This window comes from Leucopleurus acutus, assembly GCF_964270905.1.
Source record: "Leucopleurus acutus genome assembly, chromosome: 15".
In the NCBI taxonomy this organism is placed as follows: Eukaryota; Metazoa; Chordata; class Mammalia; order Artiodactyla; family Delphinidae; genus Leucopleurus; species Leucopleurus acutus.
In genome coordinates, this window is record NC_139157.1 from 2,480,325 (window position 1) to 2,606,274 (window position 125,950).

The following is a 125,950-nucleotide window of genomic DNA, read 5'->3' on the forward strand; positions in this document are numbered from 1 at the left end:
CGGGGGGGGGGACTCAGACGCATTGTTTTTGTTTCTAAATGTGAATTTCTACGTCGAGTGGGAGACGTTCCGGAAGTCTTTAATGACTCACTTTTCTCATTTTTACTAGAACTCTGAGGCAATCATACTTCTCTGATTCTGAGACTCCAGTCCAGCTGCGTAATAACAAGCCTGTTATTCTTGTTAACAAGCCTGGGACTCTCCTGTGATTATATCATTTTACCCACAACACATTAAAAGCATTACAGCTTTAATCTACGGCTAAAACATTTAGTTTGATTCCCAACACCAGCATCCTAAAATGTTAAGAGCTGGCTGCCTAGAAAAATGCATTAGCTCTTACTTTTGCCAATACAAAGGTAAACACCGTTAAGATAAAGGAAGAAAACAATAAAAACACAGTAGCAAAATTACCTGGAAAGTTACCATAGTTACCTAGAGACCATGGTAACTTAGCAGTCGCAATACTTGAAAATTAAATTCCCAACCTGACATTTAAGGGGTGTGGGGGTGTGTGTGTGATGGGAGGAGACTGAGAAAAGTGAACAGGTTCACCAGCAGAGAGGCAGACAAGGGGACTCTGTGTTCTCAGTGGGCAAGTGATGGAAGGGGCGTCCAGTGCATCTGACCAGAGGACTCACAGGCTCTTTGCCCTTTCACACTGGACAGCAGCTTGAGTGTCTGCAGATGGGAAGGGGTTTCCTGGGCGCTGGTGACAGGCGGATGCTCCCCTCCTGGTCCTGCCCAGCTGCCTGGTAGCCATGGTGGCCGTCACCAGCCTGGAGAGACCTCTGGGCCGAAGTTCCTGGCGAGTGTCCGGCCGGTGTCTCTTCCTCAGGTGTGAGACATCGACAGATTCCTTCAGCCCCGAGGGTGGGCGCACAGGGTATGAAAGTCAGCAGGTGAGGGTGCAGGAAGCCCCGCTGTGACTTAACAGGAGGGTCGTCATAATTCCCACACAGAGGGCTCTGCGTCTGCTCCTCTGGGTCTGCTGTCCCACCTCCACACTCAGCTTGGGTCTCACGGGGCCCGCGACTTGCACCCTCTTGCCCAGACAAATCGGAACAGCAATGCTGGCATTTCAAGTGGGACCAAAGTGCTTATGGAGAGCAAAGCTAGGAACCAAGTGCCGACGACAGGCCAGGCTTTCTAGGCACAGGGTACGGACTTGAAAAATGGCCCCCTGACCACAGGGCCGCCCCTGGGGACCTTCTGCCGTTTGAACAGAAGAATGTGTGCTTTTCACACAGTGCGGTGGAATCAGAGCTGCAGCCCAGCCCCAGAGGTCAGGGAGAGTCGGGCAGAAAAGGTACTTGAGTATGAAAGTGTTAAGATCTGTGTCTTCCTCTGTGTGTTAACTAGACAAACACGCTTTGGGTGTGGAACCATGCGCTAGACACTGGCCGTCACTGGTGAGACAGACACGATCCTGCCCTAACGCCGGCTCGTCTAGAGTTGGGCACAGACCCTAAGAAGTGAAATACATAGGACAAACGGAGGAGGGAATGTGTGAGAGGCTAGGAGGCCACCAAGAGGATGCATGGGGACCCACCCGGGTCAGGGAGAGACGTCAGGAAGGCCTCACCAAGAAGGGCACCTTTCAAGGAGACCTGGCGGGATGGGCAAGTGTGATCCGTGCCCAAAGAGGACCATCCAGGTGGAGAGGACCGTGCCAAGGAGGGAAGGCATGGCCTTGGGAGGAAGGGGGCCAAGCTCTGGCTGGGACCCTGGGCGTGAGAGGGGCCTGAGGTGGGTAGGGGCAATGGGGTCCAGGATGTCAGGCCCAGCGGGGGGAAGTCAGGATTGTCTTCTAACTGCAAGGTCAGTGACTGAAAGGGGTTAAGCAGGGAACGGAGAGGATGCACTTTGGGTTTACAAATCCACTCGGGCTGCAGTGTGAAGGCAGAAGGGAGGGTGAGAAGACAGGCCATGGTGCTACTGCAGTGGTCTGTGTGAAAGAAGATGTGGTGGGTTGAGGGGCAGTGGGCCCCGCTATGCAGAGATGTGCTGGGAGACAGAGCCAGCGGGCCTGGAGATAGCCTGGAACGGGGGCTCTCCAGGGAATGGGCTTGGTAAACACAGTGGGCAGAGGCAACAGTCATCAAGAAGAGAAAGGCCAGGGCAAATCAGCTCTCTGGGAAAGACGGAGCACTTGTCAAGTGCAGTGTGGAATTCGAGGCCCGGTGGAGGTATCTGGCGGGCACATCCAAGAGACAGGTCTGTCTGCGAGCCCAGAACCTTGGGGAAAGTTCCAGACTTGTCATCAGCAAGTGGCGGGCGAGGGGGGGGGGGCGGAAATCCAGGGATGGGAGGCGGCCTGGGTGGGGGGCACGTGGGGAGGGAGAGAGTCCAGTCGGAGCAGCTCCGCGTCGCGGGGCGGGTAGAGCAGGAGGGGCCCCCACTGCAGCACAGAGGATGAGCCCCGGGAGAGAACGCCCCCGGCCAGGACACGTTTGGAGATGCTGCTGAGAGGCAGGTGGCCCCTGGGTCTGAGGAGATGGCCACCAAGGTCATGAACGTCTCCAGAACTGCCACCCCGCAGCCCCTGCTCCCCAGATGCGGTGGGTCAGTGGAGGGTCTCTGCGTGGTGGCAGAGACCTGACCTTGGAAGTCAGGTCTGCGGGTGACCGAGGACAGCTCGTTGGGAAAGCTTTCCCCAAAGGCGAGGCTGTCAGCAGCCTTTGATGGGGGTCTCCAGTGCGGCCACCCCTCCTCGCCCATCACTCACACCAGCAGACCAGATGCAGGGGCATCTCACCTGGAGCCCCTATGACTGCAGCCTGCGTCCAGCAGGTGGCGGCAGCGCCCCGTCCAGGAGGCCAGTGGGCAGCACATCTCCGGTGAAGTAAGGACCCTTGTAAGGACCCCTTTACAGCGTCTCATAGATGCACTTGTTCACTACTAGCGTGGAGAGATGTGCTGGGTCACCGCCTACATGCTCGGTTCAGAAAAAGGACCCCCAGATGTCCTTTGTAAATTCAAATTCTTAAATTCAAGGAGCCAGTTAATCTTTCAAAATGAGGCAGAGAAATAAAACTTTCTCATTAAAATATTAACCCTGGTTCCAAACACGGTACTTGGGCAATTCAGACTGACCAGGTTATCACGAAGGTGGGGAGGGAGGCCACTCCTGGGCAGAGGGGGCTGGACCGATCCCTCTTCTCAGAGACCCTGGCCAAGACCATCCCCGCTTCTTGTGCTCTGTTCTTTCTACTGCAACTTGAACGTTTCTTTAAAATTTGCAACCTTTGCTCTTTTTTTTGAAGTGAGTGGTACAGCTGCCCTTCCTTCCCACCGTCTCCCCTCCCCTCCCACAGAGTAACAGTCCATGGTGACAGAACTGTGGTGTATTCACTGTTATTACACGTGTGTGGACACGTGGCCGCCCAGCGGGAGACATTTCTCCAACTTTCTTTCACCTTGTTGTAACCACACGACTAAGCTGAGGCCAATAGGTTGGGAGAAGTGATTCCCACAACTTTCAGATTGTGCCCTTGAAGGAAAGGCCACCTGCCTCCCCCTTTTCCTCTTTCTGTAGCCTGGGGTGAAAATGTGAAAGAGGGAGTTACCGCAGCCCCCTGGCACCATGAAGACAGACTGAAGTTGAGGACAACGGCATCCCGCTAGTGTCCTGGATTGTCTACCTGGATTCTAATACGAGAGAGAAATAAACCAAGGGATTAGAAAAGATACAGCCCCTACTGCTAGCTCTCCTGTAGCTTTTCCTAAATAAAACGTCAGGAAAATCAGTATATTAGCAAATGCAACTCGAGCAAGAACGTAAGACAGCATCTGGCAATTCGCAGTGAGTGTGGCGGGTGCTCATACACTGAACCATAAAACGTGAAAGTAAGTCACAGCTGCTCGTTCTGAGCTCTGCTTCCGCAGCCTCCCCGCGCGTGAAGTCCCTGAGCACAAAGACAGCGTATGTCCCTCTGGCTCCCACGGGGCAGTGAGCGCCACGTCCGAGGACCTGAACTCCGTGAGGACCGCAGCGATTCGAACGGTCTTCCCGCAGTTGTGAGGGAGGACACGGGCTGCTCTAGGAATCGGATGAGATAACAGAGGCCTCGGAAGTCTCGAGCCAGGAGTGCCCTGTTCATACAAATGGGTGGGCGAAGGGGTGGGCGAATGGGTGGGCGAATGGGTGGGTCCCACCCCCCCGGCACCGTCACAGCTGCCTTCTGCGGCCACAGCTGCTGCCCGCCACCCTGAGGCCCCCGAGAGAAGAGGGTGCTCTCGACATCAAGTACAGAAGTGGCCCAAGTTTGGGGAAATTCCCACTGCACTGAAGAGCTGGAGGGTGAAGCAGGGAGGCGGGAGAACCCCCGCCCCCAAGGGGGCATGGAGGGCGGCAGACCGGCCAGTAGAGATCCTCCGAGGAGGGCCATCCGCGGTGGGAGCGTCAGCGCTCCGTTCCTGTGCGGGCTGACCAGGCAGGTGTGGCTGACCAGCACCACAGTGTCCGTTGTCATCCTCATTTTATGGGGCTATGCACCTGAAAACTGAAAGCCTGATCTGGGAATGACTACCTGGAACCCACCTTACCGGAAAGGGGGACACCACCCGGAAATGAATTATCACGTGTTTGAAATTAACTCGAACATGAAAAGCTGCTCTGCCTTTAGAAACCTAGTTGTTATGGGCTAGTTGGACTTGTGTCCCCCCAAATTAACACGTTGGTGTCCTGACCCCTGTTCCTCAGAACGGGACTGTATTTGGAGAGAGGGCCTTAAACAGTTGATAAGTTAAAACGATACCATCAGGGTGAGCCCTAATCCCATGTGACTGGTGTCCCTGTAAGAAGGGGAGGTCACACACTTACCCCACAGAGGGACGACTGTGTGAGGACACAGGGAGAAGACGGCCGTCTGCAAGCCAAGGGGAGAGGGCTGGGGCGAAACCAGCCCTGCCCACACCAGGATCTCAGACGGGGAGATAGAAACGTCAGTTGTTTGAGCAGCCTGGTCTGTGATATTTTGTTACGGCAGCCCTCCCAAAGTGATACCCCAGTAGGCTCTAAGAATACACACTGTATTCATCTAGACCAGATTCTGTGTTCTCATACCTCCCGAACGCCTGGAATTTGCACACACTATCAGAAATCTTAAAAGGATTTAAAAATATTGTACTTTCCTGGCTTCACTTAAAAGCTAGGCTATCTGTCCTCAGAAGCAAATCAACATACAATTTGCAAGGTAATACCTCCGTGCCTGAATTTTCATCTTTGCTGAGATATACACATAGTAGAATCTCAGTTATCCAGAAATAATTGATGGAGACCGTGTCTCAACTACTTTGTAACAGGAACCAAGAAAAATTATCCTCTGGTCAGCACATAGATGTGATTATACATAAACACACACACATGCATATGCAATAAATTACACATGTGCATATGATTAATGTATTAATAACAGCCTGGCAGGCACGAACCCATTTTCCCTATTAATACACAGTCATGACAAGTGTAGACAGATGATCCCCAAACACAGTGGAACAATGTTTGCAAAGAGTCAGAGGAGGGGCGAAAGGCACACACTTAAGGTCCAGCCAGAGCCTGACAGTCAGAGAAGATACGAGAAATAGATGAAAAGGAGACCCGGGAACCGTTAAAGAACAGTCCGGAGCCCTTTAGTGTAGGAGCAGAGACCCCGGCAGCCCCGGGTCCCCGGGGGCGTCGGCCTCTGCAGCACCAAACGGTTGTCGATGCACCTGTTCTGATGCCCAAGGCAGCACGAAGAAAGGATGCCATTAAGGAAATGAAATATGTAGCCCATTTAAGAAACACCTTTATTCACTATGGCTGAAATCTGAAAAGGGTTATTGCATAAAGAAGCAAGTTTCACTCCTCTGGAGACGGAGATGCAGAAGACCCTGACCCCAGCTTCGCCGAGTCAGCGTGATGTTTCTGTGCCGGTTTTGAAACACGCTTTCACACATCTCATCAGTGCTCTGGTCAAACCGAAAGAAGCATCTGAGTAACGCCTCCTCTGCTTTGATTTCTGAAGTCACACGCTAACAGATTTGAAGGACGTGGGACCCCTGAACACCAGGGTCTCCCAGTCCGAGCCCTGAGACTGGAAGACAGCTCCTACTTCACCCACAGAACAGTTTTATTTTGCAAAGCCAAAACCATGTGTTAAAAATACAGGCTTCGGATCTTAAGAGATCATGTTGAATTTCGTGTAGAGCTGTAGCAGAAGCATGTAAGAACAAGAGCAAGTTTCAGATAACACATTAAATACACATCAGTATCTTTGCAGCTCATGTCAGGACTTTTCTAATAAGCATTGCTGGGGTTTTTTGTTTGCTTGTTTTGTTTGGTTTTGTTCTGTTTGGTCACACCTCAAGGCTTGTGGGATCTTAGTTTCCCGACCAGGGATCGAATCTGGGCCCTCAGCAGTGAAAGCACAGAGTGCTAACCACTGGACAGCCAGGGAATTCCCGTGTTTGTGTTTTTGTAAGATGGGTTGATGCTTTTCCACTTAGGTTCATATATTTACAAAGCACTTTCCAAACTTGAGTTCTATGAACTTTTAACGCAAAGAGATTTGTTAAAAACTGATTTCATAGTTAAGCTCAGACTTTAGGTAAAACCACTTTACTGCAGCAGAAGCCAACGTGATCCAAGCTCTCTGAGAAGCTAATTTGAAGCTCGTCACTGCCAGAGTCCCCTCCACACAGCTTTCTTCAACTCCATGATGGAAATGAACAAAAGTTCTTATATTATTGTCTCAGTAAAGTTTCCTGGTTCTTTTTAAAAAAGTACTCTATTTATTAAAAAAAAAATTTAAACGACTAACTCTTTAAACTGCACTATAAGCTCCAATTTTATTGTGTTCTGTTATTAAGCCCCTTCTGTATGCTAAGTGCATGCAGTCTAATGGATTTTTAGAGGAGAATTTCCAGTCACAGAGGGAAATGAAGCAAACTTACACTTCCTGACGGCCGGTTACAACCTCAACTGCCTTATCCACCGTGACAAGTGTCTCTAGTGCTCATGCAGCCACCTCTTCTGTCTCTGAGCTTGTTTTTCTTCTGCTTTTTTATGAGCTCATGCTTGAGAAATGAGAAAAAACTCACACTTTTTCACAGGGAAATGAGATAAAGCTCAGGCCAGCCCATTTTGCTATTATGACACCAACAGTAACCATCGCGATGGAAAGACGTTTAACCTTCTGCCTGAAATGAGTTACACGAGGGCATTCGTTTGTTTTTTCCTTTTTTTTTTTTTTTTTTTTTTCCGGTACGCGGGCCTCTCACTGCTGTGGCCTCTCCCGTTGCGGAGCACAGGCTCCGGACGCGCAGGCTCAGCGGCCATGGCTCATGGGCCCAGCCGCTCCGCGGCATGCGGGATCTTCCCGGACCGGGGCACGAACCCGCGTCCCCCGCATCGGCAGGCGGGCTCTCAACCGCTGCACCACCAGGGAAGCCCATCCATTTTGGGTTTTTAAGCCGTGGGATGTTTTGCGACGACCAGAAGAAATTGTGGTCTAGGGCTGCTTCGTGAATATTCCTGAAAGTGTTCACGTTTGTCAGCAATTCATTTTCATTCAGCATTTCCCAAAGCCTGTTTTGCAGAATGCCAGCCAGCAGGGACGGGGGCACAGAGCATCCCCGTTAAATGAGTTTGGGGGATGCTGCCCGTCGGTGCCTGCTGGCACCCCGAGCGCGTGCAGCCCTGACCTTGCAGGAAAGACGCCCTCGCTTTGGCTTCATGTCCACACGCCCCATGCGTTTTTGTCCTGCCTGTTAGCCCGTCCGCACCGAGCCTGGGGGGCGTCACATGGTGAAGGAGGACGGGCTGTCGTTGTCCACGGTCTCGCTGTTCTGCCGGGAGGTGAGGGTGTCCGAGTGCAGCCGGGAGCACGAGAAGCCCAGCGACTTCTGCCTCCTCTTCAGGCACCACAGGTCCTTCGTGATCTTCAGAAAGTAGCTTCTAAACTTCTGACCGACGAAGGCATAGAGCACCGGGTTGAGGCAGCAGTGCAGGAAAGCCAGGACCTCGGTGACGTTCCTGGTGTAGCCCAGCAGCCTCTCGCTGCTGCACGAGCGGTCCGTCCTGCCCAGGTTGACGGCGGTCACGAGAAGCACCATGTTATGTGGGATCTGGCAAGCCAGAAAGACAAGGACCACGGCTATGATCACGCGGATGGCTCTGTGCCTTTTGGAATTCTGAGCTTGAATTAAGGTCTTGACAATAAACATGTAGCAAAATATCATAAACACCAGCGGGATGAAGAAGCCGAACAGGAGCTGCAGTCCCAGCACCAGCAGCTTCCACCGGATTGGCTCGGAGACGGTGTGGTACCTGGGCTCGCAGACGTCGCTGCCTTGCAGCTTGTATTTCTGGTTGAACATGAAGGTCGAGCTGGAGATGAAGATCGACACCACCCACACGACCAAACAGATCATCCTGTGGTGGGCCAAGGCTCTGGACCGGAGCCAGAAGGACTTGGTGGCCTGCACGATGGCGATGTAGCGGTCCAGGCTGATACAGGTCAGGAGCAGCATCCCACAGTTAAAGTTGATGGCGTAGATGCCCCGGGTCAGTTTGCACATGACGTTGCTGAAGACCCACTCGCCAGTAGCGTGGTTGACGGCCCAGAACGGGAGGGTAAGGACGAAGAGGATGTCTGCGACGGCCATGTTCAGGAGACAGACGTCTGTCATAGACTTGGCTTTCTTATAAAAAGCAAAGGTGACCACCACCAAAATATTGCCCAGGAGGCCAGAGACACATATCAAGGAGTAAGCGAGTGGCACAAATAGCCCAGAGAACTTTCTGACCTCCTGCAAGGAACATAGAAAGCTATCAACATCGAGTGAGTAATCTGAACTATTAGCGAACCCAAAATAATCCTCATTGGCATCGTAGATGTTGGTGGAATTCATGGGTTCCTGGAAAGTGAACAAAGATAGAGTTAGCAGTAGTGTCATTTTCAAGGAGCACAACTGACCGAAATTATACTCCCAACCAAAATAAAAAAGATGCTCAAATTATACCTCAATAAAGATGTTAAAAAATAAAAGTATAGTGACAACATCAAATGCTGGCGAGTACGTAGAAAAATTATATCATGTCACTGGTGGGAAAATAAAATGGTTTAGCCACTCTGAAAACAAAAAAAAGATGCTCACCTCTCTCATGGTGGTGCTTGATCTGGGCCGAGAGTCCGGGCCTGGACTAGAAGGGGAGAGGATTTTCAACTCCCCTGGCTCACAGCGGAGAGAATAGGAGAGAAGTGAATCTAAGGAGGAAAGAAAGCAAAATGCATTACAGTTAAGTATTCTCAGAGAGCCAGAGAATTAAGGAAATAGATTTCTTCCCATTTCAACACAAAGAGTGCACAGCGCACTATTTTACACAGAAATATTCATTTAGAGCTGGTGTCAGCAACCTCCTTCTGTAAAAGGCCAGATGGTAAGTATTTTAGGATCTTCAGGTCCTGTCGTCTCTGACACAGCTACTCAGATCTGCGGGTGCAGTGTGAAGGCAGCTACAGACAGCTACACAAATGAGTGGGCGGACCAGACATGGTACCGTGGGCTGTGATTTGCCCATCCCTGATCTAGAGCATAAAAAAGGGCGATATCAGCAAAACCACAGATCTGATCTGCAGAAAAACCTTCTGCAAAATTCAAATTAATTACATTCACAAGATTCCACTGAACAAAACCTATAGAAGTGTAGATGTTGCCAGGATACTTATAATTGATAGTCCTAGCCTGAAAATATTATATGTAATATTAAAGGCTGGGTATATATTTATGGTTTTATATATATAATCCTGAAAAACCACAGATACGTCCCATGGACAGTCTAGCTAACGACCACTAATCTACTGGGGCAAACACATCATACTCCTCAGAAACCAAAGTTTGGGAAGGAAGGTTCAGGTCGGCGTGGTTAGGGAAGGCTCTGCGGACAGGCCCGCTCTGGGTCCTTGGAGAACAGGTCACCTGCAGGTGACCGCTCTGGCTGAAAAGGAATACTGAGCGTTGCGTGTTTGTGAAACGGTGTGACCAGCCTGGCTGGGTCAGCCTGACCACAGTCCAAACAACCTTGATGGAGCATGTGACATGCTGGGAACGCCAAGAGGGGTGACACGGGGTCCAGGCTCAATAAATTCACCAGGAGACTAAGAAAGGATGGAGCTGGAGTCTCAGCACGCAGGACTCTGAAATCTATCATTTGAAACAAACAGGAAGGAAAGAAGGATTCTTTGCTCTTCCTATACTCACTCATCCTTCTTTGCTTGGTGTTGTTCATCATCCTGCTCTATTATCCAGCCCCACCCCCGGCAAAATCCCTGTCCTGGAATCCTGATACTCCTGTGAAATGCATACTCACTCTCCTCCTTCAGCTCCTCCCTTGCCATGTGGCCCAGCAAGGTCAAGAAGACGAAGGAACAGCAGAGATGCGGGCCTCAGAGGCTCAGACAGGAAGGAGAAATGTGTCCCATAACCCATCTACCTGCGCCAAGTCAGTCCCCACCTCCAGAGTCAACACTGACATCTGGGGGAAGGATTCAGTGGATCACAGAGGTCACCCTGAAGGATTTTCTGAACATGCTTCTTGTATCATTTGATTCTCCCGCTGTTGCTTCCCAATCACAGACCAGGTGGCCTGAACCCACTCCTTCCTGGATGCCTGGACACTGAGTGTTCGCTGCCGCTCCGGTCCCTGCTGTGCCCACAGGACTGCAGGGAGGCTGGGCTCCCCTCTGCACTTTTGCAATTGCCTGCAAGTGTAGAGTTCTAATGGGCACTTCAGAGCATGCAGAAGATGCATAATACAGAGCTTCTGTGCTGCGAAAGCATATTGAGGAAGCAGACACGTCGATCAGATTATCCGATTAAACGTATCAATCAAAACTCAAGACTTGTGCTTCCAGCCATGATGGATTAAGAGAGACCAAATGCACCTTACGCATTAAACAACCAAGAAAGCCTGTAAAATGCATTAAATCACAGTTTACAGACATCACAGGACTATGGTCCCCGACAGGAGACCAGTGAAGTGGGCAATGGTCTGAGCTCTGCGAAGCCCCCAGCTCTCAAGGGGAGCAGTTCCCAAGTGCAGAGCAGGGGGGTAACCCAGAGAATGACCCTCTTGCTGAGTTGAGGAGACCGGGACCAGAATTCAGGGAGGCCGGGCGGCTGGGAGAGGAGGCCCTTCACACAGAAAAACGAGGAGACCAGCAGAGTGGTGTCCCTAACAGGAAGCGACACGCGACTGGGGGAAGAACCACCAGAAAGGATGGGCAGTGGGGTTCGCAGTGTTCTCCCAGGCTGGAAATAGCTCTCCCATGGCCAGATCGCTGTTGCAACAGAAATCAGTCGATAGCCTCCCTCATGTTAAACTTTATTCTTTTAGCCCATCCAGCCACTCTCCCCCACATATATATTTTTTTTTTTTTTTCTTTTTCTTCTTGCTTAACTGCCATTTGAAAATGATCGTTTTCTGGTTAGAATTGAACTATGCACCTGGTGTTTACTTCTTGGAGAAAACACTCCCTAACAACCCCTCCCTTTGTGAGCCTTCTTCATTCCAGAAAGAAGGTCATGGCACGATAGCCTCAAGGACCACCAGAGCCCATCCCGAGACCACCTGACGCCAGCTTTGATGGTTCTGAAACTTTGCTGAAGTCAAGAAGAATGTGCCGCTTGACCCTTGTCTGCCGCCCGATTTCCCACCCGAGACTACAGAGCCTTTCCTCCTCTCAAGGGAGGGCACATCTTGAGGGCACTAGCCTGCTGTGGCCCCCTTTGCCTGGCAAAGCAATAAAAGCACTCTTTTCTACTTCACCCAAAACTCTGTCTCCGCATTTCTACTCGGCACCAGTAAAGAGAGGCGGGGTTTCGGCATCAGTGGCAACCATGACCTTCCACATCCCAGGGCCCTGGGAGCGTCCTCAGGAGGGCGCCATCTTAGGAGTAACGTGGTTAAAATAATCTGACCTAAATGCTGCTCTGGACCTGCCGTCCAGAGCAAAGCCTGAGAGGAAGTCTCAAATGATCCATCTGATTCCAATAATACAACTACCTTCCAGAATAAAGCCCAAAATTATTTAAAGAAATAAACAAAATTCAGCCTTCAACATGTAAAACTCATAATGTCAGGCACCCAAACAAAAATTTCCAAACCACAGTAGATTGAATGTTTGCAGCTCCCCAAAATGTGTATGCTGAAGCTGAACCCCCAGTGTGATGGCAGGTAGAGATGGGGCCTCCCCCCACAATGGGATTCGTGCCCTTACAAGAAGAGACGCCACAGGGCTCGCTTCCCTTCTCTGCTCTGCACCCTGTGGGGACACAGTGAGAAGACTGCAGACCAGGAAGCAAGGTTTCATCAGACCTGGATCCTCTGGGGCCTTGATCTTGGATTTCCCAACCCCTAGAACGTGAGAACTAAAATGTTTGTTGTTTCAGCAACAAACAACAATTTGTGGTAATTTGTTAGAGTAGCTCTAACTGACTAAAGCACAGACATTTAAAATAACAGAAGAGTGTGACCCATGATCTACACAGAGAAACAGAAAAATGACAGAGATGATAGAATTAGCACAAAAAGTTGCGCCAACAGCTACTGTAAATATAACTCCATGTGATCAAGAAGGTAGAGGAAGGCATAGACATGACGAGGAGTGTCATGAAAGACATAAAAAGACCTAGGAAAGGTCCTATAGATGAAATACACAATATGTAAAATGAAAATACATTGATTGGGGCACTTCCCTGGCAGTCCAGTGGTTAAGAATCCGCACTTCCACTGCAGGGGGCATGGGTTCGATCCCTGCTTGGGGAACTAAGATCCCACATGCCTCACGGTGCAGCAAAAAATAATAATAATAATAATACACTGATTAGGATTAACATCAGACTGGACACCAATGATGGACACAAATCAATTGTAATTCTATGCCCCAGCAACATTTGGAAATCGAAACTGAAAAAAAAATCGTAATAGCATCAGAAAACATGAAATGAAATACTTATGAATACATCCACCAAGATGTATACATATCCTGAAAACTACAAAACACTGCCGAGAGAAATTAAACCATCTAACTTAATAGAAAGATATGTCATATGTAGATTAAACAATTCAATATTGTTAAAATGTCAGTTCTCTCCAAACTGATCTACAGATACAACAAAACCCAAATCAAAATTGTGGCAAGTGTTTTTGTAGAAATTGACAAGGTAAATCTAAAGTTTATTAAGAAATTCAAGGGATTTAGAATAGCCAAAACAACTTTGAAAAAGAGAACAAAATTGTAGGACTCACAATACCTGATTTCAAGACTTACTGTAAGCTACAGCAATTATGACACTGTGGTATTGGCAAGAGGATAGATTCATAAATCAATAGAACAGAAAAAATACAGATTTTTAACTAAACTACCAAGGTAATTCAGTGGGAAAAACAGTCTTTTCAGTAAATGGTGCCCAAACAACTGGATATTCATGTATAAAAGTTGATCCAAACGCCTTATATCACACCGTAGGCAAAAAAATAATTCAGAATAGGTTATAGAGCTGTATGTGAGAGCTAAAACCATAAAACATCTAGAAGACAACATAGGAGAAAATCTTCACGCCCTTGGGAATGAAAGAGACTTCTTGTATAAATTGCTCAAGGCATGAACTGTTATAAAATTGATAAATTGTAACTGATCAGAATTCAAAACTTCTGCCCTTCGAAAGGCTTCAGAAAATGAAAAAAACCATTGCATGGGGAAAAAATTGTAAATTTATATCTGATCATTGTGGCCAGCATATTCAAAGAAGCCTTACAACTCAATGTCAAGAAGACAAACAACTCAAGAAGAATCAGGCAAAAATTTTAAGTCGATTCCCCAAAGAAAATACATAGATGTATTTATAAGCACAAGAAAAGGCACTCCATGTCATTAATTATTAGGAAAATGCAAATTAAAACTGCAATAAGAAGTCATTTCATGCTCACCAGACTGGCTAAAATCAGAAAGGCACACAAGACTGTGGAAGACGACGTGGAGCCTCGCATGCCCACCAGAGTGGTGGGGACGCAGCACAGAGACCCGCTCTGAGAAAACAAGTCAAAGTCTCTCATAAGTTAAACACACACTTACCACGTGAACCACAAGTGACCCCTGCGTGTTCACCCAGGAGAATGAAAATGAAAGACTTGTACTCAAAGGTTTATTCTTAACATCCCCGAACTGGAAAGAACCCCAGTGCCCATCAGCTGGGGAACAGATGTGTAGACTGCTCCCCCTCCACACTAGAACGCAGCCGGAAGATGAAGACTGGCTACTGACGCCCGCTCCGCACACGTGAATTACAAAAGCATTTTTCTGGGTAAAGAATTCAAACATATAAGGCCCATGTACTGCATTATTCCATTTATATGAAATTCTAGAAAAGGCAAAACAATAGTGGCAGGAACCAAGTCAGTGATTGCCGTGGGTGAGGGGTCGGAAGAAGAGACCGGCTGGGCCGTGGGTGAGGGGTCGGAAGAAGAGACCGGCTGGGCCGTGGGTGAGGGGTCGGAAGAAGAGACCGGCTGGGCCGTGGGTGAGGGGTCGGAAGAAGAGACAGGCTGGGCCAGGTTCGGGGACTTTTTGTGGTGCGGGAGATGCTCCCTGTCAGGACGGTGACTGTTGTCAAAACCCACTGAAGGGTGTACTTCAAATTGGTGACGTTTATTGTTATAAATTATGCCTCAAAAAGCTAATAAAAATAACGTGCACACAGCTTCACACAAATGCGCTGATGCGGGGGGCTTGTCCTCACTTGGGACTGAGCAGGTTGTGGAAGGTGTGTGGGAAGAAGGACTTTCAAGGACTCCAGAAGGAGGAAAAGGTACAGACTGAGGGAGGGGTGGGCTACAGGTGCATGGGAAGGGGGCTGGGAGCAGAGCAGGAGGGGATACCACGGAAGCGGGGACACAGGGCTGCCGTGGAGACCACGCTGCTGGGGAGCTGTGCAGGGACCGAGCCCAGACGGAGTCCAGACCTGGGGAGGCAACATGGGTGCTGGTGAGACGCAGCTGTGGGGTGCTGGGGTGTCAGGCCTTCATACCATATGGAGGTGGGGTTGGCAACGGTGGGAATGGCAGCCCAGTTATAATGCGGTAAGGGATGACCCAGCACGCTTGGCCCAGCTGGAAGCCCACTTAGGGGAGATATTTTTTAACCACACTGTGGTAGATAATGTTTTCTGAATTCAAATTGAATTCAGTTCAACCGATGTTTATGAGTATCTACTGAGGAGAAACACAGAGGATGCGGAGACGCATTGAACGTCAGCTCCAGCTTCAAGAAGCTGTCAGGTAAGCAAATCATTATAAAACTGTGCAATACTAGCAACAATAGTGGGGTGTACAGAAAAACAAGGGGCTCCCTCTGGTGAGGAAAAGGCCAGGGTCAGGAAAGTCTTTGTCCTGAGTGTCGGCAGGAGGGTCTAAGCTGGTACCACAAGAAACCAGATATTCAGGCCGTGCTGCCGGGGGCTGCGCTCCAAGCAGAGACCCTAGAAGTTCGGTCTGAATTATGTCTATTCCTGAGACGTTATTTTGATCTCCTTTGATTTACTCTTATTTCTGATTAGAATGGCAGAATAAATCACAATAACCCAAATTTGTACGTTCTGCATCTTTCAGGGATAGTGTTACATAACGGTTGGGTGTCAACCATCTAGAAATCTGCATGATGACGAACATAATGCTTCTGTGGTTGAGAATCAGTGTTCTCAAAACAGGCTGCTCCCAGGTTGACACGTACGCGAGGCCTCGCAGTCACTGGAAGTAACTCACCCTGCCCCAGGCCACCATGTTCATTACAAAAGTCATGTGAGTCGTTTGGAGGAAATTGTGCTGGTGACAGGTTGGCATCAGGGGCACCACAACATGGAAAGAACCTTTCTTTTTTCCTCAAGTAAATTACCTCAAATCTCGAGCAGCAATAGTCAACTTTTTGGAGAAAGAATCTGCGGACTTTCTGTTATGAAAATTGTGATATTAAGACATTGTAAAAATAGATATTTCGTACCTTCTCTAATGAACTGAGAGTTAAATATATGTGTGGTAATTTGTTATGGAAGCAATAGAAAACTAAAATAATGCTCAATAAATGTAGCCTGTTAAAAGTAATTGATGTTTTATTTTTAGGCCAAATTATTGCAAGGCTTAGGATGAGGTACGTGATAGTTTCATCAAGTCTATGCTGATCAGACTTACATAGTAATTTTGAGTTGAGCTACGGAAAAAATGACCAGCTGGAATCAACTGAAGCCAAGTGGCTATGATGGTGAAGACAGACCCCCATGTGCCAGAACTGGAGATGTTCCACCTGAACGGAGGGAGGGCCAGGGAGGAATGAGGTCATCAACTACCCGCAAGGTTGTCATCTGAAAGAGGGTCTAGGCTTACCCGTCCCCGCACAGGGTCAGAATGTGCCCAGTGAGTGGAGACGGTATCCACAGATTTGACCAAACATTAGAAAGAACACTTGAACCGTTTAGTAAGAATGACACGAGCTGCCTTGGGGGACGGCAAACTCTCTGGCAGGCACAGTGGTGAGTCCTTACAGAACACGAGGTGGGTGTGACGTGGGTCAGACCTGCTGAATCAGAGCCTCTGGTGATGAGCTCTTTGGTGAGGAAAGGGTTGAAGCAGGTGCAGCTCTCCCTTCCAGCTGGAGACACAGGGGCAGGACTAACCTTGACCGGCCTCCTTGGAACCAAGCTAAGTGCATTTGCCTGTGGAGGCCCTGACGGAGAAGCTTTGAGGCAGACACCATGTGGAGCATGGGGGCCGCTGGAGCCCCGTCCACGGGAGGGTGCGGGGCACGGGAAAGAGGCAGCCTCCAACTGTGCGGTGAGCAGTCAAACCTGCAGAGCCCTGAGAGCAGTGTTTTCACGTGTGCTGCTCGTAACACTTCATACTGATCTGAAACCAAAACCCACGTTTAGTAAGCTGTATCTGATGGTTCGGGGCCCCGCCAGGAAAGCGATGTCACCCTGTGCCTGTGCTTGCCTGTGTCTTCTGAGTCATCAGTAAAGTTGGGGGTGAGGTAAGCTCTGGAGTCCTGTGCATGTCCGCTGTGATCATGGACCATCTCCTTTCACACTGTCTCCGGGTTACTCTAATGCACGTTTGTGGGTGAGAACTGGGGCTTCACCTGGAATTCCAGCGTCCAGCAACTTAGATCATTGGAATTTAGATCAGCATTTAAAAGTGAGTTCCTGGGAGATGCTCTGGGTACAAAGAACAGCGGGAGAGGGGGAGAAAGGAAGAGCAGGGGAAAGATTGCTCTGGGGTTGAGTGAGATTGGGCAACGCTACCACCTGCATCCTCCTCTTGGGTATTTATGTCACGGTTTATTACCCTGGCTCGGAGCCTTGCTGAGTAACCACACCTTCCCAACCTGCCCACCCACAGGAAGTTTAGAGTCGGTGTTCTTTGGAAAACACTTTGGAAAAAGCTGACCTAGAGGAGCTATCCCTTCCTTCCTTCCTTCCTTCCTTGCTTCCTTCCAAGACAAGTATAAACGCCAGGCCCACATGCCGGCCGGTGGCCAGCAGCTCCAGGCTCTGTCCAGCGCTGGCACTGCCTGGTGGTGAGAGATATCACTAAGGCGAACAGATCCCCTATCTTTAGGCAGGAAGCTGGTCTCCACGCCGGCCTCCAGCTAGGAGTGTATCCACCACTCAGATTGCATGAAAGGAAATGCGCACAGGCCTCGCGCTAACTCCTGACGGATTCTTTTCTCATCGTGGACATACTTAGAATTCATCTATTATTAAAAGATATATCTTTTTTTTTTTTTTTTTTTTTGTGGTACGCGGGCCCCTCACTGCTGGGGCCCCTCCCGCCGCGGAGCACAGGCTCCGGACGCGCAGGCCCAGCGGCCATGGCCCACGGGCCCAGCCGCTCCCGGACCGGGACACGAACCCGCGTCCCCTGCATCGGCAGGCAGACTCCCAACCACTGCACCACCAGGGAAGCCCCTAAAAGATATATCTTTGAATGGCTTTTCGTCCGCTTATAGAGACACACAGTGATAAGTTGAACCTTCATATGACATTTGCATTTAAGATTTGAAACCACAAATATATTACTCTTTTAAATGAAAAGTAAATGTGCTGAAGTCCCAAGATTCAACGTATGCACATGGTGAGAGCGTCTGCCTCCCAACTGTCACATTTCAAAGATTTTGTTACGACCCAGGAAAAAAAAAGTGTTACTTCAAGGAAAACTTAATGTTACTTAATTAGATGAACATTTTTAACATAGTGTTTTAAATGCTAATTTACTCTTTTTTTTTTTTTTTTTTGCAGTTAAACACTGTGGCTTCCTAGTACCATTTTCATTAGGTACAATATGCAAAAGAAGGTATCTCAGAAACTAACAGTTAATTGACTACTTCATTCAAAAATGAAAAGAATAGGGCTTCCCTGGTGGCACAGTGGTTGAGAGTCCGCCTGCCAATGCAGGGGACATGGGTTCGAGCCCTAGTCCAGGAAGATCCCACATGCTGCAGAGCAGCTAAGCCCGTGAGCCACAACTACTGAGCCTGTGCTCTAGAGCCCACAAGCCAAAACTACTGAGCCCACGAGCCACAACTACTGAGCCTGAGAGCCACAACTACTGAAGCCCATGTGCTTGGATCCCATGCTCCACAAGAGAAGCCACCACAATGAGAAGCCCCTGCACCACAAGGAAGAGTAGCCTCCGCTCACTGCAAATAGAGAAAGCCCGTGTTCAGCAACGAAGACCCAACGCAGCCAAAAATAAATAAATAAAATAAATTAATTAAAACAAAAAAAAATTAAAAAAAAAAACTCCAGGCAGTGCCCCTTCTCCCTACTCAGCTGCTCTCAAATCCACCAGAGGCCGCCCCCCGGGTCTCCACTTCACAGGAGCTACTCCTCTGCTCTGGTCTTTGAGGGCTTTGGAAGCCCTCTGGTCACATGCAGAGGACCAGGGACAGGCAGAAAACAGTCTAGGTCATTAGCAGCCAGCGTCTTCACTGGTATCAGCTGACCAAGGACAGCCTCGCAGGGTCTGTCTGTCAATTACTGGTCTGCTCTCTGTTCGGACCAGGAGTGGGTGGCAGCAAAAAGGAAGTAAGATCCCCAAGAGAAGAGAAGAGGTGGCTGAAAAAGCAGAAGGGGGTGGGTAACAGACCAACTTCAACCTTTTTGTGCATTTGGCCAAGGGCAGAATCTACCCACCAAAATTAAATACAGGGAAAACATGAATAATTTTAACAAAATATTATCAGCAAGGAAACTGTTACATTTTTGATTTAAACAAATTTAATAACAAGTTTAATAGTTTGTTAAAGTTAAAGCAGAAGATTTTCAATCTGTGTTTATTTTCATAAATAGTGACGGCCCACAAGACAAGGAACAAGAACTAAATGTGTATGTGTACATATGTTGAGTACATGTGTGTGTACTGTGTATGCATGTATGTGTGTCACATTGTGTGTATATGTATGTATGTCGTGTTATGCATTGCATGCATGTGATGTGTGTGATGTGTGTGCATGTATATATGTTGTGTACACACGTATAGTCAGTCATATGTAGGTATATTATATACGGGTGTATGCATTGCATGCGTGTATGCGTGTGTATGTTGGTTGAGTGTGTGGAAAGCGGGTGTGCACGCTTGAAATTAAGTTCTAACTACACACTGGGCATTGGGATCACTGCTTTACATCTATCATCCCTTATAGCCTCACAAAAACCCTCTAAGGTAGACTTATACCCATTTATAGATGGGAAGACTGCAGTTCCTCTAGGGCTGTGAATTAGAGACCTAATTCACCTTGTCTCCAGCAGGTCTTACTGAAGGACTATAAAATTCCCACATATCTTAAATAATATGTTGATTTTTAAACGATATGTATATCAGAATCTCACAAACTACAAAAGTAAGTACTCAATAAATGTAGGTTCTCTTAATTCATTTGAACCATGGGTGTTTTATCCCTTTTTAGATGAACATCAGTGGAGCTGAAACCCTAGTCTGGCTTCCTTCTGCTTTTGAATAAGAGTGGTTAAGAAAGAAGCCAGAGGGTTTTTTCCAGTGATTGGTATATAAGTTTGCATTTTTTTTCTTTTGGTTCCCTTTGCTTCTTTAAAAGCTCACTTTTACATTTTCTTTTTCATTACAGAAATTATATTTCATATCTCTAATCATTTCCAGAATTAGTGATTCATTAATTCAGACCTTGCATTTGTTTCTTTACTGATGTCTGCAATAGCTATTTTCTGCAACTCCACAGGCTTTGGATGGAACCTACGGCAGACTCTTTTAAAGACCACTGCGCATTCTTCTATGGTCATGAGACACTCACTCCACAATCACTGTGGCATTTGCAGCCATTATCAGAGCTCTTCCTGTATTTCACTGAGTCTCATAAAAATTTCCACCCAATCAATTTCTCTTAAATGACTGCCTGAAAAGCTCCTTCCCAGTCCATCTCCAGCTATTCGAGACCCTCACTCGTCATCTTTCGGTGCATACATCACCTATTGCGTGGCCGCCAAAACATTATTCTAGCTCAGGTGTTAGCGCTGCAAACTCTTTACGTACTTATTTAAATAAAGAATTGCTCTCCAGACAGGTGCCCCCTGGACTTTTCCCCTGTGAAGCAATGCCCGAACCATCGCCCAAGCTCCAGTTCGAGGCAATTAGAATGAAATCACTTCCTGTACATTTAGAGGGAAAGAGAGCTTCTTGAACACACAGTACTATTCCTAAAACTATTAGGACACTGTATGTGTGAAAGTGAGAATGTTTCACTAAGTGTAAACACAGACAGCTTGCCAGCATTCTGGAATTCTTAAGAGTAAAGCACTTGCGTGTCTAATATTCCTTAGATGCGGGTATCAGAGAAGAAAAGACACTTTTAAAAGGAGTCGAGGGGGCTTAGCGGGGCTCACCTTGAGAAACGCCGTGATCCAAAGTGCCCAGTTCGGTTACACGCCCCTCATGACACCCCAGGAACGCACAGCACCAGTGTGATTCTCGTAACCAGATGCACTTTCTAATGGTCATTAAGAAAAAAGCAGTGAGAGACCAGAATTAACCAAAAGCAAATCGCTGAATTACCACTTCCTATGTAAAAGGAACGCCTATTTGCCCAAATACAGATGGTTAACCATCTATATCCTGTAGGTTATAAAATAATCATATGACTCCCTGGAGCTGGTGGTAAAGTTGCTGAGAAGGGAGGGACCTGGGTGCTGTTATCTCCCAGAAGAAGGACTCCGAGTTGCCTTTCAAGGTGTGACAATGAGTTTATGCTCAAACACTCACTCCGTCTCCTGGTCAGTTACCTCCGGGAGCAAGGGAACTTTGCGGGCTGCCTGGAAAGATTTAGAAGTATTTAGAAAGGGCCGTGTGAGCATTGTGGTTAGTGTTGCAGCCTCTGGAGCCCCCTGCCTGTGTTCACCCCGAAAGCTGTGCACCGCAGGGAGGTACTGACTTTCTTCACCCCTCATTCCCTCCTCTGTACAGTAAAGACCATGACGGGGCAGCCTCAGAGTGTCACAGAGGACAGCAGCCTCAGCTCATGTGACGCTGGTAGGACAGTGCCTGGAGTGGGGTAGCTACTCAATAAACACTAGTTTTTTGGGGGGATAAAAAAACACAAGTATTACTATTGTATCATTTGGGATCAAAAACACCATGTGTGGTGATGGATATTAACTAGACTTATTGTTCATTTCACAATACATGTAAATATCCAATCATTATGTTGTACACTTGAAACCAATATAATGTCATATGTCAATTATCTCTCAATTAAAAAAAAGAAAAGCGTGAGATGCTAAAAAGCTGGGCACTCGATCTGTATGAGATGGCAGGTGACAGATCTAACAAGTGCCCTGTCTTTAGGTATAGCAGTTGATGGAAGGAAAAGCAATTGATGAGTCACTTGGAGAACTCATTTTGGGGTACAAGCGATTTTAAAAAAAAAAGACAGAAAAATAAAAGGAAAAGAATTCTGGAATCATAAAAGTGTTCACCATGATGTAGTGTGTTGTTGTGATTCAAGTCTCAGGAAATAGGTTTTTGTATTTTTTTCTTATACATTTATTTATTTATTTTTGACTGCATTGGATCTTCGTCATTGCGCACGGGCTTTCTCTGCTTGCGGCGAGCGGGGGCTACTCTTCGTTGTGGTGCGCAGGCTTCTCATTGTGGTGGCTTCTCTTGTTGCAGAGCACGGGCTCTAGGCACACGAGCTTCAGTAGTTGTGGTGCACGGGCTCAATAGTTGTGGCTTGCGGGCTCTAGAGTACAGGCTCGGTAGTTGTGGCGCACGGGCTCGGTTGCTCCGCGGCATGTGGGATCTTCCAGGACCGGGGCACGAACCCGTGTCCCCTGCATCGGCAGGCGGACTCTCAACCACTGCGCCACCAGGGAAGTCCCAGGAGATACTTTTATAAAAACATTTATAGCAAAGATCAATGAAAAGCAAGACCAGGTTGACTGACATGTCCCCCCTTCCTCTTTAGCTCCCTTTCTCTTCCTGGGTTGAGCAAGCTGCCCACGGCCCACCCTCTGCTTTGTCCTGACTAAGAGCTAGTCAGGGGCCTCTCCTTCCTCCAGACCCCAGAACGCGGCTTGTCCCCAAGTCTGAGCAACACTGAACGTGGACCTGTCCCCTTGTCAGCTTCTCTGGGGAATCGTCAGCACAGCGGGACCCTCTTCCCGGCCATGGTGGGTCATTTCCCTGCAAAGTTCCCGCTCATCCCTGTCTCCTTCCCCAACCCTATAGAAGAAAAGCCTTTTTCTGGTTGACTTTGAGGTGCTTGCCGACCTCTGATCCCAGGGCGCCGATGTCGCAACCGACCCATTCCCTCCCTCACAATGATCCTTTTGAATGTCATTCGCTTCTTTCCAAGTCCTGACTTGTTTTTCTCTGATGGAGCTCACGATTCTGCATTGACACGGGTGTCCCATCCCCTCCTCTGTTTGAAAAGAGCCCTTCACGTGACATCCCTCGGGGTTCCTGACCTGGACCGCTGATCCCTGGATGGAGAGCAAGGGAGTGTGTCCTTTCTGCCTTTCCCACTGCTGCCCCATCACATCCCCTGCTTCTCATCACCACCCACCACCTCCTCCGAGGTCCTGCTTCTTGCTTTGGGTGGAAGCTGCTGGAAGTGCTGCCTACCAGGCCCCAGGCTCCTGGCAGAGGAAAAAACAGGCCACCTCAGGGGCTGGGGGCACGGGTGTCACGCACACACCTTTTCTGCCCGTTCCTTCTGAAATCCCCTTTGATGGTCTTGTTTAGCAAGAAGGTGGGAAGGTAAACCCTTTTGCAGCTCATTATCACCTTAGAACTGGCCTGCCTAAAGCAAGAAACACAGCTTTGACTTCGCTGAGGACCAAGGCAGAACAGTGAGTAGGATTCAGCATGTTGAGAAAAGCGACACTGTGAGGCCACACGATGGGCCAGGAGGCTCCATCACCGGAGCCGCGCGCTTCGGCACCCATGCTGGCCCGCCTGTCAGAAGAGTGGGAGACACCCCGAGGAGGGACCCCTGCCCCTCACACGACTTCTCTGCCCCCAGAGGGAGGAGAATCCGTAGAGGGTTTGGCCCTGGCCTCTGAGCAGCTCCAGCCCTGGGCCTCTGGCCTTCCCACGCCGTGCGCGAGGCTGCTCTTCTGTGGGGCCCCGGGCCTGTGTGGTCCTCACGTGGCCTTTGCCCCGGCACCCCTTCTGTACTTCGAAGTAAAATCCAAATTCTATGTCGTCCTTGGGAAGCTCAGACCCATTTTGTCTTCTCTCTCTAGAGCATGTCCCACGTTACAGACCCCGGGAGCTCTCACCTCATTTAAATAAAATCTGCTGCTCATTTGCATGACATTGTGAGGGATGTAAAAAGCAACAAGTGCACAATGCGGTGATGCACTTTACATAAATAGTTTCCAGTCTGAAAGTCTGACAGTAGGTGTGAAAAATTCATTCAGAACAAAGTCCAGGGACAGTTTGGTAAGTGCTTTACACTTTGCGGTGAGGCTGGCTGTGACACTCCTGCGTAGGTCCGGGCTTCCTGGGGACCCCTCCTCTTAACTGCGGGGTTCACCCTGGGGTGTGGAAAGGCAGCTCGTCCAGCTGCAGGTCCCTGTTTAATTAGAAGGAAGGGGAGTCTTGGCCACACAAGCAGGGCAGAGAATACAAGTGGGTTCCCCTGAGAAGGAAGAATTTAAAAGGAAAAATAGGAACTTGAGAAGTGTGTGTCCATTATGAACAAACACATTTTTTCATTATAAGAGCTAAAGTGATTTTAGGCAAAAATTTCATAAAGTTTTTCAATCAAATGGACTTCCTCACAGATGATATCGAATATTCCTTTAAGGGACAACAAGGTTTTTTTTTTTTTAATTCTTTCTTTATTTTAATTTCTTTATTTTATTTTTGGCTGTGTTGGGTCTTCGTTGCGGCACGCAGGCTTTCTCCAGTTGCAGCGGGGGGGGGGGGGGTGGGCTACTCTTCATTACGGTGCGTGAGCTTCTCATTGTGGTGGCTTCTCTCGTTGTGGAACATGGGCTCTAGGCACACGGGCTCAGCAACTGTGGTGCACGGGCTTCGTTGCTCCGCGGCATGTGGGATCTTCCCGGACCAGGGCTCGAACCCACATCCCCTGCATTGGCAGGTGGATTCTTAACCACTGCGCCACCAGGGAAGACCCATAACAAGGATTTCATACATTTTCAACTTTGTGGATAATTTCCAAAGACGCACAACGCCCGGATCACCAGTATCTGCCGATGGGATTGTGGCGGATAAAGCCGATTGCCTTTGGCATTTCAGAGGACCTCGGCCCTCACTGATTAACAGTTCCGGTGTCTGATATTTGCCGGCCCCTGTGCAGGCCCAGCAGATGGTGGTTTGCAGCGTTTCTGAGAGACATGCTTGAGTCCTGGTTTGGTGGCTGGAGTGCTGGGATCTCGGGGACCTGGAAAATGAACGCAGCTGATGTCGGTGTTACCTGTATCTTAACGAGATGTGCATTTCGTGTGCTAGATAGTCTTTGGAGACCGCCAGCTTCAACGCCTTTTCTTCTAAAACGAGCACGCGGCTCCCGTGCCAAGAGGTAAAATCTATTTCCCTCTTCTTTGTCTGGACTGGCCTTGCTGACTGGCTTGACCAATCGTTACGTCAGAAGCAGTGATCCGGGGTTCCTGAGGCTGGCTCACAGGAGCCCTGCAGCTCCCCATTGGGCTGTGCTTTCTTTGGAAGCCAGCCTCTGTGCTGGGCCGAGAAGCCCAGGCTCTGCAGAGAAGCCACGTGTGGGCAGCGTGCGCAGAGCTCCTGCTGAGACCCCAGACAACAGCCAGCCCCATGGAGCCTTCTGACCACTCGGGTCCCAGCCACCCTCTGGGTGTAACGGCATGACAGGCCCCTCCTGAGAACCGCTCAGCTGAGCCCCGCCAACCCCAGAGCCTTGAGAGGTAATAATAAATTGTTGTTCTGAGCCACCGCAGTTGGAGGTCGTTTGCTGAGCAGCAGTGAGTAACGGGAGCCCTCCTCTCCTCTTCAGCTCGAGCTCTCACCCTCTTCTGAAGTAACGAGATGTGTTACAAATAACAACAATCAAAACAAAAACGGACTTTCTTCGTTTAAAAACTATCCTCCCCAAGAAAGCCAACAGTGAGAAGAGATGCTAGAAGTGGGGGGATAAGAAATGTAGGCCAGCGATGCTGTTGGAGAGATGAAGCCGGGCAACTCTAAAAACAGACGATCTCGTCCAGCAGCGGCTTAGGTCTGCGCCTTGCGGTGTGGCTTGGTAGAAATACGGAAACGCTATGCATCACATTCCGCCAGCAAATTCCCCAGTAGGGACAGAAGCGCATTTTACAGACGGAATCGTCAACCACGCTGACCCCTCGTATTCTGGAACCGACAAAGATTTCGGGTTGTACAGCCTTCGTGTTCGGGGCACGTGCTGTAGCTTTGGGCCTGCACAGTTTGACACTCTTTTTCACTCTACGCACTGAACGATCCAGCCTGAACGTTGTACTGCTAGAGAGCCAGGGGCACACCGATCTCCTTTGCCTGCTGCAAATTAAACTCTCAGATAGCTACCCCGTGCTCTGCACCACATACAGAGGCGCTTTAAAGTATGTGATTTACTTCCTGCCTTTAAGGGACTTGCACAGTTGCCGAGGTGAGGCACGAACACATGACATTTCAGGCAGTGAGTTCAAGGCTGTAAGTGATGTTTCACAGGACTGAGAATGCGGAGAGCTTGAGGAGGCATAGAGCACAGTGTCTGTGGGGACGGGCCAGAGCTGAGCCAGGAGAGCTGACCCACTGGCCAAGTAGGGAGGGGGAGGGGGCGAGCCTCAGGGCAAAGGTGTGGTGGCAGGAAAGCACCGTCCTGGACCAGCCTGGGCAGCAGTGGAGGGGCTGGGCTGCAGTGGGAAGTCGAGGAAGGCTGGCCGAAGAGCTGGGACTTGGTCTCAGTGACAACGCAAAGATGTGGCAGTTTTGTGAGCTGTGGAGTGACAGGGAGCGAGTTCCCAGCACTGACGTGGACAGGAAACCGTCCAGAGGTAGGCAGCCCAGAGCCCGAGAGCGACTGGCAGGGCTGATGGCTCACAGCCAGGCGTCTCGCTGCTCCCCTCACCCTGCTCTGTCCATCTGCACGAGAAGCCCAGAGGGCGCTGGTGTCGCCAAACTGAAACTCAGAAATAGAGCAACTTCCTCAAGTTCACGCATCTCATAACTTGGAGAGCCAAGACGCAGAGCCATGCCATCCGCCCCTGAAGTTTACGCGTTTCTGGGATAAATGTGAAGAAGAAATGATGTTTTGAAAAATCAGTAAAAAGCAAGAGGAAGAAGGAGTAAAAATGATGCCAGATTTTCCACCTCAACAGAAATAGGGAAATCAGAACTGGAAACTTATTTCTAAGTTTCTAACATAGTTCTAACCAGAGGAGGTATAGAAACTGATGTAAGGGGAAGGAAATGAGATTCATTTAAGGTACCTGGGGTTGAGGAGACTGAAGTACTGCGTAACTGGAGAGTCTTGACTTTAGATCTGGGTCAGCCACGGGCGGGCCACTTTTGAAATTAATTCCTGGGTGTCCGTCTCCTCATTAATAAAATGAAGCGGAGAGATTTGTGAAGGCTTCCGGTGAAGATTAGAGACACGGGAAGTGCAGATCTCCCGCGTGTTTGGTACGTACCCCCAGAGCTGACCTCTCCCCACTCCTTCCCCTCCCCTCCCCCTCCTCCCTCTCTGCCTCCAACCCCTCCCCCCGCCCCTCCCCCCTCTCATTCTGTCCTAGAGGGGCGCTCTAGCATGAGCTGCACGGAGAGTTATGCACAGGAGGTTGTAACTGAACTCAGAGATGCAGATGAAAGCTCTGGGAGCTTGCACTTAAGCACAGGAAACAGGAGAACAGATTGAAGTGAGGAAAAAAGACAGAAAAGAAGTGGCCAGAAGAATAGGTCCCTTGAAATCAATACAGTGTTACTGGAGCAAAGGGAGAAAAGTGCTTGAAGAAAGACCTGCGGAGTAGAGACTCAGGACTGAAACTGACCTCTGGAGTTAATCACTCGTGCTTACAGTGCTCTTGGAAGATAAACTTTCAGTCTGAATGTTCAAGTGAAAGCTTTATGATAAGGATCTAAGACGATAGTGTGGACTCAGGAAATAAAGACCACAGATGTAGAAAAAAAAAATTTTTAATTGGCTGCGGTAAACAAGTTCCTACTGTATAGCACAGGGATCTATATTCAGTATCTTGTGATAAACCATAATAGAAAACAATATAAAAAAGGGTCTATACGTACAACTGAATCACTTAGTTTGCTGTACAGCAGAAACTAACACAACATTGTAAATCACCTAGACTTCAATTTTAAAATGCATAAATAAAAACTCAAACAAAAACCAAAACCTGGCAGTAAGACGCAAAGAAGTAGAGCGGCGTGAGGGGGGCAGCAGGCACAAGTGAGGCTTTCTTTTTTGAGCCCTGGGACTGAGCAGACACCACTGCTGACCCCACTCCACACCCCCGGCCCACGCCCGCTTTTAGCTGTGACTGTGGGAACAGAGACTGCACCCTGCACAGACCCCATCTCAACACCCAAAGCGCTGGTCTTCTGACTCCAGGCTTTGCTCAGCCCTCAGGCACAGCCCAGGAGTACAGAGGAGCTGGTGTCCCTGATGGACCAGCAGCGGGAGGGGAGTCAGCCCTCACACCACAGAGACGGGAGTCAACGTTTCACGCCAGCAGCAACCGCCCAGCCCCCCTCCTCGTGGGCTGCCAGGATTGGGGTGGCCAACCGTCCTGGTCTCCCAGAATGCGGAAACCTCAGAGCTGAGACCACGGCTGTCCTGGGCAGACCAGGATCTAATAGAAGTCACAGCACTGAGGACCGGGGGTGGGGAGCCCTTCTACTCAGCCATGGTGAGGGCGGAGCGTGATTAGGGAGCTGAAGGGGCCTGGGACCAGCACACGCCAGGAAGGAGGGGGTCGGGAGGGGACCTCAGGGAAGATGCAGCCTTCGGTGTGTGAAGAAAGCCAGCAAGGAAAAGGAACAGCCTTATTCTCCACTGTGCCAAAAGGAGGATGTGGGCCAAAAGACGGAGAGTGGAAGGAGCTGGTTTCAGCCGGGAGGAAGGAGGGATTCTGAGACACCCAGGCTGCCCAGCCATGGAGTGGGTGCCCTCCTCCTGCTGATTTCCCCAGACATGCTGGGGAGAGAAAGGTTCTGTTAGATCGTGTGCCAGAGGAAAGGGGGTTAAACAGAAAAGATTAACCCGATCTAAAAAATGAAGCTCTGGGAGGTGGTGGAAGGAGGGAAAAGCTGGGAGGAGTGATGGGGTGTGGGGGAGACTGTGTGGAGGAGGGGTGTGGGGGAGGGTGTGGGGAGGGTGTGGGGGAGGGCGTGGGGGAGGGGTGTGGGAAGGGTGTGGAGGAGAGTGTGGGGGGCGTGGGGGAGGGTGTGGAGGAGGGTGTGGGGGAGGGTGTGGGGGGCGTGGGGGAGGGTGGGGGGAGGGCGTGGGGGAGGGTGGGGGAGGGTGGGGGGCATGGGGGAGGGTGTGGAGGAGGGGTGTGGGGGAGGGCATGGGGGAGGGGTGTGGGGGAGGGCATGGGGAGGGTGTGGGGGGCATGGGGGAGGGTGGGGGAGGGTGGGGGAGGGTGGGGGAGGGGTGTGGGAAGAAATATATTGAAATGATAACTATGGTTGCTTGGTGGGGGGGCTAGAAATATAAGAAATATAATTTTGTTTCTAAATCTTTGTGCTCTCCATGTATTTAATAATGAGATACATTGGTTGGACAATGAAACAATCTCTGAGAACTGTAAAAAGACTAATTGTAGTAACTGTTGCCGATATCACTAATGTTCACTTCTGGAGAAATTACACCTTCTAGATATTTCCTGATAATCTTCATTGTCTCACTGCTCCCATATTCACCACTTTTTCCATCAGTTTCCAGAACAGTGAACATGCTATTTTGCTTCAAATCAGTTACAGTAAATGGTGAAAGAAATTGTTGGACACGACTCCCGGCTCAGAACAGGAAAACCAGAGTGAGATTATTACAATCAATGAAAGAGCTCTAAGTAGCATTAAAACTAACTTCCAGTGGGATTGGCTTTTCTCAGACTTAACTTTAAAAATATCACAAAACTCTTCAACGAGGGCATGACTAATTTTATCAGGATAGACAGGATTAGATCACAGAGTGGGGACAGCAGAAAGGCCCCCTTTCCACCTGTTCTACCAAATCAAGAAGGAGGACAGGAAGGGCACTGGGGCTGGTCCCCGGCAGACACCCCATAGGAGGCCAGCAAGTCCCTCCACCTCAGGTCTGGAGAGAGGACGCCCACCCCTGACCAGAGCACATGGGAGGAGTTATGCAAATCACTTCAGCCTATTTTACAGAATCTGAAAAGGCTAAAAGTGACAGAAAAGCCAAAGAAGACTAAGCTATTTTATTGCATTTTCATGTAATTTTACATACAAGACAGTGGCTTTTAGTTTCCTAAAACCTCTGTTTATCGGTCAGAAACAAATCTGAAAGCCACACGTCCTTTTATGTTGGGGACCTCCAATCAAACAATTCTGATGTTAGATAAACCCGCAAATAAAATATGTCGCCTCCTTCCTTGAACCCGTAAAGACATCACTGCCCCAGTTCCCGACGGTGCTCTCAGTGCATGGGAGGGAGGGCAGCCAAGCAAAGGGCCTGGGGCCTCCACTGATTCATTGCATTCCTCGGTGACCCAGATTCAGGCCTCTGTTTTCATTCTGTCTAATGGGAACAGCCAGGCTGACTTATAAAGGTCCTACAGAAATGAGAAAGGACGAGGTCATGATAATGTGACAACAGCCCCGCTGCTTTCCTAGCCGTCACCTCAGCAGCCACTAAGATGGTTGGGGAGAGAAACACAACAACACAACAGCAGGAGCCGCCGCCTCCGAAACAGTAATGAGCCTTTGGATTGAGGATTTCTCTGCCTAGGCGGGGCGGAGGCGGGGCCGGGGAGGGGTTCCGAGTGAGCAGACGGAGTGAGGGTCTGAATCCCCTCTCCAGACTCTGACCGAGCGGGCCTGCAGTTCTTAACACCCCTGGGGCCGTTGCTGCCCAGGAGGCCACTCGTGAGCAGGAAAGACCAGGGGCTGCGCTAACCTGTGGCTCATCCTCCCTTCACCCTCGGAATCTCAGGTGGTTGGTATGACGAGCAGGGAGACAGACAACAGGGAGGGTGAAGTCCTTACAACTCCATGCAGAAGGAGGCTGAGGGGGGAAGTGCAGAGGCCTGGCCGCACCCCAGTCCTAGTGGCTCCTGCCAGGGGCTGAGGGCGAGCCCTGCTCTCTCTGCCGCCGGCCCTCCCCTGGGCCCGGGTGGCTGCACCTCCCCCTCGATGGCCTCGCTCACCATCTTAACACTTCCCCTCTCTTTCACTCCTTACCTTCTGCTCAGACCGCCCCCTCCTTCACATCTTCATCCTTTCTTTGTTCCCTTTTCTCTTTTTTCATGCATCCAACTCCTCACTCTACTCCCCGAACAGAAGAAGTTGTGCAAAGTACAATGGGACGCCTTTCACAGATATCAACCTTCTCTGACATGGAATCCTCTGTAGATCCTAAGACCTCGCCTGGCCATGAAGAGCTTGCTGGATGCTGAGTGTACTTGACAGAGGAATTGGCAATGTCTAATTCCCCTTGTCCTGGGGGAAGGTAATTCTGAATTAACTTTCAACTGAGGTTGATCATCTGCAGTTTTAAGTATTTTAAAATTGGAGACCTGGTTGATGGAATTCTGGCTCAAATGCATCTTCTAATAAAATCACCGTGGTCCAGCCCTGCCTCTGATGCCTTTGTTGTCACCACCGCAGACGTGAGCTTTTCTCCTCTGCAGGAAAGCACCAAATTCCAAGCAGAAGTCGCTCAAATACTGAGGGCTATTTGCTTGTGCGTTACATGGCCCCAGACTGAAATACATCGAGTCGTCCTCTCTGTATATTGGGGTGTTCCCATCCCACCCTGTCCTCTTTCCTGCCGCGTTCCTCCCGGCGCCTGACTCCAGGAGTGACCGTCCCGCTTGAAACTTTTTGCTTCTGTAAGCTCTGGGCTGGGAAACCAAACAGCCCTACTTATCAGAACCTCACCTAAAATAAGAGTCGGTACATCTGAATGTGCGCCTGAGGGTCTCCCCTGGGAGAGGGGATGGGCTTTGTGGTATCTATTTTGGCTGCAAGAGTCTCCTCTTGTGTTCATTTCCTCTTTCTCAAGTTGTCTTCGAGGCTTGATGTTATTAGATAAGAGACCTCCAGGTAGGCGAGGGCTCAGAAGGATGAGGATGTTTAGTAAGAGAAGACATACTGCAAGGTTAGAGCAAATGCCTCCAGTATTGTCATATTAATGGAATAACAGTATTTTTTTTGTTTTTTTTTGGGTTTTTTTAACATCTTTATTGGGGTATAATTGTTTTACAATGGTGTGTTAGTTTCTGCTTTATCACAAAGTGAATCAGTTATACATATACATATGTTCCCATATGTCTTCCCTCTTGCATCTCCCTCCCTTCCACCCTCCCATCCCACCTCTCCAGGCGGTCACAAAGCACCGAGCTGATCTCCCTGTGCCATGCGGCTGCTTCCCACTAGCTATCTACCTTACGTTTGGTAGTGTATATATGTCCATGACTCTCTCTCGCCCTGTCACAGCTCACCCTTCCCCCTCCCCATAACCTCAAGTCCATTTTCTAGTAGGTCTGTGTCTTTATTCCTGCCTTACCCCTAGGTTCTTCATGACATTTTTTTTCTTAAATTCCATATATATGTGTTAGCATACGGTATTTGTCTCTCTCTTTCTGACTTACTTCACTCTGTATGACAGACTCTAGGTCTATACACCTCATTACAAATAGCTCAATTTCGTTTCTTTTTATGGCTGAGTAATATTCCATTGTGTATATGTGCCACATCTTCTTTATCCATTCATCCGATGATGGACACTTAGGTTGCTTCCATCTCCTGGCTATTGTAAATAGAGCTGCAATGAACATTTTGGTACATGACTCTTTTTGAATTTTGGTTTTCTCAGGGTATATGCCCAGTAGTGGAATTGCTGGGTCATATGGTAGTTCTATTTGTAGTTTTTTAAGGAACCTCCATACTGTTCTCTATAGTGGCTGAACCAATTCACATTCCCATCAGCAGTGCAGGAGTGGTCCCTTTTCTCCACACCCTCTCCAGCATTTATTGTTTCTAGATTTTTTGATGATGGCCATTCTGACTGGTGTGAGATGATATCTCATTGTAGTTTTGATTTGCATTTCTCTAATGATTAATGATGTTGAGCATTCTTTCATGTGTTTGTTGGCAATCTGTATGTCTTCTTTGGAGAAATGTCTATTTAGGTCTTCTGCCCATGTTTGGATTGGGTTTCTTGTTTTTTTTGATATTGAGCTGCATGAGCTGCTTGTATATTTTGGAGATTAATCCTTTGTCGGTTGCTTCATTTGCAAATATTTTCTCCCATTCTGAGGGTTGTCTTTTGGTCTTGTTTATGGTTTCCTTTGCTGTGCAAAAGCTTTGAAGTTTCATTAGGTCCCTTTTGTTTATTTTTGTTTTTATTTCCATTACTCTAGGAGGTGGGTCAGAAAGGATCTTGCTGTGATGTATGTCATAGAGTGTTCTACCTATGTTTTCCTCTAAGAGTTTGATAGTTTCTGGCCTTACATTTAGGTCTTTAATCCATTTTGAGCTTATTTTTGTGTATGGTGTTAGGGAGTGATCTAATCTCATAATTTTACATGTACCTGTCCAGTTTTCCCAGCACCACTTATTGAAGAGGCTGTCCTTTCTCCACTGTACATTCCTGCCACCTTTATCAAAGATAAGGTGTCAGAATAACAGTATTTTTTAAATGGCATAAATACATGAACCCACAACACAGTGAAACTCATTGTCACCCATTTGTCACTTTCAGTTGAAAGATGATTTTATCATGAGAACTTCTTCCCATGAATGCAGCCTCATCCGTTCTCCTGAACCAGACCCGTGAGTAGGTCCACATGTGGATGTATGTCCACACGCGGATCTGTACCTTCTGCTGAGCTGGCTCCAGGCTGCCCCAGCCCTTCCTCCCATCCCATCCCCCACTTGTCAGCACCCTGGGCTCTCTTCTTCTTCGTGATGTGGGACTCGCCCCTGCCCTGTGCTCCTGACCTAGAGCACCGCCCTGCTCTCCAGGTCCATTCCTATCCCCCTTCACACAGTTGCTCACCTCCCCCCACCCGCCCCCGCCCCGCCATGCTTCATCCACACTTAGATCCACCAGCACCCCTCATTCTGCCCACGGGGGCACAGGGGTGCAGCCCAGCATGTTCACAAATGGTAAGTTAAGGAGACTGTCTGGTTTTGGCATGTAGAGTGTGCGTTTCTTCTTCACAGTCATGGCTCATGTAAGTGATGGCGCCTTCAAAGGTGGCTGTGGTTTGTTCCTGCAGTCCTTTCACAAGTGCTAGTCACCATCAGCAGGGCAGAGGCGACCTGAAGGGGCTCGATTCCCCCCACATTACCCACGGATGGTATAACTTCATCTCCCTAACCCTTTAACCACACCTGCTCTCAGGACTGCGGTTGGAGTTACGTAACATAACATAACATAAGATTACTTAGAATAACACAGGTGATGTCTCTAGAACAGTGGCCAGCACATCACGGACTCAGCAAAAGTTAGTGTCTCCCCTTCTCTCCCCACGGTGCGGCTAAGTGGTCTAAGTGACAATCAATGCCTGGCTTGATACCATAAATGTTCGCAATTTTCTTTTATCTTCAAAGCATTAAACAGTCAAGACAACAGGGATACAATGTTTCCTAAATCCCAGGATGAAATAAAAACTTACCAGTAAAGAAGTAGCTTCTTGTTTCGCAAATGAACAGCCACAGGAGTTTTCTTTCTTGAGTGTCAGGTTTCTTTAATCTCTAGACTTCTCTCCGCCAGCGCAAGGCCACTGGCCTTCATACGGAGTAAAATGGCTTGATGCTGCGGGCTCAGCGCCTGCGCCTCACGTGTGCCTGCGCTCGTGCTCTTACTTTGCCCACACTGGGTGGTGTGGTGAACGTCTCACCACAAGCTTCGTTCTTCCAGCTACACCTCAGATCGTAGGAAGGTAAAAAATAAGATGGAGGAAGGAAGGCAAGCTGATGCAACTAGGTCACTTAATAATTTCAATTTTAGAGACAAGTTTTTTTCTCGTTTCAGAATTATTAGTCTGTGAAATACTTTTTAGTCTTCCTGGAAATTACAAATTAATCAGAATGATTATAAAGTTCTCTGAAAAGCTCCACATAATACCTAATGAACTTTATAGTCATCTACCCACATTCTGGCTTAAAAGCCTAAAAAACCACATGACTTATCCTTTAAAAGTAAAGATATGATAAATTGAGAATCTGCACGTCACAAATAATGTAGGTCAACGATCAGCTCCAAAAGAAGGCATAACCCAATTGCAAAGGAGAAATATTGCCCTCAAAAGATTCACATTGCCTTCTCCACCACTTTCTACAATGTGTGGCCATTATGTTATAACTTGACCTGTGCAGGGATAGCAGAAACCTGAGTGTCTATATCCCCAGAGCAGCTATTCAGTTTGGGAATAGTCCTGTAATTTGAGGGGGAATCTGGGTTACGTTCTCTGAAATCTAAAATAGAATTACTCAAGCCACAAATCCCCCTATGGAAAGTTCTAAATTGGCCCTTGGTAGAAAACACCAGTGACCCTGCTGGGCAAGAAGTGAGAATGTTCATCCCTGGTTTGTCTAACTGTCTCCTTCCTTTTTTATATGATTATAAATAGTATTGTTAATGTTAACACATCTAATAAAATTAGAAAGAACTTTCATATTTATCATTTCGCTTAATCCTGACAAACTATTTTGGGAAAACAGTTTACAGATGGAAAGTTACTGGCACATAAAGATGTTAAGTAATTTTCTCAAGAGTCTATAAACCAGGAGTAGTGGATTCAAAAAAATAAGGCCTGGGTCTTCCAAGTCCGCTTTACACCAAGCCACAGTTCATTCATTTTTTCAGCAAATGCTTATCGAGCTTCTACTATGTGACGGGAACTTTTCTAGGCCAAAGTGTTGCAGCAGTGAGTGAAACAGACAAATTCCTTGACTTCATGGGATTTACATTCCAGTCATGGGAGCTGGGCCATAAACAAAATAAAGAAAAAGATCTACAATATGGTAGAAAGTAATGAGTGCCATGGAGAAAACTCAAGCAGGGAGGACAGATAGGGGTTACTGAGGCAATTTTAAGTCGAGTGGACAGGGAAGGTGTCACTGAGAGGTGACACTTAAGTGGAGCCCTGAGACAGGTGTGGGGGTGTGTCATGTGTTTATATGGGGGAGGGGCATTTCAGGACAAAGGGACAGCAAGGCACTGTCCCTGATGCAGACATCTGCCTGACATGTTCAGGGGAAACCAAGGAGGGCAGTGTGACTAGAGTGAGCCCAGGAAGCGTGGGGAGAGTTGAGGTCAAAGAGGTGAGGGGGGGCTTCCCTGGTGGCGCAGTGGTTGAGAGTCCGCCTGCCGATGCAGGGGACACGGGTTCGTGCCCCGGTCCGGGAAGATCCCACGTGCCGCAGAGCGGCTGGGCCCGTGAGCCATGGCCGCTGAGCCTGCGCATCCGGAGCCTGTGCTCCGCAACGGGAGAGGCCGCAACAGTGAGAGGCCCGCGTACCGCAAAAATAAATAAATAAATAAATAAATAAATAAATAAATAAATAAAAGAGGTAAGAGGGGCCAGGTAGGGGGTCTTCCAGTCCGTTGTAATGACTTTACCTTCTCCTTAGGGTGAGATGGGAAGCTATTGGAAGGTTTTGTGTGACATTACATTTTAAGGACTGTCTGACTTACATTTTAAGAAGATTACTCTGGTGGCAATGTGAAACGTAGATTACAGGGAACCCAGATGGAATTAGGAAGAACATCCCAGTAAGATATGATGGGTCTGTTTTGGAGATAAAGTCAACAAGATTTGCCAACAGACTGGATATTGGATTTGAGAGAAAGAGAAGCACAAAACATGACTCTAAGGTGTTTGACCTGAACATTAGCAGGATAAGTTGATTAAATAAAATGGGAATATTGCAGAAGCAGTAGGTTGAGGATGGAAGAGGATATCAGGAATTTAGCTAGGAACTTGAGAAGTTAGAGATACCTATTAGAATATCCCAGTGGAGATACCAATACAATAAATAGTTGCTTATCTGAATGTGAAGCTCAGAGGACAGTGCTGGGCTGGAGATGTAAATTTAAGGGTCATGAGCTTATGGGTGGATGAGATCACCAAGGGAGTGGGCACAGATGGATAAGAGAAGAGGTTCAGTGCCTGAGATCTGGAGGCCAAGCACAAAAGTATTTCAAGAAGGGGAGAATAATCAAGTATGTCAATGCTGCTAGCAGACCAAGCTACACAAAACTGAAAAAAAAAAAAAAAAAAAAGACCATTAGAGTTAGCAGCATGCAATCATTGCAACCCTGACAGTCTTTGCTGAGTGGCATGGGGAAACCTAGCTGGAAGGGGGCTGGAAATAGGAGAGGATACAAACACTTATTTCAGAGAGTTTACACAAGAGGAAAGAGAGAAATGGTCAGGAGCTAGAGATGACGCTGGAGTCCAAAAATCTGTCGTTAATATGGTAGAAATAAGAGATGTTTACACACTGGTGGGAATGACCCAGTAAGGAGGAAAATGTTGACTATGCAAGAAAGAAAAGGGAGAAGCACTCGGTCCCATCCCCAAGTGGACCGAGGAGGCTGGGAGACTGTGCACCAGCAAGAGACTTCCTCAGTTGTAGGCAAGGCGGCAGCATCCACAGGCACAGTACACAGGTGGATGTGGTGGTGAGTGTTTATGCAGGTTCTTTTCTGATTGTTCCTTTGTTCACAGTGAAAAAGGAAACCAGGTCATTGGCTAAGAGTGAAGATGGAAAAAGAGGCATCAGAGCTTTGACAAGAAAGGAAAAGAAATGCAACAGCCATCTAGGGGAGAGGGAGAATGAAAGGGGTACAGAATTACATAACTTCCAGGCAACATCAGTGAGCAACCATGAATTTAAAGCAAGACCAGCCACGACGATTTTTTGTTATCCTTTTCTAGACACATTCATTATGTAGACACAAGAGCCAGGCAGTAGGAGAGCTGAATCCAACAAGAGCTGTGGTTTAGCCAGCTGAGTAAGACAGACAGAGGGCCAGTGGGCTGTGCAATAAAAGTATAACATGGTCTTCTAACCATCCAAGGATCACTCCACCCCGCGATAGTCTAGTGATGGCCCACAGACAGATTCATCGAAAAGAAGCATAATGATCACCATCTAGATTCAGAAACGGGGTCTGTCCAGCTCACGGTTGACATGGGTCTCTGCATTGACAATGTCTCTGACATTGGTATCAAGGAATACATCCTGATGGGATATAATTGCCCTCTTTGATGTCAAGTACAAATGTAACAATAGTGTTAGTAATGTTAGTAATCTTGGTGTTATCTGTCCTTATTGATTAGGAAAATTTGCTAATGGTGCTTTGGACAAACAAATGTAGGTCCAGACACCAGTCTGGGAGACATTACTCATGCATAATAAAATAACGTGAGCAGAAATTTCTAATATTTGATTTTAGGTTTTCCTGGTCTTTTCCGTGATGTAACCAGCACTCCAATACCCCCAAATGTCAAGTAAAATTCTATTGCGTACGCTAGACGTATGCTAGAGGTGCTTTCCAAGAATGAAGAAAAGAGATGGTCTTCAGAATCAGGCACCCACAGTGGAAAGAGAAGCATGCCTAGGGGTTGAGAGGGGGTGTTAGCAGAGAAAGTGGCTGCCCAGGTCGTCGGAAATCCCCGAGCATCCCCGAGAGAGGCCTTGCCGTGGTCCACATGACCCTACAAGCTTTCAACACACTACAGATAAGCGTGAAATTGGAAGGTGATCCTGGGCTCCTCTCCATTGGGCTGCTTACTTGACTCTTACCTTCTGGACTAATTTAGTCATCTGCGCACATGGCATGTCACCCCAGACAGCACAGTGCTTCACTACGTTGGTGCCAGCATGGCCGAGAAGACCCAGAAGCAGAAAGTCGTATTGCTTTGAAAAGACGCACATGGGTCATAGGGTGGCAGATAAGTCTTCTGACATCGAAAGAGCCTGTGTTCTCGAGGATACTCCTGGGGACCCAGGCATCTGGGTTGAAATTCGTTACCACAAGGAAGGCCCCAATCTATCTGCCCTCTTTGGGGTTTGACGTGACATATGAGACTATCTTATCCTAAACCATTTACTGGATGACCTGAAAAGATGCCAGCTCTCAATGGGTCCAAGAACAAGATAGGATTTCCCAGGGTGGTCCAGGCTGGTGTGTTTGCTGCCACTCCGTGCTGGCCTCGAGAGAGGGCTTTTGCTCCCCCTTCTTTATTACCCTCAGGCATGGACTGAGCCCTGATCTGTATTCCCACGGCATGCTAAGGACTAGTTCTTAAACAAGATATTACTGAAGGTTGAGGATTCATAAAAGGAAGCTCCAATCCATGTGGGAACTTAGGTTGCTATTAGAAGTGACTTCATATTTCCAGAGCCGTCCTCAGGGGACCCTCAGACGCCCTCTTTGCTTGGCTCCTGGGTGGTCACCTCACTGCCATTGCACTGGGCAAGGCACTAGCCGCTCCCACTGGAAAGGCAGTCAGTCAGCCTCAGAGCCCAAGCCCCAGCAGCAGAGGCGCTGGGCAGGGAGACGTCCCTCTGTGCTCCCATGGCTCTGGCCCCTCATTCCAAGATCTCTTTCTCAGGATGATTAACGGTGGGAATTTCTACTGCCTTCAGGAACCATGGGCATCACCGTCCCATCCAGGTCACCCCCGGGAACCTGCCCCACCCCTTCCCAACAGAACTGCCACCTCCTAGCATTAGGTCCAGCTCACCAGAGTTACACATCGCTCTCAAACATTACACCCCCTGGAAGACCTCACCCATCCAGCCCAGGCGGCTACCCCAGGCCCCACCCAGTGTCCGGCACAAACTCCTCCAGCACCAGGTGACGGTCACACCTGCATGGCTGTCTTTCAGCCAGATCTCCTGAAAACTCTTCTCAAAGAATCGATAAACCACCCCCAAGAAAGCAAGCAAGGTGTCTTACCGGGATCGACTGCAAGCTCACGTGTTCCTCCAAGGAAGCAACCAGTTCTGCAGAGGCATCGTTGTGACACACACCTCATCTCCATAACTCCAGAGACTCATGGCGTTCAGAAGTTCCTGCATTCACACATCCTCATTTCCTTCCAAAAGTAATGACCTTGGTTCACTGATAAGCCCGCTGACCGGGAGACTGTCTGTTTCAATGGGTGTTCACGTCTTCATCACTTTGAAGCCAAAATTCACTCAAATTTTGAAATTTTTCATCAGGGTAAATAATGCACGTTAAAACTGGGACAGGGGCTTCCCTGGTGGCGCAGTGGTTGAGAATCCGCCTGCCAATGCAGGGGACACGGGTTCGAGCCCCGGTCCGGGAAGATCCCACATGCCGCGGAGCAACTAGGCCCGTGAGCCACAACTACTGAGCCTGTGCGTCTGGAGCCTGTGCTCCGCGACAAGAGAGGCCGCGATAGTGAGAGGCCCGTGCACCGCGATGAAGAGTGGCCCCTGCTCGCTGCAACCAGAGAAAGCCCTCACACAGAAACGAAGATGCAACACAGCAAAAATAAATAAATTAATTAATAAAATCCCACCCTCAACATCTAAAAAAATAATTAATTAATTAATTAAATAGTTGGGTGGGAAGATATCACTCTTCATTTAAAAAAAAAAAAAAACTGGGACAGGCTGCTAGGGTGGCAACCTGGTCATCAATGGAGCACTCGCTGTACGCACACATTTTATACTTTGTCTCTAGTGCTCACAAGAGCCTGTGAGGTCCTCAGCATCGTGCTCACTTACTGATGAGGACACAGTAGCTCAGAAACTACTAGACACCTTGTTCTGATTCCCACTCCCCCCCAAGAGGACTGAGAACTGTGCAGAGCATGAATATTCCTTCCAGGAAGTCATCTTTCATCATCATAAACATGTAAGTTAGCTCTTGACAATATTTGCCGTTGCTGAAAAAAACTTAGTAAGAGCCAAAGACATTCAGCTTGAAAGAAAGAAGCAAACACTGGTAAGTTGAAGAATTACATTTTCATCACCAATAAGACATTCATTCGACCAGAGTATGCTGTAGCGACACGATTTTTTCCACATTCATTTATCCAGACGTTTTAGTTAACGCTTAGTGTTTCTACATAATTGAAAGTGATTTTCAAGCAGATATCGTGCGTGCCCTTCATGTGCCCTCAGGCCCCGACCTTCTAATCCAGTGGCCAGGCTTCCAGCCTCAGGCATCCTCCCTCTGTACCCAGAATCTCTGTGAAACGAGAGCCTGCTGACCCAAGCATGGCAGACAGGAAGCGCTGCAGAACCAGCACCCACAGGAGTGGCCCCGCTCCGTGTGTGGTGGGCCAGAGTTTCCCAGGGGAATCAAGCCAGTTACTCACAATGGGTCCTTGCTGCAAGGGGCCTCGCAGGACGGCACTGCTCTCATTGGCTGCCCCTCTCCCCCTGCCCTCGGTCGCTCTCCAGGGTCCTGGACTACCCACCAGGTTGTAAAATACTTCCATTAGAATCCAGCTTCTGCTTCTAGCAAACCCCAAACTATGCAGAACTTATGAAACATGTAAACACTGTCGGAGTTTCATCCTGGGATAAATGTGTCCTTCCGTTTTAATACATACTTTTTTTCAAAACGTACAAAACATATTTTACAATTGAGTGTTTCGGCTTTGTTTATTGAAATACCTAATTACAAGGTTGCCAATGGGACCCTAGCAGAGTAAACAAAACAGCCATTTGGAAGTAAAATTTTTCACGTTTGCTGAAGAAACCAGTGCTAATCACAAAATTCATTAATTCTGAAAGAATAAAATAGGTCCACATTCTGCCTCCTATAGAGCAAAAAGAACAATGTTGTAGATGATTTTTAAATAAGAACCATCAACTACTAAAAAAAAAACTGAACTGTGAAGATCTGAGAACGCGCTACCACATGCAAGGAATTTGGAGAGTCTGTGTGAATATAATTCATGAAGATTTATTCATTCTAACCCTCAATGTAATTCCTTTAATATACATATTAAGATGTAATTATTTAGAAATATTGCCTGCTGGCATCTCAGAGTATGTATTGGATTGCCATAATTATTAATGAAAAGCAAAGTTTCAATGACTAGAACAAAAAGGCTCCATCTTTCATCTGCTTGCTTTCCCTCCCACCTCTCCTAAGAAAAGGTGCCAGTGTGAAGTCTTCAACTCTGAATAAGCTGAACATAGTCATTACCATTCCCAAGCGTAACCTTATTATTTCTTAGAATTAAATTTCTAAGCAACTGTCACATTAGGGCATTCAGATAGGAACTGCCAAGGGCAAGGTTTTCATTGGTTTTGCCTGTTTCCATATGTTAGTGCTTCAGAACCAACATATGGTCAAATTTTAAAATTTCTAATAAATAAAAAAAGTTAATCAAAGCACCAAATGTCTGATGTTAAAAGGACAGTGATGATACAAATAAAATATTGATTCCACTGGCTGAACCACTCAACCGATGAACGTATTTCTCTCATTTCTTACTCTCCACTAAATAATTTCTTCCAAATCCTCTTTTATGTTTCTCTCCTTTACTGACACCGTATTTTTCCATTTTCCTTACCATCATCATGCCTTAGATCTCTAAGTGGGCAGAAAATGTAAAAGAAACTTCGGACCGGGGCACGAACCCGTGTCCCCTGCATCGGCAAGCGGACTCTCAACCACTGCGCCACCAGGGAAGCCCTCTCATAACTTTTTTGACTCATGGATTATTTAGAAGCATATTGTTGAACTTTCAAATAATTAGGGCTTTTGTAAACATCATTATTTATTCCTAAAATTCGATTTTATTTTGATCAGAGAAGATATTCTGTAATATATTAGTCTTTGAAACTGCGCCACCAGGGAAGCCCCTAAAAGAAACTTTTTGTGGCCACTTTGTATTTTGCACTCTTAGGAAGTAGAGCTGAGGATGTGTTGAGATGCCGAGGCAGGAAGAATTAGCTCCTGTGCACAGATCCACATCCCCATCTAGTCCTTGGAGACCCTTCAAGTTTCACCACTTGTCCCATTAAAGTCATTCAGGGCAAAAGGATCCGACCTCGAATCTCACATTGCGCCTAGTTCTCAAAGTCTCCTTCACAATCTGTTTCTCAGTCTTTCCCTGGCCTCCCAACCTTGACACCCCAGACAACTGTAGAACAGTCCTCGGTTTGGGCTTGTCTCGCGTATCCTTACGTCTAGACACAGGATACACAGTTCTGGCAGAAATGTCACAGAGCTGGTGCTGTGCTCTTCCCAGTGGGCCCTACCAGATGCCTTGTCCCTCGGCTGTACTAACTGTGATCACGTGATGAATGTGGTATCTGCCAGACTTCCTCACTGTGAAGTCATCCTTTTCCCTTTGTAATGAGGAAGTATTGTATGAGGGGAAGTTTTGAGACTGCAAAGAAGCCCTACCCTCATCAGACCTTCACTGCCGGCTCTAGCATACCTGGATATTTCTTGGGTTGCTTATTGTTACGAGTGTACCCACTGGTGATGCTGCCATCCACCTGTCCTTCCACGCTGAAAGGCTGGCATTCTGCTACCAAAAGCTTTCTCCTCTCCCGATTTATTTATGTCAGAACAGGATCACGGATTCCTATTTTGCTCAGTAGGTTACTGAATAACCCATTATTACGTTCATTAATAACAACATCATTATTTATTTTGATGTAAAAGTCTCTCCAGGGCTTCCCTGGTGGCGCAGTGGTTGAGGGTCCGCCTGCCGATGCAGGGGTCACGGGTTCGTGCCGCGGTCCGGGAGGATCCCACATGCCGCGGAGCGGCTGGGCCCGTGAGCCATGGTCGCTGAGCCTGCACGTCTGGAGCCTGTGCTCCGCAACGGGAGAGGCCACAACAGTGAGAGGCCCACGTTCCGCAAAAAAAAAAAAAAAAAAAAAATTCTCTCCAGGTTTGACCAAAATATCCTTTTGACATCCTATCACTATTTGAGCATTTCCTTACTTCCTATTTTCAGCCCATCTTGCAATTTCCCGGTCCCACCCAGCCCTGGGTTCTGCCATTTCTCCAAGTCTGGGTTTTTTTCTGTGGAGAATGGAACATAGAATCTAATAGCTGGGTCTAGCATGTTCATTGCTACAGGGGTGTCTGCTCCCAGCCGATTTTGGTGGAAAAATCTGAAGAGTGTATTTATGTTTACACATACACACATACACACATACACACAGTAGTGCAAACACACACATACACATGTATGATACATCTATATTTACATGTACATCTATTGAAACCCCGCCTCTCACCAAAATCTCCAATTTGAAATCAGCAGGATTCAAGAGTAGGATTCGTTCTACTCTTTCCACATTTATAATTTCCTTCTTTGACCATGAGAAACATGGCTTCCATTAATCCTCAGAATATTTACCAATTTGATCAATCCTCCCTCTTCGTAACAGCTCTCCCATCACCGCCGCTGCCCTTCTGAGCGGCTACCCTCTCACTTTGCTTTGGTTCTGGTCTCCAGTCTGGGTTGCCGTCCACACCCCACAGGGACACCTTCCTTAACCCACCTGGGCTGTGTATCCACATCACAGCTCTCCAGGGCTCTTGAATGTTAATTTAAACATAAGTGACCCTGAGAAGGACTGCTGTTCAGAGTTACACAGGGTGTGCCCCACACGACTCCAGCGAGCACAGTCTGTGTTTTGTCAACCTGCCACCTTGGACCATAGTTTCCTTTCCAGCCTCCTTGACATTCTTCAGATGTTTACTAACATAACAGCACTTATGAAGAGATATCTAAAATAGTGAACTCATGAGCTGTGTCTCTTTCCAACCGTCTGATAAAACTTGTAAATAATAAAATTGTCCTCAAATATTTTTCTTTCGCTTACTTGGCCAATACTTCCCAAGTGTCTGCTTTGTGCTAAAATCTGAAACTTTTCATTAAGATTTATTAGGATTTTTCCAAGTCCAGACTTCCATTCTTCATTCATTCCCTGGAATCAGAATGTCTTCCAGATCACGACCTTTGGTTTCTGGGACATTTCCTGGGACGAACAAAAGTGAGAGAAATGACATGTCCATGACTAGTCGTTCTAGTTGATACCAGTAAAAGTCGTTAGTTACATACTTTCTCTAAGCAGCCTGTAAACAAAACCTGTTTTTCTTGTCCACAAAAGTTTTTGTCTCTTATTTTGCTCCCCATGTCGCCCCATTCACTTCCTGGGGGGTCGTGGTTTTAACCAAGCAAACCCTGGGCGTGCTAATTACCATCATTGACAGGAGGGCCCTGCACCACATGCACTTTCTGTGTCACCCTCCCCTGGGGCTGGCTTCCTCTTCCCCCACTGCTCTTGGTGGCAGGCACTGAGCCCTGTCCCAGCTCCTTGGGTCTCAGTAGTGGCTGCCCCATTTGTAGGACAAATCTAGGATGAGAACAGCTTTTCCTCCCTGTGTCATGAGATTCCAACCCTTCACATGTTCATTTCCTGGTTTTGAACTGGCTGAACCTGCATCTTTTGTAGGAAGAATGGAAACAACATGCTGACACTGTGCTCAGGGAAGATGGTGCAGTCACAGCCTCACATCTGAACCAGCAAAAGCCCATGGAACAAGCACCCGAAACGTCCTGATTGTTTTGTCTTCAGGCCCATGGGTGATCCTGTATAAAGGATCCTGTGTCAAGTATAAAGGACATCTTTGCTCCTTTAAGACATGAGTATGTGAAGATTGTAAAGGTGGGCGCTGTAGTAGAGACTGATTTCCCCCAATTTCGGTTCTCTCCTTCTTGCACAGTAATAGAATTTTTGCCTGGACACAGAGGCACCTTGAAAAAAGGCCCCAAGTCTGCACACGAGCCTCCCTGGTATCTTGGAGTGGCCATGTGGTGAAGTGCTGGCTGTGAGATGTGGGTGCCCTTTGCCCCTCTTCTTTGTCTGTCCGTCCATGCTCCTGGCTGGAACAAGGATGCCACCTCCTTTGAGAGTTTGGGGCCACCCGCTAGCAACTGGGGACGGCTGAGCAGGAATTGGACAGAAGACTCCAATGCCTTCCTGCTGAAGGCTCAACTGCCTTCAGTTTTCTGTTCTGTGTAGAACCAGTTAGTGCCACCTGACACACAAAAGATACAAGATAGCATAAACCAGCCACCAGGGGGTTTCCTGGGGGTGTGAAACAGTACAGATACCCGGGCTAGAGTTGGGAGGAGTCTTGAAGCCAGGTGTGCAAGGAGACAGTGTCAGCAACAGGACCCCTGGGCGGGAACCGGACCCCTGGGCAGGCCGTCCCTGAGAATGAACGGTGGGAGCCAATGGACAGAGGGAGGTCCCTCTGGGCGGCTTGGGGACAGTGCGGAGACTGGCTGGTCCTGGGAAGGAGACAGGATAAGGAGGTTTGACGTGGGCTTTTCGAGCAGTGTTTGATGCGGGGGGACCATTGTGTTCGTCCATATTAGGAAACTCACTTCGAGGGATTCAAACAATAAACGGCCGACGTCTTACCTGCCCCTGAACCTCCTGCCTAGAGCAGCGTCGAGGAGATCTGGGGTTTAGGGACACAGGAAGAGGATGAAGGAGAGCGAGAGAATTCTGTCCTGTATGTTACTGGGTGATTGTTAAAGGGTGGAAACTCAATCAGTGGGGTTTTGTGCCATGTCAGAATATCTTGGGTTGTATTGGTCCCGTGAGAATAACTTCCCAGAGCATCTTTAAACACCCCACCTCTGTCGATGGACACAGGTCGTTTCCATGTCTTGGCTATTGTGAATAGTGCTGCAATGAACATTGGGGTGCATGTATCCTTTTGAACCATGGTTTTCTCTGGATATATGCCCAGGAGTGGGATTGCTGGATCATACAGTAGCCCTATTTTTAGTTTTTTAAGGATTGACATATACACACTGCTCTATTTAAAACAGTTAACCAACAAGGACCTACTGTATAGCACAGGCAGCTCTACTCAATATTCTGTAATAACCTAAATGGGAAAAGAACTTGAAAAAGAATAGATACGTGTATATGTATAACTGGATCACTTTGCTGTATACCTGAAACTAACACAAAGTTGTTAATCAAATACATTCCAATATAAAATAAAAATTTGTTCAAAAACAGATTTAAAAAACCTAGTGAAACAATAAATGTTTTATACCCCCCCCCCAAAAAAAAACCCAAAAAACCATACATAACAACACACAGCCAGTCGTGCTGAATAGCCAGCCAACACGCCGCAGAGGTGGGGAGAGAAGGAAGTCCTGGTCGGCCCAGGTGTGGATGAGAAGGCCTGCGTCAGGAATCCAACCGCTCCCTGGAGGCCAGCAGGCTGAGCGCCGCCATGCGCCAACAGGCTTGTGTGTTGGTCTGGACTTGTGGGCGAGGGGTGTGGGACATGCCCTCCAGATGTGCCTCTTTGCTGTATGGATTATTTTGAGCTAAAGGCTCTTGAGTACCTGCAGACACAGGAAAAGCTCTAAAACTACGGCAGAAGTTTTCCTTTTGTAAAGGAAATTTGCATTTGTAACAGGTCCCCCTCTGCTGTAGGGGGTATTAGCAAAGGTACTGAACTGTATCAAACTTCCAGGTGAAACTTTTTCCACTTTTTAAGTGAAAAACTGAGCTTGCTTCCATGAACATAACTTCTAAACATTTTTTTTCTTGATTTTCTTCTTTTTTTAAAATTGAAGTATAGTTGATCTACAACGCTTCAGGTGTACAGCAAAGTGATTCAGTTATATGTATGTGTGTATGTATATATGTATTTTTTTTCAGATTGATTCTTTTCCATGATAGGTTATTACAAGCTATTGAGTAGAGTTCTCTGTGCTAGACAGTAGATCCTTGTTGGTTATCTATTTTATATATAGTAGTGTGTAATCTCAAATTCCCAATTTATCCCACCCCCCCTTTCCCCTTTGGTAACCGTAAGTTTGTTTTCTAGGTCTGTGAGTCTCTTTCTGTTTTGTAAATAGGTTCATTTGTACCATTTTTTAGATTCCACATATGTGATATCATGTGATATTTGTCTTTCTCTGTCTGACTTACTTCATTTAGTGTGATCATCTCTAGGCCCATCCATGTTGCTGCAAATGGCATGATTTCATTCTTTTTTATGGCTGAGTAATATTCCATTGTGTATATATGCAAAATCTTTTTTATCCATTAATCTGTTGATGGACATTTAGTTTGCTTCTATGACTTAGTTATTGTAAATAGTGCTGTGATGAACATTGGGGTGCATCTATCTTTCAAATTAGAGTTTTCATCTTTTCCAGATATACTCCCAGGAGTGGGATTGCTGGGTCATATGGTAGCTCTATTTTTAGTTTTTAAGGAACCTCCATACTGTTCTCCATAGTGGCTGCACCAGTTTACATTCCCAACAACAGTGTAGGAGGGTTCCCTTTTCTCCACACCCTCTCCAGCATTTATTGTTTGTAGACTTTTTGTTGAGGGCCATTCTGACTGGTGTGAGGTCGTACCTCATTGTAGTTTTGATTTTGAACGTAACTTTTAATTTTAGGCTAGAAATGGATACATAGAATTCCCTTGATTCAGACAGTTCAGTGATGATGCTTCAGATTCTGCATGGTCTGAGTGAGTTTCGTGAAGAGGCTAATGGCCTCTAACACCTGAGAAGGATGGAGAGGGGGAAGGATGCCCATGGAACTGCAGATGACCAGTGTCCTGATGCCCAAAAAGGAAGGGGTGGAGAAGCGGGGGAAAAAAAATCACTAAAGACTAGACTTGGCACCCCAGAAATATTCTAGAACATATTGCTTCATAAATATTTTTGTGAGCATTTAGAAGAGTGTGGTAAACATTATGAGCACATCATCACAAAGCAACTTCATTTCTTTTATTTGTTCCAGCTTTATTGAGGTGTGATAGACAAATGAAATTGTAAGACATTTAAAGTGTGCAACGCGATGATCTGGCATATGTATACATGTGAAAGGACTTCCCCCTCATTGAGTTAATTAACACATCCATCATCTCACATAATTAACTCTTGTGTGTGTGTGAGAGAACATTTAAGTTCTACTCTCTTAGCAAATTTCAATTATGCATACAGTGGTATCAACTATAATCACCACGTTCTACATTAGATCCTCAGACATTAATCATCTTAAGACTGAAAGTTTGCAACCTTTACCAGCCTCTCCCTATTTTCCCCACCCTCAGCCCTGGCAGCCACTTTTCTACTCTCTGTTTCTATGAGTTTGACTTTTCTTTTTCTTTTAGATTCCACATATAAGTGATACCATGTGGTACTTGTCTTTTTCTGTGCAGATTATGTCACTTAGCATAATGCCTTCCAGGTTCATCCATGTTGCTGCAAATGATAAGATTTCTTTTTTATGGCTGAATAAGATTCTATTGTATATAAGGTGCCACATCTTCTTTATCCATTCGTCTGTCGATAGACCCTTAAGTTGTTTCCATATCTTGACTATTGTCAATAATGCTGCTATGAACATGGGAGGAGAGATATCTCTTCGAGATAGCGACTTAGTTTCCTTTGGATATATACCCAAAAGTAGGATTCTTAATCATATGGTAGTTCTATTTTTAATTAGTGAGGAACCTCCACACTGATTTCCATAGTGGCTGTACCAGTTGACATTCCAACAGCAGGCAAGGGTCCTTTATCCCCACATCCTCACTGCATTTATCTCTTGTCTTTTTGATAGTAGACATCCTAACAAGTGTGAGGTGATAGCTCATTGAGAATTTGATTTGCATTTTCCTGATGGTTAGTAACGTTGTGCACATTTTTATGTACCCGTTGGCCATTTATATGTCTTCTTTGGAAAAACATCTATTTATGTCCTTTGCCCATTTTTAATTGGGTTTGTTTGTTTGTTTATTGCTATTGAGTTGTACGAGCTCCTTGTATATTTTGGCTACTAGCCCCTTATCAGATATATGGTTTGCAAATATATTCTCCCACTCAGTAGATTGCCTTTTCATTTTGTTAATGGTTTCCTTTGCTGTGCAGAAGCTTGTTAGTTTAATGTAGTCCCCTTGCTTATTTTTGTTTTTGTCGTCTTTGTGTTTGACGTCAAATGCAAAAACTCACCACCGGGCTTCCCTGGTGGCACAGTGGTTGAGAGTCCGCCTGCTGATGCAGGGGACGCGGGTTCGTGCCCCGGTCTGGGAAGATCCCACATGCCGCGGAGCGGCTGGGCCCGTGAGCCATGGCCACTGAGCCTGCGCGTCCGGAGCCTGTGCTCTGCAATGGGAGAGGCCACAACAGTGAGAGGCCCACGTACCGCCAAAAAAAAAAAAAAAAAATCATCACCAAGACCAATGTCAAGGGGTCTACTGCCTATATTTTCTTCTAGGAATTTTACAGTTTCAGGTCTTATGTTCAAGTCTTTAATAAATTTTGAGTTGATTTTTGTGTAAGGTGTAAGATAGGGGTCCAGTGTCATTCTTTTGCATGTGGCTGTCCAGTTTCTCCAACAAAATTTGTTAAAGAGGCTGTCCTTTCCCCATTATATATTCTTGGCTCTTTTGTGGAAAATGAATTGACCATATATGTGTGTTTATTCTGGGTTCTCTATTCTGTTTTATTGATCTATGTGGTTGTTTTTATGCCAATACCATGCTGTTTTGATGAGCAGAGCTTTGTAATAGAGTTTGAAATCAGGGAGCATGGTGCTTCTAGCTTTGTTCTTCTTTCTCAAGATTGCTTTGATTCCTTTGAGTCCCTAGTGGTTCCGTACAAATTTTAGGATTATTTTTTCTATTTCTGTGAATATTGCCACTGGAATTTTGACAGAAATTATATTGAATCTGAAGATCTCTTTGGATAAATGAACATTTTAACAATATTAATTCTTCCAATCCATTTATTTGTATCCTCTTTGATTTCCTTCATCAATGTTTTATGGTTTTCAGTGCACAGATATTTCACCTCCTTGGTTAAATGTATTCCTAAGTATTTTATTCTTTCTGATGGAATTGTTTTCCTAATTTTTTGTTCTGATCATTAACTGTGGGGTATAAAAATGCAGTTGATTTTTTAATATTGATTTTGTATCCTGCAACTGTACTGAAATCATTTTTAGTTCTAACCTTTTTTTTTTTTTTTTTCTGTACAGTCTTGTAGGTTGTCTATGTATAATATCATGTCATCTGCAAAGAGAAACGATTTTACTTCTTTTCTGATTTGGATGTCTTTTTTTCTTTTTCTTGCCTAATTGCTCTGACTAGGGCTTCCAGTACTGTGTTGAATAAAAATGGTGAGAACAGACATCCTTGTCTTGTTCCTGATCTTGAGATAAAACTTTCAGTGTTTCACCATTGAGTATGATGTTAGCTGTAAGTTTTTCATACCTGGCCTTTATTATGTTTAGATACATTCCCTCTATACCCAGTTTGTTGAGAAGTTTTGTCAGAAAAGGATGCTGAATTTTGCCAGATTATTTTTCTACATCTATTGAGATGATGATACGATTTTTCTCATTCATTTTTATAACGTGGTGAATCACATTAATTAACCTGTCAGTGTTGAGCCATTGTTGCCCTCCTGGAAAAATCCCACTTGATCCTGGTGTGTAATCCATTCAATGTATTGTTTAAATTAGTTTGCTTATATTTTATTGAGGATTTTTGCCTATATGTTCATCAGAGATACTGGACTGTAATTTCTTTTCTTGTAATGCTTTTTTTCTGGTTTTGGTATCAGGGTAACGCTGTCCTCATAAAATCAGTTTGGAAGTTATTTCCTCCTGCTCTATTTTTTGGAAGCGTTTGAGAGGGATTGGTACTAATTCTTCTTTGAATGTTTGGTAGAATTCATCAGTGAAGCCATCTGGTCCTGGGCCATTTTTTTCTGGGAGATTTTTGATTATTGGTTCAACCTCCTTACTAGTAATTGATTTGTTCAGATTTTCTATTTCTTCAGGATTCAGTCTTGGTAGGTTGTATGTTTCTAGGAATTTATCAATTTCTTCCAGGTAGTCCAGTTTTTTTGGTGTACAATTATTCATAGTAGTATCTTATGATCTTTTGTATTTCTGTGGTATCAGTTGTGATGTGTTCTCTTTCTAATTTTATTTGAGAGCTCTCTCTCTTTTTCTTGGTAAGTCTAGCTAAAGATTTGTCTATTTGGTTTATCTTTTCAAAAAACCAGCTCTTAGTTTCATTGACCTTTCCTATTGTCTTTGTAGCCTCTATTTAATTTGGGGCTGCTCTGTTCTTTGTTATTTCCTTCCTTCTACTAAATTTGGGCTAAGTTTATTCTGCTTCTTCAAGTTCCTTGAGGTGTAACGTTCTTTGAGATGTAAAGTTAGTTGTTCGTTTGAGATCTTTCTTTTTTCTTAATGTACATGTTTATTGCTATAAACTTCCCTCTTAGAACTACTTTTGCTGCATCACAGAAGTTTTAGAATGTTGTGTTTTCATTTTCATTTGTCTCAAGATACTTTTAAATTTCTTTTTTATTTTTTCTTTGACCCATTTTTTGTTCAGTAGCTTGTTGTTTAATCTCCACATATTTGTGAGTTTTCCAGTTTTCTTCTTATAATTGACTTATAGTTTCATTTCATTATGGTTGGAAAAGGTGCTTGATACGATTTCAATCTTCTTAATTTATTGACTTACTCCGTGGCCTGACATATGATCTCTCCTGGAGAATGTTCCATGTGCACTTGAGGAGAATGTGTATTCTGCTGCTGTTGGATGGAATGTTCTATGTATGTTGTTTGGCTCCACTAGGTGTAATGTGTAGTTTAAGTGCAATGTTTCTTTGTTGGTTTTCTGTCTGGATGATCTCTTTATTGTTACAAGTGAGGTATTATTGCACTGTATTGTATGCTATTACTGTATTGCTGTCTATCTCTCCTTTCAGATCTGTTCATATTTGCTTTATATATTTAGGTTTTCCAATGGTGGATGCAAAAATATTTCCAAATGTTATATCCCCTTGACGAATTGATCCCTTTATCATTATATTATGACCTTCTTTGTCTCATTGCAGTCTTTGGCTTAATGTCTATTTTGTCTGTTATGAGTAAAGGATATAAGTATATATAAAACCCTTTGCTTTTTAAATTTTCATTTGCATGTAATATCTTTTTCCATCCCTCCACTTTCAATCTACTTCTGTCCTTAAAACTGAGATGAGTCTTTTGTAGGCAACATATAGTTGGGTCTTATTTTTGTATCCATCCTGTCACTCTGTCTGTACACATGTGGGTACACACTCCCTTCAGGGAGACACTGGAGATTTGGTTTTATTACTGCAGTGGGATGAAGGGAGAAGGTATGAGAAGTGTCCTCCAGGAAAAGTGGCAGCCAGCCCCTGATGCTCCTCAGGGGAAAGCTGGGATTTGGGGGTTCCCTCCAGATTGTGTGGCACTGTGCCAGGGATGGCAAGAGTGTGTCTTTGTCTTTCCTACAGAATTAGAAGTGGGTATTTTCTCATTCACCTGAAGAATAGGAGTCACTCAGCTAGTCCCTGTCCCTCTTTCGGAGGGAACTGCTCCCTGTGTAGCTGTGTATCTGGCATATCTCTGAGAGCACGGGAGCTCAGGAGCCTCCTACTTCACCACCTCTATTGGCTCCTGCTTTGTCGTCCTTCTTGACATGTTAGTGTCTTGGTGCATCAGGAAACACCTCCCACACTGAAGACTTTGACTTTACCTCCTGCACATCCTGATTTTATCAAATATACCTTGAATTTAGAAAAATGTTTAAAATTCCTTCTGAATAAACTGGTAAAATGTAGGCTGAATGACATTACTCTCAGCAGATTGAATTACAACCAGAAATGGTAAATCATTTTTTCAGTATGGAAATAATTCATTGGTGAAATGCTATGGGGTTATATTGATCTTGTGGTCATCAGAATTATTTTAAATCAATGACTTGGATACAAGTAGGAAAAAAATGCCTATCAAATTTGCTGAATTATAAGATTTGAGATGGATAACTAATAGTATAGATAATGCTCAAGGTTCTATATTATTTCATGTGGTTGGAATTCTGAGGTGAAAGCAATAAGACACAGAGATAAGAAAATCATAAACGTGGGCTAGAAGGACACTGTCTTGAATGGCGTCCAGCAGAGACATGATGTGAGTCACATATGTAATTTAAATTTTTCTAGTAGTCACATTTAAAAAGGTCAAAATAAACTGGGAAAAGCAATCTTCAAAAATTTTAACTCAGTGATTCCAAAATATAATCATTTCAATATGTAATCAGTATAAAAAAAATCAATGGGATACTTTACCATTTTTGTACTAAGTCTTCAAAATCAGATGTGCCTTTGATACTTAGAGCACATCTCAATTCAGACTCACCACACTTCAAATGTTCCACTGCCACACGTGGCTGGTAGCCACCATATTGAACAGCACAGGTCAAGAAACTGATATATGGGGCTTTCCTGGTGGCGCAGTGGTTAAGAATCCGCCTGCCAATACAGGGGACATGGGTTCAAGCCCTAGTCCGGGAAGATCCCACATGCCACGGAGCCACTAAGCCCGTGCGCCACAACTACTGAGCCTGCACTCTAGAGCCCACCAGCCACAACTACTGATCCCGAGAGCCACAACAACTGAAGCCCAACACGCCTAGAGCCCGTGCTCCGCAACAAGACAAGCCACTGCAGTGAGAAGCCGGCGCACCTCGACGAACAGTAGCCCCTGCTCGCCACAACTAGAGAAAGCCGCGAGCAGCAACGAAGACCAACACAGCCCAAAATTAATTAATGAATTAGTTAATTTTTTAAAAAAGAAACCGATATATGTAAAAATTATCAGATAAAGGTAACTGATCACAAGTTTGATGTAAGCCACTATAATAGATAATCCAATCTTGGGTGGCACTAGTTATATGATATATCAGTTATCTATTGCCAAAATAACACTGCATGGAAAACAACCCTGAGACCTTAATGGGACGCAACACTAACCCTTTATTGTTGCTCATGAGCCTACAGGTAAGCTAGGTGGTTATACTGATTGGGCCAGACAGCCGACGTGACTGGGCCTGCTCAGGTACCTGTGCTCAGCCACGAGGTGGGCCACCGCCGGCCGGTGCAGAATGGCATCGGCTGGGACAGCCTGTCTGTGCCCCATGTGTTCTCTCATCCTTCCCAGGATAGCCCAAGCCTCTCCTGTGATAAGGGAGATTTCTAAGAGGAGATAAGGAAATTATAAACATGGGGACTAGACTCAGAACTGGACTCCACCCCTTTGCCACATCCCATTGACCAAAGCAAGTCTCAGGCCAAGGCAGGTTCACCGTCTGGGAAGCTGAGTCTGCCTTCTGATGGGAGATCTGTGAGACCACATCACAGAGGATGGGGTGCTGGAGCCTGTTATTTGGGGCCACTGGTGCGATCAAGCCAGCTCAGGTGGTCACTGCAGGCGTCTATGCTGAGCAAATAGATCATTCCTTCCAGGCCTGGGCACCACATCCTAGAAGTGATGGGAGCCGCGCTCAGGAATGCAGCCTGAACGGCTGAGTACCTGGGGCTGTGCCCCTTCATGAAGAACTACAGGAACTGTATGTGTCTGCTTCCAAAATGAGACGATCAGGGACGACCTGAGAGCTATCTTCAAATTGTAAAGAGCAGGCCTGTGGAAGGAACAGTCTTGTTCTCAGTTCCCCTAATAATTTCTGAAGGTTAATTCTATGTCAGGAACTGTGCTAAACGCAAAGACAGAAGTAGAATAAGGGAAGTTCCAGTAGATACCGGCTCCCCCAAAGGAGAACTTTCTAACAGATGAAAAGAATCTTTACTGTCTGACAACTCACCAGCCTCAAGTGAGTTCTGAAGCTGGAGGCCATGTAAAGGGAACCCCTCCCCTGCGTGGGCCCTGGAGCTGCCGTCTGAGGGGTCTTCAGCTCCCAGTTCTAGAAGCCGGTTGTACGGTTGCGGCTGTTTGATTTGTGGGGAAGCGCCTAGCATGCTTTGTGCTCACAGACACGTTCAGACTCACAAAGTGCTCCAACCAGAGACCGACGACCGGTGTTAAAAGCAGCCCCAGGGCTTCCCTGGTGGCGCAGTGGTTGGGAGTCCGCCTGCCGATGCAGGGGACGCGGGTTCGTGCCCCGGTCCGGGAGGATCCCACATGCCGCGGAGCGGCTGGGCCCGTGAGCCATGGCCGCTGAGCCTGCGCGTCCGGAGCCTGTGCTCCGCAGCGGGAGAGGCCACAACAGTGAGAGGCCCGCGTACCGCAAAACAAACAAACAAAAGCAGCCCCGAGTTACAAGGTGTTCAGGAGATTTTGTTGTACAGAAGGGTGACAAAGTACAGATGGTCAAGTGACTTAGGTCACGTGAGACCACTAGATTAAACTGGAAGTGAGACAGGCTGTGGCTACTGACCCATGCAGCTCACACGGTCCCCGGACTGTCTGACGGCAGCCCCAGAGGGAACGCCCTTGCGTCCTGGGGTCTTGGGAGACCCATCGTTCTCCTGTGGCTGGTGTAGGGGTCTGTGTCAAGATAAAGAGCATCGCACTGAATTGTTGCTGTTTCTTTACAAATACAAGATAATCGCGAACCTTGGAGGAATTCACGGTGGGAGCTGCTGTGGAGACACAGGTGACAACAGCGGATATGCTGGAGGAGGTGTCACTTCAAGGGGGACAGCCTCCGTTCTTCCGCAGCAGAAACAGTAGGAAGGCCTGGAACAGATCTCCTTGGTTCTCAGAAGTTGTTACGTAACTGTGGACCGCACAGGCCGCGGCGGCCAGCTGCCTTGAGACCTTCTGTGCTGGCTCCGCTAGGCTGCGCTTGCACTCCGAGCGTGCAACACTGTGAAGCTCTGGGGGCAAGCTGCATGAGGGCTGCCTCAGGGCCGGGGTGCCCCTAGCAGAAGAGAAATACCTTTCCTGCTTAGGTTCAGCAGGACTAAAATTTCCGATGATGCGGGTGGTCTCAGCTGAAGTCCACTGGCCAGGAGAGCGTCCAGAGCTCCTGGGGAAAGAAGCCGTGAAGAAAGCAGGCGTCGCCTGGTGACCGGGACCCAACGCTCCCCCACAAGATGGGTCCGAGGCGCCTCTGCCCCCGCAGCGGGGGGCTGAGCGCACCGGGAATAAAGTCAAGCTGCGCGCGCTCAGAAGGCACCCGCGCTCGGCGGTGCTATCAGCTTCCTCTGGCCTGTGCGACGCTCTAGACCTAGCACAGCAGGGGAGCGCTCGCCCCCGCCCCCCCCCCCCCCCCCCCCCCGCCACGATGCCTCTTCTCCCAGTCGCGGAAGCCGTGACAACGGAAAACGCCCCCCGCCTGTTCCAGCGAGGGGACGCATCAGAGGTCCCACTCCTCCCCCAGCCGTGCCTCTGCGAGCGGAGCGGGACAGGCCCTCGAGGACAAGCTCTCAGGATCCTTGGGGGGTTGAGGTGTGAGCAGGGCCAGGAGACGGGAGCAGCGTAGATGCCGGGTCTCCTGACAGCGCGGCCGGAACAGCGATCAGGAAGTAACTCTGTGAACAGACGGGACGGTGGTGGACTCGTACGTGTTTATCAGCCGGCTCCCCAGGAGTGGAAGAGCCCTGACCGGTAGGCGTGCCGATTCCTGCTGAGCAAATGCTCCCCCCACTCTGGCCGACGTCGAGCAGCCAAGCTGATGTCACTGAACGCAGGACTCTGGGAAGAGACGCAGCAGCGCCTCCAGGTCCAGGACACCCTGGATGCAAGGGCGCCCGTGGGAGACTCGGAGAGCAGCAGGCGCCCCAGAGGAGGGCCCCCTGCGTGAGGCCGTGACACGGAATCTAGGGGGAAGCAGCTAACGTACGGTGACAGAAAAGCCATCAGCGCTGCGTGGAGCGGGGAGGGGCAGAGACCGACAGAAGAGGAGCGCAGGGAACCTTCGAGGGTGGTGGAGACATTTCCTGTTCTGGTTGTGGTTGTAGTTGCACTGGTATAAATTTGTGGAAACTCACTGAAACAATCCTGAAAATGAATGCGTTTTTGTTGTATGTAAATTACATCTCAATGAAGTTGACTTTTTAAAACACGTGACACCCCTCCCAAGCAGCTAAAGATGCAGCTAGGCCGATTTCCAGGACTGGGCGCAGGGGTAGGAGTGAGATTCGACGCCCATTAGCTCAGCACAGCCTCATTCCCGCCTCTGCCAGAGCGACCTGCAGACTCGCCCCCAGTCTCGCCCTATTGTTTTCCACTATTACTAGTTCTAAATTCCATTGGAATTGATGAAAGAAAAGAGGTTCGTCAGGCTCCTCTGCTGGGCCCTCCTCACCTTCTCTCCCTGGACATCAGGCTGCCCTGAGCTGGGCCCTCTGTGACCTCACCTGGACCTCACTTCAACACTGTCTCTACCCTGAGACCCTGTATTGGTTTCCTGGGGATGTTTTCACAAAGTTCCACAAACCTGATGGCTCAAAACAACAGGAATGTAACCTCTCACGGTTGCGGAGGCCAGAAGTGCAGGGTCAGGGCTGGTCCCTCCTGAAAGTCCGATGGGGAGGCCACCCCCGGGCCCCTCCTGGCTGTGGGAGGGGCCTGCAGCCCGTGGGGCTCCTTGCTGTGCAGACGCATCACTCCCGTCCCTGCCCGACCTTCACACCGCCTTCCTCTCTGCGTCTGTGTCCCCTCCCTTAGCGTAATTACATCTGCAGAGACTACTTCCAGATAAGGTCACATTCCGAGGTTCCAGGTGTACATGAATCTGGGGAAGACACTATTCAACTGACTACAACCCCCAAACCGTGTCTACAGTCCGGACCCCTCTCTGGAACTCCAGACATAAGGATCCCTGCTCAGAACGCTGAGAAGAATCTCAAATATCTCCTGTCTAAAACCAAAGGAAGTTTTCCTTCCCTAAACTTGCTTGTCCACAAGCTCATTTCAGCAACAGGCAACCGAACCCCTTCCACCCCGGTGGCACAGGCTGTGGCCTTGGGGGCACTCCAACTCTCTCTTCCTCCCCACCGAGCACATGAGCCAATCCCCTCGCTACCTCCTCGGGATGTAGCATAACTCCTGTATCCCAAATCCCTCAGCTTCTCACTCCTTCCCTGCCGGCCACTTGGACCGGTGCTTTCACCTTCCAAGGGGTCCCCCGCCCACTCCTGCCCTCTGCGCTCCGTCCTCCACGCGACAGACCCGTGGGACTTCTACAGTTATTCGAGTCATGTCTGTATTCTCTTCGAAATCCTCCAGGGTGCCCCCAGTACCCGTCTGCACCCTAACCATGGCCTACAGGGCACCCTAACACAGGACGCCCGCCCCACGCTCTCGCCCTCCCTGCTTTATCCCCCACCCCCTCCCTTGTTAACGCCCGGGACCCTGGCATCCGGGCTTTTCCTGGAGTTTGCTCAGCACATCCCTGGTTCAGGGCTTCGTCCTTGGGATTCCTCTGCCAAGAACGCATCCCCCAGACAACCTCGGGGGGCCCTCCCTTCCTGAGGCGTCTGCTCCAAGTCTCCTCCCTCCCCGCCCACTGGCGGGCAGTCGATCGGCTCCAGGCCCATTCCCGGCTTCTGCTTCACTGTCCCACCGGTCGTTCCTTTGTCTGCAGCCTCTAGTGTGCACATGCCCCAGAGAGAAGGAGGCTGCTGACTCCTGCAGATGCCCAGTCACCTGGAACAGGGCCTCACTACCGGCAGGGGCTCCAGAAAGGTTTGCTGAGTGAATGGATGACTGAAGTATGATCGGCACGCAAAAATTAAAGAGTGTGGGTTTTTCAAAAGCTTATCTCAAAAGTGCTAAAAAAACAAAAAAAAATCTTATCTCGTTTTTGCATCAATCTTGAGACCTGATCAGGTCGTAGGTGGGGGAGCTCGCCACAATCTGGGACAGGCCGATTTTGTGATTTGTCATCTCGAAAGGGGAAGAGGTTTTAAGGTGAAGAGAAATAAAAGTAGGTGGCCTTCCTGTGCGACATGTGCTCAAAGCTCAGTGGGGCCGAGCAACTTCCCTTCCAGCTTGTCCTCCCTCTCGACCCCTCGCTTGCCACCTTACCAGAGGCCACAGAGATGCTACGACCGTCTCGTCAGATGAAGCTCCTTAGTTTGACGGAATACACGAAGATTGGCCATTGGACAAACGCATCTCGGGGAAACAGATGGAATCCCACACTGGGCTACATTACTTCTGGATTTCCTTTTAAACTTAAAATTCCCCCTTGGTTAAACAAAGATTACAAGCCTAGGACATGAAAGTAAATAACCAGTAGGACACTGCAGGACGTGACTGGAGTGGGAGGGTTACTGGGGTAGACGTACCAAGACAGAGGTCCTGACTGGACTAGGGTGTAATACGCTCAACAGACCTTGGAATTAGATCAGCATCTGAAGCTTGGCTCTGTTGCTTATTAACTGGGAGGTCTGTGTACGTTACTTCATCGCTCTGAGTCTCTGCTTCCTCGTGTGTGACGTATGGGGATGTAGCCACCTCCTAGGGGAGCATCTGACAGGTAGCGGATGTGACAAAGTGAAGACCTAAGAGGGGGAGGAACAGACAGGTGATGCCTAAGTCATCGTAAGAGATGAATGACGTAGATGTAATTTATGTTGGTCCAGCTTGTCAGAAGACTGTGAAAGACTTCCACTGAACAGCTAAACTACAGCTCCAGACCTGAAGCTGATAATGTCTTTTGGGAACCATCTCTTTAGAAGCTTAATAGGAGGGCTTCCCTGGTGGCGCAGTGGTTAAGAATCCGCCTGCCAATGCAGGGGACATGGGTTCGAACCCTGGTCTGGGAAGTTTCCACATGCCGCGGAGCAACTAAGCCCGTGTGCCACAACTACTGAGCCTGCGCTCTAGAGCCTGCGAACCACAACTACTGAGCCTGCGTGCCACAACTGCTGAAGCCCGCACGCCTAGAGCCCATGCTCCGCAACAAGAGAAGCCCCTGCTCGTCACAACTAGAGAAAGCCCAGGCGCAGCAATGAAGACCCATCGCAGCCAAAAATTAAATAAATAAATAGCCCTTTAAAACAAAAGGTTAATAGGAAAATTACTCATTCGGGTATGAGGTTTGCAGATACAACCACTGTGTCAGCCAGTGCTTTACAGAGGAACCCCCAAAGTGGAGGAAGTAGGTATGGAGGAACAAGAAAAGAAACAAAACAGCCACGAGAGGTGGGGTGGCCGCTCCTCCTCCTACCACCTGGCGGAAATCAAGGCTAATTAAGGGGACGCCAGTTTCCATTCATTTGATTATTTAGCAGAGCCTAAAAACTTCCCCTTCTGAAGAGGAAAAAAGAAAATCCTTCACCTGCTATTCCGTGGAAGGAGGGGGACAAATCCAGTCCCCGCTCCCATCTGAGGTCCTCCAGTGAAGGAGTCGCCCGCTCTGTCCTGCCCACGCAGCGCATTCCAGGAGCCCAGCCTGGATGCAGCCCTTCCTTCCCCGCCAACCCCACTTCTCCACTCATCGGCTGATCCCTACTCTTGGTGATTTGGCCCAACACCGATGGCTACTTCTGCTCTCATCTTCACCTCCAGACCAAAGCCATGGTGGATTCAGGAACTCATGGCAACCTCGTCTGCCCAACCCTGGCCCCAAGGAACATGCTGCACACATGACCCAGAGCCAACCTGGGTCCCTGAAGAGATACTGCTGATCTGTGACCTCTGTCTGGAGGAAAGAGGGCAGTGGGATCTCGCCATGACCCAGAGCCTCGTATTCTGAACCACACAGAGGCCCACACCAAGAGGCTGCTGTGGTCGACCACACTTGGCCCGCAATTTCCATGGTCCCCAAGTTCCTAGATTCATCAAGGACACCCAGTTGTTCCCAGGGATGCTGATTTCTCCATGCTGACCACTGCAAGATACGACTCCTTGTTAGAAGGAGGGGGTTTTCTGGACGTTAGCCCAGGCTGTAGTCTCTCAGCAGCTAGAACATCCGTTTGCCCCTGAGTTTGGCCTACCCTGACTCGGCTCCATAACCAAGGACGCAGCACCCGTTCCCCTGAGGGTCGCCACCATGCGCTACAGGAGGACACACGTTAGGAGGGTCCATGTGAAACAGGAGGCCTTGCCTCGGGGAGATCCGCAGCACCGGGCCCAGAAGGTTCCATTTTTAAACCAACTCTTCCACGTGATTCTGATGTTGGCTGAACTGAAGAACCAATGAACTAAATGATAACAAGTATTTTTTTTTTGTTTCCTTCAAATTTTAAGTCTCAGATTGACCCTCGTACATTATACTTTTCCATGTACAACAATGTTCATTGATACCAGCAACTGATCTGAAATGACTACTTTAAGCCTACATATTTTGTTTTGAAAATTTCAAAGTATCGTATCTTAGTAGTTTGCATTTACCTTATACTTACAACTCCTCCCCCTCCCATCATCTGTGCAACTATTTTCATATATTTTACTTCTACATATGTTATAAACCCCATTTACTATTTTTGCTTTAGTCAACAATCTTTTAAAAAGCTGTAAGAAAAAATACTTTAAATATTTATTGTTACTGTTTCTGGTGCTCTCCATCTCTCTGTGTAGAGCCAAATTTCCATCTGGTGTAATTTTCTACAGCCTGAAGAACTTCCTGCAACATCTCTTGCAGCACAGGTCTGTTCACATAGTTATCTCAGCTTGTTTGTCTGAAAAAGTTTAATTTTTGCCTTCAGTTTTGAAAAATATTTTGACTGGATTAATAGATTGTTTTTTCCTTTGGGTACTTTAAAGGTGCCACCACACTATTACCTTCTAGTTTGCTGAACATCTGACAAGAAATCTATTGTAATTGTTTTTCTTCTTTTTGTGATGTTCCCCACCCCATCCCCACCCCCGGATGCATTCCATATTTTCTCTGTGTCTTTGGTTTTTAACAGTTTAGTTATGATATGTTTAGGCAGATTTTTGTGCTTTTTGGGTTTAGGAGTCTACTTATTTATTTTTGTATTTCTACTGTCAGGGTTCTCTGAACGTCATGGATCTGGAGTTTGTTATCTTGCACTATTTTTCGAAAATTCTTAGCCACTATCTCTTTAAATGTTTCTTCTGCTCTATTCTTTCCCTTTTATTTATGATACGGGGGCTCCAACTGAATGTGTTAGATTAGTTGATATTGTCCCAGAGCTCTTGCTGGCCCTGTTATCGTTTTTTTCTTCAGTCTTTTCTTCTTTTCGTGTATCACTTTTTACGATTCCTGTGGACCTATCTGCAAGTTCACTCACCTTTCCTCAGCTGAGACTAGCCTGCTGGCAAGCCTGCCGAAAGAATTCTTTGTTTTGTATCATTTCTTTTTCATTTGTAGCATTATAGTTTCTGGCTCTCTGTTGAAATGTCCCATCTGTTCATGCATACTGTGTATCTTTTTCTCTAGATAATTTAACATATTTATCTTGGTTATTTTATTTTTATTTTTTTATTTATTTATTGGCTGCCCTGTGCAGCTTGTGGGATCTTAGTTCCCTGACAAGGGATCGAACCTGGGCCCACGGCAGTGAAAGCTCCGAGTCCTAACTCCCAGGCTAACCAGGGAATTCCCTATCCTGGTTATTTTAAAGTCCCTATCTTAGGCTTCCGACATCTGGGGCATCGCTAGTTCTGGCTCTGCTGGTTGCTTTATCTGTTGGCAATGATTAGGTTTGGTTTGGTTTGGTTTTGCTTTTTAAAGTATCAACTTTGGATTGACTGCTGAAAACCATGCATAAAGAAACAGGAGAGACCAAAGTAAGTAGTTTTTATGCTCATAACAGATCATTGTATGTGTGGTTCCAGGGGTGAAGAGGTTGTCTATCTAGTCAGGAGTCGGGCTGGGTTTGAGATTTTTGGGTCTTTAATCATTACTTCCAGTGCACTACAGGCTGCCTTCCCTTACAGTGGGTAACGTGCTGGTGGGTTTCTCTCAGTGTCCCTGCTCCATCCCCCCCCTCAGCCATTCCTGGGTCCCTGTGCCAGACCGAAGTTCTGTCTCCTGCCCCTGCCCCTCCTGCAGAAATAGACGGCTACTGTTTATGATTCGTGCTCAGCTCCTGGTGGTAGGAGGAGGGATTTTCTGTTGTCCTGAGCCTTAGGTAAGCCCTATGAATCTGGGCCTTGACATAAGGCAGGGGTCCCCAACCCCGGGGCCACCAACTGGTACCGGTCCGTGGCCTGTTAGGAACCAGGTCGCAGAGCAGGAGGTGAGTGGCGGGTGAGCGAGCAAAGCCTCATCCGTTTTTACGGCCGCTCGCCATTGCTCGCATTACCGCCTGAGCTCCGCCTCCTGTCAGATCAGTGGCATTAGATTCTCATAGGAGCACAACTCGTACTGTGAACTGCGCACGCGAGGGATCTAGGTTGCGTGCTCCTTATGAGAATCTAATGCCTGATGACCTGGGGTGAAGCTGAGACGCTGATGCTAGCGCTGGGGAGCGGCTGCAGATACAGATTATCATTAGCAGCGAGTCTGACTGCACAGAGGCCATCATAAATCAATCGCCTGCAGACTCACATCAAATCTTATCAGTGAGCGGCAAGTGAAAACAAGCTCAGGGCCCCCACTGATTCTGCATTCTGGTGAATTCTATAATTATTTCATTACATATTACAATGTAATAATAATAGAAATAAAGTGCATAATAAACATAATGCGCTTGAATCATCCCCAAAGCACCCCCCACCCCCACTCTGGAAAAACTGTCTTCCACGAAACTGATCCCTGGTGCCAACATGGTTGGGGACCACTGCCATAAGGTTTTCAAAGCATTCCTGCCCCTCCTTCCCATGGAAGCTCCACTCTGCCTGTATTTGTGGTTGGTCTTGGGGGGGAGAAAGTTTTCTGTCCCACCCCCAGCAGCAGCAGATCATTGTCTGTCCTTGGACAAGAGATTTAACAGCTCTTCTCTCAGTAGCTCAAGGCTTTTGCTTCCTGGCAGAAAAGGGTAATGGGAAAAGGACAGAGTTTTACGTCTGTTTCCCAGGAGCCTGAAGTCCTCGTGGGAAACTGTGCCACTGAGTGGACTCTCTGCAGGGTCCTGCCCCCAAGCGCTCCTGTGATCACCTGGAGAGGCTGAAGAAAAGAGCCTGCAAGCAAGTATGAACGTCCCTGTGTCCCAGGCCCCGCTGTTTGAACCTGATCTTCCAGCCCATCTCTGGCCTTTAAGGATCCTTTGCGATCAGCTGCTCTCTTTGCCACGGTTAAGACAGCCAGCTCTCCCTCCTTCCCGTGCCGAGCCTGGGATCCTTCATGCATCCCATCTCTCTTCCTCGGGGCTCTCCCTCTCTTCGGAATTCGGCCCACATGGCTGTCTTGCACCTGAAGCTCTCTGAAGGGCTTAAGAAAGGCTGTGATTTGACAGATGACCTGGAGTCGCCTTGTTGTTAGGATGGGAACAAATCTCTCCTGAGGCTTCCTTCGTCGTAAAAGGAGGTGGACGTCTAACATCCGGCGTTTAATACTAAACACCTGCGTGATTCCAGGCGCTGCAACAAACAAATTCAGCCCCTTCACGGAAGAAGCTCACGTTTTAATGTGTGTCCAACTGCCCGCCTCCTGGGGTCTCGGTAGAATCCAGAAGGGCCCTGAGCAGGCTGAGGAGACGATGCACCAGGGTCAAAGCTTAGTGGGGTTGGGAGGCACCTGGAGTCACCTGGCGAGGGTGACCAGAGGCTGCAACCCAGGACGGGCAGAAGGTGAAACCAGGGGCTAGCTCTCCGGAGCAGGGCCAGATACACGAGAAGCAGCAATGAAAGCTATGAATCAAAGAAAGGAGGTGCGGTCCATATACACAATGGATTACTACTCAGCCATAAAAAAGATTGAAATCCTGCCAGTTGCAGGAACATGGATGGACTTGGAGGGTATTATGCTAAATGAAATAAGTCAGAGAAAGACAAATATTGTATGATATCACTTACATGTGGAATCTAAAAAATACAACGAACGTGTGAATGTAACAAAAAAGAAGCAGACTCACCGATATAGAGAACAAACTAACGGTCACCAGTGGGGAGAGGGAGGGGCGGAGGGGCAAAATAGGGGGAGGGGAGTATGAGGTACAAACTGTTATGTGTAAGATAAGCTACAAGGGTATATTGTACACCATGGGGAATACAGTCAGTATTTTATAACTATAAATGGAGTAAATAACCTTTAAACACTGTGAACCGTTATACTGTACACCTGTAACATATAATATTACAACTACACTTCAGTTAAAGAATTAGATTAATGCATAAGATGAAAGGAACAACACAGAACAAAGACAGCCCACAAGCAGATAGTTAAAGGACTGGCCACGTCCTAAGATGGAAGCCCCTCTTACGCGTGCTGCTTCAGGAGGGTACGCTGTCCTCGGCTGGCTGACTTAGAGCGCTGCAAGTGCTGATATGCGGTCAAGACAGAGCCAGGGTGGCCGGAGAGGACGGGGCCTACGGACCCGTCTAAGCAGCAGAGGCAAGAACATTCCCACGTGGTTGTCCTCCGGTCATCTGTTACGGGCTGAGCTGTGTGTCACCTCTCTGTTCCATGAGGAGCCCCGAGTGTGCTCATTAGAGATCAAAGTGTGGAAGAAAACAGAAGACATGTCTCCTCCTACCAGAAGTTTAAAATTCAGGGCTTGTGAAGCAGGCTTCTTTGATTAGCTGTACAACAGCCCGTTCTTAGATGAGAACCCAGAAAACCATCATTTCTAATTCTGAGAGTCTCGTGCTTCTCAAATTTAAGGAGCACATAAATCCCCTGAAATCTCGTGAACGCACGGACACTGGGACCACAGCCCTGGGGTGGGCCCGAGAGTCTGCATTTCTAACAAGCCCCGGGAGACACAGTGCTGATACAGTGCAGGGACCACTCGCCGGGCAGCAAGTTTCCAGAACACAGACCGGGCGCTGATCTAGGATCCACCGAGCGCTCTTAGAAGGCCTGCAGCCCTCCCAGCTCTCCCACCACTAAATAAACCCTGGGAGGGGCAAGAATGTGTAACTAGAAACTCTGCAAGTTGACTAAAAGGATGTCTCAGCTTGAGGACCTGAAACTGAGGCTTTTGTGAAGGGCCTTGCTGTAGCAACCGGGACTTCCCCAGGTTTCCAGGACAGAGCTAACACCCAGCAAAAGCGCTGATGGAGTTCCATCAAAGCAACTATCAAGCACCCACTCTGAGCCAGGCACTAAGCATTTTTAGGTATGTTGCTGCCCCCCGTGTTCATTATTTACTTACTTTTCCACATTAATACACTCTACAAATGGGACAAAATACAAGCCTATTGTTTGTCAATTTCAGTTTGTCTGCACCGCTCTAATCCTTCCCCTAACCCCTGGAATCGACCCTCCCAGCAGAAGGACGTACCCTTGTCACTCCATTACTCACAATCCCTGGGTGTTTCTGCTGTGTCTTCTTCTACATTAAGTGACATCTCAATCAGTTGGACACAGTTTATGCTAAAGCCAACCAGACATCTGCTGCTATCGGTGAGATCTTCTAAAATTACCACTTACTTGAAGATGTGTACACTGGGCACACATCTGAAGAAAGACCAGTTCCCAACGTGACACAGAACTCGTGGGGTCTTATTTAATAACAGATCTGTTGGCATGAAAGTTGTCACCAAAAAAAAAGTTCCTGCTGACACTTGAAGTGGGAATATGGTCCGTATGAACCCGCTGTCTTTTCCTTAGAGGTTTTGCTATCAGTCTCTCAGTGGCAAAAATTATTGAACACTTAATTTCTATTAGGAGCAATGATATTCAGCTTTTCACTTTAGATAAAATCACAGTTCCAGGCTCCAAGTCTCTAGGTCCCAAATCCATCTTTATCCGATCATTAGTTCCTCGAAAAAGCTATTCCTAAAATTCACTGTAAATTCAACCGTGAAATGGTGGGTCTTGTTTGGAATTTTCCTCTGGGAATCAGAGGACCACGTACCCTGCCATCCCCCAGTGCAGCGCTGCCAGAAATACAGAGTCCTTTCACGGGCGAGGTGGAATTGGTGTGCTCAAATGCCCTGCTTCTGTATACATGTCCGTACACATGCACAGGGCAGATTCCAGCTCCCCACCTAGTCGGTTTCCTTCCTGAACGAGACTGGAGGAGATCCCTCGCACTTTCAGGCAAGCCCCTTAAGTGCTGGCGTCCAAGTAGCCACGTCCTCTCTCCTCTCGTGGTGCTCCAAACGGGGGAGCCCTGTCGGCTTGCCTCCCCAAGTGATGGCAGTGTGGGCCAGGCCCGGGAGGGACACGGATCTGGGCGAGACATGAGGCTGCCACCGTAGCAGAATCTAGCCTACCCTGAGTGACCTGGTTGGTTTATCATAAGTGACAAGTTTGGAAAACTCAAAAGGTAAACAAAGATCTCCCTAAAGAGAAATGATCTAAAATTTTCTTAACTTCTTAGAACACTTCTTCAAGAGGCGTACTTCAGTGGCTCTAAAGCAGGGTTATTTTAGTCCTTTCTTGCCCTTTGAAGAGAGTGGGCTCCACCTCCTAGAGGGTATTAGAAAAGCTGCACTCAATTCTGGGTGCCATGCCTGGGTCCCTACCTCTGCACCCAGCAGTGTGCTAATAAGCACTTTGCATGGGTAATCTGCTGTTTCCTCCACACACCTATGAGGAGGAAACATTACAACTGAGAGCAGAGAGGAAACGTGCCCACAGTCACATGGCCAGGAAGTAATGAAACCAGGATCGGACCCCAGGACTCCGTTATGTTCTTAGTAAATGGAGTACTTACAACATACTGACTTATCTCTACACCCACACCCTACGTACAGAAGACATACCATCTGGAGATGCTGACTTTATACTGGTGGCCCCACAGATCTTTGTTAAAATCCACACATATTGCTTAGGAATAATAAGTCTTCGAAAACAGAGCTGAGGGGGAAGACGATGAATTGAGAACCCACTGTGTGCTGGGTGCTGCTTCCTTGCTTAGTATTCACAACCTTTATGCCAATGAGGTGCTGTCTCCATTTTACAGATGTACAAACTGAGGCTTGGAGGGAGATTAAATAACTTGGCCCTAATACATGTACTGCATATCAGAATTAGATTTCAGTCCAAAATCTGTCCTTTATGTGTCCCATGCTCTCCCCACACGTGATGGTACAAGGTGTTTCAGACGTGGATTACAAGAAAGCCAAGTTTTTCTGGAGGTTGCTAGAAAGATCCGGTGCCTGGCCAGCTGCATCATGAGGAATAAGGCCACGGGACACACCAGGGAGGAGAAACGCTGTAAAGGGAGACGAAGAAAGCTCGTCTGCTTCGTCTTTCCATCCCACGGCCAGGCCCAGGCCAGAGCAGAGCTGCTTTGCCTCCCTCTCCGATCTGACTGAAATCAGAGCACTTTTAAGGGGAGTACTCAAATCGGGTACTCTTAAGGAGAAATCAGAAATTTAACTGGTTTTTTTATAAACTGATGAAGTTTTATTTTGGACAGAAAAAGGCAATTTAACTGATGGCCAGTTTTCCCACTAATTCTATTCTCCCCTTCTTTCTGGACACAAGGCACTCAGCTGGGGAACAAACTGTCAAAAACTGGAGAACCAAACCTGATTTCTATCATGGTTACTTTTAACTACAAATCAAGTAATGTTAACTAAACTAAACTAACTAAACTAACTAAAACTAAACTTAAAATATGTAAAACAGCTTATTAATATTTTTATACTTTTTGCATGATGAAGTATATTGGGTTATATAAATATGTTTTTGCATGTTGGTTCTGTTGTGTTTGAGAAAATCTATTATTAAAATTAGTTTTACCTAAAAAAAAAAAAAGCAGCATTATTATAGTAGCTACTTTGACGTCTTAGTCTGAACATTAAGATGATTAATTAATGGATTTGCATTTTAAACATTTTCTATGTTAAAGTTTCCAAATCTTTTATTTAAAGGTAAAACTTAATTAACGAGAGCACTCCACCTATGAGTCATCTTACTAAGCAGGGCTTTACCGCATACAAGTATGGTGAATAAAGGCTGATGGACAAGGATACCTACAGTACGGTTGCTATTATATAACAGAACACGCACTTAGCATATAAATTATTTCTAAAACCACAGAGGCCAAACCACAGTGGAAAATTCAGCTACTCTGGAGAGAAATAGCAAGATTATCTTCTGTAAAGTTTCCTATTCAGGTATGCATTCTAAGGTGGCCTATATTTCTAATGCTTCTTAAAGCCCACACGACGAGTTAGTCTCTATGAAAAAAATGTGTATTTTTGGAGAGTTTGCCTCTCTGGCCCTGTATTCAATCTCACAGGCAGGCTTTAAATATTGCGAGATATTTAAAATATTTCACAGTACTACAGATCTCACTCCTTTTTCAACATGCAGAGATAGACCTCAGAGAATCCTGGAGTTTTTTATCAACTCGTTTTTTGAGAATTACTTAAGGAGTAGACATCACCTATGAAAATAGCCTGATATATATATATATACCTCCCTCCCTGCCTTTCGGATTCTAGCAACCTCAGAACTGGACAAGGGAAAATCTGCTGGATTTTATATCTTGAAGCAAGTAATTTAGTAGATGATTCTGTCCACACCGCAGCAGTTGAGAATATTTCTTCCCAGGAAGTTTCTGCGGCTAATTGATCCCGAAAAGTCAATCACTGATAGAAGTGATAAGACAACTGTGTATGGTGGGTCATTACTGTATCAGCTGATGGCCCAGTCTCTTAAGAGGAAGACAAAGACAGCTTCACATTCCTTCCCTGCAGGAACCATCGATCTCCCCACCCCCCCACGTGGTCACTCTCCTTCCTGGGGTCCAGCCCTTGCGCTTTCCTGCCCCCTCCTCCCGACCCATTTCTCTTTTTCACTTTCTCCCTTGTCTGTCTCCTGTGCTCTCCCTCTCCATCCTTACTTGACCATAATGAATCAACCACTATTTATTTCTTTGTTCTTATAAAGTTGGCCATTTTATAGACTTACAGTGTTATAAACTTAAGAGAGTGTTTAAACACTCTATGGCCAAGTTTTTAGAGTCTTCTGTTTTCTCAGTAAAAAATTTTAAAGGTTCTCTGCTCTTTCTTAGGAGACCCATTGCCAAACATCTGCATAAGCCCATGGTAATTATTCTTTTCTTTTTCAAAGAAATGGAAATAGCTGCAGATCAACTGCACCTCCTTCTCTAGTGCTGAGACTTCAGGACGCATACTGGGTAAACGACCTAGTTTGACTCGCTCCTACTACTAGGCATATCACAGCAGATGATGTTATTTAATACCTAAACATGACACAGAACAACATGCCACAGTTTTAGGTGGGTGGGTTTTTTGGGAGGAGGGCTGCTTTTAAGACCTTAATTTTAGTAATTACCCTCAGTAGCTGTGAGCAAGACTCACTGGACAACAGCATGCACACCGTGTTTTCTTAGGATATGCTGGCTGCCCGCGCAGAAGTCCCATCTGCTTTCTTTACAAAACGTTGCTTTCTTCTGCCCGGCGGTTACACCTTCTGGGCAGCATGCTGACGCAGCAACTGAGGCACGCAGCCCAGCAGCTTCCCCCAGGGCAGCTGTTAAAGGGAAACTCTTCTTTGCAAATATTAGAACTTGATTATATGTCATGGGCAGATACGTGGCTTTCCATTCCCCCCTCCTCAGCCCCTGAGGCACCCTGAGAGGCCTGGGCTCCTACAGCCCTGTGTGAAAACACGGAACCAAGGGTCCAGCACCCTCAGCTGACTCGTGAGAGGCAAAGTCCACAGAAGGGGCCGAGCTGAGAGGTCCAGAACCCAGTTAGTTTGACTACAGCCCAGGATTCCTTCTTTCAAACAGACCAATTTCCAATGAGCGTTCGTTCCTCATTGTGTTTGCTTGCTAATTCCACCTAAAGTACATATCCTACTGGGCAAAAATCGACCAGTTCTTTTTCCTGTTTGGTTTCCAGTTCTTTTTCTCTAATTATTAGAGAAATGCAAATCAAAACTACAATGAGGTGTCACATCACACCCGTTAGAATGGCCATCATCAGAAAATCTACAAACAGCAAATGCTGGAGAGGGTGTGGAGAAAAGGGAACCCTCTTGCACTGCTGGTGGGAATGTGAATTGGTACAGCCACTATGGAGTTTCCTTAAAAAACTACAAATAGAACTACCATATGACCCAGCAATCCCACTACTGGGCATATACCCTGAGAAAACCATAATTCAAAAAGAGTCATGTACCAAAATGTTCATTGCAGCTCTATTTACAATAGCCAGGACATGGAAGCCACCTAAATGCCCATCGACAGACGAATGGATAAAGAAGATGTGGCACATATATACAACGGAATATTACTCAGCCATAAAAAGGAACGAAATTGGGTCATTGTAGAGACGTGGATGGATCTAGAGACTGTCATACAGAGTGAAGTTAAGTCAGAAAGAGAAAAACAAATATCGTATATTAACACATGTATGTGGAACCTAGAAAAATGGTACAGATGAACTGGTCTGCAGGGCAGAAATAGAGACACAGATGTAGAAAACAAACGTATGGACACCAAGAGGGGAAGGTGGCGGGGGGTGGTGGTGATGGGATGAATTGGGAGATTGGGATTGACATGTATACACTCATATGTATAAAATGGATAACTAATGAGAACCGGCTGTATAAAAAATAAATAAAATGCAAAACTTCAAAAATAAAATAAAATCATATCCACCTTCATCACACACACACAAAAAAATGAGTGTTGGTGAGCATGTGGGGAAGCTGGAAGCTTCACAGACTTCTGGCAGGGATGTAAAATGATGCAGCTGCTGGGGAATGCAGTTCAGCAGTTCCTCGAAATACTAAACGTGGGGTTATCATATGGCTCAGAAATTCCACTTCTAGGTATGTACTCAAGAGAAAACGTTCTCCCAGAAACTTGTATGTGAATATTGTGCGAATATTCTTAGTAGGATTATTCATAACAGCAAAAAGTGGAGACAACTCAAATGTCCATCCGCTTACGAACTGACATATCAAATATGGCATATCCATACAGAGTATTATTCGGCAATGAAAAGAAATAAAGTAGTGATAGATGCCGCGACATGGATGAACCCTGAAAACATTATGCTAAGTGAAAGCAGGCAGTCACGAAGGAACACATATTATAACATATTGTATAATTCTATTTATAAAAGAGGCAACTCTCGAGAGTCAGGAAGTGGTTGTCTTGGGGGAAGGTCGGAGGGGTGGGGAAAAGGGAGAATGACTGCCAATGGGTATGCGGTTCTTTTTGGTGGTGATGAAAATATTTTAAAACTGACTGTGGTGACGGTGGCACAACTCTGTGAATAGACTAAAAACTGTTGAACTGTACACTTGACATGGGTGAACTGCATGGTGTGTACATATCTCAATAAAGCTGTTTAAATTACTGGAAAGCGAGAGGAGCTGCATTACGGCATGTTCCGGCCTGCAATGCACACCCTGACCATTTTCTGGCCCCGAAGTTTGTCTCAGCTATTCCAGCTTGTTCTTTGGTGAGTTACAACCAGCAACGGGGTGTGGGACTGTAGGCTGCAGAGAAAGTATTTCTATATTTCTGCATGGTTAGGGCTTACGGAACAAATTTTACTGGGACCTTGGACAAAGGGCAGGTCTTTATTGAATAGAGATTCACCTTTCTCATGATGTGTGCTTACATTTCAAAAGGGTTTGAGACCCTGGAGCCATGGAGATATTCCAGCAATCTCCCCTCCTGGAGACATTTAATTACATTCCAAAGAGTAAGAACCCAGGAGCCTTCTCCATTTCTTCCTGAGGAGGATTTACTTATACTGGGAGAATCAAGTTGCTTTCCCTCTCTCAGGAGGAGAGAGGAACAATGTGCATATAAGCCTGCAGATTCTTATTTCAGGGTTTCTCACCTACAGTACAGACCCCCGAAAGGGGTAAGGTGACAGCAATCTGGCCCTCACCACCTCACCACAGAAAGGGAAACACTAGAGCAAAGGAAACAAATCTGGTTATCGCTCTTAGGGATAATCAGTCCCCACCCAGGAAACCCCAGCTCGACTTTCAGGACAACACAAAGAAACATGGGCGTGGAAAAATTACCAAGGTATGTCCACTCCGGCCCTCGCCACCATCAGAATCAGGTCTAGGCCACTGTACAGATTTCGACCAAAACTTCAATGCAAATCAGTACCCGATGTGTCTGCAGCGAGCAGCCCCACTCCTCAGACTCCACAACTCGCTCTCTGAGCTACGTCCTGGTTCTGCTGGTTCTGCTGGTTCTGCTGCTCATCTTGTCAGAAAATGCTGAGGTCCCGCCCCTACAACTTACACAGTCTTACCTGTAAAAGAGGAATAAGTAATTCCCCCTGAGCTGTTGGGAGCATCTGTCACTGACCTAAAGGGACGGCGGTGACTGAAACAAAGTTCCTGCCTGGTGAACGCCCATCCTCCTGGGAGAGCGCTCCACCAACTGAAAAGGTAGTCTTCAGCTGTTTCTGCCTGTTACTATGAATGGCGGTTATCAGTAACAGTTGCCAATGCAAATCATTTGTTTTAAGAGGCAAGGTAAAAACAAATGAGAACACATCTATCATTCCTTACATTTCTCTGGTATGTACTAAACAGTCTTGCTGGCTGAGAAACTTTCAGGGAGGGGTCTTCATAAACGTCAACTTTAATACAGTCTGATTTCTGATGAAGGAGTAAAGGCAGTTCGGTGGAGAAGGGATAGTTTTTTCTCCACTGGTGCTCGAACAACTGAGCACCCAAGGTGTATAGGGTTGGCCAAGAAGTTGGTTCGGGTTTTTCCATATGACGTTACGGAAAAAATAAAATTAAAAAATAAAAATCCTGCTGCGGTACCACCAGGCTGTTTCTTTACCCATCTTCCTAGGCTCCTGGCTGGTTTGACGCCTGATTCTCCATCCTGTATCTTTCCAAGAAACTGCATTTCTGTCTAAGTTAGGGATAGACTGAGACTATTGTCTGCAACCAGGAAGCTTGCCATTGAACCAGAGGGCACAAAACAAGCAGCTGATGGCAGCAGACTGCCGAGTGCCTCTGTGACGCTGAAACCCCTGGAGCAGGCGTGATGCCCGGGAGACGACCAGATGCGTCCCTCTGGACGGGTAGCCAGCAGGCCGCATGCCCGCTGCGTGAAGGCTTGTGAGAAAGGGGGGGAGACGGGTGCCAACGGCGCTGCGGACTCTCCCACCAAACGTTCTCAGGATTCGAGTTTCATGAAGAAACTTTCAATATTTCTCATTTGATCTACAGAATCTGCTCAAATTTCAGACGCCTACATATTTTCAATGACCAACGCTCCTTGATAACAGACTTAAACTGTTTTTCCGTCTCCACTGTTTTCTGTTGGCTAGACTCCTAGCCTACTGACTAGGGCAGGGCCTCGCTTAGCAGCCTGTAACATCTGGGATTACCTTCTGCTACAGGAGGGATACGAAATGACCTCTACAAAGCTAGCTATAAACATACATACTCTGAAGAGACACAAACTATAAATTTTAAAATTTTAAAAAAGTAAAATATTTACTTTTAAATTTTAAAAGTCTGACAGATCGGCCGGCCCAGACCTAGGGGAGGAGGGCCGAGGGCGCTGGAGTGAAAACAAGTCTGCGGAGACGCCAACACGTTGCGCACGGCGGGCGGGAGACGGAGCTCTGTATCCACCTTGTCCCCGTGAACTGCCCTCTGGTGGAGGAGGAAGTTAGCAGTCCCAACTGGCGGGTTCCGATTACTGGCGCCACCAGACTTCTTGGCAGAGCTGTGTACTAAGAATTTCAGCAGAATAATCGGCATGCCGTCGGCTGTGGTTTTAGAAGAGCAATACCAAAATCTGAGCAGCTTAATCTCTTGGAGTCTGAAGCAGTTCATCACATCACTTATGACTTTCAGCCCCGTGTCCTAGTACATTGTGCAGCAGAGAGAGGCCAGATGTTGTCGGAAATCAGCCGGATGCTGCTTCGCAACCTGACGTCGACGCTTCCGGGAACTCGGTGAAGAACGCAGCTGCAGTCGGAGCATTTCTAACCTACATTAGCTCCGATGATGTTTTTGCTGGAACAAGCCCACCTTAGAGAGAGGAAGACGTACCAAGTCCCCTAAATCTTTATGGCAGAACAAAACTAGAAAGAGAAAGGGCCATCCTGGAGAACAATTTAGGAGGTGCTGTTTTGAGAATTCCTGTCCTGTATGGAGAAGTCGAAAAGCTTGAGGAAAGTGCTGTGACCGTTATGTTTGATAAAGTGCAGTTCAGCAACAAGTCTGCAAACGGCGACCACCGGCAGCAGCGGTTCCCCACACACGTCAAAGATGTGGCACTGTGTGCGTCCGTTATCACAGACGAGGATGCTGGATCCATCAGTTAAGGGAACCTTTCACTGGTCTGGCAATGAACAGATGACTAAGTATGAAACGGCACGTGCAACTGCACACGCCTTCAAGCTCCCCAGCAGCCACTTGAGACTGATAACTGACAGTCCTGTCTGAGGAGCACAACGTCTGAGAAACGCTCAGCTTGACTCCTCCAAATTGGAGACCTTAGGCATGGGCCAGTGAACACCATTTCGAATTGGAATCAAAGAATCACTCTGGGGCTTCCCTGGTGGCGCAGTGGTTGGGAGTCCGCCTGCCGATGCAGGGGACACGGGTTCGTGCCCCGGTCCGGGAGGATCCAACATGCCGCGGAGCGGCTGGGCCCGTGAGCCATGGCCGCTGAGCCTGCGCGTCCAGAGCCTGTGCTCCGCGGCGGGAGAGGCCGCAGCGGTGAGAGGCCCGCGTACCACAAAAAAAAAAAAAAAAAAAAAAAAATCACTCTGGCCTTTCCTCATTGACAAGAGATGGAGACAAACGGTCTTTCATTAGCATTATGTGTGTTGTTGTTTAAATGAGATGTGGCACTTTTTAAAGAAAAAAGGAAGCCGTTCTGTACCAGTGCTCTTAATTGTGACTCATGATCCTTCAGGTGAAAGATGCTCTTGCACTGGTGAAACTAAGGAAACCAAGGACAATAATGCCTTGTTTGAAGTCATGAGTTTTCTGTTTATCATTCTGTTCTGGCTTAACTTGCTGTTTGAATATAGTAAATTATGATTCTCAAATATTTGAGAGCCAGGATGAAACACGTCTGCTGTAGACTTTTTTTTCTGGATGAAATGCATTGTTCATTCCTATAAATAACCTCTACATTTTCAGGACTTTTGCATCTGTTGGTCCTTTTATGTTTTAAAGTGTGTTAAATAGTATAAAACTTATTGGTGTTCATTATTTGCTTTGCTTGAGCTCAGATCAAAATGTCTGAAGAAACTTTATTTTTGCAATTCAAGTGTAGTTTTTACGCTTGAGATGTTTCAACTTGTCATGTATATTGGAACTCCTGCAGCTTGATGCTTCCTGCTTTTGCAGCGGTGAGTGGTGAGCCTTTGAGAGAACGTGTATGTCTTTTTTTAATATATATGAAACTGTCCTTTTCACTCCATGTCACCAAGTGGTATTTCATATGTGTGGTTATACTAATAGTAAGGAGCCTTGTAAGTCTTTTGACCATTCATGAATAATAATAAATAGGTACTGCTGGCATGGTAAAAATATAAAAAATAAAAATAAATAAATCTGACAAATACCACAAACATCGCAAAATACAGGAAAACACTAATATTTTCATTAACTGCTGTATTTTTGTGACACATTTTTCCTACATTGCTCTAACGGCACACTTTCTGACATCACCTCTTCATATCAGAATGACTTTTAAAAACATCTTCCTATGGAGATAAAAAAATAACTTTACTCTAGAATGACTGATCAAAATGGTTTTTCAATTACTGACATATTTTAAGAGTTTCATCGATGGACGAATTCAATTACAATTCATTTTGGAAATGTCATGCATGTAAGTTTTAGAACTGTCAAATTTTGGAAAGCTTTTTCGAGTTCTTTTTTCACATGGGTTTGGAATTTATAGCGTTTCAATTTTTTTTCAGTGACTAGTAACATTTTAGTAACATACATGCTCTCTTTTAAGTATGTCCATTCACCAGTTTTTATTAACGTTCTTGTCATACAGCATATCACAGTGTTAATATGGTCTGCATCAATATATTGTGTCAAATCAGTAGTAAATCTAAATGTTTTTACAGTGTATTTATATGATGCACTCCTCTTCATTCATTGGGTTATCGAATAATACAAGAGCCTAGTGATTATTTCTATTCAAAATCTAACTCATGAATTACTACGTTTGGTACGATCTGAGAAAGTATCCTGTTACAATTAGCTTTTAACGTCGGGATAACTTCTGACGTTCCATCATCTTCATCACACAGACCCCCAGCAGCAAGACTGAACAAAGATGCTCAGCCTGTAAGTTCAAGCTTGAACCTCACCCTTAACAGCTCAGCCTGTAGTGCACTAAGAAATTACTTTTTAATCCCATAATTCTCTTGTGAAAGGAACTACAACACATTTTGGGGTGTTAAAATCATAGTTGATATAAATTTTTATGGCATACTGTGACTTTTCAAACAGTCTGGGTGTTTTTCATTCCGTTACCACACCAGGTCTCCTTTAAGTGGTGTGCAGTCACAGCTAGAAACCCCCATTGGGACACCACTGACAGGGACACAAGGAAAACCCAGACCGTGACACGTTACACTGCGGGTAGCTCGAGGTGGGGGGAAGAAGGCTTGGTGGGAAGTGGCATCTGAATCAGGCCTCGGGAGAGGAACAGAAATTCATCTGCCATTACCCAAGGCACTCTCTCTTCTCCTTGCCCTCCACATCCAAGTTAAACTACGTCCCGTGAATCTTACCTTCTTAGTAAAAAAAAAAACATTAATATTTACTGAGTATTATTTGCCAAGAACACTGCTCAACACTCTGCATACGTTACTTATGTCACACAACAACCGCCCCGTTCAGTCAGGCAGTATTCACTCCCCCTTGTACTGAGCAAACTGAGAACATTGATAATAAATAACTTGCCCGACAGCACTCAGCCAGGAAGTTAGGTGTCCAGGATCCTGATCTGTGCAGTGGTTGCAACATGTACACCCAATCCCTCTGCTACTCAACCCCCCGCACCTCTGCTGCCCCACACTTCCTTGCTGGTGACACCCTTCCTCCTCAGAAGGGCCCTTGGCTCATTCCCCGTGAGTCCGGCAACCCTGGGCAGAACCCATCAGCCCACCAGTTTCCAGGGAACCAAAGTCCAAAGATCATCTCGGACATCATCTTTCTGGTGGTCCTGCTGTAACCTTCTCACAGGGCCCGTGAGCAGCACGCGGTGGCACAGATGTGGTATTTCCCAAGTCCCCGTCGCCGACTGTGCACAGAGCGTGCGCGCACCGGCACAGCACCTGGCACCCAGCACCTTAAACGTTTGTAAACATCGGCTGGAATTCTGGTATGCTTCCCCCACAACGGGATGTGCAGGGAGTCAAAGGGACAGATGACAAGTACCTGGCACACTGAGGAGACAAAACACTTGCTTCCTCTAACCTGGGCCTTGAAAGAGGAGAAAGGGTAAGCGTAGCCCAGGTGTGTGCAATGGGGAAGAGGGGTCAGGGAAGGTGGCACCCCAGCCAAACAGCCAACGCACCTGGGGCTGCAGGAGCGCCTGCCATCGAGACCCAACACCAGACTAAGGATGGTGGGCGCAGCACAGCATTCTGTATACCAAAATTTCAACTAAGGTCAGATAAAAAATCACACATCACATGGACTGAGACAGAAAGGGGAGAGAAATGCTAAATGCCTGAAGTAAAAATGCTAAATGCCTGAAGTAAAAATGCCTGAAGTAAAAAGGGAACTCATTCATCAAAAATTTCCATTTCGGAAGAGCTACCATTCAGTTTTACAAACTATAAATGATTTAAAAGAGAGTTTAAGGTCCATATCCAATAGTCTAGTGATTTATAAAACATGCCCAAATTGGCTTTTAGCAACTAGAAGCGTTTGAAAATTAAACATTTACGGGAAAAATAATTTCATTATCAAACCGGAAGATTTCATATATTGCCAAAACAACAAACTCAGGTGAAAATATCCGAAATGACCCCTGTATATAAGGCATGGCCCAGACACCTCTATCCTGCTGCTCCCCTGTCCCTATTCCTCTCCATCCACCCTGAGATGCAGGCCCGGGAACCCCCTGCCCTCTCTTCTCCTTCCTGGTTCCGGGGAAGCAGGCCCGACTTTACCCAGAGTTACCATCCTGCAGAGGCAAAGCCCTGGTAAAGGCCCAGTGTGCTCCAGAAGGTGGGGAGGGGTCCACAGGTCCCCTCCCACTGCCGGTAGCAGCACAGACTGCCCCGCAGAGACGTGACGTGAGCCTGATGCCACGTGAGAGGCCAGACCCATCTTACCTTGCTTTGCGATCCATTTCCGACAAGGCAGGAAGGTTGCTTTTTTTTTTTTTCCATCAGGGTAGAAATTCTATGCTCAAAATTCATTTTCCCTCCTAACTCTGTAGTTATTGCTCTATTACTTGTAGCATCCGGTCAGGCAATTTCATTCTCATTCCTTTAAAATGATCACTAAGCAGGATCCACCCAGCTGTGGGCCTGGCTTTCACTCATCCAGACACTCAGGTGTCTCTGAACCTGTGCACGTTTCTGCCAATGTTTCCTGCCTCAGTCCTTAGTCAATCCTCTGTCCACATCTCCTGACCATTCTGTTTCCACCTTGGTCTTTTGGCTACACGTGCAGGGAGTTCTTTACCTTTGAGGTTACTAATTTTTTTTTTTTTTTTTTGCATTATCCCATCGTTCAATCCGTCCACCGAATGACTTGGCGCAACAATTTTTTAATCAAAAATCATTCTGGGGGCTTCCCTGGTAGCACAGTGGTTAAGAATCCGCCTGCCAATGCAGGCAGGGGACACAAGTTCGAGCCCTGGTCCGGGAAGATCCCACATGCCGTGGAGCAACTAAGCCCGTGTGCCACAACTACTGAGCCTGCGCTCTAGAACCCGCGAGGCACGACTACTGAGCCTGCGTGCTGCAACTACTGAAGCCCACACGCCTAGAGCCCGTGCTCCGCAACAAGGGAAGCCACTGCAATGAGAAGCCCGCGCACCACAGCAAAGAGTAGCCCCCACTCACAACTAGAGGAAGCCCGTGCGCAGCAACGAAGACCCAACGCGGCCAAAGATAATCAATTTTAAAAGATCATTTTGATTGCACCTTTTTCATAGCGGCCTTTTGTAGGTACAAACGTTCTCAAATCTCAAGTAGTTCAATTAAGTTTTTACTTTAAAATTACTTTGTTCTCTGAATCGTTTCCCCCAAGAAAAGCCATTCTGCTGGTTCATCTCAGCCTTTGTCACATGCTGTTCACTTTCCTCCTCCGTCCAGGGTGGATGACCCAGGAAAGTGGCTGCCCTCATTTCCTCTGCACTTGTTTCCACCAAATACGCCCCTTTGTACAATGGGGGCTGGCAGTGTAGACCGTGTCAGGAGGGCGGGGTGGGTTAGTGTGCAAGGGCAGAGACCAGGTGGGGTCCCAGGCAGCCCGAGGCCGAGTCCAGGAGGGTCTGCACCTGGGCCGTGGGGCGTGCTCTTCCCCAGGTGAGCGCTGCCCTCCAGCACATCCAACGGGGCTGTCAGTGCACAACCTCGAACCCCGCTGCTGCCCTGTGCGCCAGTGTCCACACTGAGCCGCAGACAGGAGGCCTGCCCACGTCCAGTCAGGAGCAACGCTCCGACCAGCCTGGGGGGGGGCGGGGCAGCCAGGCCCGCTGTCCCTGAGCCACTCCTCAGACTTGGAGCGGGGGCCTCCCTGGGTTCAGGGTAAGGACGGCTGTCCCCCTGAAAGCGTACCGTGTCGTCCTCGGGTGGCAGCTGCCCAGCCCCAGCCTGTGCTTCCCAGACCCCTGGATCTGTGCATGTGGTCGCCTTGGATCCTCCCCGGGCACGTACTGGGGCTGACCTCCGCTCCAGGCACCAGGGATACACACTGCTTACAAAGTCCCTGCTCCAACGGAGCTTACGGATGATAACCCAGCCCATCTCGACAGCAATGAGAGATGAATAAAATACACAGGGCAAACGTGACAGTGACGGGAGGGAAAACGGGCATCCCCTTCCGGCTGGAGCTTCTCTGAGAACGAGACGGAAACAAGCCAGCCCGGCAGGATTCTGCGGGAAGGACGATCCAGACAAGGAGAGGCAGATACACCCCAGACAGGACCCACCTTGGCAGCTCGCAGGTGCTGTGCGGCGCTGGGGCGGGGAGCGAGGAAAGAGGGGCGAGGGGCAGAGGCAGGCGGCGGCCATCGGGGCAGGACCGAGGTCAGCACAACTGGGGCCCGGTTACTGTCAGTACGAAATACAAAGGGCGTGAGCTTTCACTCACTTTAGTCATCATCAATAAAACGAGACTTTTATTGACATCTGACACACAAAGAAACATTTGAAAAACTCCACCGTACAATACAGGTTTTACCATAAAAATGTTATTTCCTGGGTTAATGTTTCAATATGTACTTCTCAACAAAAAGAAAACGCTAATCACACTCAAAACCTTCTATCTAATCAAGGGACACATGTGGAAAGAGAGCTTTTTCACAGCTGAATTTTAAGCTATTAAAACTATCGGATCAGATGTATGTACTGCTGATGACAAAGCGAGTCTCATAGTTGGCATTTTCTCCCCATCCTCCCAGGTACCATAAAAAGATCAGATTCTGTGGGTAACAGAAAAATGACAGATTTCAGATGCTTCTATTCAAAAGTTTTCTGCAAAATTAAAGCGCCACACCCCGATGATCATTCCATTGAAACGATTTCAAATCATTGCACAGAAACCTAGCTCCTATCAAATAATATCAAAAATAAATCACACATTTGACACAGATTCCAGAGGGCCAGAACAGAACCACAATCTTTATAGAAAATGACTTTTTACAGAGAAGACATCCAAGGAAATACATTTTACAGCGAGCACATTGGGGGACTTTTAGCAACAGACTACATCTTCACGCAGCGCTATTTCCTCACGTGAAACAAAAAGCCTGACCGAGACTGAGATCACGGCCCACAGACCGAGGGCAGCTTGGCGGAGCGGCTCCCAGGCTGCCCTGGCCCACATTCTGTCCTGCTTCCTCTCGGTGTTCATGGCTCAGCTTCACTTAAATTGTATAAAATCAGATTCTAATGTCACATAACCTTGATCCATACATGATCACTTCCCTTTACATTTTGGAGCCTAGTAAATATTTCTGAAATGTTTAGACTAGTATGCAATGAAAAACTAACATTATACAAACCACAAAGTCGGTTCACTTCTTGAGATCAATGAATTAGGTCTAATTCGCTCCTTTTATCAATGAAGGTGACAATAAAAAGCTTTAATTTAACTGAAATTAAAAAGTGCAAAATTTAACACAATCACAGCTTTACTTACATCAACATGAACACGCATGCATCACTTCCAACTGTTCTTTCTGATACTTCAGGATCAGTAATGTCTGCAACCTACATAAACAGCAGCACAATGGGTAGAATGTAAACGAGACTGCCTGAAATGCTGTCATTGGCTCAACTCTTAAGGGTTACAATGAAACTATGTACAGTGTATAAAGCTTGTCAAACTGGATATGGTCTTAGGCCATTACTACTGTTACAGTCCAATTTGGATTTTAATATAACCAACTTATAGATCTGAAATAAAAGCACTGCTTAATGGTTTCAGATGCATTTTGGTATTTAATATGTTTCAAGGCATCTTTACAAATAATAAATTATGACTATGACAAGGAGAACCTGTGAATAAAGCTTCTTACGTGGACATAGCGCGGCAACTGCAAGTGCTGTCAGAGACAATTCCATGAATCAAAAGTCATAACCACATGTGGATTTTAATCTTTAGAACAAGCAAAACTAAGTAGCACACACGGGTAGTTTAATATAACCTTAATGGCCTAACAAACCTTCCAAATGGAAGGAAATATAAAATAAAGTCAACCTATCAAATGTAACTTACAGTGATGGGCTTCAGGACTGCAGAAATCCCAGGCCACCTGCCAACTACCTGCAGAACCACCTGCTGCCGAAGTGCCTGACCCCAGGCGGCTGCCCCACAGGTGCGCACGCGGAGCTTTGGGAACCTACGGCTTTACTGGCGCCTTCGTTATGCGCTTAATACTGGCATTTCACAGACTCGCTCCTTGTAGTGAATTTGAGCGTGATCAACTTCCACAGAGAAGCACGTAGCTAAACCAAATTAAGAATATGGACTCTTCCACGCATGGTCTCAAATGGGAGTATTTTGTTTAGTATAATGAAAAGCTAATTTTTTTTTTTTTTTTTTTTTTTGCGGTACGCGGGCCTCTCACTGTTGCGGCCTCTCCCGTTGCGGAGCACAGGCTCCGGAAGCGCAGGTGCAGCGGCCATGGCTCACGGGCCCAGCCGCTCCGTGGCATGTGGGATCTTCCCGGACCGGGGCACGAACACGTGTCCCCTGCATCGGCAGGTGGACTCCCAACCACTGCGCCACAAGGGAAGCCCAACAGTTAATTTTTTTTAATATCTGTAATCTTTTTGGAACACAGGCACCAACAGGGAGCAGACATTCCAGCAAAGAGAGATTGTCCAGGATAAAAAAAAAGAACTGATCAGAGGCCTTTGTCCCTTTGCCGATTAGAATACTTCCTTCTTTCATCGCCTAGGCAACATCTTCCAGATAATCCGCAACGTCACTGAGCTGGGACACAGTCAGGTCCTGTGTCAGGTCATCAAGCTTCGTTGTTCAAAAGAAAGAAAAGAACTAGTGTCAGGATGCAAGCAGAGTCTTAAATAATGTTTAACATCTACGCTGTAGCTTAAGCGCCGTCTTATGCTCTACAAACTGCTGCACAGGCAGAAGTCCTCGCCCTCACTTTCTTCTTCCTTTTCTGAGATTTTTTTGAAAGTTGAGCTAACAGTTGAACTCTACATGAACAAGAAGACTGGCTGTTAAAATAACCCATCTGTAGCTCTTTTCATAACTTTAAAGCAACATTCAGGCCTCTTTAGGATGACATAAGGTAAAAAGAGAAAGACATTATGACAAACTTATACCGTCTCAGGAATGAGAGAAGGCACGCTGCGTATTATCCCTTAACCTTCAGAGCAAGCCTGTGAGGGAGGCATTGACACCTCCTCTCACGAATAAAGAACTGAGGATCGAAGGCTGCAGCTCGCCTGAGAAAGCACATGCGTGAAAGAACAGGAACGCGGGCCCAGATTCACTATAAAACGCTGCTTCTCTCCAAGGCCTTCTCTCTGCATGACAGTCCCCGACAGTCACAAGCACTTGGAGAGTCTCTCCTCATTCTGGAAAGCAAGGTTCACCTCCAGGCTGTAGCGACCTACAACCTCAAAGGCAGACTCACCCCCAGTTTACCGTGGGCACTGATATCTGATCCTGAGATGCTACCTTACATCGCAGATCTATCATACACCTAAGTATCTGCTCTCTGCCCAAGAAAAGGTCAAATGTGATCTCCAAAACGCACTCCTAATTTTACACCCTGACTCCCCGTTTCTGCTGTCTTGTCTCCCTGCCTGCTCAGAACAGTCCACACCCCAGTCTCTGCTTCAGCTCCTGCATTCACAGGGATCTTATATACACACAAACCTTCGATACTGACGTCTCTTAAAAGGACCTCCTACCTACAGTGTCTACACCCTGAGGTGGTCGATCCTGACTCTCATCCTGACCCACCATGGCCCAGTTACACCCACAGCAACTGAAGCCCCAGTAATAACACGCCAGCATTTCACAAGCACTCAGTTAACAAAGCAGGTGACAACTGAAAACAATTTTACACATTCATTACAGACATTCTTTTTAGATTTGGACCAGGAAACTCCGTCATAAACTTTACGGAACTTTCAACTGCTTTTCTCCTAGTTAGTATAATTTTTTCTTTTATTGGCGTATAACTGCTTCACAATGTTGTGTTAGTTTCTGCCTCACAGCAAAGTGAATCAGCCCTACGCGTACACACATCCCCTCCCCCTTAGACCTCCCTCCCCGCCTCCCATCCCACCCATCTAGGCCATCGCAGAGCACCGAGCTGAGCTCCCTGTGCTATACAGCAGGTTCCCACTAGCTCTCTAGTTTACACATGCTAGTGTATTTACGTCAAACCTAATCTCCCAATTCATCCCACCCTCCCCCCTTCCCCTCCTGTGTCCCACATCTGTTCTCTAAGTCTGCCTTTCTATTCCCGCCCTGCAAAAAGTATAAAGTTTTGAAGCTTTACAGTAACTCAAGGCAACAGGCACAGATAGCACTCCACGGGAGAAGCACAACATCATACTTTATCACTGGTATTGACGTCATCTATTTCCACAGAGAGGTCTTCCTCGATCTCTTCACCAATACTTAGCTCACTTTTTTCTGAGCGATGGCTGGTACTAATTTCAGGGGGAAAAGAAAAGAAAAATAACAACTTTGAATATAAACATTTAGAGAGAGTAACTAGCATTCTTCAATCTTTCATGTAATTATTTTAATTCTTTAAATAAAATAGAATAAACTATTACACATCATTAATTCCGTACATCTCATCTCACTTGAGCCTTAAAATAACTCAGCAGGGGCACAGGAATAGTCCAGTCCCTTTACCAGATGAGAGCACTAAGCTTCACACTAGTGACTGTGGCCACTATGGCATGAAAGAAGCAAACCCAGATTTTAAAAATGTCATCTCTCAAAAAACTGTATGTTAGGAAGTAAACACAAATTCTAAATTGGGGGAAAAAAACTATCAGTTACATAAAATTCTCAAACTCTGATTTAAAATTTCTAATCATATCTACAACAAATATTACTTCCAAATTAATTATTAGCCAAGTCATAGGTTATATTTTCTTTACATATATAAAAAAATTACCTAAAACAAACTATTAAGAAATGTCCCGTGAATCAGAAAAACCATTTGAGGGGGCAATTTGTTTAAGCCAAATGTAGACAATTCCCCGCACTGAGATCAGAAAGGGGAGAACGAAAGCACTGGCAACCCAGTGGCCCAACTGCTTCTGCTGGCTTCGGAGTCGATCCTTCAATGTTACTTCCTTTTCTTATTCTTATCAAGTTCCCTGCACATAATACAGATGTTCTTATTCTAATGTAAAATCAAAAACACGCTTCAAAGTCCAATGTATTAATTCTGGATTAACTATCTTTCATTCACCTTCAATCAATATGAACAAGAGAATCAAAGACTAAAATAAGCACCAACGTAATTCTGTCATACTTTCCTGTTCAGAAACTGTTTACAATTTATGTATTTCTTGTCCAACCATTTTTCTTACCTATTAAAATCATCAGCATAGTCATCTTCCTCTCCAGTCCCTGGTAAGTTTAAGAAAAAATATATATGTTATATTTATATAAACACACCTCACAATTTATCTACAATTAGACACACATTTCCTTCAAAAACTACACTACTGAATTATATGCCATCATTAAAAAGAACAGCTGGGCTGCAGTTTGGATTTGGGGGAAACTAACCACCCACTCCCCCACCTTCCTCCGGCTTCTGTAGCCAATTCAAGGACGAAATAGTCACTGAAGAGTGGGCTGGAGCCTAACATTAGCCTCTGACTTCCTGGTCACACATACAAGCCTGTCCTGCAGGCCAAATCCGCCCACAACCTGTTTTTCTACAGCCTGCAAGTTAGGAGTGGCTTTTACATTTTCCAATGATTGTAAAAATACAAAGAACACTCAGAGACTACGTGTGGCCCACAAAGCCTAAAATACCCATTCTGTCCCTTTACAGAAAGAGTTTGCCGACTCGTGCTTTACACATGTGAAGCACCTGTCTGTGAACATGAGTGCCTTTGACTAATATTTTTGTCTCCCAAACTGAACTGTGCTCTAAAGCCTTATTCCAGAAGCGTCAAGGTTCTGAAGGCGGTACGGTGCCCACAAGTGGCCCAGGGCACTCGGAGGCTTCTCCTGCTGCAGGAGTACCGCTCCCGCTGCTGCTCCAGGCCACAGGACGGGGCACAACACCCCAGAGTTCCTGTTACACGTCCATCCCCATCAGACTGACTCCCTGGGGCCCAGACCACGTTCCGCCAGCCCCAGGGAAGCGCCTCTGCCTCGGCACGCACTATGCTCGCGGTCCGAACGGCAGGCTCTCCCCTCTGCCTGCCCCAGCAGGTCTCGCAGAGCAGTCACTGCCTGGGAGAGGCTCCCCCATCGCCAAGGCTAGGCTAAGTCAAACTACTCCCCGCTTCCGTAAGGCTGCGGCCTGACTCTTCTAACACTCAAAGTACCCGTAAGGCACCTGTTTAACACCCATCTTCCTGCTAGGTTTAAACCCCACGAGGTCAGAATCCGCTGTGGTTACTACTCCCTCCACCCCTGGCCGACACAGTAACCCTGGATACATAAAAACCGTCCAACCATCTGTGCATGAGGTGCTCACGGTAGGCTGACTGACACTTCATTTAAGATTTTATTCTAAACAATAATCGCCTTAGGGCTTCCCTGGTGGCGCAGTGGTTGGGAGTCCGCCTGCCGATGCAGGGGACACGGGTTCATGCCCCAGTCCGGGAGGATCCCACGTGCGGCGGAGCGGCTGGGCCCGTGAGCCATGGCCGCTGAGCCTGCGCGTCCGGAGCCTGTGCGCCACGACGGGAGAGGCCACAACAGTGAGAGGCCCGTGTACCGCAAAAAATAATAATAATAATCGCCTTAAAGCAGTCCATACTGCAACTGGAAATCTACTGACCTAAACCAAGTGATCCGATTTTATCATTGACCAATTTAAGATCTTTCAGAATTGTGTTTCCCCTTTTACCTGTGAACAGGAAAAAACAGTCACATTAAATTGACTTTTAGAATATAATAGTCTCTAAACCATGTCAACTTTTTTTTTTGCAGTACAGGGTTTGTTGATACATCATAACCAAAAACTAAGAAGAAAATTACAAACTGTGATTAATTACACTGCATTATGCATTATTATGCATTACACAATAGAATATGCTTACACTGTGTATCACACATCCCTTTTTTAACCACACTATTACATATCCTTTTTGTAGCCACACTACTTTTTATTGGAACCTGACCATCAAAATCATTTTCTACCCAACTATCAGATATCAGCCTTCTATAAGAAGCCCTACTGGGCATGAATTCATGGACTACAGTTAATTATTCTCATCAGTTTTATTTTTCCTTTGAACTTCTAAATTTTGCTTCAATTTAATCGCTATTTCATTTACCAAACTTATCTCCTCATTGGTTTTTATTTCTTCAGTGCCCAGTTCTCAAGGCCCTCTCTAAATCATTATTTCCTAGTCAGTATTAAGAGTGACATGATCATGACACTCTGGATTCCTTCACTGAAGGTGACAATACCTGGGAAAGGAGAAGAAGAGGGAAACTGGGCCGAATTAACAGACTCATGGCTAGTTTACTTTATGTGCCCCGAGAAATCCTACTACAGTGGTATCACATAACACAAAATGGTTAGTAAGTACTACAAGATTATGCAAAACCCCACAGCAATTTCCTAATAAAGATCTACTCAAAGAGGCACATTTGTACTCTAAACACTCTGCCAATTAAATCCTATATTTACTATGATATAGTGTACAAAGCTCATCTGCATGATTACATGTTTAAGGCCTTGCTTTTTAAATCCTTGGTCTTGTCACCATCTGTGTGCAGTAGGAGAGCCATTCCACGTCTAGCTAACAATCCCTACCTCTGCTGCATATAAAAAGACACATCTGATCCAAATCCCTAAAGGGAGAATAGCATTTTAACATTCTTACGATGATTACTGTGCTATCTACGGAATAAAGTTTTAAACAAAAAAACAAAGTTTTAAAAATTAATTGTAAGTAAATCCTACATAAGTCAATTTAAATGTCCAAAAAAGAGATGGCTTAAAAATTATAATGTCTATTTATTATAGAAGACGGTTAAAAAGTCAATTTCCTAAAAACATTTCCATGGCACAGGAAAAGCAGAATACAAAACAATACAGAGAATATGACCATGCTCAAAAGAAATTTTAAAAATATTAACAGAAAATATCACTGAGTAGTAAAATTATGGGCTATTTTTATGATTTTACATATATTTTCCTGAAAAAATAAACAATGATCATACACTACTTAATTAATTAGAGAAAAAAATATCATCAGCATTCAAAGTCCACGTCTTCAGTCAGCAAACCTAGGGACTTCCAGACACTCACTTTCAGAGTCTTTCAATGAGGGAGCTCCAGTAAGGGAGCTGAGTCCACTTTTTAAGGGGGGGGCGTCCGAGAGCGATGCAAGGCTTCCTACTTGCTTACTAGGTTCACTTTTCCTAGCAAGAAACAAGTGTACAGTTAAATGGGATTCTTACATTCTGCCATTAAAACACAAGCAGCTTGAATATATCTTGTAGGCAACACGGGAGCTGGGCAATAAAGAATATACATTTCACAGATTCAAAATCATGAAGTACACCTGGCAAGGCAAAACAGACTAAGAATCACTGCAGGTTCGCGCAGGAAGTTCCCCCTCTCTAGAACTGCGTGTGACGTCTCACAAATTAAACCGCTCCGCTTCATGGGCTTCACTGTCGGGCATTTTATCGGAAGCCCCTTCCGTGGCCCAGAGATGCAGGCAAGGGACAGCGCAGAGGCTGACGAGCACAGCACGACAGCCCAGACGTGCCCCGGAGAGCGGGCCGCAAACGACGCCACCAGCTGACCTCAGCACACAGCCCTGACCGCCAGCCTGCAGCGGACGCGGGGCAGTGCCCAGCAGCCCGCAGGCTCGCCCTCCGGCCCGGCGCCCTCTCACCTCCTCCGGCGCCGGCACGGAGGTGCAGCATTCCAGGAATTCCCCTCTCCCGCTCTTACTTCGTTCATCTTTCCTCTTTAAAACCGGATCATTCTCATCAACACACGTACGTGCTACTGTTCTTCGCAGTTTAACATTTCTAGCCCCATGCCCGCTCTCCAGCCACCGCGCATCCCTCTGCACCCTGTACAGGAAAACTCATCAGGAAATCATTCTGCCACATACAGTCCTCGCGCCTCAGGCTTTCCGGAACCCACGCTAACCCTTTAACACTGCCCCAGGGCCGCCCGCGAGGGGCATCGGGGCTAAGTGCAAAGGGCGACTTTCAGCAGAACTTCACTCAGCTGCTCACTTGGGCCTCCTCCTCCAAGGACGCCTCTCCCTCCGGTTCTCTGGGTCCCCTTCCCGCTGCAGTGCCCCTTCCTTGGTGGCCTCTTCCAGTCTCCCGGCTGTGACCTCAGCCAAGACTGATGCCTCCCTAACTGTCACCTCCAGCCCAGACCTCTCCCTGAATGCCCACACCCACACCCGAAAACAGGCTTCACCTTTCCACTGCCGACCTTCTCGAACTCGCTGGTCGAGAGTGAGCTCTGGACCGCCGCGCGGCTCACCTGCGCGATCCAGCCTCGCTCCCCCTGCTCTTCACCTCGATCAGCTGGAAAAACTCCTAGTTACTCAGCCTGGGAAGAACCCCGGAGCTGCCCTTGATACTGCTTTTCCTCTCGCACACTTACCAGCAAATCCTTTTGGATCCAAACTCAAAATACATCCCCTACCGCCTATTGCTCACCACTTCCGCCATCACCCCTCACCTGGAAAACCCTAGGAGCTTCCCGCCTGGAGACCCAGCGTCCAGGGGGCCCTGTCACTGCGCACGTCGCACGTCGGAGCAGTCACGCTGCTGCTCACAGCCCGGGGCTTCCGGGCCCCTCGGGTTCAAGCCAAGCCCTGCGGTGGCCCCGGCCCCTGGACCGACTCCACCTCCTGCAAGCTCCTCTGCCGCAGGCCCTCGGACCCGCCGCACCACTCACCTCCGCCTGTGCAGGGCTCCGGAAGCCCAGCTCAACGCCTGGCCTGCTCTCCCCTCCATAAGCTCGCCCTTGAGGTGAGGCCTTCTCCAACAGCTACTGAGAACCGGCTGCCCTCCACACCCACACTCCCACCCTCCGCCGTTCCGTTCTCTCAGCTCCTGTAACACGGGCTGCATCTATGCGACACAGCACCTGGGGACTCTTAACTTATTGCTGCTGCCGTCCAGAGTATGAGCTCCCGGAAGCAGAGATTTTGCCTGTTTCATCACTGTTGCACCTGTACCTGAAACGGTACCTGGCATACAGCAGGCACTCAGTACAAACCTACCTGCTGAAATCATTAACATCTAGGTCCTTCAAAACTTGGAATTGTTTGACAACATAAAAGGCTTTAATGACACAAAATCAGACTTACAAATTCACTAATTACAGAACCATTGGTAGCTCATTATTTCTTAAACATAAAACATTTAGAAATTCTATTTTCAAGCCGCTAGTCTGATAATATAAAAGCACAGGTTACTCACCAACCATAGGTTTTTTCTGGTTTAGGAATGGGATCATCAAAGAAAGAATCTCCTTCCATATCATCTTCATCTGGACAAGGACCAGCTTTGTCTTTGACATCTAGACTTTTGTTGCTTAACAAGGATCCAATTTTTGTTTCATGGGCCAGTAAGTGAAGACTACTTTTGCTCTTTGGTTCTGATGATGAGATACTGGTATCACTCTGACTAGCATCATTGCTGGCCTTCTAGAAAAAGAGAGGGAAAGAGAAAAGGTCTCCTTGGCGAAATAAAACTTTAATAAGACATCTTAAATAATAAAAAAAAGTCACGTGAACATACACAATTCTGTGTATGCACGCGCATACACACGTGGGGTCTTGCAACTGCATGAGGTGCAGTGGGACCCCCCGGACCTACCAGTTCATCCCCAGCCTTCAGAGCATAACTAACTTTTGAAGGGGAAAAACGTCAAACATGTTTGTACCATTCCTCTCCTCCCTCCCTAAATGGAAATACCTTTACCTAGCCCATTTATACACAAACTTTCCCATTTCCTCTTACATATATATCACTGCTTCATAAATTACCTTAATATGTTTTCAACTCGCAAATAAAAAGCATTACTAATAAAGGATATAAGGAAGATTAGTTCATTATCATTAGTTCAGCACATAAATGAACCAAGCATTAAAACAAAGTGGTCGTCAATAAAACTAGTTTTCCATCCAGTGCCAAATACAGCGGACATCAAGGTGAAAGATGCCGCCTTTACCGTTCACATTTCTAAAGTAAAGTTTTGCTAGTTTTATCACTGGTCTTTAGACTTTCAGAGTACTCCCCATTCCACACCTCCCTTCAACGTCCATGGATGCATGTACTGATGCATATGTTTCTATATATCTGAAACCAACATATAAAATTCTCAAGCATTTTTACTCCTATCCTACTGATCTGGTGATGTTAGCAGAAAATATACTGCACATTGTATTTTCTTGTTTTCAGGTAGCCCTAACCCTCACAACCTAATTTTATTCTATCCTTGGTCAGATTGCTTTTTGTCTTTAGACACTTCTATGTCAACAACATAAAAATAATAACAACAAAACCAAAATATCATGATAGTAATAATAAAAGTAGCTAACATTTAGGGAAAGTCTTCAAATGCTTCCCACGTGTTACCTCATTTTAATCCTCAAAATAACCTTATGGTGTGTGGGGCAGGTTCTGTTTTCTCTGCAGAAATGGAAAAGGAGATGTAGAGACACTGCAGTCACTTGTCAAGCCGGGGAGTAAAGGCGTCTGATATCAAAGTCTGATTCCAGAGGTTAGCTCTAAAGGCTTATGCTCTGCTACTAGGTTGAGTCATATGAAACTGTAGTTTTTATGGGTTAAAAATGACAGTTTCCCAAGATTCAGCCTTCACACTACAGAGAGCAGTGCTGCGTCAGATGCCACAGGGTGTGAGATGAGCTCTCTCCTGAAACACGGAGTGTGTGATGTAGTCCACACTCGACTACTAACCATATGATTGTAAGGAATTTAATGTTCTCAGGCATGAATTTCCTCAAGAATTGAACCACAGTAGTCTTTTCCAAGTCAAATTATTACCAGGAGGTAAGGAAAAAGGGATGGGCAGCTGGGGAAAAGTGGTAATAATGCGGATTAGAAATTACTCAAGGAGACACTAAGGATGACTGCACTTTCAATCTGTGTATAGACAGAAGGTACTATGCAGTAAGACATACACTTATAGTTTTACACTAATTAGAGGCCATGATTAGTTGACAGAAGGTAAGATATATGCTGTACAATTTTTAGGGCCTTGTATAGAGCTATACATTCCATATGTTATTAATACAGATACATCAATGATTGTAAAACGAGATGTCTGGAGAAATAAATACCAAAATAAATACCAAGTTATCACCCTTTTAGACAACATAGGATATTTTCAAAGAAGCAGACACATTTTCAAACTTCCCAATAACTTTCTTGGAGTTTTCCTATTATTATCAATTACAGAGAAGCACCACCCACCTATGTGTTTCTTAAGTATATTCATGCCCGTTATAATTTCTCATTTATAAATATTTTAAAAATTGATTTATATCTTTTCAAAGGAATATGCATTTGGAAATAAATACCCTGCATTCTTGTGCTGTTTAAACACATTTATGATTACAGATACTGAGACAGTGCAAGACTGTCTCCTTCAAAACATCCGTGAGAAAATTCTAAAGGACACCTGACATGAAACGGACAAAAACAAATGTAAAGCACATTACAGGAAACAATCATTATTCCAACGGAGTCTTCCCTCCCCACGAATTCACAGCAACATAATTTAAGTCCACATAATGGACTATCCGAACTTAATAACCAATATAGATCCATGATTATTTTTGACAGGTTTTAGTCTTGCTATGAAACAAAAGACTAGTTTTAGGAAGACAAGTTTCATGGAGTAGCACATTACGATGTTCAACACAATACGTATTTTTCAAAATAATAATTTGTTTTAAAATTATAGTTCTATTTATCTATGGAGTAAAATTAAACTTTAAAAACACGCAATCTGCTTTGGAAGCGCTGTCAAAATCAGTTTCTAAATCACATAGGAATGTGTCATCACTTCGTAACTATGGCTCATTTTTTATCAAAAAGACATTACCTAACCGGGTTAGTAATGAATTCACTAAACTTAATTCCGAATATTTTTTACTATTAGAAGAAAAATCCACACTAAGAGGAGAAGCATTTATCAAAACATTCTGTAGACTGAAACAAAAGTACTGCAAAACTTTAAGAGCAATTTTCCATGGAGGAAGCCCAACGTCTTTGAGCAACAACAGATGAACTCACGATGCATGTGCCCTGGGGTCTATTTATTTGTTTATTTTTTGGATTTTTACACGGTAAGTTTAATAATGGAGATACACATGGCGTACAGAGAGACACCAAATACAAACTTAAAAAAAAGGAAGCTTTAAAATGTCTTCCTGGAGGTAAAGATGTCTAAGCTGAGTTTTAAAAATAAACAGAACTTTGAAGACAGGAGCTAAGGACAGGGTATTCTAGGCAGTGGGTTAGCTAGAGTAAAGGCACAAAACTGAGAAACAACGGATACGCACCAAGAAACACAAAGAGCTCAGAATCGCTAAAGTGTGAAGTTAAAGCGAGGCTCAGCAGAATAAGGCAAGACAGGTCCCAGATCACAGAGATATTTCACGGAGGAGCCATGTTTGCATATTAGAAGGATCACGTGACTACGTAAAAAGCAAACGTGAAGAGCCAAAACCCTTAAAAGAGGAGAACAGTTAGGAGGCTGTTTGAGTAAAACTCCAAAAAAGAAGGTACAAGGGATTTAACTAGAGCTGTAGGGCAGCTGGATGCTGTGTGTAAATCCCAACTCTTCTCCGTAACTTTACACAAGGCCCTGATCTCCCTATGCTTCCATTTCTTTATCTGTAAAGCTGGCATAATAATGCTGACAGGAATGACACAGTATCATTCCATTTGCCTACGAGGAAACTGACAGCTAGAATAAGGATTAATTAGATGGGACAGTTCAGACAAGTACATACAAGTTAAGTTAGCAGGACGTGGTAATGGATTTAATATGGGAACTGCGAGAGGAGTGAGATTTCAGAATGGCTCCCTGTTTCAATTTTGGAGACTATCAACTGATATTGAGAACACAGGAAGAATTGGTCTCGTGAAAATATGGCCTATTTCTTATAACTGAAATTGAAATAGACTGGGATCTGTTTAAAAAACTTTTATCATGACTTAAGACAAGTCTCATACACAAACTTCAGTTACTTAAGTCTCTATCACCTAGATGTGGACAAATTAAGACTCAGGATAAATCTAAACAGCTAAGATTAAGAATTGTTTAAAATAAAGAAATGTAACCAAAAAAAAAAATTCCTATGACAATGCCTTAGAATTCATTCCCTGGACAACCTCAGAAGCCTTGGAGGTTATTATGGGTTAAACTGCATCCCCCCAAAAGGTAAGTTGAAGTCCTAACACCCAGTACTTCAGAATGTGCAGTCATTTACAAGTAGGGTCACTACAGATGTAATCAGTTAAGAGGAGGGCACAGTGGAGGCAGGCAGGCCCCTAACTCAATACGCCTGGTGTCCCAACAAGAGAGGACAGGCACACACAGGGAGAAAGCCCGGTCAACATGATGGCAGAGACTGGAGCGATGTGTCTACAAGCCAAGGAGCACCGAGGACTGCTGCGAGCTGCGAGGAGCCGGGAGGGAGGCCGGGAACAGAGTCCCAGCCTCAGAAGGAGGCAATCCCGCAGACACCTTGATCTCAGACTTCCAGCCTCCAGAGCCGTGAGACAGTAAACTTCCGCTGTTTCGAGCTACCAACTTTGTGGTGCTTTGTCACAGCTGCCCGAGGAACTAAGAGGTAATTATACTAAAACATAACAAAGTCTTGTCTTTCCAGATCAGGAGGCCTACTGGACAGCACTACAGCCGTCTCACTTAATCCCTTGGATGGACCCCAGGGCTAATAAGCTTTATGCTAAATTACAGCCAAACTGTAAGGAAGTTCTAGTGTATGTTTAATTTTCTACTAGTATACTTACACATTCAAGATTTCAATCATTTCTAGATTAACAGCAAATCAGCATCATAAAGAAGTTTCACAGAGAAATAACTACCAATTTTCTAGTAGCCAAAAACTGAATTATCAGTAGAATGTCTTAAAAACCTGGAAGAAATAATTTTGTTTTTCTAAACTAAAGGCTTAATCTGCACTGTTCATAACAGAGGAACAGCAAAGCCAAAGAAACATCCCCGTTTTGCAAAAGTATTCAAAAATACTTGTGCAATTCTAATTCTCTTCCCCGCCCACACTTCAGCCTGCAGCTCCCCTCCCCGACTCCGCCAAAGACAGTTTGTGACCCATGACTTACTAATGAATTCTTTAGAAAAATAGTTTTACTACCATTGTATATGTGTGTAAAACACACATATATTTAAAGGTTTAATTTACTTATCTAGAAAGTAAACACTGTGGAATTTGAAAACCACAAAACAGACATACAAGCCCCTCTTTCTAAAAACTCAGTTTTTCTGTATATGCCGTATAAACAATCTGTAATTCCCACAGATGCACATGAGAACCAATGTCTGGCTGTGAAATCGGCCTGCAGATTACCCTCTGTCCAGCGGCTCTGCTCTCTTACCCTGTGCAGCCAGCTCGCAGGTTCAGCGGACAAGAAGTCTGGGATCTGAAGCAGAAGGCCTGGCACAATTATGGGTTATGGGCCAAGTGCTGGCATCTTGTTCACCCACATGCATCCCTTCATTGAGGGGGTGGTGGGTGTGGGTGTGTGTGTGTGCGCGCGTGTGTGTGTACAGAATAATACTGTTTTGTTCACCTAGAAAACCCTAAGGTGAGACTGTACTTTCGGGGATCATTTCTACAGCTCGAAAACCCGAAGGCAACCGCAAAAGATGCGGAAACACACGCTCCCAAACGTACACAACACGTGATCCCCATCAATGCCCTAAATCAACATAAAGCTGGGCTTATCCCAGAATTTTGAAAACAAGGAACAAATTTAGAAATGTCATTTATTAAGAACTTGAAGCAAAAAAACACCTCAACACAAATCAGTTTTAAAACACCTAAAAATCGATTATGAAAAGAAAGGATAACCTTCCATGCTACGTTTAATGTGATGATTGAAACAGCTTCGTGTTAAAAACAAACGAAAACATCAAATACCTTATTTAGTTTTTTCAACTGAATGGTAAAAACCTTAGTGGAGCCTACCAAAAGTCTGTTGTAATAAATAAAATGCATTTATTTTTTTCAGACAACTAGCACCATGCTTGGTACAACAAAACGGTTCACACCAAAATAGATTATTGCGGATGATACTCTGGAAGTGTTAATGCACATTTAAAATGTTTAACTCGTTGAAGAAATGCCCCCCCATCTAATATTTGTGCAGCTTGTACTCTAACTCTTCTAGCACCCTTTACTGTCCTACAACAATAACAAAAAGAAGCGCAACTTTTATTTTTACTCAAATTAAATTAGATCAAAACCCTTCGATTTTGCTTTGCATATTAACGGGCTTACAATACTAAGTACAAACCAGTTAAACATGTAACTGATTTTTTAAAGTTTATTTCTGATATGAACATAGCTTCTCTGAAAACAGCCAGAAGTCTCTGAATGAGCAGTTAATACTTGTGCCTCCCCGCAGGCAAAAGAAACAGTAAGACACAGACACTTCCTACTGGGCCCCTGGGCTACCACTCCCAGCTCTGCCCACCCGAAGGTGCCACTACCTACCCTGTGAACGGCTCCCCCTGGAGCCTGGCTGTGGACAACCCCCATGACCAGGTGCAGCTCAGGATTTGGATTATTAAGATGTTAAGAAGTTAGGATACTAAGGGTACTGGGACCCTGCTGCAAGCACAGGGCAAAAGGTGAAGGCAGAGGGAGGGAGAGCTAACGGCTCCTCTGCTGGGCTGGAAACAGGCAACGCTGGGTACAACACGCATTTCTTATAGACGCAATTTGGAAACAAGAACAGGGAAATAGAATGGAAAAGGTTTCCCAGTCGCTGAGGAAGTGTTTTGGGCTCAGGAATATAATCGTGAAATAAAAGGGGCCCGACGTGCAGCCTGCAGCTCCAGAATAAGGCCTGTGCAGCCTCTTCAGTCACCCGCAGAGCACGTGAGAGGGAGGCGCAGAGGGAGGGCGATGTCTGCGCCCTCGCCCCTGCGTCCAGCACACAAAGCGAAATGTGTCTCCTAGTGGCTTTGGTTCTACGTATCAACTTCTCTCAAATGTTTTAACTTCTTTAAAACTCATGACACCAACAAGATTTTTAAAATTTAATATTACGAAATATACTTTAAAATAGTACAAGAAACTGACTTAAAACATCTATAAAAAAGCATGCTAGTTTATATGCTTAATTATTTTTCTTAAGGTCTGTCTCACGTCTCCAATCTGACCATAAACTGCTTAAGTGAGGACCCATGTTAAATCTGTCTTGCCCCCAGCACTTAACAAAGACTTTCACTATGTAAATGTTCAAACATACTCGAATACATTTAAAAACATCTTCTCATGTAGTAGTGCATAAAGAATAGTGTGAACAAATATAGTAACAGGAACTTACCATTGAAACCACTAGAACTAAAGCCAGCTAACACAGCAAATACAATTGTTCAAAAGCCTTTAATTTTGGAAGCCCTCAACTTAGTGAAAAAATCTACACATAAACCTACAGGCTCAACAAGGACTAGTGATATTCTCACACAGTTGAACGTTAAATAACTTGATCTTATTCTAAGTAAGTGTAAGAACTATACAGATAATTAATGCTTCTGAGAACTCCAATACTTAAATTTTATAAGCAGCTCATCTACTAGCTTAGTCGAATTCTCAGATCTTTTGGGAAGGAGAAAAAGCAGCCAAGGCGGTGACACAGCGGCGCCCCCGTGAGTCTGCTGTGGGGCAGCGCTCAGAAAGGCTAACACGTGCAGGGGCTGACGAGCTGCTCAACACACACAGAAGTGTCTTGAAGGAAACCAGGGCTGGCCTTTACTCATCGACTGGAACTTATCCAAAAAGTAGTCTGATGTTCTAGTTACCTCAGATAAAAATCATAACGTTAAGAATACATAGGTGACCATCCATTCAAGAGGAAAGTAAGTATCTTCAACTTGTTTTTGTTGCCAAAAAAACAAGGAATTCTCAAAGCAAAACCAAGAGCAGAGTTTTAAAATACAGCACTATGATTTTCACCTGGATAAAAACTGAAAGTCAGACTACTTTTTCTTTTACGTCACCATGACTTTGGCATGTTCTGATCACAGATAAAAGAAAGTGACATTTCGAAGGAAAACGTAACCCTAGGCCAGTGGGAACTCAGCGCCCGAGGAGGCCCGCGTGAGGCCGGCGGTCGGCCCGGCCCAGGCCGCTCTCCTCCTCGGCCGCCCCGCGTTACCTTGGCACCAGACTTCCGCCTGCTTGGCTTCTTCTTACCTTGTCCTTTATACCTTGGTATCTGAGCATGAGAATAAAATGACATTTTACCACAAAGTATAAATCTTTAAAAATAAACTAATTCATACCAAACCAATACAGATTCCTATTAGAAAATTTCTTAAAAATGGAAAATCTAACTAATATGCTTCATTTTGAAATCCACTGTTTTAGTCTTTTCTTCACACTCTTCCTAAAGTGGTTCAGCTCACGTTTAATTTCTCCCTCCGACAGTCCCGGGGTTCAACGTAGGGACCAGAGCCCCTGCTCAGCTCCTGTGGGTGGGGACTCACTCCTGTCCCGCTCCGTCCAGCAGCGCGCTAAGAAAGCCAGCCTGCACGCCTCAGCAGCTTCCTCTGGGGCCCGCCCTGGCCTCACCTCTCCTTCCCCGGGAGGACACAAAGCGCGCTTCTAAGGGCCGGGCTGGACCCTGTGCTTGGCCCCAACTTCCCGGAACTCTTAGTGCTCTCCAGACCGATGAGGCGCCCTGTAGGCCCTTCGTAGAGCCCCCAAACCACTCAAACACCTCAGAGAGAGAAGAAAGCAGGCAAGAAAAGGGTGGGGCAAGGGCTGGAATCCCAAATCCAGACCCTGTAGGACGACAGGGGAACTGCGGTCTAACTGCCAAAAGAATGCCTTGTCTTAAAACAGACCCCATCCAGCCCCACTAGAGACGGGCCACGGTGTCCGGAAGTGCTCACTGCGCCCGCGGCCCGATGATGCGACTGAGAGCCCAGGCAAGACTGAAAACCATCGGAAGGTGGCAGAAGCAGGGACCACCTGGAGACACCTTAAAAATTACCATCACTTCTCTGTATTTAGAGCAACATTTCCTGACTTAAAACTTAAGATTCTCTTGATAATTCTCATGATAGAGCTTAAAACTCTTTTTATGTAGAGAGCATACGGATATGTAAAACAGACATTAGATTTTATCTTGAAGACACACAATATGTGGAAAATTAGTACTGCCAATATGCTTTAGAAAATAATATGCTAAAAAGAGAACTTCCAAATAACTCAATACTATAGGTGTTAATACGTGTTTTGGAATATGGTTAATTTTAATCCCTCTAAAGCCAGATATTTTCAGAAAGCAAACCTTTCTTTTTACTAAGGCTCTTATATCTGGCACTTAATTTGAAGTGAATTTTAGATTCACTCACGACCTCGTTCTCCCTGTACAGCAGGTTCCAGCCTCCAATGAGCATCCCGGGAAAATGCTTCCAAGACCAACCGACCCTATTAGGAAAGGCTAACTAGGCCTCGGGAAAAAGAACAGCTACCAGCAGCGTGAGAGCCTCGTTCCCAAGGCACAGCATTCCTCTGATTTCTAAATCTAAAAAATAAAAAGGAGCAACAAAATCAAAGAACCAGCAATAAACAGCAACAGGAGCCATTCACTGGTGTCTACGCCCACGCATCTGGAAAAGCAAGGAACCTAGCAGCACAATTGCTGCCCTCCAGACGTTCACCTAATTTAAAAAGACACAACTTGTATCTACGAATAACACAGCACCAGGAGCCACCTTGGGGATGTACTCCACAGCACCTCTCCAAACAGAAGTCAGAGGAAGTCACACAACACAATCAGACCCAAGCCCGCCCTGGGGTAAGATGGGCTGGTTCATCCACCGTGCTGTGCTCAGCCAGGCACAGGAAGATGCCTTTCCAGACCACCACCTTTCTATCCACTCCTACTGTTACAGAGAGCCTTGACTTTAAATTCAAGTGTTCCACACAATTGTTTTCTCCGTTAATCCAAATCCCTGAAATCAGAAGGCCTTAACTTTAACAGCTCATACAAATATAACCAGAGGGCATAGACTTTTTATAAATCCTTAAAATATCTCATTAGTATAAAAAAATCATGGTCATTTACAATTCCAAACCTGGGCCCCTGTCTACAGTATTCAACACAACAATTCTATATGTTGGAGCCTGGTATTCTCCAATTACAGCAATTTATAAATGAAAAGTAAATTTCCTTGTTAATTGAAGGACAAAACGCTCAAAGTACCAAATGAATCCAAACATCCTACAATTCTGTTATTTAACAGCATTATTTCTTTCTACGATACAATATTCAAAACAATATCAAAGCAAACGAATTTTCAAAAATTAAAAAAATTTTTTTTAATAAATTCAGCATTTTAAAAATGGAAAGTATATACTGAGATCAAAATCTCATGCGGCTCAACATATAAATTGTTGACAAAAAAATTGAAGAGCATATTTACATGGCATTTTTAAAAACCTACTGTCTTGCAATAATGGTCCCAAAGGAGCTTATTAAAGTTTTAGAAGACTCTCTAAATAAATAAATAAATAAATAAACATTAAAATATATTCTTCATCAAAGACAAAAAAGCACTTTAACAACAACAAAACTTGTAACAAGAGTAGCGACAGAAAGCAGGGCCCCGTGGAGCCTTAGCCCACTCACCTTACTCGGAGGAGTGTGTGCACTTGCTTTTCCTTCTGGTGACTTTGGTGGAGAATGTACATCAGATAGATCTAGTGCACCCTGAAATATTTCACAGTTTAAAATTAAAACGTTTAAAACTAAAGCATGAACATACCAATTATACCTCAACAGAATATCAGCATTTAAAACCACTATACAATATGGGCACTCTTATTTCTTCCTATTAATATAAATATCCTCATTAGATTTTCTTCAAATTTTACCAAAACACAAAGCAAACAGATTTGTGATTCTAATCACCTGCTGAGTATCTCACCCAAACGCCTTGAACAGGCTGTGCTCGGCCGCGTTTAAACGCGCCCCCAAGCTTCCTTTCCAGAGTTATTTAACCTTCCCACTTTGCTTTCCCAACTCGCCACACTAACTCAGAGACCCACTCTTTCTACCTTCCCTTGACTTGCTTCCTTACTTCACTGTCTCAAAAAAAATCAACTAGCAACTCTCATAAAAACAGGAGTACATTCCAAAAGCGGCTCCTGGTGCTGCGTTATTCATAGATATAGCGACTCCCATAAAAACAGGTAACTGAGTGGGGGGGGTGGGATGAACTGGGAGAGTAGGACTGACATGTACACACTAATATGTATAAAATGGATAACTAATATAAACCTGCTGTCTAAAAGAAATAATAATAAAATTAAATTTTTTAAAAAAAACAGGTAACTATTACAACTATGCGGGATGAGGCACTAAATTACAGGGGCTGCCAAGAGGGAGTGAGTGAAAACAAGAGAAAACGTCCCCGAAGTCACAGTCAAGAGAACATGGATGGCGGGGCTTCCCTGGTGGCGCAGTGGTTAAGAATCTACCTGCCAATGCAGGGGACACGGGTTCGAGCCCCGGTCCAGGAAGATCCCACATGCTGCAGAGCAACTAAGCCCGTGAGCCACAACTACTGAGCCTGCGCTCTAGAGCCCACAAGCCACAACTACTGAGCCCATGTGCCACAACTACTGAGCCCGCAAGCCACAACTACGGAAGCCCGTGTGCCTAGAGCCCGTGCTCCGCAACAAAAGAAGCCTCCACAATGAGCAGCCCACGAACCGCAACAAAGAATATCCCCCACTCGCCGCAAGTAGAGAAAGCCTGCACGCAGCAAAGAAGACCCAACACAGCCAAAAAATAAAATAAATATACTAAAAAAAAAAAAAAGAGAGACCATGGATGGTAACATTGCACAGCTAGGTATGGGGGAGGATGTACCATTTCAGGTGCAGAATAGATGAAAAAAGGGGGAAGGCAAGAAAGCAAAAGCCACTTCACAGGTAAGCTCCACCTGGCCTACGCACAAGGTTGCACATTTCAAAAAAAGGCGTAAGGCTAGAAAGCCAGGTTCGTGCCACATCATGCAGGATCTTCAAGTTGAGGAACCTGGAGACTATCCAGTTGCCATTACATAGTCACTGTAACGTTTAAAGAGGGAAGAAATAGAGAAAGAGCTGAATTAATTCAGCAATCATGAATAGAAAAGACTGAAAAGATGTGGGCATAGCAACCTGCTTTTTAAGGGGGGGCTAAAATGCACTTTTGGTACAAGCTTCCCTGAGTTCAGTGGGCTAATCCACATCTAGTTTTCTTCTCCAGCATCACAAGTCCAAAGTCCATTACCTTCCACATTCCTACAGACCAACCTGACCTAGAAGCACACATTTAACCAGGTATCTGGAACAGTCACGATGTTGTCTACATCCATGAAACAGTATCTTTATGTAACACTAATGTTTGTAAAGGAAATCAGGCCATTAATCTCATTAGCACGATTTCTAAAAAGAAAGGATGAGAAAGACAATGGCTAATCAAAAAAACGAAGTATGAAAATGTTTAGAAACTGCAAAATCAACAGCTTAGAGTTTTAAGCCTAGTTTAAAAAAGCCCTTAAGTTCAAAAAATTGTTAACTAGCCTATAATTCAGCCCTTCTACGTTTAAAAATAGTAGTAAAAGTAACAACCAACAATTGAGTGTTCTCAGCATTTCACATGCACTAACTCACGCGTGGACTAACTCACGCTTGTAAGCCCCACGACGCCTGCAACGAAGGCTACCATCCCATCTACAAAGGAGGACCAAGGCCGGAGGCTAGTTAGTGGAGGAGCTGGGATTGGCTCCACACAGCCCAGCTCCTGAACTCCCTGATCTGAGCATCACTCCCCAGGACAGGTGCGGCAGCAGCCTCAGAGCTACCGCATCTCCAATTTTCATCAAAATGTGCATTTATACAATCTCTGAGTATGTCTTCTTTTGTTTTGAAGGAATAACCTCTTTTTATTTAAATCCGACTCATTACGTATGCACTAATCTGCGTGGCCGCACTAGACAGGCAATGACTGGAAAACAGAAGCAGGTAACAAAGGGCAGGACTGTACTTACTTCCCCACTGGTTGGCCCTTTTTCTTTCTGTTGACAGCGTCTGATCACTTCTAATAATAAGGGTCCACCCACCGTACCTTCTGCTTCAATAATTCCTAAATCTCGGGCTAAATTCTCTCGACCTTCGAGACCTTGAAACTGGGAAAGAAATAAGATATAAAGAAGTATAAATGCACCAAAATATAGAAAAGTTATTTTCAGAGATTAAAGAAAAATATTTTCAGAACTTAAAGACATCTCTAAACTCAAAGAGGCCATTTTTCTAAGGAATGAAACATCCATTTTTAAGAATTATATATGTTTTACCAAGTCTCTGCATTCAAAGTCTCCATTACCAGGCATAGGCTTAGAGCAGAACAAGGTAACTCTATAACAACACTTCTGTCAAGTTATGTGAAGCAGGGACGCTGATGCCAGCTATCTGACAGCTCAGATGGCTTTTGAGAAAAAGATAATCAACTATAAAATATAATCTTTATGCAAGATTAAACTAAGTAAGTTGCCAAATTTTGTTAACTTTCAGCTTTAATGAACCCATCTGTGTCAAAGGCAGTTTCAGAGACAGACGTAAAAAGCATCATATTCTTACTGTGCTAGTTTCAGGTTGAAAGACAGCCAAGGTAAAATCAAGGTGGAAAAACTGAAGAAATTCGGCAACGAGACGAGCCACCAGCCGGCCTGCGGAGAGCGAAAGAGAAGGTGGGCGAGGGTCTTTAGGGCCCAGGCCTCCTCACTGACACCGGAAGTAAGGCAACTACAGTAAAGGGAGAAAAGAAGTTCCCCAGTGTTTCAAAGTGCAAATTTCTTCTCTTGAATAACACAATGCGGTGATGAACATCTCAGTTCCGCCACTTCCGCATTAGGACCATTGGTCTGGAACTATCAGTAGCACAATGTGACATTTCATAAATGGATGAGTGCTTTGCTTTTCACAGGAAAATCAGCTTTTTACAATAAAATTGGCTGTAACCAACAATTTCCCATGACCAGTGACATTTAATGGCAAGTCAGCTGTATAATAATATACAATTTAAAATGAGAACCTAGAAGAATCAGATACCTCAAAAACTAATCTGAAATTCCTCATTTCTCCCAAATGGAGTCAAGATTTGAAAATTCAGAGACAGACAAAATAAACAACAACAAACTCTTACCATCTTTCGTATTTAAAAACTTTTTCAGGCTCTCATTGACTAAAGGAGTTTTGTTCTGTTAAAAAATGAAATATTTTAAGTGTTATACATTTATCCCCAAATGACTACAAAATGTAGACTAAAGTTTAATTTTTTGGCAAAGATATCAAGTTAAATACTGTCACACACAAAATGATGGCTAAACCCATTCTATAACTACTGATTACTACAGGAACTACTTTTTGCTAAGGTAAGGACTGAGACAGGTAAGGACTGAGATATACTCAATTAGGAGATTCTTCTTGACAGCAACAAAAGAAATTACTTAGGTGTAGTAGTGATGGATTTAAGATGTTAATGAATTAGAGGGTGCCTGGAGCACAAGGAAAGGTATAAGACAGACACAGTCTTTCAAAACTGAGGAAAAAAGTTGCAGAGGTATTAAAAAGCAGAACATGAGTCCAGGGAATCAGCTTTCTCCTTGAGAGAGATGTAAACATGTTCCCATGCTCAACAGAAGAGCCAGCAGAAAGGGAGAGGCCAAAGATTAACAGCGTATAGAAGAGGCACTGACCTAACACCTAGAGGTAAAACCCAGAGAAAGTGATTATTCTTGGACACGACAGAGTCGCCTCTACTAAAGCAGGAAGGAACGAGAAACAGATGAACACAGATGCAGGGGAGCTTTTTCTGAGATGAGTGACAGATTGTGGCGGAGGACACAAAAAGTTAGGATCTGATGCTTCTATTATTTAGTGAAGGGAGAGACAAGACCGTCTGTCAACAGTGAAGGAATCAGGTGATGTAAGAGGCTAACGTGAAGGCGAAGTGGGAGCTGCTGAGCAGAGACGAGAAGCAGGGTCAGCAGCTCACGGCCTCAGAGGCTGGAACCGCCAACCAGGAACACGAGCAGTCCAGCGCGGGGACCGCTCGAGCGCAGACGGACACAAACGGGGAGGGGCGTTAATCGGCTCAACTAAATGACCCTTAAGATTTTTCCCCAAATCAAGTATGGCTGGAAGGCAAGGTAGTGAGGATTTTTTTTTTTTTTTTTTTTGCGGTACGCGGGCCTCTCACTGTTGTGGCCTCTCCCGTTGCGGAGCACAGGCTCCGGACGCACAGGCTCAGCGGCCATGGCTCACGGGCCCAGCCGCTCCGCGGCATGTGGGATCTTCCTGGACCAGGGCACGAACCGGTGTCCCCTGCATCGGCAGGCGGACTCTCAACCACTGCGCCACCAGGGAGGCCCGAGGTAGTGAGGATTTTTGAGATATGGACCATGGGGTCCAGACCAGCTAAGAACAAGAGGCAGCTAAGAGAAGACATGTCTAGAAAAACACAGAAGTGAAGACCTTCATGAAGTGACAGAGGAGCAAGGCATCTAGGTCTAAAGTGAGAAGGAGAAGAGGCTGATTTGTCACAGAGGAAGCTGAAGGCCTTGATTATGGAGTAACGCTTGCTGACGGCAGGTTCCAGGATATTTACTCAAGATGGTGGCAGGACGTGCCGTAGAGAGAAAAAACTAAATACACTTATACAGAGAGAAGTGACAGGACCTTTGACATAAGAAAGACTACATGATTTTAAAATAACTGAGTGGGGCTTCCCTGGTGGCGCAGTGGTTGAGAGTCCGCCTGCCGATGCAGGGGACACGGGTTCGTGCCCCGGGCCGGGAAGATCCCACGTGCCGCGGAGCGGCTGGGCCCGTGAGCCATGGCCGCTAAGCCTACGCGTCCGGAGCCTGTGCTCCGCAACGGGAGAGGCCACAGCAGTGAGAGACCCGCATACCGCAAACATACATACATACATACATACATACATACATACATACATACATAAATGAAATAAAATAACTGGGTGACCGGATAACTTGGAGAAAAGCTGCATACTTGGAGAAAAGCTGCATATTCCTCCCACCTGGTGGGGATTCACAGTGCATATTAGCATATCAAAGGTTCTAAGGGGTCCCGCAGTAAACCCACTTACTGTGAAACCGTTTCTTCAGGTGTTCTGGATTTCCCCTAGGGAAAGAGATCTATGAGATTTACTATTGGCCTCAGAGTTGTGGTGCCTTAACTTTCTTTAGATTACTCCAAACCTCTAAAATATACATGAAAAGAGAATAATCTTGACCCTCTCCCAACAGTAAAGAAGTTTAATCCTTAGTTCAAAATTGTCCCTGGCTACACACTCCTCTAAACACTGTTTTAGAGTGGCTTTTAAGTAATTAGAAATTAAACATAAACGAATACAGTCATTAAACTTTGTAGATTTCGTACCTCTACTTTTTCTTGCTCCTCTAGCGCTAAAAACACAGCTGCTCGGAGTTCAGCCTTGAAAAAAAGCGGGGGGCAGGGGTAAAGGAACAAAAATGATCTCAGGACATTTTCAGGACAAGCAGCTCACCAGCTGAAATTTCAAAAGGCAAAGGGAAAACTAGCACGATGATAACGCTCAGCAGGCAGGTGCAAAGAGAGCCCAGAAGGCGTCCCGAGACGTCCTGACGAAGGGGCGCAAGCTCTCTGTGCCCCGTGCCCACCGTCTGTCCCCCTGGCACTGTCAGCACCCATCACTCTGGCTGCGATCCTGATTTCCGGTCCTTCATGACGCCCATCGGTCGCGCCAAGGTTGCAAAGTACACTCCGAGAAGCAGCCCGCCACCCGCTCGTCACCGCCAGCGGGAGGGGCTCGCTGCCCAGCAGCAGAGGCCAGGGGCGGGGGAGACCCAGGGGCGGGGAGCAACTCGACCACCGGGCCTGGAACGGGACCAGAGTGGGTAGCGGGCGACTCGACCACCGGACGCCGCGGTCGGCCTCCTCCGACGAAGGCTGGCCGGGCCCCCCCCCACCCGCTCGCCGCCGCGCGGCCCGGAAGCTCCCCGGGAGAGACCCTCGACCCGAGCGCGGACCGCCCCGAGGTGGCCCGCGAGCTCGGACCTCAGCCCAGGCGGCCCGCCGGACGCGTCCCTTGCCCCTTTGTGACGCCCGCGGCCGGCCTCCCCTCCGCCGGCCCCCCGGCCTCCCGCCCAACCTTGATGCGGTTCAGGACCCCGCTGTTCTCCAGCGTCTGCACCAGCAGGTCCCGCAGCTCCGTGTCCTCCTCCGCCACCACCGCGGCCGCCGTCGCCGCCATCTTGCTTCTCCAAGACAACCGCCCAAGCCGCGCCGACTGCCGACGGTTGCCGCAGCCCGCACGGCGCGCGGCAACGCGGGTCAGCCCACGCTCCCGGCGCCGGCGCGCAGCCAGCCGTCACGTCGGGGCGGGGCCTCGAGCGGGGGCGGGGCCACGGGCGCGGGGCGGGGCCTCGGGCGTCTCCGGAGGCGGGGGCTTTGGGGGCGGTGGGCGAAGCGGAGGAGGTTCGGGTGGCGGGTAAAAGCCAAAGCTGACACCAATTCATCTCAGTGCTGACAGCTGGAGGCTGACCCGGGTGCAGAAAAGGTTCAGCTGAAAGGCGTATGCGAGCTGCCTACAGACCTGCTGTACCCCTAATATCGTGAATGCTGCTGAGTGTTTTCAGTCAATTATGGGCAAAGTTTGAAAGATGTAATCATAATTGCAGAGGCGAATGCAAATTCTTGACAGTATAAAAGTAGAACTCAGACTTATAACGTTGGTGGGGGGGTGAGAGAGAGTTAATATACTAATTTCCTCATCTCCCTTTGAAGGGAGCCAATAGGGAATATGTAAGTTTCTAAATAATGACTTAGGTAAATAAAGTCACAAAATCTTCCACCATTAGAACTAAAAGTAATGTAAGTTTTAAAATTAGGAGCTGAAAGAGAAGATAAAATTTTATCCTTTGAAAATATGCTATTTACGGTTGATGGGTCAGGATGTATATTATTTAGAGTTATAATGAAAAGAACTAGAAGAATTAAAAACAACCTTAACTGTAGCTGAGTCTAGGGTATGGTACCAGGTGCTGCGTAGGGGAACAGGGAGGACTCAGACCTTTCAGTATTTTCCCCTTGTGTTTGTAACCACTGATATGAGTAACCTCCACAGCAACAAAACAAATGCAAATGGACTGTAGTCTAGTTACAAAGCATAACTGTGAAACATCCTTACACAGAATGCAGGAGTTAAAGAGAATGAGGCAGAATATATATATATATAGAGAGAGAGAGAGAGAGAGATGATTAGGAATTATGAAGTGAAATTAGTAAATTAAGACAGTAAGTGGGGCCTCCCTGGTGGCGCAGTGGTTGAGAGTCCACCTGCCGGTGCAGCGGACACGGGTTCGTGCCCCGGTCCGGGAGGATCCCACATGCCGCGGGAGCGGCTGGGCCCGTGAGCTATGGCCGCTGAGCCTGCGCGTGCGGAGCCTGTGCTCCGCAAGGGGAGAGGCCACAACAGTGAGAGGCCCGCGTACCGCAAAAAAAAAAAAAAGACGGTAAGCAAAGGATCTAAATTAGGGAAGTAGAAAAATTACTTGTGTGTTTGTAACATGTCTATGAAAAGAAGCTGTCTGCCTGCAGGCAATGAGTGGGTAAGGAGCGCTAGCCCCTCGCCCCTGGGGTCAGGAGGCACATCTAAGTTGTGTCCACTAGCTTCCAGTGTTTCGGGTTTGAGCTCTAGTTAAACAGAAACGTGCTTGAAAACACAGCCTTTATTAGTTCCTTCCCTGCCTGGTCCCCTTTCCCTACTTCCCCACTGGTGCTTCCTGGCATCCTGTCCCAAATAAACTGCACCCAAAGCCTTATCTTAGGCTCTGCTTCTGGGGCACTCAAACCAAGACAGTCGCCCCAGATCGGGTCATGTGAAGCAGACCTGGGAAGGGGGTTCTGGAATCGGGGTACTCACCAGCCGAATGGCCACGAGGACCCACCCTCGGTAGTAAGCGGGGTGGCCATACCCCCCGGGGTGGTGTCCCAGCTCTGCAGCTGTGACTAAGCGGGAGGGGATGCACGTGGGGCGGGGGGCTCTGACTTGTGCGATCTCTCCAGCATTTGTGGAAATGGGGGCAATGGTAAATTTTAAAGACTGTGGAGTCAGGTTTTTTTTTATTAATGATAGAAACATGCTGAAGGAAGAATATGACAGGCAACTATCAACCCAAGGCGTGATCCCATGATATCACATTGGTAGCTTGAAACCCACTATGGTAGGAAACACTAAGGAAACGGACAGATACTGTAAATGAGGGCTTTAAAAAAAGAAGAAACAGAGAGCCAGGTGTTAAACGTTTACTAGCGCATCTGCCTTCGCTGCGCTTCCTGGGTCTGAGGGTTGGCACCGTTTGTTACTTCTCAAGGCCTCTTGGCCTGTCTCAGCCTCGGTTTCCTCAGCTGTCAAGTATTAACCTACCTCATAGAGTTTGGTAATTTAAAATAACATAAACGTGGATCTGATTTGTTGCTGATGGGGGTGAGGGGAGATGGACGCGGGCAGAGGGAACTTGTGGGCAGTGAGTAGGCCACGGTGCACTTGATCTTTATTTGGCTTTTTCTAGGTCTGCAACTAGAGTTCCTCTTTCAGCTAAGCTACGGTTCTCCATTTCGATTCTTTTAGCAGCTTTGTAAGATAACTTTCGAAGTCACTAGGGTATTATTTCAATTACTACTCTATCATAAAAGTTAGTAGAACTCCTCACTCCCAGGGAGTCGTTTATACAACGGGGGAATTTGCCTTAAAACGCATGCGTTTTTCCTATCATAAAGTCAACAAAGTAGAAGCTCTGTGCAAAAGCATTCACTTCCTTGGGCACTTTAAGGCCGAAGATGTCACTATTTATCATTTGTAAACATGGATTTTTCATACTACTGCTTAAAGTTTATTTTACTAACTGAAGGAAACATACCATTAAATTTTTTAAATGTCCCAAATAAGCCTTAAATTAAGGAAGAAGAAATGGGAAATGCATTATTGTTTGAGTTGGGAGGTAAGAGAGCTATTCATTTATTAACTTCCATATCTCACCAAAACTGATGGATTAAAAGTTTAAAAAAGTACTTACAATGAAATGATAGAAAAGATCCCCTTAGATGTGGTACCAGTTTATGTGCTCACATTCCGCTTGTTCTTGTATTTTCTAATTTAGCCTCCGTGTTTTATTTAAGAGAAACAGCACACAGTTGATGATTTGACATTATTGAACTCACCTCCTTATGGGAGTTATTCAGTGTATCACTCTGTTTGTCACAGCTTTGTGGAGAAATAATTCATACGTCGTACATTCGTCCATTTAAAGTGTACAAGTCAATGATTTTCATACATCTGCAGAGTTGTGCAACATCACCGCATTCTAATTTTCATCCATGTTGTGGCATTGACTCTGTACTTCGTTTCGTATTACTATTAATAAGGGGTAATATCGCATTGTATGGTTATAACATTTTATTTATCTACTCATCAGTCAGTGGACATTTGGATTGCTTCCTAGTTTGGGCTATTATGAAAAACACTGCTGTGAACACTCACGTACAACTTTTTGTGTGAACATATATTTTTCAATGTATTTCTGATTGACACCTAAAAATAGACAATTTGCTTTAAAAAAAAAGAAGAAGAAGAAGGGCCTGGACTCATGCTGCAATGCTGCGGAAGTGAGGGTACAGAGAAGATGGACTGAAGAGATGTGACTATGTTATAGAAACAAACTCTTTTACTAGATTCTGATAATAAGTTCAGGAGGCTGGAGCAGGGGAAATGCCTTCTGACTTCCTACTTGCATATTCTTGGCATAGAAAGTCCCTGTTTCTTTAATATCAAGAAATTGAAAATGCATATTGACTCATGGGGCTATAGTCCCTCCATCTGCACTCAGGAGTATTAATGCTTTCTCTCTTGAGGTCAGCCATCCTGTGCTTGAGAGGTCGGGATGGTGTAGACAGAGGTGAAGAATGAACAAAGTGCTTCATGACCTATGAGTTCTCATAAATGCTTCATAGATTGTGTGAACGACTCTAACACGCTGGAAAAGAGAAGTCTGTACTTCCCCTGTTGGCATATTCATCATACATTTCTGAAATTACTTAGTTCATTATTTCAACGAAGATTTTCTGATAACGGGTTTTGTGTCGTGGTTAAAAGTATGGACTTTTGGGGCTTCCCTGGTGCCGCAGTGGTTGAGAGTCCGCCTGCCGATGCAGGGGACAAGGGTTCGTGCCCAGGTCCAGGAAGATCCCACATGCAGCAGAGGGGCTGGGCCCGTGAGCCATGGCCGCTGAGCCTGCGCGTCCGGAGCCTGTGCTCCGCAACGGGAGAGGCCACGACAGTGAGAGGCCCGCGTACCGCAAAAAAAAAAAAAAAGTATGGACTTTTGAGCCATGTTGCATGAGTTCAGATCCTCTTACTGGTTGTGTTGACTGTAGCAAGTTCCTTAATCTCTCTGTGCCTTGGTTTCCGATTTGTAAACGGGGTAAAATTCTCCGTGTGTGGGAATATGTATAGTTAGAAAGATTGCTAGATAGTATTGAATGTCTAAAACAGAGAGCACGATAAGAATATTAACTATTATGAGTTGGTTTTATATACAGCCTCATCGCATTTTTTCCATGATACTCTGAGCTAATTTTTGTGTTTTCTAAGCTCTGTTTTATGGATGAGACAACTAATGCTCAGAGAAGTTAGGCAGCTTACCCACAGTCACACAGCAGCTAAGATGAACCATCCAAGTCTACTTGGTTCTCAAAACAGTTTATGGAAATACTCCTCCCAATGTTTAGATAATGTAACTTGATTAAATCAAATGGAATTAAAGAAATAGAAAAAAATGATTGGTTGAAGACATGGACTGCAGGAGATAGGAAAGCGGAGTCTACCTTCTCAAAGATGCATTCAGAGCCACCAGGGGGCAGCGTGCACCAGGACAACTGGCAAGGATCACCTTTTTCACTAATTTTCATTAACTGCTCTAAGATATGATAGCTAATGCTGTCAGATAATAGATTCAGCACTTAGCTAATGCCTTTAAATTAGATGTTCTTCAATGCCAAGGACAATATGAAAGTGGTTTCCTTCTACTGCACGACTTCTCTCAGGTTTTATTTATTTATTTAGCTTTACAATGTTTAGACCTCTTCATGAATTTAATTATCTTGTTGCTAAGTACACGTCTAAGCGTAAGTGGCTGGTACAAGAAGCCATCTCTATGGTACCATATCAGCGTATGGTACATTCAAACCTTGGAAATGTACGTTCTCTGTGTTTTAGAAGCTGTGTACTACTCATTCTTGAAGAATTGAGATTTTAAAAAATCACTTTGAGTTGTCGTTCCTATTTTGATCCATTGTTTTAACCCATTAGTTAAATACCCTTGATGCTGAAGGTCAGAATTTGACCAGTATGTTAGAGCTAGGATAAATTCATTAAAACCATTAACTTAATTAAATTAAACGGAATTTAATACTATTATAAGTCCAAGATAGATGTGAATTCATTCTCTAAAACATGGGTGATATAGAAAATTAGGCTCCTTTAATTGGTGAATCTGAAAAATAAACAAGAAGAATAAAATATACACAACACACAAAGATCAGGATATGTCCATTGAAAGAAACCGCAGCCACTTCAAATGTCTCATATATACGTGCATATACATATACCATCTCTTCTTTTTTTGTTGTTGTTGTTTTTGTTTTTTGCGGTACACGGGCCTCTCACTGCTGTGGCCCCTCCCGTTGTGGAGCACAGGCTCCGGACGCGCAGGCTCAGCGGCCACGGCTCACGGGCCCAGCCGCTCCGCGGCATGTGGGATCTTCCCGGACCGGGGCACGAACCCGCGTCCCCTGCATCGGCAGGCGGACTCTCAACCACTGCGCCACCAGGGAAGCCCTATCATAAGACATTTTAAAAAACATGTTAAATCTTTAAGAAAGGCCACTTCAAGGTGCTGTGAGAGCCTTAGACTAGAGAGCTACATCCTGTGTGACTTCTGCGAGCCAGTCATGTTTCCAGGGCTTCATAGCCTGCAGCATATGAGAGTTGGAGCTTTTTGTTTCTGTTTTGTTTTTTTTTAATTTAAAACGTACAGAAAGTGACAAGAATAGTACAAAGAACTATTTACCCAGATTTACCAAAGGCCACCATTTGGTTGTATTACTGTGTTACTGTCTATCACCTATGAATGTGTATCTGCGTATGATCGGTTAATGGATCTGTCTTGAACTGTTTGAGAGCAAGCAGCAGACCTTGGGCCCCTTTACCCTCAAATACTTCACTGTGGACTCCCTGAGAAAAAGGTCGCCCTACACAGTAGAGTGACCAAAATCAGGAAACTGAATGTTGTCACAACCCAACTGTCACGTGGCATGCTGGTGCACTGGGGGTGAGGCAGGGGGAGTCCTAATTCCTAACACTTGCCACTTCCATGGGAAATGGCTCGCCATGGCTGATTTCAAGTTACCAACAATTTAACACCCAGTTTGCAAGATTCCTCAATATTTAACCGTAAGCTCTGGGCCACCTGGGCCCACTACCACTGGCATCTAATCTGCCATTCATAGTCAAACTTTGTTCCCATTTGTTTGTTCCCATAGCAGACGTTGTTCCCATTTCAGGATTCAGTCCACAGTCACCACTGGTCAAGTCCCCTTAGTCTCCTGTAAGCTGGAGTGGCATCAGCCTTTCTTGTCTGTCATGACATCGCCGTTTTTGAAGAGTACAGGTTAGGTCTTTTGTAGAATGTCCTTTAATTAGGGTCCATATGTCCTCCCACACTGAACAGGGAGGACGTAAGTGTGCAACCAGTGGGATGCGAGGGAAATGGTGACGTCTGGCTTTGGAGCCTGGGTTCCAGAGGAGGGCGCTCTCTCCTATGTTGCTCTCTGGGATCACTGGTTCTAGGGAAGCCAGAAAGTCATGCCTCCCACATAGGTGGGAACGATAATCTGATATTTTAAAATAAATTAAGGTGGAAATTATTAAAGGGAAACCTCACTAAAAGAGTGGGGTGGCCAGAAGGGGGAGCTCTCATGCACGTACCACTCAAGGTCAATACAGACTCCAACAAAAAGAGTGTACCTTGCATCTCCCCCAGGAATGGATGCTACTTTACTATCTCCCGCAGTGGGGAGAAAGATTTTTTTTCTCCTTGTCTGGAAACAGCTCAGCCAATGAACAGCCACTATACTTTAAACTAATTTCCTCCAAGGGAATTTTGTTTATTACAGCCTCCAACGTCCCCTTGTCCTCTAGAAAAGAGTTTTCTCTCATTTGCTTTACTGGGCTTGCATGTGGTTCACCATAGTTGCCGGTCCCAAATAGCAATTCTTTGCTGCTCCTGAATAAACCTGTTTTGCTGGTAAAATAACTGGCTGTTTTATTGTTTTAGGTTTATAGCAGACATAAAGAATGACATAAGATATGGAAAAGCAACATATGTCAGATTTAGAAAAACTCAGAAAGGAAGTGACAAACTCAGGAAAGAATTTAAATTTGTATGTGTTAAAAATAACGCATGAGGGCTTCCCTGGTGGCACAGTGGTTAAGAATCCGCCTGCCAGTGCAGGGGACACGGGTTCCAGCCCTGGTCCGGGAAGATCCCACATGCCGCGGAGCAACTAAGCCCGTGTGCCACAACTACTGAAGTCCACGCGCCACAACTACCGAAGCCCGCGCATCGCAATGAAGAATAGCCCCCACTCACCGCAACTAGAGAAAGCCCTCGCGCAGCAATGAAGACCCAACACAGCCAAAAAATAAAATAAAATAAATAAATTTATAAAAAATAATAACACGAGAGCAAATTAACCAAACTGATAATGCATTAAGAGAAATAAGTGGACAAAATTAGGAAGATACAAAAGATATGTAAGGTGGCCAGAATAATGGGTACCCAAAGATATCCGCATACTAATCCCCAGAACTTGAGTATATGTTTTCTTATCTAGCGAAGCAGACATTGCAGGTGTGATTAAATTAACGCTCTCAACACATTACCCTGGACCATCTGGATGAGTTTAATCTAATCACACAGGTCCTTAAAAGCGGAGAATTTTTCCTGGCTGTGGAGATGCAAATACAGCAGAAGTGAGAAGTAAACGGAAGTCCTGGGAGGACAGGTGTACAGAAGGGTTAGGAAGAAACCTATTTCTACTGGAACGGAGGTTGATGCCAGAGAGACTGAAACAATAACTCCCCGATGTGCTGATATGCTTGGCCATTTGGAAATAGCAATTAGTTTAGTTTTGTTTTTTAACATAATTCTTTTGGCGAGCCTAAGAAGAGAAATGATAGAAGACACCTAAATTTTTAACCCTAGGAAAAGCAAACACTGTAAAAGAAAGAAATAAGAAATAGAATCATGGTATACAACTTGTCTCACAGGAAAAAGTACTTATATTTTCATAAAGGGTAAATTAATGTTGTTTTAATCCTTACTGCATGGCAGGAAAGAGGAAAATTTGGGAAGATGATTAGAGAAGCCATTAAGTCTTTATCTTCCATTATTGGATGACCACCAAGAATGTCTTAAACAGAGTGAAGTAAGTCAGAAAGAGAAAGACAAATACCGTATGCTAACACATATATATGGAATTAAAAAAAATGTCATGAAGAACCTAGGGATGAGACACGAATAAAGACACAGACCTACTAGAGAATGGACTTGAGGACACGGGAAGGGGGAAGGGTAAGCTGGGACAAAGTGAGAGAGTGGCATTGACATATATACACTACAAACGTAAGGTAGATAGCTAGTGGGAAGCAGCCGCATAGCACAGGGAGATCAGCTTGGTGGTTTGTGACCACCTAGAGGGGTGGGATAGGGAGGGTGGGAGGGAGGGAGATGCAAGACGGAGGAGATATGGGAACATATGTATATGTATAACTGATTCACTTTGTTATAAAGCAGAAACTAACACACCATTGTAAAGCAATTATACTCCAATAAAAATAAATAAATAAATAAAAACTTCACTTAAAAGTAAAAAAATAAATAAATAAAGTGATACAGGGAGAGATGTAAGTACAAACACAGAATGAGGGAAATGAGTATCTGTGGAAACAATAAAAGGAGTTGAAAAAGGCTGCTTCTGGGAACAGTAAGATATGACTGGAAACTATTCACGAATCAGTTGGGAAATAATTTAAAATAACTTTAAAAGGATAATAAAATGAATGTTTTAATTAGAAACAAAGTATGCTCTACTTTAAGATTTTCATTTTACTTTAAGAATATTTCTTCATTAAGTGAAACTATTATGACACGTTATAACATTAAAATGTTATACTTTTTTCATTTACTAACTTCGTGTTTAGTATATATTTTATAGGAAATTTCATGTGGCAGACACTGACCTCCAAATGTTACTTAAGAAAACAAAGTATTATTCGGACTGATAATCAGTCATTTCGTGCAGCTTGAAAGATTTTAATTTGGAGGTTTGATTTAGCATTTTTCTATATACTTCTATTCTACTTTGAGTGAGAATTCTATGCCTGCTTTTCAGTATTGTGCCCAGTATTCTAGAACAGCTAAGACTTGTGAATTTAATTAGATTGACAAGAAACCAGATGAAGATGAAGTTTTGTATTTCTAGATTTTAATTTTTTTAGTTATATCTCTGTTTACGAAAGTAGCATGTGGTCATTATAAAACCTTGGAAAATAAATAAAAGAAATTTTTTCAGAGTTTTTCTCTAGGCTTTTTCTCAATCCATATATATTATGTATACACATATGTGTTCACATCTATATTTAAAACATCATTATTTAAGGCAAAACATTCTTAATGAGAGAACTTCTAGAATGTCATTTACATTCGGCCAACCCCGTTATAAAGGGACATAAGGTTACAAAGGAAAAAATTAGTTTGCCCGAACCTGAGTTTTATATTTAGGGCTTCTGATACCAGAACAAGGGCTACACCTAGATCCAGATGGATTTCATGGGGTCCTAAGTTTCCCCAAACCCAAAACTAGTCTCCAACTGTGAGGTTTTCTTGGGATAATTGGTTATCGCAAAACTGGATTCCAAATTTCTCTCTTAGAGCCAAACCTCTATATGTTTTACTCAACAGTAACACCGCACACCCAATTTTATGGGAATAACTGGGTGGCATGGCTTTCGAGGCCTTAAAAGAAAGTTTGATGAACCCACCTTCCCTCGGGCATCTCAGTTATCACGTTCCTTTTTGTACGTGAAAAGGAAGGGAATGCCCTGCGGTTACTCACCCCAAAACATGGGGACCACCGTTGACCCATAAGGTTATTATCCCTCAGAACTAGACCCTCTGGCACAGAGCTACCCCCTTGCCTCAGAGCCATTATTGCCTTTGCCCTTTTGGTTAAGGCCACCGACAAAATCCTGGTGGATTCTCTGTAACCATTTTTACCCCAGGCAGCGGAAGCCCTCCTGAATTCCCACCACACTCAACATTTCTCAGCCAGCCACCTCACCTCTTAAGAAGCCCTTCTGTTAACTGCCCCCCGCACACCTCTTTTGCACTGTAATAACCTTACCCTGGCTACTTCTCCGCCCTCCAACAATGACGAAGTCCCTCGTGGCCACTTAACACTGATGGACCACATCCTGATTCCTTGTGATGGGCCACAGGCAATTCCATGGTTCACAGAGGCTCTTACGTAAAAGATGACAAAAGAAGACATGGTGCTGGGTGTGCTATTACAAGCCCTTTTGATGTTGTCTGAGGTGAGGACAACAAGAACCTATGGCTTCTTCAGCCCAACAGGCTGAATTATATACTCCCGTGCTTTAGCCAAGGACAAAACTTCCAATATTTATACTCTTAGTAGGTATACATTTGGAGTGGCTGATGATATTGGAATCTTGTGGAAGCAACGTGGCTTCCTTACTTCCAGTGGAAGTAAAATTTAAAATGTTCCCTATGTTCAGGAATTATTAAATGCAATACTTTAACCTGCCACTTCAGATATTAAGATTCCAGGGCATTCTAAACTTGACCCTCTAGGGATCAAGTTAATATTTGAATAATTATTAACTTATTAATAATATATTAAGAATGCCGCCCTTAAAAGGACCTACAGAAGCCAAACCTCTGTCATGGTCCAAAGGGAAATTTCCCCAAATAATAACTTAGAAAAATTGCCCAAAGAAGGCCAACAACTGGTTTCAGAAAAGGAAAAACAAGATTGGAAATTCAACAACTGTTGGTTTGATAGAAAGAGAAACTCTGGTTGGGACCAAATAAGCCAGTCCTACTGGAGACTCTAAAGTTCCCACTCTCCACTGCTGTACATGCATCAAAACATTGTTCTGGCAAAACGATAGCTATTATGAATCAATATTGGTGGGGAAACTTTTTTTTTTTTTTTTTTTTGGCTGTGTTGGGTCTTCGTTGCTGCGCATGGGCTACTCTTCGTTGCGGTGCGCGGGCTTCTCATTGCGGTGGCTTCTCTTGTTGCGGAGGACGGGCTCTAGGCATGCGGGCTCAGTAGTCGGGGCACACGGGCTTAGTTGCTCTATGGCATGTGGGATCTTCCCGGACCAGGGCTCGAACCCGTGTCCCCTGCATTGGCAGGCAGATTCTTAACCACTGCGCCACCAGGGAAGTCCCTACTGGGGAAACATTTTAAAAGGCCGCAAAACTGCCTACCTCACTTGTCCCACTTGTCCAAAGTACAACCCAGGGAAGACAACTCACACTGCCCTGGACATTTAAAACTGCCCAATAGATCATTCAAGTTCTGGCAAGTGGACTTCATACAACTCCCTTTATCTCTTGGATAGAAATATGTTTAGTCATGGTCTGTATGTTTTCACACTGGACTAAAGTCTTCCCTTGCAGACAGGCTACTGCCTCTTCGGTGGCTAAAGTCCTTTCAGAAAAGATTGTCCCCTCAAACTGTACAGTGATGGAGGAACCCATCCCTTGGCCAGGTGCTTGGATAGGTCTGTGCTGTCCAGCTGGTTTTACAACGCTGCCACTGTGCTAACCACCTTCAATCCTCTGGGTTCATAGAAGGTGCTAAGGGAATTCCTAAGACTCAGTTGGCAAAACACCTTGGCCAAAAGTTTGCCACTGGTCCTTCTAAATCTCAGATGCATGTTTTTTGGAATTCACAACCTCTCACCGTTTGAGAAAGTCCCAGGGACTCAACGCACTTGGCTCCTCCTTCTTTTGACCCACAGCTGATAAAAGGAGAGATACTCCAACACTGTAAAGGCCTACTTGCTTCTATTTCAAAATAGCCATGTTTTGGTAAAGCAGTCTTCACAGTGTGCCCTCAGGAGACAAAGACTTTAAGCATCACACCTTGCAACCTGGAGCTTTGGTCTCTTGGAAAAGTCACCTCCAGAAGAACTCTCTTCCATCTCACTGGAAAGGTCCCTATCAGGTGCTGCTAACCCACCCTTGTGCCACCAAACTCCGAAGAAGAGACTCTTGGGTTCACATGGTACACCTAAAAAAAAGCACTGAACTCTGACTGGACCTGCATGTCATCTGGTGACCTGAAAGTAAAGATTTCCCAGAATTGATGAGATAGCTTTCCCAAGATATCTAGACCGGGCCGGTTGGAAGTTTGTCTCCGAACCTTTGAAGATGACATAGTGCTTTAGATGATCTCCAGTGTCTACGATCCTGATAACATATAGAATTCTTTTTTTTTTTTCCTGCAGTACGTGGGCCTCTCACTGTTGCGGCCTCTCCCGTTGCGGAGCACAGGCTCCAGACGCGCAGGCTCAGCGGCCATGGCTCACGGGCCCAGCCGCTCCGCGGCATGTGGGATCTTCCCGGATCGGGGCACGAGCCCGTGTCCCCTGCATCGGCAGGCGGACTCTCAACCACTGAGCCACCAGGGAAGCCCACATACAGACTTTGACAAAAAGTGTCTGAGAGTTCTCCCTCCCTCCTGGTCCTCCTTGCTACTCAAATGTGACCTCAATAGGTTTCCAATCTGTGCACTTTCCCTCCGACGTAGGGCACTACACGCTGAAAAGTCCTTCCTGGCATTGAGGGACAAAAATCCACTGAAATATAAAACCTGACTCTTGATCAGTGACGCTTTCAGAGAAAGATCTTGATCAAAAGGGGAAATGTGAAAAATTAATACACAGAAACCTCAGTTAACCAGGGTTGGGAGACCAGAAGGAGGAGCTCTCACTCCCTGTGACGGTTGATGGCAGAGCCCAACCGGAAGAGAAAGAGGCATCTTCTTCCCGCAAGGACTCAGCCAATGAAAAGCCACGGACTCTTTGTTTACTGTAGCCCCCGCCCCCCAACTTCCTTTTCCCTCTATAACAGCATTAGCCATCCCTTGCTGTGCGGGGATTGCATGTGGCTCGCGCCGTGGTTGCAGAGCCTGAACTGCAAGTCTCTGCTGGTCCCGAATAAACCCATCTTTGCTGGAGAAATATCTGGCAGCCTATTTGTTTTAGGTCAACAGCCCCGTTCACCCTAATTTCTCCTCACTCTCTGTAAGAATTCTGCTCTCAGCCACGTTGAGCCATTATTCACGTGCCCCGATCACAGCATGATCTTTTGGTATTCTTCATTCTCTCCACCCAGAACATGCTTCCTTGTGTTGTCTACCTGAAAAGTCCTCATCCTCTAAGATTCGGCTCAAATGCTGTCTACTCTGAGGAACCTTCTATGTCTCATAGGCAACTTGGCCATTTCTTTTTCTGCATCCACATAGCACTTAATCTACACTTTTATTATAACATGTACTGCATTTCTACAACTATTTGTGACTCATCAATAATTTACAAATGTTTGTCTCTTAAGTAGATCACGGACCCTTTTAGGAAAGAGAGCATTTTCTTTTCGTATTTATTTCCCCATAATGGATGCCTGGCAGAGTAGGAAATAAATTTGTTGAGTGAATAGGTAAGTGGAATGACTTCAGCGTCATAATGTTTAGAAAAGGTATTTTTCAATCAACACACACACATGGTGCCTGTACATATATGTATGTGCATGTGCATATGTGCATGTATGTATATCTCACAGGCAGAGTTTTGTGAGAAAAACCGGATAACAAATAGAAAATCTGTGCATTTTTCACTCTTAGTCATTTCTATAGCTTTCATTTCTGTTTCCATTCCAGTTTGCTGAGACATCTGAGTGGCTTTCAGGACAGTTGCCTTGACCTTGAGCTTTCTGCACCTATGATTAATATCCATTTTATGTAATTTAAGTAATTCAAAGCTGAATTTCTGAGCTCATAATTAGGATTTTAAAAGCTTATATAAGACTGTTCTTTCAAAGAGAATTACTTCTTAGATTTAGAAGCAGATATGGACAGACGCATTTAGATGCTGTCAAAAGATATTTGTGTGTGTGTGTGTGTGTGTGTGTGTGTGCATAACCTCTCATGAAGACTGACATTACTTCCAAACTAAGTTACATGACTGTAGCTTCTCAAAATTTAACCAAAAGGAATGTGATAAAAACATAGAAGGATAGATGCTTTCTGTCTAGTGATTAACCTCTACAGTTAATTTCACTGGATAAAATTAAAATACTCTAAGTCAAGATTGTATTTATTCGTAAGTCAGTTATGGGAGAACATTCTTGTGGAAACGATTGAGCCTTTTCACCTTCAATTTAATGTTTAAAAATTTGGTCAATTGCTATTTTTCAGACTCTTGTCCATTTAAATCTTACACAGCCCATTGCTCCATACAATAAATGTTCAACATATGAGGCTGATTCACTCTATATTGCTTCACGTGCTATTCTTGTTTTAAATATGAGAAAGTTACTGGAAACAGTTGGAAATTCATAAAATATTTTCAACATTTCTAACAGTTTTAGTTTCTTCTGGTCCAAAATTCGAGCCATCATCCTTTTGCAGAGACATAAGAAGTAACTCTCACATAGAGCTAGAATATAGACGTGATTAAGGCTGAAAGCTTTAGCAGGTGGACGCTGCCTTTTTGCGAGGAGGCTTTAGAGAAAGAGCAAAGAAGCAAATCATGCACATATTGCAACACAGTAGAACTCCTGGGGAACTTTAGATCACCCGGATCAGCCTTCAGGGTTTGTGAGAAATAAGAAGGACTCTCAGCAAAACCCCGAGGCATTATTGTCCAGGCAAATTGTTTTTCTTTCCAACTGAACGCAAAAAGGTATTGCCTAGGTTCATCAACTGGGATACTAAAGAATGCACTGCATAATCAATTACCGGAAAGAATTTGCTTCCATTGGGAATGGATGTTAGTAACATATGAGGGTTAGAAATAACAGGGTGTCAGGGATAATAATGTCGTTTATTGTTCAGAGGTCCTGGACAAGCCTTCACCCTTGGCCCTTAGGCTTTTCTCATTGGTAAAATGGGAGTGTTTCAGGAGCTAGTACAAGGGGCGATGAGACCTTGAGCCGTGTAATCTTCTACTGCAGGCTGTATGCTTTGAAGGGCTTCTTTACTTATAGGGCATTGATTAATTCTGGGGAGAGATTTTTGAGGGGTCTGTTAGAACCTCAGTGGGAGATGTGCTGTTAATTTTGCCACTTGGAGATTTTGCCCATAAGGTGGTGGTAGCTGATTCGATAGGGACAGATGATCAGTGCTTTCAGCATCAGCTCTAGTACAATGAGAGACAGAGGAAATAAAAGACGTCAAAGGGTCATTCAATTCACTTGGTGTGTTACTTGATGACTACTCCCAAATTCTAGAATTATTTCCACCTTTTGGGAGAAAGAAACTGTGGCATGATACTTCTCTAAGGAGTCTCAGGCTGCTAAATGGCTGGAGAGGACGAACTAAGGAGAAAAGGCTGGGTATTTCTCAAAGGGCCTAAACAAAAGGGAATAGATTCAGAGAGAGGAAACTTTTTTTTTTTTAATTTTTATTTATTTATTTTGGCTGTGTTGGGTCTTCGTTTCCGTGTGAGGGCTTTCTCTAGTTGCTGCGGGCGGGGGCCACACTTCATCGCGGTGCGCGGGCCTCTCACTATCGCGGCCTCTCCCGTTGCGGAGCACAGGCTCCAGAGGTGCAGGCTCAGTAGTTGTGGCTCACGGGCCAAATTGCTCCGTGGCATGTGGGATCCTCCCAGACCAGGGCTCGAACCCGCGTCCCCTGCGTTGGCAGGCAGATTCTCAACCACTGCGCCACCAGGGAAGCCCAGAGACAGGAACCTTTTGAGGTTCATTAGAGATCCCCACTATTTGAACTGTGTTAGTACTCCAAGGCAGGGACTGTTTTCCATCCATAGTAGTGGGGCTGAGCACTGAGCATGTGACTCCAGCATCAGTTAGGACTGGAAAAGGCTCATCCCCATCTGGAGAGATGTTCAGGCCAATTAAGAGGGAGGGTTGGGAAGAGCCCCTGTAGTTACCCGGAGCCCCGTCACCGGGAACCGGGTGGACCCTGGAGAGGCTGCTTGGAGAGCGGAAGGCCCCTGACATGCTCAAATTTGTAACCCTCTCCTTTCCAATGTCCTGGCTCTTTGCAACAGGAGCAGGAGCTAGGAGGGTCTGGGCTTTGTTCAGGAGCCTTCATTTGCTGGAGGTGAAGGTGAAGAATTTTCGTGGTCTTCCTTGGAGGTGAGTGATCTAGAGTGTGGGAGAGCTGACTTGGCAGGGTGACTAAATCTGGAGTGGACACAGCCTCCCGTTCCATCCTGGCCCTTATTACTAGAAAGATCCCAGTTCAGCCTATCAATAAACAGAACTAAAAGCTACCCAGGTGGAGTCAACATCTGAAGAAAGACCAGAATTTTCTTTGAAAACATTCTGAAGTCAATTACAATAACCATGAACAGTTCATCAGATTTTTGTGTGAAGATTGAATTTTGTTCCAGGCAACAGGCTTTGGAGAAGCCCTGGGAATTGCTTGAACCTGATCATATAATAAGTTAGAGGGCTGGTCTCCCAGTTGTGATTCTAGACACCTTTCGGGACTTTCCAAATTAGCAGTTTTCATTGAATCTGGGCCTGACCCTCGCTGATAAGCATCTGAACTGGCTGCTACGAGTCAGAGAAACCATGTTGCTAAGTTTGAGTGACTATATTAAACTCCTCAGCACATCTGTGAGGATCTTCAGTTACTTGGAGAAAATCCTTGGCTACAGTTTGCAGTTCAGCTTTAGTCCAGGGAATATGAAAAATGAAGGGTTTAGTCCCTGGATTCTCAGAAGGCTTAATTTTAAAGGGAGGGGTTCTGACAAGTT

At 45.9% G+C, this 125,950-nt stretch overlaps 2 protein-coding genes and 1 pseudogene across 5 annotated transcripts; 1 reads left to right on the forward strand and 2 right to left on the reverse strand.

Moving 5' to 3' along the window:
* Positions 1 to 7,785: 7,785 nt before the first annotated feature.
* CCR6 (C-C motif chemokine receptor 6) lies at positions 7,786 to 10,385 on the reverse strand (the record flags this gene model as incomplete). The annotated part of the gene is made up of 3 exons (XM_082855416.1): positions 7,786 to 8,904; positions 9,145 to 9,254; positions 10,358 to 10,385. The coding sequence occupies 3 exons, from the start codon at positions 10,383 to 10,385 to the stop codon at positions 7,786 to 7,788; spliced, it is 1,257 nt and encodes a 418-aa protein (XP_082711542.1).
* Positions 10,386 to 11,886: 1,501 nt separating this feature from the next.
* On the forward strand, positions 11,887 to 76,393 carry LOC309971982 (methionine adenosyltransferase 2 subunit beta-like; annotated as a pseudogene). The gene is made up of 3 exons: positions 11,887 to 11,943; positions 75,107 to 76,133; positions 76,344 to 76,393. The product of its transcript is annotated as a methionine adenosyltransferase 2 subunit beta-like (transcript).
* A 5,609-nt stretch (positions 76,394 to 82,002) lies between these two features.
* On the reverse strand, positions 82,003 to 109,076 carry CEP43 (centrosomal protein 43). 3 transcript variants are annotated; one of them, XM_082855441.1, is made up of 13 exons: positions 108,941 to 109,076; positions 108,190 to 108,243; positions 105,932 to 105,986; positions 105,367 to 105,455; positions 104,778 to 104,915; positions 102,368 to 102,448; positions 99,884 to 99,943; positions 91,901 to 92,127; positions 89,748 to 89,860; positions 88,266 to 88,334; positions 86,833 to 86,872; positions 85,836 to 85,932; positions 84,142 to 84,268 (listed from the first exon to the last, which is right to left on the reverse strand). In XM_082855441.1, the coding sequence occupies exons 1-13, from the start codon at positions 109,040 to 109,042 to the stop codon at positions 84,194 to 84,196; spliced, it is 1,200 nt and encodes a 399-aa protein (XP_082711567.1). In that variant the 5' UTR covers positions 109,043 to 109,076; the 3' UTR covers positions 84,142 to 84,193. The 3 variants fall into 3 exon arrangements, with proteins under 3 accessions (XP_082711565.1, XP_082711567.1, XP_082711566.1); XM_082855439.1 differs by lacking the exon at positions 99,884 to 99,943 and having other exon boundaries at positions 82,003 to 84,268; XM_082855440.1 differs by lacking the exon at positions 99,884 to 99,943 and having other exon boundaries at positions 91,901 to 92,124.
* Between the last annotated feature and the right edge of the window lie 16,874 nt (positions 109,077 to 125,950).

Bases quoted from the DNA above. Each gene is read 5' to 3' on its own strand.
- CEP43 (XM_082855441.1), bottom strand. From the start codon at position 109,042: ATGGCGGCGACGGCGGCCGCGGTGGTGGCGGAGGAGGACACGGAGCTG. The intron at 102,449-104,777 runs GTAAGTACAGTC...GAAATATTTCAG, and splicing joins AAGGGCCAACCAGTGGGGAA to GGTGCACTAGATCTATCTGA. The intron at 89,861-91,900 runs GTGAGTAACCTG...GTTTCTTGCTAG, and splicing joins CCAGAAAAAACCTATGGTTG to GAAAAGTGAACCTAGTAAGC.